This window comes from Apium graveolens, chromosome 5 (genome assembly GCF_009905375.1).
Source record: "Apium graveolens cultivar Ventura chromosome 5, ASM990537v1, whole genome shotgun sequence".
Lineage (NCBI taxonomy): Eukaryota > Viridiplantae > Streptophyta > Magnoliopsida > Apiales > Apiaceae > Apium > Apium graveolens.
Genome location: NC_133651.1, coordinates 315,575,616 through 315,719,794, shown reverse-complemented (window position 1 = coordinate 315,719,794; position 144,179 = coordinate 315,575,616). Strand labels below are relative to the sequence as shown.

General features: G+C 38.3%; 3 protein-coding genes and 3 non-coding genes across 13 annotated transcripts in view; 4 read left to right on the top strand and 2 right to left on the bottom strand.

Moving 5' to 3' along the window:
• Nucleotides 1–3,101, bottom strand: part of LOC141659509 (filament-like plant protein 4) — a 7,075-nt gene extending 3,974 nt beyond the window's left edge. Inside the window, exons 1-4 of one of the 3 annotated variants that reach the window (XM_074466409.1) lie at nucleotides 2,856–3,101; nucleotides 1,323–1,450; nucleotides 401–713; nucleotides 1–294 (exon numbers count right to left, since the gene is read on the bottom strand). The exon at nucleotides 1–294 is cut by the window's left edge and continues 2,113 nt beyond it. In XM_074466409.1, coding sequence (XP_074322510.1) covers nucleotides 1–294; nucleotides 401–713; nucleotides 1,323–1,436 — 721 coding nt within the window. In that variant the 5' untranslated portion in view covers nucleotides 1,437–1,450; nucleotides 2,856–3,101. Of the gene's footprint in view, nucleotides 295–392; nucleotides 714–1,322; nucleotides 1,451–2,855 lie in introns of those variants that run through there. The other 2 variants (XM_074466408.1, XM_074466410.1) reach the window with 2 other exon arrangements.
• Nucleotides 3,102–23,604: 20,503 nt separating this feature from the next.
• On the top strand, nucleotides 23,605–23,682 carry LOC141663027 (small nucleolar RNA snoR64a). The gene has a single exon (XR_012551118.1). It is a non-coding gene; the product is annotated as a small nucleolar RNA snoR64a (small nucleolar RNA).
• A 217-nt stretch (nucleotides 23,683–23,899) lies between these two features.
• On the top strand, nucleotides 23,900–23,982 carry LOC141663010 (small nucleolar RNA R38). The gene has a single exon (XR_012551104.1). It is a non-coding gene; the product is annotated as a small nucleolar RNA R38 (small nucleolar RNA).
• A 71-nt stretch (nucleotides 23,983–24,053) lies between these two features.
• On the top strand, nucleotides 24,054–24,138 carry LOC141663009 (small nucleolar RNA R38). Its single transcript, XR_012551103.1, has one exon. It is a non-coding gene; the product is annotated as a small nucleolar RNA R38 (small nucleolar RNA).
• An 819-nt stretch (nucleotides 24,139–24,957) lies between these two features.
• Nucleotides 24,958–29,662, bottom strand: LOC141659508 (protein BASIC PENTACYSTEINE6). 2 transcript variants are annotated; one of them, XM_074466405.1, is made up of 3 exons: nucleotides 29,509–29,662; nucleotides 26,486–26,628; nucleotides 24,958–26,384 (listed from the first exon to the last, which is right to left on the bottom strand). In XM_074466405.1, the coding sequence occupies exons 2-3, from the start codon at nucleotides 26,537–26,539 to the stop codon at nucleotides 25,392–25,394; spliced, it is 1,047 nt and encodes a 348-aa protein (XP_074322506.1). In that variant the 5' UTR covers nucleotides 26,540–26,628; nucleotides 29,509–29,662; the 3' UTR covers nucleotides 24,958–25,391. The 2 variants fall into 2 exon arrangements, with proteins under 2 accessions (XP_074322506.1, XP_074322508.1); XM_074466407.1 differs by having other exon boundaries at nucleotides 24,958–26,306.
• Nucleotides 29,663–73,505: 43,843 nt separating this feature from the next.
• LOC141659506 (uncharacterized) lies at nucleotides 73,506–109,532 on the top strand. Of its 5 annotated transcripts, none has more exons than XM_074466400.1 (19): nucleotides 74,683–74,824; nucleotides 74,911–75,072; nucleotides 77,052–77,124; nucleotides 77,232–77,309; nucleotides 77,394–77,585; nucleotides 78,069–78,135; nucleotides 78,222–78,420; nucleotides 78,606–78,666; nucleotides 99,158–99,232; nucleotides 99,340–99,417; nucleotides 99,502–99,693; nucleotides 105,339–105,405; nucleotides 105,505–105,704; nucleotides 105,791–105,952; nucleotides 108,061–108,135; nucleotides 108,243–108,320; nucleotides 108,405–108,596; nucleotides 108,953–109,036; nucleotides 109,133–109,532. In XM_074466400.1, the coding sequence occupies exons 3-19, from the start codon at nucleotides 77,053–77,055 to the stop codon at nucleotides 109,262–109,264; spliced, it is 2,004 nt and encodes a 667-aa protein (XP_074322501.1). In that variant the 5' UTR covers nucleotides 74,683–74,824; nucleotides 74,911–75,072; nucleotide 77,052; the 3' UTR covers nucleotides 109,265–109,532. The 5 variants fall into 5 exon arrangements, with proteins under 5 accessions (XP_074322505.1, XP_074322503.1, XP_074322501.1 ...); XM_074466401.1 differs by having other exon boundaries at nucleotides 74,687–74,824; nucleotides 75,012–75,072; XM_074466403.1 differs by lacking the exon at nucleotides 108,953–109,036.
• The last annotated feature ends 34,647 nt before the right edge of the window (nucleotides 109,533–144,179 follow it).

Sequence of the window (144,179 nt, the reverse complement as noted above, 5' to 3'; positions counted from 1 at the left end):
GCAAAGACCTTGATATAGCTGCATTGTCAGAAGTAGATCTACGAAGTTCTTGTCCTAAGTTATCTAACTGCGTTTCGAGCTCAAGCTTGATCATGTCACATTGTTTTGTTTTCATAACAACAACTTCATGAAGTGTCTGCTCATGCTCCTCTGTCAGATTTCTAATCTGCCGCATACACTCTTTAAGAGCACCATCTAAATGTGAAGCCCGCTCTTCAGCAGTGAGCTTTAATAGTGTAACTGATTCTAGATGATTTTTCAGTTCCAAAGCTTCTGCCTCGGCCTTTTCCCAACCTGTTAAGACAAAACAAAATTAATATGATTATTATATCCACAAAATACATGTTACTCATGCTTTATGACCAAATATTTCATGAAGAATGGCACCACACCATCAAACCTGAAACAGCTTCTTCAGCAACTTTACTGTGCTGCTTTACAACACTTTCCTTAGTCACCATCTCTAAATTGGCTGCGGATAGCTTTTCATTCAATTCTTCCACTTCATCTTCTAATTCTTTCACTTTATCATCATATGAATTCATCTGCTCATCATATTCCTTTACTCTTTCTTTGTATACAGTAATCTGCTCTTCAAATTTATTTACTCTATCCTCATATGACTTCACTTGATCCTCCAATCCAGTTAGATGTGAATATGATTCGACAGATATTTGTACATACTTAAGATTTTTTTTGTTATTTGGCTTACCCTGAGAAGTCATAAATCATTGCAAAAACAGAAAGGATAGAATTAACCAACTACAATAATGCATGGGATGGAAGAATCAGACGTTAAGTGCCTAGTAAAGCTCTTAATGTAATTATAAACCCGACTACAATGCCTTGAACAGCTTAAAAGACTTCCATCAGTAATTACTAGGATGTGCACAGATGATCTAAATGTGACAAATAGCATTTGAAGCTAAAAGCCTACCAGTTGGTGGGTGGGTGTGTCCGGGGAGGGGGGGGGGACTGATATTATTAGTATTTATCAAATGTCCCCGAACAAGAATAAATTAGATTATGACTAAAAGGGGAAATGGTAACATACAAATATACAATTATGTTTGAGATGGATTTTCCAGATGAAGGATAATGACTTCCATTCTACGTTTAACCAATATCAAATAGCTCAGTTCTATAAAACATTAAGCCGAACTCTCTACAGGGGTCAAACTGCATGTTTATATCATCCCAACAGTTTGAGCTAGGTAAGGAACTTTCTACAATTAAGAAGAAAGTTTTCCATATTCTACATACAGGAATATTATGCATAACTAACACATACTACAATTATACTGACGTATTGATATACATACCAAAGATTCAGGTAGGTCTGCAGGAGCACCAGCAGATTCTAATGTAGCAATTACTTTCTCAGTCGCTGATTTATCAGAAGATTTTTTTTTCCATGGCCAACTCCGTCGGTCCATAACAGAATGTATAGCTGTAAATGGTAGCATAATCCCGTCAAAACTGTTTGACTTGTAAAAGTTAAGGGCATTAAACAAATTTTAAACGTGTTCTAATTGCATTTTAATTAAAAGACATTTTCTTAGAGCGTTTCACCCTTCGAAATGCAATGGTCGGAGAATGTGTTAAAATTTAATAATTTCACATCTCAACTCTGCTGAGGAATTTCAATCTTTCTGCCACTTCCCCTTGGTTTTATGGGGCGTAGTCCATATAGTCAATATGCAAGGATTCTTATTTTGAAATCATGTCTACAAATCAGCTATCCAAAATATTTAAATCAACATATTTATATACTAAAAAAAGAGGGATGGACAAGCATGAGGTCCAGAATAGGCATCCAAACCTGTAACTGAAATAAAAATTCTAACTATCTTGATGCCATAATAAGAACAAGTGTGAGTTAGTAGCTAGAAATATCTCTACTTATCAAGAACATAACAAGAGGGAGAATTCAAGTGGAATCAGGCAAAAGAACTGCAATTGTCTTTAACAATATAACATACATCATATATTCTTATAACACCAAAGCAGCAATATAACAATATAGCAATTCAATTCAGAATCATACAAATAAACCGTACTTGTAGGTCAAGCGTAGCAACTGGAAAAAAACATCAAGTAATACTAATTCAATATTTAGCAGGGATTATTGTCTGCTTTATTTATGCATTCCATAAATGTTTATACAAATTGACATTAAATTTATACAGGCAAATGGCTTTCCATTTGGTCATAAAAAAACAAGTAATGTAACATTATTTGTTCCCGGAAAACATTAGATTATGAAATGTCAGATTCATGACTTATTTTTGTTGGTTCTGGGTGCTCTGTCATTTTCATTTACTTCTTCATAGTTCCTTCTCTAGCCTAAGCCTTAGATTATATGTAATTCTGGAAAGTTTATTAGAATAGTCAAGTTTTCAATAAGTTTGATACTTTAAACTAGATCCTATTCTCTATATAGCACTAATGTGTAATCGACAAAAGGAAATATTACTAGACCGAACATGTTATTGTTATAGAATTGTATGGTCCATGTCAAAAGATAGTTCAATCTGCCCTAGGAAAAAACATTTTAATTTCTTTGATTTGTTCATCATAGTATGCATTCAGGGAATCATATGCAGGATTATACATTTATTATACTCACAAACAAAAAATCACCCACTGCAGCGTATCTAAACACAAATATAGATATACCTTAATCACACAATTTTGAGAAAACAAAAAAAAAACTAGAATTGGACTGAAGCTGCTATAATTGGATTGGAAATATCAAAAAGTTGAAAATGTATCAGAATTGAAAATCAAACAGAAAAAACCATAAGATCGAGTTGCTCAAACAATAAATTCGAAGAGAAGCAATATATACATACATGAAGCAACTTACTGGTAGCAATGTAGTTTGAATAGAGTGTGGAATTGTAGTGGTCCACTTGGTGTTTAAGTGTTATATTTACACTTTAGTTTTCCATTAGAGAGAGAGAGAGATTGAGAGAGAGAGAGAGAGGTGGTGGAGTGGAGTGGAGCTGGTAAGTAGTAGTGGTAGTGGGGATATAAAAATATGAGAATATAGATAGATACATGTGTGTATATATTCTGGCGTTGGAACCTCACTTTTGAAGAAATGGCCAAAGGCGTGGGAGTTTGGAAACCTCCAAAACATGAGGCCTTTTTTAACATTTTAGTTTCAGGATACCAATGTTTTCGTACAGGCAAATGTGTCTACATGTACATGTTATTTCTTCTGTCCCATAAAACGTCGATTTTATTGATTGATTTATTGGTATTTGTTCTAAAATACAAATATCGGTATTAGTAGTTAAATGAATTATTCAATAATTAATTGAATAAACAGATTAATTAATTTATGTTTTAGTCAAAATCAATTTAATTTAATGAATAATAATACATAGTTCTATTTAAACTTCATCATGATTAAATCAATATTGATATTTTAATGCAAGATTGACAAAAAACCAATGTATCATTAGCTAACTTGATATTTAAATGGTTTATGCCTACCTGCTAATTTATACTATTTTAATAGTTCTTATAATCCCAGTCTAACAACGTCTACCTACGTAAAAATTCGGAACTCAGGTTGTGAAAAATCATTTATTTTTGTTGATTATTCTAGTGCACCGGCCTGATTTCTTTGGCATGTAAAATCAGACCTTTAGATGAAATTGGCACTATGCAAACCAACCCTACTTGCATTTTATACCCATGCAGTCATGCTCCTCTAACAACCTTATTTGAATAAAGGTTACGCTTAAATGAGAACTAGTTTTCAAGAAAATTGTTATATTTTATCATTGTATTTTATGTGTTCTGTAAAAAAAATCACTTTTTTTCTTAAGTTGCATCAAAAATTCTAATAAATATATTTTAGTTTTACATAACACGTCAAAATTTTAAATATTATCATGATTACTATAGAACACTAAATACAGAAATATAGTATGTTTGTGATTTGTGGATAACATATGTATATGTTCTGTAAAAAATTTCTCATATTTTTTTATCTATATATAAATTTTTGTTTTCATTTAACCTAACATATACATTTTGAATAACAAATACAAAAATATATAAGAAAAATGATTCTCTGCTATTTTCCTTCTCCATGAAACCTAACCCTATACATTAATTGGCTTAAGAAAAGTATTATACATTAATCACCCACGTAATCAGTTGGTAATGTTAACGGGCATTACTTTCGGTTAGCAAACTAATTAATGGTCTTAGATTGGAAGAAAGAGAGCGTATTTACTATTTTGTCCAATTTCGTTTCTCCCATAACAAGTTTTTATTTATAATAATACTCATTGAGTTAAATTATAGGGATTAGGGGAAATGTCCATTTTAAGTATATAATTCATTTGTGTGGTTACTAAACTACAGAGGGGGTATACATAAAATTAATCTTCAAGTACCACCCGTCACCAGATAAGCTTTTGGACCACAAAAATGAGACATCAATCCACTAAAGCATTACATATATTTTATAAAATTAATAAATTAATTGTCAACTTAACAGGAATAAGACAATTTAACCGATGTATACGTACGTATATGCCACTAGAACCCTACTTTCTGAAATGATGAAAATTTTATTTTTAAATAAATTTTACAGATTTATGTCGGCATGTATTGTAATTATCATTAAATTAATCATTGTGATGTTGGTCATGTTGAGCCATCTCAAAAAATGTTATTGTAGAAGAATTTCGTGTATATATAAAACTCCGAGCTAAAATAATGTTATGGGTGATAATAAATCAAAAAAAAAATGATAACAAATAAGATATTTATAGAGTTTATGTCTGTCCAATTAAATATAAAATATATCTTATTTTTTAAATATTTTTTTAAAATAAAAGTTAAAAATGTGCTTCTAAAATATAAAATATATCTTATTATTGTGAATTGATTGTCACCTGGTCAAACATTGAATAGTAAGGCTAAACTTTAGGTGTAAAATTTTTACCATTTGAATTAATTACATGTACCCTTTTACTTACTATAAATATAACTTGAATTTGTGAATGAAAAATACACCCAACATTTTTTCTTTACTCCTTCCGCTTCTCATTTTGCTCTCTCTCCAATTAAATATAGTAGTTCTTTAACTTTTAGCAGTTTTTTATTACTATAACCAGTATTTTAGCATGTATGATGGATACTTTATGTTAAGAAGGCAGGTAATTTTGATTCACCGAGGGGTAAGTATGTAAGGGCAATCTGGAAAAATGGATATGACAACCTAGAGCAACAATTGTTGGAGTACAAGGAGGTTTCTTATCTCGGATAGACAGGTCAGACACATTGTCACGGGACATGTCTGCTTCTAGTGGAAAAGACAACACATCACATCTGTTTATTTAGTTTTAATTTCATGCAATTAGAAAACTACAAAATATACTACTCCCTCCGTCCCAAAATGATGTTCCTATATTGACTTTCGGTACTGTTCACGGTAAGCGATTGACTACTAATTTACGTCTAATCTATAATATCAAACATAGTAATGAGTGATCTCGTTGGATTCATATTTATCAGTACTTTAATACAGTGAAATTTTTATATTTAATACTAATACAAATTTAAAGATATTAACGATCAAAAGTGTGCATTGACAAACGTGTCCAACACAAAGAGGAAACGTTTTTAGGAACGGAGGGAGTACTAGACACCAGTTTTGATTGACATAAACTTATAAATTAAAATGTTGTATCCTTGCTCCCTTTTGTTTTCTTTTCCTGATTGACAACCAACCAAAGCCATGCAGTGAGGCTGTGTGGAAACTAAAAGTGCAAGCAAGTCATTTTCTTTTTCACTGATTTGCTTGTAAGTTGTAAAACATTTTCATATTTTTATTAATTCGGGAATTTAGTGTACACGGAGAAATTAACATAACATTAATTGTTTTTGTGTTGGCAGGTAATTAAATACATTCTCAAAGTGAAATGAAAAATAAGTTAATTATTATTATGGGTGGGGGAGGAAATGATTGTGAACATGGGAGCCCTCTTTCTACCATCATATATATCTTGTAATGCGCTAATATTTCAACCTTTGCTTTGCTGCTACGAAAGCGTATTATGGGCTCCAGTGACTATTACAAATATATTTATGTTATAATATATGGATTTTTATTCCCCCATATGAATAATAAATAATTTGAATTTTGTGTGTTAATGGATGGTACTCATATTTTCACGTGTTACGCTTGTTATTATTCCAGAAGATGACATGGTATTATAAAGTTAAGCTGTGATTTTTTTTTGGTTAGCCTGCAGACTCCTATAATTAGCGTTTGCGTGGGACACAAATTAAAGCGACGGGGACACCATTCATAAGCCAAGCACAGCTTTAGTCCACCACCCGGCCGTAATCACGAGTACAAACACATACTGTATAATAATCCCCCTTGGATTCTAGAGATGCCTATTTTGCTCTTTTGGTATTCCACGTGCCTAAAAACGTTTCATATTTGTGTTGCACACGTTTGTCAATGTACATTTTTGATTGTTAATATCTTTAATTTTGTATTAATATTAAATCTTAAAATTTTATTGTATTAAAATACTCATAAATACGAATCCAACAAAATCACTCATAATTATATTTGATCTTATAGATTATAATAAGTAAATTAATAGTCAATCACTTATCATGAACAGTACGAAAATTCAAAACGGAAATATCATTATGGGACAGAGGGAGTAGTATTTATTTTTCAGGAAAATGCAAACTTCTAGTCTCCATTAGCTCATCCCACACTTCTCCATTTGTTTCCTTTGTTTTTTTACGGTGTTTATATATATATATATATATTAACCTCGTTGTTCAGGTGAGATTTTCACCAACCATTTCTAAATTATAAACATCCACATTAATTGCAAACTTCGTGTCATTGTTTTGCCAATGTTATAACTTTTTCTTTGATTATTATTATTATTATTAAACTTATAGGCCTTAAAGGGGCTCCGTTCCTTTTTTGGTATGTCTCAATAAAAAAGTTATTTATTTGGTATATCAGTTTAAAATCATATTTATGATACAGAACGCCGTACTTGTGGGAATCTTTCATTGACCCCGGAACAAGTGGCGTTCTGGGGTCATTTTTTTTCTCTTTTTCCCCGAATAAACTTGTGTTAGTGTTAAATAAATGGAAAATATTTGTAGTTAATTTTTTTTGCTGGGTTGTAATGTAAACCTATTTTATGTGTATATTTTTTAATTTAAATAAAAAACCTTATAAATAAGATTTTTCTAACTCCAAAAAAGATGTCGTGCAATGTGAATGCAAAATTTTTAGGTGGGGGCATGTTTTGGCACGTGCGTATGTAAATAACCGTAGATTGTTTGAGTTCCAAATTTTTTAGTTCGGTTGTAATGTAAACCTATATTTTAGGAAAATTTTAATTTTGAATTAAAAATTTATATGACCAACACTTTTGTAACTTCGAAAATGGTGTCTTGAATGGCGAGTGCGTAATTGTCACGCGAGGGCAAATTTGTGCACGGACATATTTAAATAACCGAAAAAGTTATGGCTTGGTTGATGAGGAGACGTATAGGAAAAATTTAAATTTGCCCGTGCACAAACATGCCTCGCTTGACAATTACGCACTCGCCGCCCAAAACACCATTTTCGAAACTACAAAAGTGTTGGTGATATTAGTTTTTAATAAAAAAAAATTGCCCAAAATATAGATTTACATTACAACACAACAAAAAAAATTTGGAACCAAAAAAATCTACGGTTATTTACATACGCCTGTGCCAAAACATGTCCTCACCTAAAAAATTTATACTCACATTGCACGACATCCTTTTTGGAGCTAAACAAATCTTATTTTTATAATTTTTTATTTAAATTAAAAATTACACACATAAAATAGGTTTACATTATAAGCCAACAAAAAACAAAATTAAGTGAAAACATTTTCCATTTACCCTTCATCTAATTTAATTCCGTTCAAAATAAAACAAACACAAGTCATTCCTGAGAAAAAAAAAATTAAATAACCGCAGAACGTCACTTGTTCCGGGTGTCAACCGGGAATTTGTACCATTTTTGAAATATTTTAAACTCGTGTACCAAAAATCTGAATTTTTTGTTCATATGTACCTTTAAGGGACGGAGCCCCTAAAGGAACTCTAGCTAAGTTAAGTTACAGGTGAATGCGATGATAGATTCCATCAGCATGCGTTGTTACATCATCATTCCCCTTCTTCAAACTGATATGATGGTACTCGAGCGGCTGATCCAACTCTAAGGTATTACATTAAATTTTGTACGTACATTATTTTTTGGCACGTTTTTCAATATTCGTTTAAAATATAACTCAATTATTTTTTTAAAAATTTTTTTTTTCTATATAAAAATTTTATGTTTAAACTTTTATTCAAAAAATAAAATTAAAAAAAAATATTACGAAACTATATTTTATAAAAATATCGAAATACGTGCAAATAGTAAACGTAGATAAATTAACGGTACGGAGGGAGTACTTTTTACGGTCTGACTGGACTTTTAAAATTAAATAATTCGAGACTTGGCTCATGATTTACCTCAAGTTATTCTTCAAAACGCGGCTCCAGCTAGCATGTTAAAGGTCTATAGTTCTCCTCTTGTTTCATGAACAATTATTTCTTTGAACCTATTGAAAAAGTATAATTACAAGTTAGGTTAAATATGTTAAAAGTAGTAGTAGTAGTACATTAACATAGATCTGACAAGTGACATCTCCAATTTATGATTTGGACTTGTTCACCAGTACTTATGATTTAAATGCTTTGATTAGGCACTTCACGCTCCTACCACTACTACTGATTACTTATCAGCACCCCCCGTACAGCAAAATTTAAGCAATTTGAAACTGCACAATTGTATTAGTCCCCGGAAAATCATTTTTTCCTGTAAATAATTATAAAAAACTAAAAAAATACATTCACACACATTATTCTACTGAAATTTGGGACTCTCAGATCACTTATTATCAAAGGAGATTAAGCTATAATCCAAACTAAAGACGTGACAAGTCTACAAATTACTAGCATTATGATTCTTGAGAATTATATGCTGTTGCTGTAGATGTCATTACAACATTGACTTTAGCATCCATCCATTTCCTGCATGATGAAATGACCTGAAAATCTGAAATATATACCATTGAACCACCAACAGAAACCCGGTGCTTTTGCAAACCAAATTTAAAGAAAGCAAAAGAATAAAGATAAAGGGAAGCTATCCATATTTAAGCATAATATATTAGTTCAAAAAAAATATGCAGTGATTAATCAGATACTAAAATCGAATCGGCGGAACACTCCTTATAAGGACTAATGAGGGAATTAATCGGTTATTCTTAGAACCTTGAGTATAACTAGTTTTTTTTTAACTTCTTGTTAATTAATTAAGTCTGTCAGGAAATGCCTAAGAATAATAAATATGTTATGGATAAAAAGTTAAGGTTATTACTTGCTGTATTTATTACTAAGATTCGGGAGCTCAAGGCCTTTAATGGCTGCTCTCGTGTTTCGTAGCTTAATTCTGCCTTTACGAGATGCCTACGTATCTCTGTGAGTTAGAGAATCAAGCCAAAAAACGTAGTTCTGATTTATGGGGTGAGACCCCTTATATAGATGTTGGTGGTCCTTGAATTGGACTTGGTATAGGAGACTTGGTGGGCAAGTCTCATAATTAGAATGGACTTTGGAGTCCTAGATAGTAGGAAACTGATTCCTTATCCTTTTAGGTCCCCTTGAGGCTTATCTATAAGGATTTATATCCTTATCAGGACTCTTCTCAACAACTGATTTTTCCCTTATTAATTAATTACGAAATTAATTAATAATCAGGGCTTTTGGGCCTTTTTTATTCGACCAGACCTGATCTGGTCCATCAGGCTTAACTTTTCTGGTCTGAATATCAAACACCTTCTTATTGGGTCCAGCAGCCCATTATCAGGATTTATTTATCCCTATCATTTGCCCCCCAACTTTTGGGAAACATTGATTATGTTTCGCAGAAGTTAAGTCTATTCATTCCCTTACAGGGTTTCGTTCTTGCGTAAAGTGTGGAGCGACCTACACGTTTACAACGAATTTTTCCTTTTAGGAATTATTTTGATTTCCAGGAATTTTTCCCTTATTTCCGGGATTTTCCCCTAATTTCTGGAATTTTCCCTAATTTTTCTGGGATTTTTCCTTATTTTCCTGGGATTTTTCCTTAATTTCTGGATTTTTCCCTTAATTTCTGGATTTTTCCCTTAATTTATGGGATTTATCCTTAATTTCTGGATTTTTCCCTTAATTTCTGGGATTTATCCTTAATTTCTGGGATTTATCCTTAATTTCTGGGATTTATCCTTAATTTCTGGGATTTATCCTGGATTTATTCCTTATTTCTGAAAATATTAACATTTTTCAGAAACTATTTAAGGAATTTCCTTATTTTTTTGTAATTTTCCAGGATTTTTTCTTCCCTTTTTCTTCCTTTTTTCTCTCTCTTTCTTTTTTTTTTTTTTTTTTTTTTACAATTTTCGACCAGGAATCCATTCGACCAGGATCCTGGTCGAATTAGCCCCTGCTGTGCCTTGGTCGAAGGATTTTCGAGGAGATTCCATTCGAGCAAGAATCCTGGTCGAATTTCGGCCAGGATTTCTCCCCCTTTTTTTTTTTTTTTAAAATATTTCGACCAGGAAATTTTTTTTTTTTCAACTTCGGTTAAGATTTTCGGTCAGGATCTTCATTTTTTGACCGAATTAACCATCATCTCTTGCCTTGGTCGAAGCTATTTCGAGCTGGATCATTTCGACCAAGATTTTATCTTGTTCCCTGGTCGAAAGGATCAAGGAACAAGGTCGAACATTATTCTGGCATTTCGGTCAAAAAACAATCATTTTCGACCAAGATTTTTGGTCATAATTAATTTCTTGACCGAATTAGCTTCTTTTGTCAGCCCTGGTCGAGGGAAATTCGACCTCAGACCATTCGACCAGGATTTCTCTGTGTTTTCTATTCGAAAGGGTCAAGAATATATACATATATTTTTTTGTATATACTTGGATTTAAGCTCTTAATTCTGGGCTAAGACTTGGGCCCATTTTAACTGGGCCTATTTTCTTATTTGGCCTACCCTTTTTTCTGGGCTTCAATAGAAAAACCTTGGGCCCATTTTTCTTGATCCAACTAGGTTTTTGCAATTGGCCCATTGTTTTAACTGGGCTCCCTTTCCACTCTTTTTTCTTAAACATCATTTGGGCCTCAAACAGGGCTTTTTAAACACTTGGGCCCTTAACCGGGCTTGATTTTTTCTAAAATTAGGCCCTTTTCTGAGATGGGCTTTTATTTTCTAAGCCCAAATTCCAAATCCTTCTAGGGTTTTTCTGGATTCTTCCAGATTCTTCAAAAACTCAAGTTTTCTTCTGATTTTTGCTAGAATTCTCTTGAATTTTCCAGGAACTTCCTGGATAATTCCAGAACCTTCTAAGTTTTGGGCCCAAATGGGCTTTTTAAGGCCCATTATCCCCCTTCCTTGGCTATATAAAGGTGGGGTGAGAGTTTGATTTCTCCACACCTCTCATTTCACCTATCTACTCATTCTACAACTTCTCCTCATCCTTCCTCCAACTTTCTAACCTTTCCTTCCTCAAATCCCCTCCTTTAGTTTTCCAACCTCTCATTCAGGCTTTTTCTAGCTTACTAATGGCTGACAAGAATTCCGAGAGGGCGGCAAAGATAGCCTCGGCTTCAAAACGAGGTAAGGATATCGAGATCCGCTCTTCATATATGTCTTTAATTGATATGATTAACACTAGGGGGGGTGAATATCCCTCCACTGCACATCTCGACTCTTTTAATCATTGTAATACTTGGCACAACATAGATTTCAATAAACTAAATGCTCGTTATAACGTCCTTCCTCCTCTTAGATTAGTTCCAGTCTCTGGTGGTGATCGTACTTGCCACTGGAGACCCGATACTCTTTTCATTTACACAGATGCCCTTAATGCTGGGCTTAGGTTTCCTTTTCACCCCTTTATTCCTCATCTTTTGGCTGATTTACAAATCAACCCGTGTCAGCTTCCTCCAAACGCCTGGAGGAACATTCTATGTTTTATGGTCTGCTGTCTTAGGGAGGGCTTTCCTCTTTCTGTAGCTGTTTTTAGGAAAGTCTTTCAGTGTTACAATAGTTCTTCCAGTATCTGCGGCTGGGTCTATGTCAAGCAAAGGCCCAAAAGCAAACATATCTTTAACAGTGCCTCTATTCCTGATAATAATCAAAATTGGAGGAATAGTTTCGTCGGGTTACGTTGGGAGAATGGTGACTGGGGCACACTTTTTCGATCTTCCTTTGGGAAGGTCAGTGATGGTAGCCTCAAATCCATTCACTTAACTCCCGAAGAAACTATTATTTATAATGGGCTTACTCAGGACGATGGCACGACCACCAGCTGGACTCTCTTAGAGGAGTTTTCCCTGATTCATGTGGGACTATCCTCTGTTTCTCAACAGGGTATTTTTCTTCCCTTCTCAATTTTACTTCATTTCATGCATTATTAACTTCACTTATTTTGTCCTTTGCTTTGTTTCAGCTGCTAAGGAGATTAACGAGGACAATGTTCCTTTGGTTGAGGAAACAGCTAGGATGAAGAAAGCTCGGCTCGCAGGCCTAGACACCCGGGGAAAGGCCACGGAGCCTATCTTTTTGAAGAAGCAGAAAGAGCCTATAGGGGAGGCTTCAACTGAAGGAGCTGGGGGCCATAGTGCTCCTATTACTGCTGCTGCCCCTACTGCTGCTGCCACAGGAGCCTTCCAGCCTCTCTGGGGATTCCGCCGAGGGGACACCGTGGTTGGTTCCACGAAACATGCTTGGGATTGGTCCTACCATAGCGTGACTCCAAAGGACTTTACTGATGTGGTGGCCACCCCTGACCTTGAGAGGATTAAGCTCATGGGAGCCCAATCTCTGGCTTCGGTATGCCTTCTCTCTTTTAAATTTATCTTTCATTCTTGTAGCATTTTCTTGCCTTATACTTCGTTGGTTGCTTTGTTTCAGTCTAACGCCTATTTTCAAGGCGCCGTGAGGCAAGTCGAATCATGGAAGCGGGCTTCTGATAAGGCCGATAATGCCCTCATGAGGCAACAGAAGAAGTATGCTACCCTGGAGAAGAAGCTCAAGCGCAAGGAGGAAGAACTCGGAGAGTCTAACGCCGAGCTGGTGGTACTTCGGGCGGAGAAGGATAAAGCTATAGACAACTATCTGGACTCGGAGGAGTTTGCCCAATCTATGAGGATTAGGGATGATTCAGTCTTTCCCGAGTTTTTTAGGACTGGTTGGGACACGGCCCTTGGGACCGTGAACGAGGCTTGTCCTGATATTAACCCGGCGGACTATATCTGCCCTGATGACGAGGCTTTGCTACAGAGGTTTCGTACCCGAGTAGTTGTCTCAGACCATGTTCCTCAGGATCCACTCCTTCCTCCTCCCGAGTCTTCTTCCAGACCTGCTGAGGACGACAGCTCTTCATCCTCCTCCGAGACGACAGAGACATCCAGCGAGAGTGGAGAGGACGATGATATGGATGCCGAGGGTACTTCAGCTCCTTAGAGCTTTTTCAGCCCTGCGTGGCTTTTTCGAGACTTTATTTATCAAACTTTTGTAACATCTATCAGATCTATTTCATTTATCACCTTTTATGCTTGCATCCATGCATTTGATTTTTATTTGTTAGGCCACAAACATACTTTGAAGAACTTATGAATTTCATAAAATGGTCTGGGATTCGTCCCTTACACAAGTCTTAATAAATTTCGTAATAAAACTAAAACATATAAATCCTAAGCAAGCAAAGCTTCAAGGTGCTTTTCAACCTACTCGCCATCCTGACGAGTGAGAATCGTACTTCGACCATCTCACACGTAGTAAACCTTCAGGTTTTGTGCGTGCCAGGTTCTCGGGACTTCAAAACCATCCATAGTCTCCAGCTTGTAGGTTCCTCTTCCCTGAACGCTCTTGACTCTATACGGCCCTTCCCAATTTGGGGCAAGCTTTCCTTTCTGTCCGACACCAGAAGCCTCTATTTTTCTCAAGACTAGGTCACCTTGTTTGAAAAACCTCTCTTTAACCCTTAGGTTGTAGTAGAATGAAGCCTTTTTCTGATATTCTACTATCTTTGCGTGTGCTTTATCTCGCACTTCATCGATTAAATCCAGGGCTAACTTCTGCCCTTCCTCATTTTCTTTTTCATCAAAAGCCTGAATCCTTGGAGAAGAATGTGATATCTCCACGGGAACTACTGCTTCCGCCCCATATGCCAACATGAAAGGAGTTGCATTTGTCGTGACTCTACAGGTAGTCCTATAGGCCCACAATATGGGAAGTATTTCATCCACCCAATTATTTCTTGACTTTTCGATCCTCTTCTTTAGTCCATCCAGGATTATCCGATTTGCTACCTCCGCTTGCCCATTGGCTTGCGGGTGAGCCACAGAGGTGAACCGTAACTCAATTTCATTTTCTTCGCAATACTTCTTGAATTCCTCGTTGTTGAATTGTGTTCCATTGTCAGTGACGAGGATACGGGGAATTCCATATCGGCACATAATGTTTTCCCACAGGAATTGTGCAACCTGCTTAGTTGTGATTTTGGCCAAAGGTTTGGCTTCGATCCACTTGGTGAAATAATCAATGGCTACAATCAGAAACTTCCTTTGTGCTGTGGCCATAGGAAAAGGCCCTAGAATATCCATCCCCCACATAGCAAAGGGAATAGGTGAGTTGATAGAGGTCAGCATCTCGGGGGGTTGTCTGGCGACTGGTGCATGCTTCTGACAACGATCACACTTCTTTACATATTCTTTGGCATCAGCCATCATTTCTGGCCAATAGAAGCCTAAACGAGTTATCTTATGAGCCAAGGCCCTGCCCCCCAAGTGTTGCCCACAAATACCTCCATGCACTTCCTCAAGAGCTAAGCGTGCCTCATCGGGCCTGAGACACCTCAAGTAAGGAACCACGAAAGATCTTTTATATAGAATCCCATCTATCAAAGAGTACCTTAGTGCTCGAACAGTTAACTTCCGTGCCTCAATTGCATCGCTTGGCAACCAACCGGTCTGAATGTGAGCCTTGATGGGATCAATCCATGACGTCCCCAAGCCTACGGGAGCCACAAGCTTAACATCTATGCTTCGTGTCTTCAAAACACGGAAGTACACACTTCCTGAACTTTCTTCAATCTCAGATGAAGCAAACTTTGATAGCGCATCTGCTTTAGCATTTTCTTCCCTTGGAATGTGTTCAACATGACATTCATTAAATTGGGTCATCACAGCCCTTACTAGGCGAACATACTTAGCCATCGTATCATCCCTTGCTTCAAATTCTCCCTTTACCTGGGATATGATCAACTTCGAGTCTCCACGGACCTTTAAGTTTTTGACTCTAAGTGTCCCAGCTAGACCAAGGCCAGCAATCAGGGCTTCATACTCTGCCTCATTGTTTGTGGTTGGGAAGTCTAGCTTCATGGCATACTCAATTAAGAATCCATCAGGGCTTTGCAAAACCAACCCTGCTCCACTGGAATTTGTTTTTGATGCTCCATCAAAATAGAGAACCCAATATTCTTTCTCCTTGCCCCCATTGTCGACTCCCTTGTCTTGAGGTATGGTATCTTCCTGCCCCCCGACTTCTTGGTTGGGTATGGTACATTCCACCACGAAGTCAGCTAGTGCCTGGGCTTTTATGGCCATACGTGGCTTATACTTGAGATCGAACTCTCCCAACTCTATTGCCCACTTAATCAGTCTCCCACTCGCCTTGGGACTGTGAATGATATTTCTCAGTGGCTGATTTGTTAGCACTTCAATTTGGTGAGCTTGAAAATAAGGACGCAGCTTTCTTGAAGCCATTACCAAGGCTAAAGCGAATTTCTCAATGACTGAATAATTCAACTCAGCACCATGCAAAATTTTGCTGACATAGTATACGGGTTTCTGGACTTTCAGTTCCTCCTTAACCAACACCGCGCTCAAGGCGCTTTCTGAAACAGCCAAGTACAAGAATAAAATTTCACCCAGAACTGGCTTGGCCAACAACGGGGCCTGGCCCATATACTTCTTTAACTCTTCAAATGCCTTCTGATTTTTCTCACTCCATACAAAGTCTTTAATGTTCTTTAATGACTTGAAGAATGACAAGCACTTGTCTCCTGACTTGGAGATGAATCGTCCTAGCGCAGCAACCCTTCCTGTGAGTTTCTGAACATCCTTGACAGTTTTTGGGGGTTCCATGTCCAGGATTGCCTTTATTTTATCAGGGTTAGCCTCAATTCCCCTCTTTGAGACCATCAATCCCAAGAATTTTCCAGATCCTACTCCGAAAGCACACTTCGTGGGATTCAACATCATCTTGTGGTACCTCAGGACCTCAAAAACTTCCCTCAAATGGGTTATATGATCAGTCTTTACTAGACTCTTGACTAGCATGTCATCAACATAGACTTCCATAGTCTTCCCAATAAGATCCTTAAAAATTTTATTCACCAACCTTTGATAGGTGGCTCCTGCATTCTTGAGACCAAACGCCATAACAAGATAACAATAAACACCAAAGTCAGTGATAAATGATACCTTTGGAATGTCATCCTTATGCATTTTGATCTGGTTGTATCCGCTAAACCCATCCATGAAACTCAGCATCTCATGTCCAGCGGTGGCATCAATCAAAGTATCAATTCTAGGCAGCGGAAAACAGTCTTTGGGGCATGCATCATTCAGATCGGTGAAGTCTATACACATCTTCCACTTTCCATTAGCCTTCTTCACCATTACAGGGTTTGCTAACCACTCCGGAAATTGAATCTCCTCAATGAAACCAGCCTCTAAGAGCTTTTCCACTTCCTGCTTTATAGCCTCTTGTCTTTCCGGGGCAAAATTTCTTTTCTTTTGTTTCACTGTCTTCCGGCTTGGATCCACGTTTAACTTGTGAGTAATTAACTCCGGGTCTATGCCTGGCATATCAGCTGCTGACCATGCAAACACATCACTATTTTCTTGCAAAAATTTCACTAACTTCCCTCTAAGGGGCTCCTCTAATGTGGCTCCAATGAAAGTCATCCTCTCAGGATTCTTGGGATCTAAAGGAACCGAAACCAATTCTTCTGCTGGCCTTCCTCTATTCTCATCATTTTCTCGAACATCCATATCTTCAATAGGAAGAACCTGCCCCCCGACTCCATCTGCCCTCAAAGAGGCCACATAACAGCTTCTAGCCATTTTTTGATCTCCTCTCTCTTCTCCAATCCCGTTTCGGGTGGGAAACTTCATGACTGAATGGTAGGAAGAGGGGACTGCCTTGAAGGCATGTATCCATGTTCTCCCCATGATAGCATTATAAGTTGAACTAGCCTTTACCACCACAAAATCCAGCATCTGCGTTGCTTGCCTTGGCTCCGTACCTATGGTGGTTGGCAATTTAATTATCCCTTCCACAGGACATTCTACTCCAGCAAATCCATATATCGGCATGTCGGTTGGTGTCAGCTGGGAGTCGTTATACCCCATCCTTAGAAAGGTGTCGTGGAGCAAGATATCCACAGAAGCACCATTATCCACAAGGACCCTCTTAACCGGGCTATTTCCTATTATCGGCGTTATGACCAGCGGGTCGTCATGGGGAAACTTCACACCCTCTAGGTCGGAATCATCAAAAGCCAATGTTACTTCTGTCCTGGCCCTCTTCGGGGCTTCTCCAACAATATGCATAACCTCTCTAGTATATGCCTTTCTGGAATTTTTGGACAATCCAGCAGCAGTTGGACCTCCAAATATCGTGTTTATCACAGGCCCTCGAGGTCTCGGCCCTCCATAAATGGTGTTTATAACTGGTCCTCTAGGTTGGGGATTCCGCCCTTGATCATCTTGGTCCCTCCTACGATCTTCAAAGTTCTTCCTTCCATTATTATTTCTGTCTCCTCCATCTCCAGTATACTTGTTCAATCTTCCTTTTCGAATCAAAAACTCAATTTCATCTTTCAACTGCCTACACTCATCGGTGTCATGGCCAACATCTTTGTGAAACCTGCAATACTTGCCCTTATCTAGCTTGGCAGGATCAGCCTTCAAGGGCTTAGACCAGCGAATATCTCTGTCTTTCTCAATCTCCATCAAAATCTGACTTCTGGGAGCATTCAGCTTAGCGTATTCAGTGAACTTTTGCCCAGGTCCTCCCTTCTTGGGGGTTGAATCAGGGTTTTGTTCAGTTCTAGGATATTTATCCTTATCGATATACTCCAAATCAGTTTTTCGTTTCTTGCCTCCAGTGGGCTCATTACTTACTACGGTCTTCCTCATACTTTCTTCAACCTTGATATACTTCCCTGCCCTCTCTTGGAGCTGCAACATGCTCTCAGGGGGTCGTTTGGCCAAAGACATCTTGAAAAACTCATCCCTAGTTCCTTGTTGCAGTGCTATCATGGCTACCTTATCATCAAGGTCTGGGACTTTTAAAGCCTCCTTTGTAAAACGATTTAGGTAATCTCTTAAGGATTCTTTAGCTCCCTGCACAAGACTCATAAGAGATGCTGAACTTTTCTCATGGACTCTTTCACTGATGAATTGCTTAATAAAAGCCTGACTTAATTCTCTGAATGATCCAATAGAATTTGGGGGTAGGCGACTGTACCATCTTTGAGCCATACCCGACAGGGTTTGAGGGAAGGCCCGACATTTTATAGCATCATTCACGGGTTGCAGCAGCAGTGCATTAGAGAATGTCCTAACATGATTAGCGGGGTCTCCCGTGCCATCATAGGCTTTGATAGTGGGCATCTTGAATTTCCTTGAGATATGGGCATTCATTATCTCTTCTGTGAAGGGTGGAGTTGGATCATCAGGATCTCCAAGGGGAAGGAGATTGCTTGGATCAGTTCTTGGGACAGCAGCCCTTCTTCTTACCGGACCATCCAGGTCTATGATAGGAGGAGGATTTCTCCCCCTAGGAGGTATGTGGGGTCTGGTGGCTTGGTGAGCCTCCAAATCACGCCTCAGCCTTTGGATTTCAGCCTCATGAGCCCTGATCTTTTCCTGCACTTCTTGGGGATTCGCCCCTGGGGTGCTTTGGGGGCGTTGCCTTCCATCGACCATTGGCTCTTTTCCAGGACGCCTCCTTCTCGGGGCCACTTCATCATCCGAAGATTCGGAGTCTCTCTCAGTGTATGGACCAGAAAATTCCCGATCCTCAGGGATAGGATCCAAACCTCGTATATAGGGGGGCGACCGCCCTCGTGCTTCGCTTCGCCCAGCATATCCACTTCCTCCAACCTCAGGGTGAAGGGGCATCCCATAAGGGGGGTTAGTAGTAACAATAGTTGAATATTCATACCCGACGGGTCGAGAATTCACAGGTATATGTATTTGTTGAACTTGAGGATTCGTACCTTGAATAGTCGGGGGAGTTGTCCCTTGTGGCTGAGGATGAGTTGTCCCTGTCTGGGCTTCCCCCTGAGTAGATGCATAAGTTGAATGGGGAGGAACCTCCACGGTTGATGAAATCACCTGGGTTGTCCCTGATGGTGTTCCCTCCTCCAGAGTGCTGGTTGTTCTCCGTGTTCTCGCCATGGTTGTTGTTCCGTTTGTCCCACAGACGGCGCCAAATGTTATGGATAAAAAGCTAAGGTTATTACTTGCTGTATTTATTACTAAGATTCGGGAGCTCAAGGCCTTTAATGGCTGCTCTCGTGTTTCGTAGCTTAATTCTGCCTTTACGAGATGCCTACGTATCTCTGTGAGTTAGAGAATCAAGCCAAAAAACGTAGTTCTGATTTGTGGGGTGAGACCCCTTATATAGATGTTGGTGGTCCTTGAATTGGACTTGGTATAGGAGACTTGGTGGGCAAGTCTCATAATTAGAATGGACTTTGGAGTCCTAGATAGTAGGAAACTGATTCCTTATCCTTTTAGGTCCCCTTGAGGCTTATCTATAAGGATTTATATCCTTATCAGGACTCTTCTCAACAGCTGATTTTTCCCTTATTAATTAATTACGAAATTAATTAATAATCAGGGATTTTGGGCCTTTTTTATTCGACCAGACCTGATCTGGTCCATCAGGCTTAACCTTTCTGGTCTGAATATCAAACACCTTCTTATTGGGTCCAGCAGCCCATTATCAGGATTTATTTATCCCTATCAAAATATTAGTGAATTTTGGGAACTTCCATATGTATTATTGCTTATATAATATATATATAGAGATACTGAGATAGAGGTGCATATATATAGTGGGCATGCATGCGTAATTGGCAGATCCTGCTCTAGTTTTCTTGCAGACCGTAAGTGCTTAACATGTGCTCCGCTGCAAAATGTGTGCTTCATCTTGTTTTTTTAGTACTTAAAAAAGGTATGGTTTGACAAATAAAATGGGATAAATTATGCATATTATATATGCATTATTTAAGATCAAGTCCAATCTAATGTTTTTAGTCGTGCCATTTCTATAAATTAAAATCAAATATAAAAAACTTCAACCCCAAATTAGTTCTATATTCAGGATGTAAATATGCATATATGTATCCTTTAATGGTACATTTATGCATTTAACCACATCATCAAACTATTACAAATAAATATTCTATACTTTAAATAAAATTTAGAGAAAATGACAAAATTTAGATAAATTAAAAAATATTTGATTTCAAAATGTATCAATTATTGAAGTTTAGATTTTATTTTAACATCAAAAAATATTTTTTATATCAAATTATAATAATAATTATAATTATTTTAATTTTATATTAGACTAGCTCTAACGAATTAACAAATCGACAATAATATTATGTTCAATTGACTTATACATTAGAATTTTAGGTCTAAATTCTAATTTATTTGTCAGTGTTGAATGAACTGAGCCGTTTCTGCTCGTTAAAGGGCACCGCCGCACTAAGAGATGGAGCCCGAACACAAAAGTGTACACCTCATGTATACAGTTATATGAGTGAACAAACATACACCACGTGGAAATCTAAGCGTCATGGAAGGTGATAGGGGTTAATAGTAAAAGTCACTTAAAATGAATTTATAATAGGATTTATCTAGTGTGTCATGTGTACAAAATAATAAAGTTTATAATTTTGATATATTTTAATTGGTATGATTGTTATGAATGTAGAGAGTATTAATTATAAAGAAGGATAAGCCAATCAAAATAAATTGAACTTATAGAATTTTATATTTAGAATGAGCATATGAACACACCACATAAAAATTGTTTATAATATTGTTAATGATAAGTAGGATGAGAGTCGCAAATATATCTAATATGTTCTCTAATATGTATCGGTATGAGAGTATAAAATTATATATGTTTTATTTCTGTGTTTATTTATATATTTTCTCCTGTTTGACGGTGCTCAATTCCATAAACAAAGAGGGAAATATAGAACTTGAGTATTAGCGAAACAAATTAGGCCTCATTTGTTAAATCTGAATGAAATTTTCTGAATGGGTAAAATATCTGGACGAATGAATATCTGAATCTTGAATGTATCGGGTTGTTTGATAAACTAAGCATAATTTTTGAATGACAAAATATAGTTTTTTTACATATTATAAATTACTCATTTGTTAAACTAGAACAATATTTATGAATAAAAATCATAAAACTATATCTAATTATTTAATAAATAATTTATTTGATTAATAGATTATGATAATTTTTGGAGGAGGACATAATTTAATATTATAATCCATAATTAATGATGTCTGCATTACGCATATGTGTGCAATTAGTTTGGCATAAACATTTTTTATATTTACTAAAAGTAGAATTTACATTTATAAATGGTTACTATTTCAAAGTATAAATATAAATAAAATTATTATTAGTCCATCTATTCAAGCATTATATTATTTGAAAGTAAAAGTAATTGATATAGAATATGTAAAAGCCACGAAAATCAGGAAATTGAAATATTGGATAGTTCAGCTAGATTTTAAAGAAGCAGTCGTCCAGTTATAACAAATACAGACAAACAATCTGAACTATATATTTTTGGATGGTCCGATTCATTTCCTTTCATTTATGGGTTAACAAATGACTCCTAAATCTTATGGGAAGGGTCAGGGGCCCAGGGGTTGTTAAATGTGCGATAAACTCGATGTAACTCCATTTAACGTGAATGGGAGCCTAGGAGCAATTTTAAGAGTCATCTAATAAAATAGAAATATGTGTTCTCACTCTTACAATATACTTTTCAAATTCATCTTTATTTATTTTATATTTAATTTCTAAATAATACTTGTATAAATTGAAGTTGAAAAAAGTAATATATGCTAATAAAAAGTTAAGAGAGCATAGGAAACAGACTCCTAAATATAAGAAGAAAATGTTAACTCTTAAGATTTTGAGAAACATTCAAAAGTTTAGAGTAAATTTTTGGTGCAATCTATTCAAATTGTGACTTAAAAATTGATGATTTGATGTAACACCAGTTTTGCTACAGATCAAACTTTCTTGAAAAACTCCATTTTGGAGTTTTGGGGCCCAAGTTTTACTTGTGAGATGATCGGTTTTCTTTCACAATAATTTCACATGTTCCCCTAGAAATTATGAATACACAGCCAAAAGGACAAGTAATAAATTCAAAATTGTAGACATTCTGGTTAATCACCCTCCCCTAGACACCGACAAATAAATGTTTCTATTTATACAGAATACTACTACTAAAAAACACCATATTATTAAAGAACCTCATTTTTAAGAGTTTCACATACTAGTAAATTTGACAAAAAAACGGTTTAAAGCAAGTTCAACAGCTTCCTTAAATGGGTTCTTAAGTTCAAATATAAAAAATTTGATTTAAATTGACACTCCAACAGTGTATTAGTGTTCCTTAAATCACTAATACATCACCTACCTTATCTTTAAGGAACAACTAATCATTCTTTATATCATTTTTATTAATAAAATATTAATTTCTCACTCTTTCTTCCCCTCTTTTCTTTCTCTTTCTTTCACTTTTTATTCATATCTTTTCAAATTTATTGTTATAATAATAAAAAATGATGAATTTAGAGATTGTTTTTGAAGTTGAAATATAAAATCATGTCCTAACTTCATAAGAGTTATTATTTTATAATATTTATAAGAAAACTACTAAACTGTTGTACTTACTCTTAGGCCCGAGGAGCCCAATGTATAATGAAGAAAAACAAGATTGTGAAAGCTCAATATTTACTTGTAGAAAAATAAGTTGAAGAAACATGGCGAAGATTATATGGGCCGCTTCCAATCCATCATTCTACTGAATCAGGGTCAGCCCAAAAGATATGTGTTGGACTTGCATATTTACCGGTACCTGGGTTATGTTTGTTGGGCCAGTTATCCTCAAAACTCATGATCCTGTAATCTACAAACCCTCGTCAAAACCGCCCCCAACCTTATCTCTGTGTATAAATAGTTGGCTTCTTCTAACTGCTAACATCATCATCTTAAACCCTAGCCGATAGCCGATGTAGTATAGTATTGGTGTTTTTCTTTATTTCTTCCTTGTTTTATTACCCATACGTATATATAGAAAAAGTGTATGTTGTGCAAATGATGTGTTCAATTGACAAGAGTTGAATGCTCTTACAATGGTTTGAGTATTATGATTCTCATCTCAGTATAGGAAGATCTGATGCCTCTCTCTCTCTCTCTCTCTTTTATAAGAGAATGTTTGTTTTTTATTTTTGTATAAAGTTTGCCTGTGATGATAGTTTAAATATTCAACTGAAGAAAATGCAAGTTATATATTTGCAGGCTTTTTGTGTTGAAAAACAAACACTTGACTAGGACGGTCTGAGGCTGATATGTGTGTGTTTGTGTTAATATTTACAGTTGTATGTATAATTTATCTGAAATTGTGGATGATGAGATCAAATAATTCACAGTTATCCCTGTCTGAGATAATATTTGCTGACTATTTGTGATCTGACACTATCAATATTCATTACCAAATTTTAATACTACTAGTACATATGTATTGATGATTGTTACTTCAGCTGTTTGTGTTTTATGTGGATGATGAGATCAAATATAAATCACAGTTATCCCTGTCTGAGTTAAGTTGTGCTGAACATTTGTGATCTGACACATATATCCATCCGACTTTTGCTAATTAAATACCGTCTGCTTGTTGAATATCATGTTGAACTGGCATATTTTTTCATTATGTTTAGTTAAGATATATTTTGATCGTTCTAATACTACTAGAACAGCGCCCCTGTTGGATTCTTCTATATTATCTCAATTGCAGAAATCTGACGGTTATAACTTCTATTTTATCTCAGAAGCAGAAAAGCCGATTTTATGCTAGAACATATATTGGGTCGTCCTGTCAAGTAGAATATGGAAAAGATTACGAATCAAATTGATTCTCCCACAAATGGATTTAATCATGTCGAGTGTAACACCCCAGTCCCATATTGAGAAGATTTGAGAATACTTCTGTTTAGAACTTCTATTTGGTTTTATAAGGGAAAGTACTACTATTTGCACCAATAAATCATAATCTTTTGGGGCATGTGGGTTTGTCGTAATCCAAGTTGGCTGCACTTAGGACAATGCTTTGATTTCTTTCGGATTCGTATTCGGGACTTGACCCGATTTTCGAAATAGACTCAGATTTGATCGGGGTTTTCACATCGAGGCACTGTAACTGCATCACCTTAGTTTGTATAAGCTTTCAGTAGTCACCGTATTCACATCATTAAAAGTATCTTTTTGTGAATTATGATAATTTTTCTGTTGGGAATTTTTTAAAATGATAATCGGTTTCATTCAATATAGTTTTCTAAAACGGTTTTTCTAGCTTGTTTTTACTAGTAGTAAAATTCATTTCATACTTTACCAAGTATATCATGAGACTAAGGAGGCATGTCAACTGTCACACAAAGCAAATTTTTACGACCCTGATGAAACAAAAATTTAATTCAATTCTGTGGAAGAAAGAAAGGAAAAGTTAGGGAAGTCGAAAGCATCCACAAGAAGCAGTCACTGTTACGATAAACAACTAAATACATTACTGAAACTGTCTTCCAGTTTTCTTTATAAAATTATTACAATACAAATAGGTTCTTTGATTATTTTATGCTGATAAAACTAGTATACCTCCATCGGGATTATATTTGGTTTTGGATACTAGAGCAGACTGGTACCTTTATTATCATATGAACTCTTTTATAGGCGAAGGTTGGGACTTTAGAATTTTAAAACACTGAATTATCTAATTTGAGGTTCTCTACTCAGGTGCATATATCACATATCTACTTTCTATGGTTGTAATAGGCATAGACTAGATGATTCATACCTAAGATTCCTTTATTCCTCTGCCTATTTCCAGTAAGCAATTTTACTTGATGGTGATGTAGCGGTTTGTTCCATGTTTTGCCCAATGATCTCTGAGATCGACTGGATTCGAAAGATCATGCCCCTCTGCGGCTAGGCGGCTAAGCAACTTGTTGAATGCACCTCCACTCATCTTCCTACCACCAATTCGAGCATGACGTTTGTTTGGGACTGATGGCAATGGATACATCGACAATGTAGTTGTGCAGCAAGATGACTGCCAACCCCCACTTCCCCATTTGTAGCATGGCCTTATAACTCCAGTGCATGAACAGATTGGGACTGGCATTGTTGATTCATCAAAAGGAACCTGATTTAGCCCAAGATCCTGATCCTTCCAGTCTAGTTTTGAAACAACCAGTTCTCTATTGAGGTCATTAATCCCACCACTCATTTCATGTCCTCCCTTCCACTTAGCACTGTTCAGGTCCTCACTTTCCTTTTTAACCTTTTTTGATGACCTTGGGTTCTTATTTGGAATTGTCTTTTTCACTCTTTTAGTTTGCTTGGACTTCGCAGGCTCAGGAACAAGTGGTGACATAGGAATGGCTTCACTTGTGTGCATGTCCGTGGTACCAAATGGAGCTTCACTCAAGTGAGACTGGTCATGCATATGTTGCTGGGGATGGTGCATGTGCTTTACTCCACGTGAGATATGGCACCCTGGAGGGCATGTAGACATATTACCGTTGCTCATAGAGTTCTCACGGTACTGAAGAGTGGCAATGGCATTATCACGTTCTGCTATAGCACTATTTCGCTCTGAAATTGCAGAATCTCGCTGCAGTATTGCCATGTCTCTTTCTGCCATGGCTGACTTTTTTTCTGAAAGTGCCATATTCCTCTCTTGAATGGCTGCATCTCTTTCGGCCATAATAGCCATTATCTGCTTCATTGATGGCTGATTCTGCATAAACCACTGGTACAGAAGTAACAGAGCAACTTTTTTATGGTTGGAGTTTAGGAAGTAAACCTTCATGTAAAACTCTATGCCATGCTATATGAGCAAAATATTAAAGACTTCGAAGTGAGGATGATGAGAATAGATGTTACCATAATCATAAAGATAAAAAAATTATCTGCATAAATTACTTATACCTGCCCCTGCGGCAGTTTATGCCTTCCATTTTCGCGATGCCCACTGTTATCCATTTGTGCTTTGACTTTCAACACTTCACTTCAGTTAAAGGAGAAACAAGTAGCAACTCCATACAAGGCACACCAACGACCGGTGATTTTATCTTCACATACAGGACAAAAATGAACAAAGTAGCTCACAAGTATAGATAACACAAAATAAATTTTCATAAAGAACAATAATAATAACCCAGAACAGAATGAAAGTGAAGCGTGTTCTAAGAAATGGGGAAAGTATGTAAATTCCAAAGAGTTGCCCTAGTGCAATATCAAATTATAGTACTCGCGACTAAACAGAAGGATAATTAGAAAAGAGAAATCATTATAAAATACTTTCGATGGAAGTCTCAGGCAGCAAAGATCAAAATGAGAGGCTAACCACAGAAAATCATTAAGGAGATGGTCAACTAAACCTGTGACAATAATAAGTTCAAGCAAGTAGCAGTTGACGCAAAAATCAAGGACTCATGACTTCAGATTTAAGAGCCCTTGACTTGATCAGGGAATCATATTAGTTTTCGTGAGCATAAATTTAACGGTTACTAAGCCAATAGTGGGAATTTTTATTTGGATTCTTTGTCAAACACAAAGTTTTTGATTCAATCCGTATCATGCAATCCCGTCATTGGTGAAACAATTAATTATTCACAGTTCACACTAATCTAGGCTTCGTGCTAACAAAAGCTAAGCAGTGTTTGCCACATTCGGAGTAACATAACAGAATCTATGTTGCATCATCTTCAACTCTTATGGGATCACACTTTTTTGAGAAAAGTCTCAACCCTTTAACCATTCAAATTTTATCAACATTACTTTTTTGATTAATTAATCCTGTCCACTACTACTAACATCTAACAGAAATACAAAAATGGATTCATGCCAATCCCATATATTTAAGGAAATAGACTATAAGATTACCTTTTCAAGCATCATAATAGGTTTGTTTAAATATTTAACTGTAAACTAGAAACAGGGATACCCTGCCCATCAGTAGCGGACCTACCTTTGGACCAAGGCATGTCCTGGGAAGCACGGACTCAGATACGGAGACACGAGACTCGGCAAATAATTTATATATATATATATATACATGATAAGATTTTTTATATGCGAAATACTTCACATTTTGATTCATAAATCATAATGACAAGTAATGAAAGTTCAATTCTTCAAAATAAGTGGAACACTATCAAAAACTCAGTCAACATTATGTCCATCTTGTTTAAGAAGAACAGACATCTGTCTGGTCCGTCGAGAGACAGGTTTGCAACTGCTAGAACACTTTCCTCCACCTGTGACAGTTTATATAGTGGAGGGCTGGGCTTTTTCTTGTTGGGTCAAGTCCGAGGCATGTTGGCCCCAAGTCTGTGGCGGGTCCAACACTGTTTACGGCCGACACGCCACGTGGCAAGTCTGATAGGCACTCAGGCGAGTCGGGGCCGAGTCGGAAAATCAGACTCGCATACGGCAGCAAAATGAAGAGTCCGTGCTTCCTAGGGCAGGTCTTGAGTGACCAGTATATTAACATTTAACATATAATGTACTTGCTCGGTTTTTTACTTCTTTATAGCATGACTTTAAATCTCTCCACGAGCATATCAGAATGCTTTTTTTTATATGGTCTTCAAGTAGTTATTTTTTTATTAGATGTGTCTATATATCAAGCTTAACCAGTATTTCATTGACTAAATCAGGAGATCCAATGGAATTGTTGTTTTCCAATAAGCTTTTGACCATAAAGATAAGGTACATGAAAAATGTAGATTGACCTTGGTCTGATTCATGTTTTATGATGATAGGGAAGGTTTTGGAAGACGCTGTAGCCATTTTCTTAGTCAAAAGTTCATTTGCCAAAAGAGAAAAGCAGATGTATGATAAGAATACCCGATAAGTGAAGATAATCACAGAAATCCACAAGTAAAGAAATTAAAAGATAACTGAGAAAAATTTAGGCCAGAGGCAAGCTTATTAGGTAAATTAAGAAGTGGAAACAAAGGAAGGGTTTTTTTACAAAAAGCCAGCATCATGTAAATTGAAATATATAATCCTCTAGTTAAGTAAGACATGACAAATTGAGAAAAAATCAGGGTTAATAGTGCAGCTGTAATCAAGGAGTTTGTGGCAATATTATCTGAACCGCAACTTCGCACACTATGCCTACAGATTTCATTTGTCTCTTCATGATATTAGTTAGCAACAACTCTCACAGAAAATGAAAATTCGATTAATGTCTTGAGACACAATATTACCATTGTAGCACTTGAAGACATCAATATTAAGCTATAACTAAAAGTGACAAGAACAAAAAAACAGAAGATGACCACGTATTGACAATATTTCTATCAGTTGAGGATCAGCTAATAAGAAATTAGAATAATATTATATTAAAACAATACAATCCTCTCAATAAACACAACACATCTCCGTCACAACCAAACCAAAAATACTCAGATATTTGCTCGTAATGCTGAGAGGACAATTATGTACAAGCTTACCTCTAGAGACAGTTTCCACACATAACAAATCTCAATTGAGTTCACCAATAAATTGTCTATTAATTATTTCAACAAATTAGAAAAAAGATGACCAATAATGCTAATATACTACTCACACAATTTAGTTTCAGTAAATTTATATTTCCTAACAACTTTGAGAAATAATAAATAGAATGGTGTTTTGAAACATCACTAATTCACAACATCCAGAACAAAGTACAGCAACTGGCAAATTATATCTGCATCTAGTTACATAGTAAAAGCAACCAAAATTTACCAAATAAACACAGAACATAAATATCCTTAATAGACTATAAAACTCGGTGAATCCAGAAAAAAGGGAGAAAATTAAAGAAACCATACGAGTAAAGCAAGCAAAACCCCAGTAACAAAATGCAAAACAACAGCAATCAACAGTAAAAACAATTAAAAAAAGAGCAGCTGAAAGAATTTAAACAATAATTGATTACAGAAGAAGATAGAACTTACTAAGAGAATCTAGGAGGAGAGAGAGACCCAATAGCAGTATGACGTTTCTAGAGGGAGAAACTTGTAGAAAGAGAAAGTGATAGTGTGTGAAACTAATGGGAAGGCAAAGAAAGAGGACTTAAATCTGGCCCCCGATATTAATCATTTTCTTCTTTCCCTTTTTTCTTTTGTTTTATAACCGTGAAAAAATATTAATTAATTTACAAGTTATTATATCCAAAATTTGACATTGAATTGACTCGGGTCAAATGCGGATTACGTACGGTCAAACCCGGTGTTGCGTTGTGGAAGGATAGGATGCGTCCAGGCATAGAGGACGCGCCTAAATTTGAGTTGATGCTCTATGGTCGGGTGATGGCGAACCTTGGGAATGCATGATTGGGAAGGACGCGCCCGCTTGTGGTAGACGCGTCAACATTGGGAAAATTACTTGGCAAATGTGATCCTGTGGCAATGGAAATTGGAGGACGCGCTTGTATCCACTAGGACGCGTCTTGTAACTGTGGCATGTTGTAAGGAACGGTTGGTGAAGAAACAAGGGTGAATTTATAAAGGTGAGGACGCGCCCAGACTCCATGGACGCGTCATGTGGTTGGTATATGTGTTTTCAATGGTGACTTCAGGACAAAGCTTGCATGGAAAGGAGTAATGGAGGTTATTTTTTACTAATATATTTGTTGCAGGTACTCTTTGAAGAATTCCCTCCTTGAGACGGTCAAGTAGGGGGGTGTCCGTGAAAAGCTTGAAGGCCTACAGGGGTATGCCTGATGATTGAAGGCCTCCTCCTGTATTCAACGGGTGTCCTCGTTGGGGATGCGGGGTTAACTCTGGTGTGTGCTTTGGGAACTCTGTTCTTGTATTCAACGGGTGTCCTCGTTGGAGAACTTTGGAGTCATCTTGCACTTTGCACCCAAGAGCTTGGGATCACCTGTCCTGTTATCTGGTGGGGTATCCTCATTCGGGGGACAGGGATGCGTCCGGCACTTGGGGTGAACCGTGGCTATACTTGCGTCTGTACATCAAGGGAGATAGCTGTAGCGGAGTGTTATCCTTGCGCAGGGAGATGCACTATCCGTGAAGTCCTGCGATTATGGACGAGCCTTGAGCCTTCGCGGTTGGGCCTCATAGTTGGACATTCCTAAAGCTATCGAGAGACGGACTTTGGATGGACTTCTACTGGACCTAGGAATAAGAAGTCTAAGCCCATTAGATTTCTTGTTCTACGAGAACTACGTTAGGCTTGATCCCTATATAAAGGGTACGTAGGCACATTGAGAGGGTAAGAAGTTGAGAGCTGATAAGAGAGTCACCACTTACTCTGATCAATCTCAGCCTAAAACAACCACAAACCACCACACACCGCTTGATTTTACGGAGAAGAATCGCCGTCATAGATCTTAATTCCGACGAGAAACCTCAATCTTTGTTGTTACCAGATTCCTCCGTCAACACTAGTCTATAATTTTTTTTAAAAAAAAATCAGTAAATATATATCTTATATTAAATTATCAACATTAACTTTCAGCAACTGTGCCCTGGTTAAACATAACATGATTCTTAATATTGAGTCGTCCTCTTTAAACCCCAACTTTAACATATCTATACCATAATTAGTATTATAATTGGTATATGTACTATATTATTATAAGCTAAGGCTCTGTTTGGGAGTTTTTAATGTTGTGCTGTGAGAACAAATGTCGGTGTAAAAAGTGCTATCAGGAAAATTAGATTACTGTTTGGTAATTTTTTTTAATTTATGCATATTTTGAGATATAATATATAAATTAATGTTTTTGAGAAGGTTTGATGATGAAACTTGATAGGGAAGAAAATAAGGCCTGGGTATATAATTAATGATGCATTAATCATATCAGAATTGGGCCAACGGCTAGCCCCATTTGAGAAGACCCAAAACCCTGAATATTAATTAATTTTGTAATTAATTAATAATGGAGAAAAATGGCTATTAAGATGAGTCCTAGTGGGGATATAAATTTTTGTAGATTAGCCTCCAAGGAACCTCATATGATAAGGAATCAGCTTCCTACTTCCTAGGACTCCAAAGTCCATTCTAATTCAGAGACTTGTCCGCCTAGTCTCTTAACCCAAGTCCAATTCAAGGACTCCCAACATCTATATAAGGGGTCTCACCCCCACCAATCAGTAAGTTACGTAGGCATCTTGTTAAGGCAGATTGAGTCACGAAACACAAGAGCAGTCAAATCGAGCCTTGAAGCTCACGTTCCTTAGTAATAAATACAACAATTATTATACCTTAGTTTTTGATCCATAACAAAACTGATAGCTACTTTCTGCAAAAGCTGAAAACAACTTTTTCCAAAAACATGAGGGACATACTTTTGTTAACAGCAGTTTTTAGACCAAAATCCCTTTTTCAGACAGTAGTTTTTAGAATTTACCAAACACCTATCTAACAGCTTTTCAGTAAAAAGCTGTTGTAACTGTTTGCAACAGCAATACCAAACGAAGTCTAAATATGATTTCGTTTATTCGATTGATTAACGCCTTTCTAAAAGTATTCTAACACTTTCCAAAATAAAGTTTAAAAAAATATAATTTTAATAAAAAAAATTAAATCATGTATCTAATACAAATACAAACTCTATAAATTATTATCCAACTTAATTTCAAATTGCACTCAACTTCTTTCTTGGCTCTTTTGTAGGGAACCAAACACTTCCAAAATTAATTTAGTAATTTAAATTATAATACAACAAAATAATTAATAATTCAAGAAAATAAATAAAAAAATAATACCAAATCATCCACATCTATCTATCAATATCATAATATTATCATCAAAATAGGAGGTCGGTTAGTTAACACATTCCTAAAATGTATGCTAACATCTTCCAAAATAAAATTTAAACAAATATAATTTTAATAAAAAATTAAATCATGTATCGAATATAACTACAAACTCTATAAATTATTATCTAACTTAATTCCTAATTAAACACTTCCAAAATTAATTTAGTAATTTAAATTATAATATAACAAAATAATTAATAAATCAAGAAAATAAATAAAAAACAAAACCAAATCATCCACATCTATCTATCAATATCATAATATTATAATCAAAATAGGAGGCCGGTTAGTTAACACATTCCTAAAATGTATTCCTAAAATGTATGCTAACATCTTCCAAAATAATATTTAAACAAATATAATTTTAATAAAAAAATAAATCATGTATTTAATATAACTACAAACTCTATGAATTATTATCTAACTTAATTCCTAATTGCACTCAACTTCCTTTTTACCTATTTTCTAGAAAACCAAACACTTTCAAAATTAATTTTAGTAATTCAAATTATAATATAATAAAATAGTTAAGAAAATTAAGAAATTATTAAAAAAAATTATATTATACTACTATAAGCGAACCATGGATTCTTAATTAAGAAAATTAAGAAAATAATTTTTCTGCAATACTGAGTCCGGATGTATTATGGATATTTTCACATACTTGAATCCATAGTGATATTCTAATTTGAACCCAGCCATATTTCGTGAAATTCGGGGGAGAAACTGAGTAGATTTGACGGAAATGGAGTTTTCGGTGGATTATCAAAGGGGTTAGTACACAGTTTTTTCTCCAATACCGAGTCGGGATGTATTATGGATATTTTCACATACTTGAATCCAAATTGATATTCTAATTTGAACCGAGCCATATTTCGTGAAATTCGCGCGAGAAACTGAGTAGATTTGACGGAAATGGAGTTTTCAGTGGATTCTCAAAGGGGTTAGTACACAGTTTTTTCTCCAATACCCAGTCGAGATGTATTATGGATATTTTCACATACTTGAATCCATATTGATATTCTAATTTGAACTGAGCCATATTTCGTGAAATTCGGGCGAGAAACTGAGTAGATTTTACGGAAATGGAGTTTTCGTTGGATTCTCAAAGAGTTTAGTACACAGTTTTTTCTCCAATACCGAGTCCGGATGTATTATGGATATTTTCACATACTTGAATCCATAGTGATATTCTAATTTTAATCGAGCCATATTTCGTGAAATTTGGGCGAGAAACTGAGTAAATATGACGGAAATGGAGTTTTCGGTGGATTCTCAAAGGGGTTAGTACACAGTTTTTTCTCTAATACCGAGTCCGGATGTATTATGGATATTTTCACATACTTGAATCCATATTGATATTCTAATTTGAACCGAGCCATATTTCGTGAAATTCGGGCGAGAAATTGAGTAGATTTGACGGAAATGGAGTTTTCGGTGGATTCTCAAAGGGGTTAGTACACAGTTTTTTTCTCCAATACTGAGTCCAGATATATTATGGATATTTTAACATACTTGAATCCATAGTGATATTCTAATTTGAACTGAGCCATATTTTGTGAAATTCGGGCGAGAAACTGAGTAGATTTGACGAAAATGGAGGTTTCGGTGGATTCTCAAAGGGGTTAGTACACAATTTTTCTCCAATACCTAGTCCGGTTGTATTATGGATATTTTGTCATACTTGAATCCATATTGATATTTTAATTTGAACCGAGCCATGTTTCTTGAAATTCGGGCGAAAAACCTAGTAGATTTGACGGAAATGGAGTTTTCGGGGGATTCTCAAAGAGGTTAGTACACAGTTTTTTCTCCAATACCGGGTCGGGATGTAATATGGATATTTTCATATACTTGAATCCATATTGATATTCTAATTTGAACCGAGCCATATTTTGTGAAATTCGGGCGAGAAACTGAGTAGGTTTGACGGAAATGGAGTTTTCGGTGGATTTTCAAAGGGGTTAGTACACAGTTTTTTCTCCAATACTGAGTCCGGATGTATTATGGATCCCACCTTAAACAATGACGTTGTTGCATATTTTTTTATCTCAAAACCCTTAAACTCAATTTTCCCCAATTCCACCTATTTCCCCAATTCTTTATCTCAAAACCCAAAACCCTTCCGCCGCCGTGTGTTTTCCATGGATTCAGCGAGGGTGTTACTCAATCGATTTCTTCAGAGGTTTGCGGCTACAAACGATCGTCACCTATCCTGCCGTCAAACTATCAACGCATTTCCAGCTGAACACATGGAGGTGCTTCAACGAAGCAATCCGTTCGGTCCCATTCCTCCAATTCAGTATGGAGAAATCTTTTGGTTCCGTAACCAGTTAATGCTCGTTGGGTTGCACAATGACTTAATTAGAGGCATATGCGTCAAATTTATGGGGTATGCAACCTGCGTTGTGACTAAGTATCCGCTCCATAACTTCATAAATGAGGAAGGGTTTCCCATCATTGGTGGTGAGGGCAGCGGAATCCCCGCGGGGCACAGAGTGGGCGTAAGGATCAATGATCATCAATGGTTATCTTAAGGGAAAACAGGGATGTGAAATTCTTTGTTGGGTGGATCTTTGGTGCGGCTAGTTTGTCACGGGCCTCTAATTGCTACCCAGTCAAGATACACTTACCAGGGAGAAGTCAATTTACTTGATGAATAGATTCTTGTAACTCCAGAGGAATGAATTATTTTTCAATATGTTGTCAACCCAGCACCGCTTCAGGTAAAAAATTAAAAAAAATTAAAGTTTCTGCATTCTTTGCATTTTTCACTTGCTCATTTTGCTGCTTGTTTTCAGGTTTTACCGCCAACACACATGCTAGGGGCGGCAGCAGCAGAGCCACCACTCATTGAGTGGTAGCTGAGTAGACAAGACCATAGGCTCTGGCTACCTTAATGTAATATCCCGTAATTTTTAGAATAATAATAATAATAGGATATTGAAAAAAGGGATTAAAATTTGATTAAGATTGGGATTTAAAATTTGAATTAGACCAATGGGCCTAAAATTTAGATCAGATTCTAATATCAATAACTTGTAGGTTAAGATATAAGATTTTGTATCATTATAAATACATCATATTCGTCCTCCTCGTTTTAATCATTAAAATTCGTAGGCCTTTATTCATAAAATTTAGTAGTCTTGTAAAATTCGTAGAAAATTCATCGTAAGTCGGAATTCGTTGATTGTGAACTTTTCGGAAAGTTTCGTTCTCTACAACTTTCGTGTTTCGTTTGTTCCAAGATAACATCGTTTAGATTGTCAAAAAGGCTATATTCAGATCTGGTCAGAGTTGGAGGTTATATTGGAACACATGAAATACGAAAGTTGTAGAGAACGAAAAGAGCTTTCCGAAAAGTTCACAATCGACGAATTCTGACTTACGATGAATTTTATACGAATTTTACAAGACTGCTGAATTTTATGAATAAAGACCTACGAATTTTAATGATTAAAACGAGGAGGATGAATATGATGTATTTATAATGATACAAACCCTATATCTTAACCTACAAGTTATTCATATCAGAATATGATCTAAATTTTAGGCCCATTGGTCTAATTCAAATTTTAAATCCTAATCTTAATCAAATTTTAATCCCTTTTTTTCAATATCCTATTATTATTATTATTTTAAAAATTACGGGATATTACATTAAGGTAGCCAGAGCCTATGGTTTTGTCTACTCAGCTACCACTCAATGAATGGTAGCTCTGTTGCTGCTGCTGCCGCCCCTAGCATGTGTGCTGGCGGCAAAACCTGAAAACAAGCAGCAAAATGAGCAAGTGAAAAATGCAAAGAATGTAGAAACTTTAATTTTTTTTAATTTTTTACCTGAAACCGTGCATAACCCCTGAATCTGTAAGAAGCTTACAGTATCCATAAAAAGACGCCTTAAACCAAACCCCAAACCGGCCTTTAAACCCTTTTATATATCCAAACCTTAACACACCACCTCCTGGAGTCTCAGGGGTTATGCACGGCTCACATACAGGGTTCTCTTCTCAGTCAGAAACGACCATCTCTAGACCGCCTTTGATTACTCAACCCACATTTCAACTACCACCAATTCCTCACTTCATCCCTCCCCCACCATTAATAACTCAACCAACTGGATCCCAAACTATCTTTAACCACACCACACCACCATTGTCTCAACTACCACCTATTGTGCACCATCAGTCACACTTTTCTGCCCGATGCCAAGGGCCACATATGTTTTATATGAATCCTTTTGGAGATGTCTATCAAAACAGACCCCCGTCTGTATTTGGACCTCTGAAGGTACCAGAAATTGATTTTCCAAGTTTTGAGGGTAAAGACCCTCGAAGGTGGGTTAATAAATGTGAGAAATTCTTCTTGTTAAACCCCACTTTGGATTCTAAGACCAAGGTTCTGTATGCCACCTTATATTTAGAGGGAGAAGCTGATATTTGGTACCAGACTATTCAAACAGAACAGCCAGGCCTATTGTGGGAACAATTTGTAGAATTATGTCATCACAGGTTTTCAAAAGGGGATATGAGAACATAATAGGACAATTTAATAAGTTGTACCAAAAAGGAAGAGTAGAGGAATATATTAATCAATTTGATGAGCTCAGAAAGTATGTTGTGGCGTTGAATGGTAATCTCGGTGAGAAATACTATATTGATAGTTTTCTTAGTGGCCTTAAGGAAGAGATATCTTCTGCTCTATATTTAAACAAACCTGTCGCACTCAAGGAAGCCAGTGACAAGGCTAGAAGTCAGGAGAGTTTGATTGAGGTTATGGATAAAAGGCATAAACCTTACCAAAAGGGAGTTTCTGGGGTATTGGGTAGCAAATACACCTCTAATATCCCTATCTCAAGATCGATTACTTCAACCAAGGAAGGTTCCCCAAAACCATTACCAGTCGGAATTAAGAAGCTGAATTATAGAGAAATAATGGAAAAAAGGAGTAAAGGGTTGTGTTTTAATTGCGATGAGAAGTTCACGGCTGGGCATCTATGTAAAAACAAACAGGTATTTCTCATTACTACTGAAGAAGAAACTGTTGTTAGTGATGATCAGGAAAAGATACAAGTAGTATGGGACAGTGAAGAGGATTGTAATCCGTGGGGGCTTAAGACCGAAGAAAAGACCCAAGAAGGAGAGGTGTCATTACACGCTCTCACTGGCACACAAGGGCTGCATACATTGCAGATACAGGGCTCTGTGAAGAATAAGAAAATCAACCTGTTGCTGGACAGCGGTTCTAGCCATTCATTTATCTCACAAACCTTGGTGAAACATTTGAAGCTCAGTACTACATCCTGCACTGAAATGAAGGTGACAGTTGCAAATGGGGACAACATAATGTGTAGTCAAGTGCTTGAGGGGTTTAAGTGGTCAATGGCTAACAAGGTGTTTATAGCCAACCTCCACGTCATACCAATTGGAGGGTATGATGTTATCTTAGGAGTCAACTGGATGAGGTTAGTGAGCCCTGTGATATTTGATTTCCAGTCAGGGTCCATTACAATTAAATGGAAAGGAGACTCTATAGAGTTGAGGCAACATAATGAAGAGTCAAAATTAGAGGTGATCACAGAAGTTCAGGTCACAGAAAATAGTAAGGAAGAGGCTTATTTTATTTGTCAAGTAGTAGCTAAAGAAGAACAAAAAGACGCTCCTCAAGTCATATCAGAGGAGATACAGAAAATCTTAATGGAATATGCAGACTTGTTTACAGAACCAATTTGATTGCCACCCCCCAGGAAACATGACCGCCTTATTCCACTAAAAGAAGGAAGCAACCCGGTGTTGTAACACCCCACTTAAACAAGTAGATGCTACACAAGCTAAGTCTTATTTATTAATGAAAGCAAAACAAGCTAAACATAATTTATTAAACTAATAAAAGTTCAAAATCTTCAAAATAAAGTTCTCTAACATGATCCAAAATAATATGGAATAAAACATGTCCTTGACTTTATTTTCAACTAGATAACAAGCTAAAATCTGGGCAGCACTCATCACACCCCCGCTTTACCCCCGACTACCTGTGGAAAGAAATAAATACGAGTGAGCCAAATGCCCAGTACGAATATATCATTAAAAGGTAAAGCAAAAGAATATATTTGATTTTAATAATTAGCCAAGAAGATGAGTAATATGACAGTAATTATTTAGAAGCAAGGAACCAACTAATCCAAACAAAATCAAAGAAATGGCTGAGAACAAGTAAGGTGGGTACTAATAAGGGCATCTTATAAAACCTCTGCTCGTTAGTAAACACCAAGCAAAGCACAGTGCAAACAGTTCCTTCTCCGGTTATCCACAAGAAGGATAAAATGAAATGTATAAAACATTTCCCAAACAAACAACATGATCATGATCTTAATCATGCCTCATACCCCAGAGACATGCTCGTATACTCACAGCACTAATACGAGTTAGTGCTGAAAGCACCAAAGACTGCAAAAACTCCATGTGTCTCGTCTGTGATTTATACACACAGATAAGTTTAAGAGCCCATAACAAATGGTTACAAAATGTTGCCAATGGTATTGAAAATAAAAGCTGTACGTGACAAATCAAATATACTGGTAGGCAACATGGATCAAAAGTGGTTAAGCAACAACAGGGACCAAAGATGGCTAAGCAAAAATTAACAAGTGTACATATACAAGATGTACAACTTAACAAAATAAAATATGATAAGATAAATATGATAGGGCAATAAGTACAGAGGAAGAAAATATATTTTAAATGGAGAGAGAATGAAAGATACTCGTACCTCGGATGAGTCTAAAATATTCAATAATGCTCACACAACTAGCTCCAAATAAACCTCCAAATCAATCTATAATATCAACATAAATATAATTTATAAACGCCAAACTCTAAAATCCACTAAAAAGTAAAGCTAACAAAATTATAATATTTTATACAACTACCACAACTAATATAGAATTATCACCAATTCATGCTAGAGTAGTATAAACATATAACTAACAAATAATCTGAATAATATACAAGCTGGTTCACAAAATATAAAAGATATTTTATTAATTTATAAAAGTAATGCAAAAAAATTTAAATATATGACTTTATAAAAGTAGACAAACTTAAATTATACATTAATTTAACACATTAAATTGTAACAATAATTTAAGAAAATGATAAAAATAAAAATAGCATGCTCTCTGTCTATCAACACATACCGACAATATTTATCAAATCCACCTCTCACACATTTATTAATTAATAACATATTGGTAAAAAAAAAGTAACAAATATGTTATGAGGAAAATATAATAAGATTAACAAATGTAAACAATTTATAATTTTAGATAAATAAACAACCAATTGTTAATTACTTAACTTATTTAACAAAATATTTTGACTACATATCTCCTGTAAAATAAAATACTATGCATATCATTAGTCCTACAAATACATAGTTTGTCAATTTTAATTAATCTCTATAAACTAAATCTTGTGAAAATAGATTTTATTTTACAAATACTTTTACATTTCAACAAACTAGCACAATATAACATGATAATTATTGTAAACAACTCACACACATAACTAGTAATTAATAATTAACAAAACTAGCCAGATATTAATACTATTAAAATTTATCATATCATCCGGTTAATAAAATGTAAAAACCTGAGAATCATATAATTTATTAAACCAACCTAATGACATACAGATTATAAACAAAAACAACAGGGAACATGACTAATTAGATTACTACTAATTAAACATCTTGTAGCCAGTACAAATAAAAATTAATCAATTAAATCAATTAAACATGCATTAAACAATAACCTAACACAATATATAAACACATAAACAAATAATATAATAATTTGATAAAACTTACCTGAATTTAGAGCCTGATATAATATGTAAAAAATGTGTACAAATAGTTATAAACCTGAAAATAAAATGACTAATATTAGTATACAATATAAATAATAATCATCTTAAATTATATAATCAAATTTTAAATAAACCTCCTCAAGATGTACACTTCTGTGAAAGTTTTGGCCGACCTAGCTATCTTTCTCCTCCTCTTGATCTTTAATAACCCAAAAATCTATTTCTCCCTCTCTTAATCTTTAATAACCCAATATTTTAACAGTGACACTCCAGTTAGCTCTTCTCTTACCTTCTTGAACATGTAGATCCAAAGCTTCCTTTCTTATGCACCAACTCTTCTATCTCACTCATAAGTTATATAATACAACTATTTTTCCATTTTGTTAGCTGTCGCTCTAAGATGAGTTTTTTTTTGTGTGAAAGCACTAACAGGGTGACTCTGTTTATATAATAAGTAGCTCAACAAACTATTAAACTATCACCCGGTTTGACTCATATTCAAATTTTAAACAACTAAAAGATAGCTTACAAAATTCAAATTTTTAACAGCCTATTATCTACATAAAACATTATCCATAATTTTGAATTCTGAAATCAATTAATAAATATTTACTAAGTTATTGCACCAACAATGTACCAAATAAAATATGGGGTATTATATTCTTCCCTCCTTAAAATAATTTCATCCTCGAAATTCTCGTGAAGTACCTGATTCGAAGAGGTACGGATATTTTGCGCGAACTGAATCCTCGGTTTCCCAAGTAGCTTCCCGAACATCATGATTTTTCCATAAAACTTTAACAAAAGGGATCGTGTTCTTGCGCAACACTCTCTCCTCCCTCGCCAATATAGCTTCAGCTTCTTCTTCACAAGACAAATCTTCACGAAATGCATCTAAGGGATACTGAACAACATGATTAGGATGATATACATACTTCCTCATAACCGATGCATGAAACACATTGTGCACCCGTGGCAATTGTGGCGGTAAAACAACTCTATATGCCACAGCTCCAACCCTCTCAAGAATCTCAAAAGGTCCTATATACCTCGGACTTAGCTTACCCTTCTGACCAAATCGCTGAATGCCTCTCTGAGGAGATACCTTAAGGAAGACCTTGTCTCCTACTTTAAATTCATATTCTCGCCTACCCTTATCAGCATAACTCTTCTGCCTAGATCGAGCTTGTTCAAGTCTTTCTCGAGCAACTGCTACCTTATCTGTAGTGACTTGGACTAGATCGGGACCTTCTAAAAGCTTCTCTCCTACTTCATTCCAACAAATAGGTGTTCTACACTTGCGCCCATATAGTGCCTCAAAAGGAGCCATACCAATGCTGCTCTGCCAACTGTTATTATAAGCAAATTCAACCAAAGGCAAATAGTCATCCCAATTTCCATACCACTCTAATGCACATGCTCGCAACATGTCCTCCAAGGTCTGAATTGTCCTCTCTGACTGCCCATCCGACTGTGGATGAAAAGCTGTGCTATAGTTCAACTTGGTGCCCCATGCCTTTTGAAATCCTTTCCAAAATCTTGAAGTGAATCTGGGATCTCTGTCGGACACAATCGAAACTGGAATCCCGTGTAGTCTAACAATCTCATTCCTGTATAATAGCGCTAAGCTCTCCAAGTTCATGTTCTCACGGATTGCCAAAAAGTGAGCAGATTTAGTGAGTCTGTCTACAATCACCCATATCGCATCATGTTTCTTAAAAGTCTTAGGCAGTCCTATGACAAAATCCATGCAAATATTCTCCCACTTCCAAGTAGGTAACTCCAATGATTGTAATAAGCCACTTGGCCTCTGGTGCTCAATCTTCACCTGTTGACAAGTCAAACACTTCGAAACAAAATCGGCAATATCTCGTTTCATGCCGCTCCACCAAAAGTGTTCCTTTAAATCTCGATACATCTTTGTCTCACCTGGATGAATAGAAAATGGTGATCTATGAGCCTCTTCCATCAATTCCTCCCTGAGTTCCTTGTTAGCAGGCATACATAGACGATTATACATCCATAGAATGCCATGATCATCAAAATGAAATCCTGGCTGCTTTTCAGGATCAATATTCTGGACAAAAGACCACAATTCTCCATCTTCATCCTGAGCTGCCTTAATCCTAGTGATAAGACTAGGATCGACATGCAAACTTGCTACCATACCAACTGTATCCCGATGATAAAACTCCAAACCAAATTTCTCAATCTCACGTTGAAGAGGTTGTTGTTGCGTTACCAAAGCGACCAAATTTCCAAAATCTTTCCTGCTTAAAGCATCTGCAACCTTATTAGCTTTGCCGGGATGATACTGAATGCTCACATCATAGTCTTTCAATAATTCAATCCATCGTCTCTGCCTTATATTAAGCTCCTTCTGCGTGGATATGTACTTCAAACTCTTGTGGTCAGTAAAGATCTCACACTTATCACCATATAAATAGTGTCTCCATATCTTCAATGCAAAAATGATGGCTGCAAGCTCTAAGTCATGTGTCGGATAATTCACCTCGTGAGGCTTTAATTATCTTGAAGCGTAGGCAATCACATTTCCATGTTGCATCAATACACAGCCAAGTCCCTTCTTCGAAGCATCGCTATATATCACATAGCCTCCCAATCCTGATGGTAGTGTCAATACTGGTGATGTCACAAGTCTCTTCTTCAATTCTTGAAAACTAGTCTCACACTCATCGGTCCATATGAACTTGTTGCTTTTTCGAGTCAACTGTGTCAATGGCATCGCAATTGTCGAAAAGCCTTCTACAAATCGGCGATAGTAGCCCGTGAGTCCCAAGAAACTCCTCACTTTCGTCGCAGTGCTAGGTCTTGGCCAATTGGTAATAGCCTCAACCTTGGCTGGATCCACCTTGATTCCATCCGCTGATACAATATGTCCCAAAAATGCAACTTGATCAAGCCAAAATTCACACTTCTTGTATTTTGCATACAATTTTTTATTCCGTAGTGTTTCTAACATAATTCGAAGATGCTCTTCATGTTCCTCCCTTGACTTTGAATACACCAATATATCATCAATAAACACAATCACAAACTTGTCCAGAAAATCCTTGAATACCCTATTCATTAGGTCCATGAATACTGCAGGTGCATTTGTCAATCCAAAAGACATAACAAGAAACTCGTAGTGTCCGTAACGAGTCCTGAATGCTGTCTTCGGAATATCACTTGCCTTTACTCTTAGTTGATGGTAACCTGACCGTAGATCAATCTTCGAAAAGTATTTTGCTCCTTGAAGCTGATCAAATAAGTCATCGATCCTCGGTAATGGATATCTATTCTTCACTGTGATTCGGTTCAACTCTCGATAATCAATACAGAGTCTCGTCGAACCATCCTTCTTCTTCACAAATAGAACTGGTGCTCCCCAAGGTGAAATACTGGGTCTAATAAAACCCTTATCAGGTAACTCCTCCAGCTGTTCTTTCAGCTCTTGTAGCTCTAACGGAGCCATTCTATAAGGTGCCTTAGAAATAGGTTGTGCATCTGGTAACAAATCGATAGAAAATTCCATGTCTCTTTCTGGAGGAAGACCCTCCAAATCGTCGGGAAATACATCGGAAAACTCACGAACAACAAGAACATCTTCTAAGTCTGGCTGCACCTTGGACGTGTCAATCACATGAGCCAAAAATCCTTCACATCCATGAGCAATCATCTTCTTAGCCTTGATGGCCGAAATGAATTTTCCAAAACCACTAGGCTTAGAACCCTGAAACACGAACTCGGGCGAATTGGAGTCGCCAAAAATTATTCTTTTTCCTGGATAATCAATTGTAGCTTTGTGTCGCTCCAGCCAATCCATCCCCAGTATGATATCAAAGTCCCTCATCTGAATAGGTAAGAGATCTACAAGTAGTTCTCTATCGTCTACTCTAACTAAACAATCAAGATACTGAGAATTTACAAGTATAGTTACACCCATAGGAGTGCCAACAGAAAAATCCGATATAAGTGCAGTGGATGCAATGTCTAAGTGTTTAGCATAAGATGTAGAGACAAATGAATGTGTAGCTCCAGTATCAAATAAGACTATAGCATTTCCATTACCGACAGAAAGTGATCCTGAAATGGTACCTGGAGTACTTACAGTATCTTTTGCAGTGATGGAAAACACACGACCGGAAGTCTTCTGGTTGCGTTTCTCTCCCCGATCCTTACGATCCCAAGGCTTCTTTGGTGGCATCTGACAGTCTCGAATAGTGTGAACCTTCTTTCCACAATTGAAGCATGCTCTAGTAGCCCAATAATAAGTGCTTCCTCCATGCATCTTTCCACAATGCTCACACTTAGATGCTTCCTTATTTCCAGTTTGGTTGAAAGATCTCTTTTGCTCATTTCCTTGATTTCCATTCTTTTGCTGAAAATTCCGAGTATTATGCCTCTGATCATTTGGTTTGAATCCACCTGAAGAACCACCATTTTTCTGAAATCCATGTCGACGCTTGGAAAAGTCATCTTCTCATTTTCTTTTCTGATTTTGCATGTCTCGTTTCTTGAGAAAGTCAGCCTGGTGAAGCTCTTGATCTCTGGCACTGTCAACCAAGGTGTCCATAGATGTATAACGGTTAGAGATGATATGGTTGCGGATGGAATTCTTCAATGCCCACTTAAACTTCATGATTTTATCCGCTTCTAACCCAGCCACAGATCTTGCATAACCAGCTAACCTCTGAAATCTGACTTGAAAGTCTGCCACCGACTCATCATCTCTCTGAGTAATACTCTGATACTCCCTTACATATTCCTCACGTATGCTGGCTGGAAAATACCTCTGGTCAAACTGAGTTTTGAATACCTGCCAAGTAAGAGTATTTTCATAGCCAGGTGCATGCGACGCTACCACAGACTTCCACCAAGTATTAGCATCCCCCTCAAGACGATAAGTAGTAAATCGAGCCTTTTCCACCTCTGAACACTCCAAGACCCTGAAAATTTTCTCCATGTGATCTATCCAAGCTTCAGCATCCATAGGAGTCTTGGCCTCCTTAAAACAATTGGGTCTTTGCTTCATAAAATGATCAAACATAGTTTGACCATCTCGATTTTGCCCGTTAGCAGTGGGATTCTGTCCACGTTGAACTTCCCGCAACATCTCCATAAAAGTACTCCTATCCATAACAATCTGCTGATTATCATTCCCCTCAGTATTTCGACTACTGCTACCTCTTTCCATCCTGCACAAAATTTTATGAGTGCACAAACACATATATCACAAAATCATATCCAAAATCTTAAATCTACCCATATGGAGTCAACCCAAAACTCACAGGTCAAATCCTAAAGGACAGTCTACAGAAACTATAACCTAAGCTCTGATACCAACGTTGTAACACCCCACTTAAACAAGTAGATGCTACACAAGCTAAGTCTTATTTATTAATGAAAGCAAAACAAGCTAAACATAATTTATTAAACTAATAAAAGTTCAAAATCTTCAAAATAAAGTTCTATAACAAGATTCAAAATAATATGGAATAAAACATGTACTTGACTTTATTTTCAACTAGATAACAAGCTAAAATCTGGGCAGCACTCATCACACCCCCGCTTTACCCCCGACTACCTGTAGAAAGAAATAAATATGAGTGATCCAAATGCCCAGTACGAATATATCATTAAAAGGTAAAGCAAAAGAATATATTTGATTTTAATAATTAGCCAAGAAGATGAGTAATATGACAGTAATTATTTAGAAGCAAGGAACCAAGTAATCCAAACAAAATCAAAGAAATGGCTGAGAACAAGTAAGGTGGGTACTAATAAGGGCATCTTATAAAACCTCTGCTCGCTAGTAAACACCAAGCAAAGCACAGTGCAAACAGTTCCTTCTCCGGTTATCCACAAGAAGGATAAAATGAAATGTATAAAACATTTCCCAATCAAAAAAAATGATCATGATCTTAATCATGCCTCATACCCCAGAGACATGCTCGTATACTCACAGCACTGATACGAGTTAGTGCCGAGAGCACCAAAGACTGCAAAAACTCCATGTGACTCGTCTGTGATTTACCCACACAGATAAGTTTAAGAGCCCATAATAAATGGTTACAAAATGTTGCCAATGGTATTGAAAATAAAAGCTGTACGTGACAAATCAAATATACTGGTAGGCAACATGGATCAAAAGTGTTTAAGCAACAACAGGGACCAAAGATGGCTAAGCAAAAATTAACAAGTGTACATATACAAGATGTACAACTTAACAAAATAAAATATGATAAGATAAATATGATAGGGCAATAAGTACAGAGGAAGAAAATATATTTTAAATGGAGAGATAATGAAAGATACTCGTACCTGGGATGAGTCTAAAATATTCAATAATGCTCACACAACTAGCTCCAAATAAACCTCCAAATCAATCTATAATATCAACAAAAATATAATTTATAAATGCCAAACTCTAAAACCCACTAAAAAGTAAAGCTAACAAAATTATAATATTTTATACAGCTACCACAACTAATACAGATTATCACCATTTCATGCTAGAGTAGTATAAACATATAACTAACAAATAATCTGAATAATATACAAGTTGGTTCACAAAATATAAAAGATATTTTATTAATTTATAAAAGTAATGCAGAAAACTTTAAATATATGACTTTATAAAAGTAGACAAACTTAAATTATACATTAATTTAACACATTAAATTGTAACAACAATTTAAGAAAATGATAAAAATAAATATAGCATGCTCTCTGTCTATCAACACATACCGACAATATTTATCAAATCCACCTCTCACATATTTATTAATTAATAACATATTGGTAAAAAAAAGTAACAAATATGTTATGAGGAAAATATAATAAGATTAACAAATGTAAACACTTTATAATTTTAGATAAACAAACAACCAATTGTTAATTACTTAACTTATTTAACAAAATATTTTGACTACATATCTCCTGTAAAATAAAATACTATGCATATCATTAGTCCTACAAATACATAGTTTGTCAATTTTAATAAATCTCAATAAACTAAATCTTGTGAAAATAGATTTTATTTTACAAATACTTTTACATATCCACAAACTAGCACAATATAACATGATAATTATTGTAAACAACTCACACACATAACTGGTAATTAATAATTAACAAAACTAGCCAGATATTAATAATATTAAAATTTATCATATCATACGGTTAATAAAATGTAAGAACCTGAGAATCATATAATTTATTAAACCAACCTAATGACATACAGATTATAAACAAAAACAACAGGGAACATGACTAATTAGATTACTACTAATTAAACATCTTGTAGCTAGTACAAATAACAATTAATCAATTAAATTAATTAAACATGCATTAAACAATAACCTAACACAATATATAAACATATAAACAAATAATATAATAATTTGATTAAACTTACCTGAATTTAGAGCCTGATATAATATGTAAAAAATGTGTACAAATAGTTATAAACCTGAAAATAAAATGACTAATATTAGTATACAATATAAATAATAATCATCTTAAATTACATAATCAAATTTTAAATAAACCTCCTCAAGATGTACACTTCTGTGAAAGTTTTGGCGACCTAGCTATCTTTCTCCTCCTCTTGATTTTTAATAACCCAAAAACTATTTCTCCTTCTCTTAATCTTTAATAACCCAATATTTTAACAATGACACTCCAGTTAGCTCTTCTCTGACCTTCTTGCACATGTAGATCCAAAGCTTCCTTTCTTATGCACCAACTCTTCTATCTCACTCATAAGTTATATAATACAACTATTTTTCCATTTTGTTAGCTGTCGCTCTAAGATGATTTTTTTTGTGAAAACACTAACAGGGTGACTCTGTTTATATAATAAGTAGCTCAACAAACTATTAAACTATCACCCAGTTTGACTCATATTCAAATTTTAAACAACTAAAAGTTAGCTTACAAAATTCAAATTTTTAACAGCCTATTATCTACATAAAACATTATCCATAATTTTGAATTCTAAAATCAATTAATAAATATTTATTAAGTTATTGCACCAACAATGTACCAAATAAAATATGGGGTATTATAGGTGTCATCTAACCCTTATAGATGTCCCTACATTCAGAAGAATGAAATTGAGAAGATAGTCAGGGAAATGTTGGCGAGTGGGATCATCAGACATAACACTTCACCCTTTGCTTCTCCGGTACTGCTGGTAAGAAAAAAGGATCAGAGTTGGAAACTCTGTGTTGACTATAGGGCATTGAATTCTTTGACTGTAAAAAACAAGTACTTCATTTCAATTATTGAAGAATTGCTGTCAGAATTGAAAGGAAGTGCAGTGTTCACTAAGTTAGACCTCAAGAGTGGGTATCATCAAATAAGGGTGCATCCAAATGACATCCACAAAACTGCATTCAAAACTCATGAGGGTCATTACGAGTTTATGGTAATGCCTTTTGGGCTTACTAATGCCCCTTCGTCTTTTCAAGCATTGATGAACGACATATTTTCTGGATACTTGAGGAAATTTGTACTAGTGTTCTTTGATGACATCTTAATATACAACCACAACCTGGAATTGCATAAGGAGCATCTCAAATCAGTTATGAAAATACTGAGGAAACACCAGTTATTCATTAGAAGAAAGAAGTGTGAGATTGCATCCCCAAGGGAGGAATACTTGGGATATATAGTGACTGGTGAAGGATTAGCTGCAGATCTAAAGAAGATTGAGGCAATGATTAATTGGCCAAGACCTGCTAACATCAAAGCCTTGATAGGATTCTTAGGGCTTAGCGGATACTACAGAAGATTTGTCAGAAACTATGGAATAATTGCTAAGCCACTAACATAACTATTAAATAAGGGAGGATTCAACTGGAGTGAAGAATCTGAGAGGGCCTTCCAGAAACTAAAGGAAGCACTCACTACAACACCAATGCTGGCCATGCCAAACTTTGAGAAAACTTTTATTGTAGAGACAGATGCCAGTCATAATGGTTAAGAAATGCAGTTGGAAGGATGAACTTAAAGCTAGTCAAACTAATAATTCTGCAATTGGGGAAGTGGTCACCCAATTAGCAATTCAAGGAGTCTATGATATAGGATATGAAATAAGAGATGGGATGTTGCTGAAGGATGACAAGTATTATATGGGAAACCAAGGTGACATGAGGAGCAGGATATTACAGACATTGCACAGCAGTGGGGAAGGAGGCCACTCTGGAGTAGTTGCCACTACCAAGAAAATAGAGGCTCAATTCTACTGGCCAGGATTAAAGTCTGATGTGAATAAGTGGGTAAGAGAGTGTGATGTGTGTCAAAGAAACAAAGGGGAGCATGTACCCACGCCTGGACTACTACAAGCGCTACCAATCCCTAACGAGGCTTGGGAAACTATTTCCATGGATTTTATGGAAGGTTTGCCAAAATCTAATGGTAAGGATACTATTTTGGTGGTGGTAGACAAGCTGACCAAATATTGTCATTTACTGGCATTGTCACACCCCTACACAACTAGTTTAGTCGCCCAAAGCATACTTGACTATGTGGTTAAGCTACATGATGCTCCTACGACAATCATCTCAGACAGAGATCCCATCTTCATCAGCCAATTCTGGAGGGAATTATTCAAAGCTATGGGCACACAGATTAAACTCAGTATAGCTTACCATCCCCAAACGGATGGCCAGACTGAAAGAGTTAATCAATGTATAGAAACGTACTTGAGATGTCTCTCTGGCCAGAAACCTAAGCAATGGGCTCACTGGTTACCAATGGCAGAATGGTGGTATAATACCACCTTCCACTCAGCCATTGGAATGTGCCCTTACAAGGCCTTGTATGGAAAAGCACCACCCACGATCAACTATCAAGTACCTGCCACCAAGGTGGAAGCAGTTGACTGTTTAATCAGAAATCGAATTGAACTGCAGAAATTGCTAAAAGGGAATCTGATCAAAGCTTAGAAGAGAATGACTTGGTATGCCAACAAGAAAAGAAGTGACAAGCAGTTTTAAGTGGGAGATGAGGTTTTCTTGAAGATACAACCATATAGACAGAATACAGTCCATAGGTGGACCAACCAAAAGCTGTCGTCGAAATATTATGGCCCCTACAAAGTCTTGCATAGGATTGGAAAGGTGGCCTACAAACTAGAGTAAATCCATCACACATTTCATGTGTAACAGCTCAAAAATAAAATTGGAGTTGGGAAGATGGTTCAAACTTGCTTACCAGAATGGGTAGACAGTAATGAAGATCACCAACCAGAATTGGTGCTAGAGAGAATGTTGGTTAGGAAAGGTAATCGGCCTGCGACTATGCTACTGGTCAAATGGAAGGACGGGAGTGCAGATGAGGCAACTTGGGAGCTCTGGGAGGACTTAACTAAGAAATTTCCTCAATTCCACCCTTGAGGACAAGGGATGTTTTAAGGAGGGGAAATTGTCACATTTATCCGTTTTAGTAGGGCGGGAGTGCTTCCTTTAATTAATTATTCACAATACTATGTCATTTTGGTTAAACTTTATTTAGAGTGGTGGGCAAGTCAGTAATGGAGGTTGTTATCTAGATGCAGTGTATAAACTGCCACGTGTCGGTTGTTTCACCTGCTTACTGTCTTATATGTATGATTGACAAGCTGTCAAGATTAGTATGGAATGATAAGAACTTTTCTTTATTACTGTTATATTTGTGTTCTTGCTTTATTTCTCATTTCTTGATTCAATCAAGTAGTCATTGTGACAGATTGACGCAGATGCCTCTAATTAAGTCATTGTGCAACCTAGCGAGCATTAACTGGTTACGGAACCAAAAGATTTCTCCATACTGATTTGGAGGAACGGGACCGAACTGATTGCTTCGTTGAAGCACCTCCATGTGTTCAGCTGGAAATGCGTTGATAGTTTGACGGTAGGATAGGTGACGATCGTTTGTAGCCGCAAACCTCTGAAAAAATCGATTGAGTAACACCCTCGCTGCATCCATGGAAAACATACGGCGGAGGAAGGGTTTTGGGTTTTGAGATAAAGAATTGGGGAAATAGGTGGAATTGGGGAAAATTGAGTTTAAGGGTTTTGAGATAAAAAAATATGCAACGACGTCGTTGTTTAAGGTGGGATCCAGTGAATAAAAATGAAAACGATATCGGAAACTTCTGGATACATCAAGTATGCTATCATCTTAATTATTGTATGGGATTGCTTATTATTACATGAGATTGCTTGGAATGAACTTTTTTCTTCGTTTATTCTTTTCTGCATCTTAGCTCTAAAATTTTATTTTTTTATTTTTGTTTTTGTTTTTATAATATAATTTATATTAATATTCCAATAAAAATATAATGTATTATTTAAATGTGACTATAGATGTGAATAAAATATATAATTTAGTAAAATATAGAAATGATGAATTTTGAGGGTCGAATATTACTTTGCAATTTTTTATGAAGATAATAGGATAAAATTTAAGTCAAAAATGTGAAATATTTTTGAACTTAAATATTATGTATTAATAAATTATGATTTAAAATTAAAAAATATTTTAAAGATAAAATTTGATATAAATATGTCGATAGCACTTGACAATTTTAAATTAATATTAATATTATATTATAAGCACTTTAAAAATAAATAAAATTTAGGAGATTGATTTTAAATTTGGAGTCATTTTATTTTAGCTAACACATGCATGCTAGCTAGAACTATGGTCCCCGTTGATATTCCAACGTAACCTCGAGTAGATCGTGTATTAAAAAATAATATATGGATTACGCACATGTAGTCTAAAATTTATATAATCTTTTGGTGAAATAAAAAATAGTGCACTTGTTTATACTAGCAATATGAAAGACATATGACTTACCCTATTTGTAGTTCGAGGATCCTAATTAACTTAAACTAGATTGTAATAAGTAAATGTTGAATTTTAATCGCAGCGGAGGCATGGTAAAACACTTTCACACATACAAAATTCAAATAAAAGCATATAAATCGTGGTAAAAATAAATGGATCGATTACTAACCTTTAATATGCGATCCAAAAGCAACGATCGGAGATCCTTAGCAGTTGCTCCTCAAACGTGAAGCATTCCACCGGTATCCACCAAGAAAACGACGTTCAGGAGGAGGAGGAGGTGGAGAGAATAAGGTTTTATAAAATTTTGGGGTTCGAATAAAAATAGGGTTTATAATAGTATTTTTATAGGCAAAATTTTCAGCTGAAATTTTCTCATAAAATATTATTATTATTAACCCATTTATTATTCTCATTAATAATTAAAACACCTTTTAATTATTAATCCTTTTTCTAAATACTTTAGAAATAATTCCCTCTCTAGATTTAATTTCCAAAAATTAAATTCTTAATTAATAATATTAAGAACTTTTCTTAATTAATTTATAATCAATTTAAATCTCATTTAATCAATTATTAAATTTGCCAATTAATTATTTATTTCATAAATAAATAATTATTAGTCATTATTAATTAATTCCTCCACCATTAAATCATTCTCTTTTTATGGTGTGACCCTGTAGGTTCAATATTAAGTCGGTAGTAGAAATAAATAATAATAAAAGTATTTTATCATTATTTATATAAATTCTCTAATTTATTAAATATGATTAATTAATTAATCACATTTATTCTACATCGTGAGGGATACTTCTCAGCATATCGCGACTATCCGGATAATATGAATTCACTGCTTAGAATACCAAGAACCTATTCAGTGAATAGTTACCGTATAATAAACTCCTTCTACCCTACAATGTCCCGATTAAATACAAGGCATGGATCTCGTGTCAAGCCTATCTAATTTAATCACTTGCTTACCATTTACTATGCTTAGTTCTATGCAAATTAGAAACTCCTTTCTAATTTCATTCACTCTGGCCAGAGATTCCTGAACTAGCATAAGTGGATCAGTCTTGAACATTCGCTTCCTTCACTGGAAGGGGTAGATCCTTTATTGATCATACACTATCTTCGTGTACAAATTCCTATACCCAGTAGAGCCCTAATAATTGTCCCTGGAGACTAAGAACTAAACCAAAGCATAGTTCAGTGTACACAAGATGACTATGATGACCTCAAGTCTAAGGATACTTGTACAACTATCACTATGTGAACAACTGCTGATATGTGAGTGAACTCCATCAGTTGTTCAGCTGTGTGAGTCATGTTCAGTGAACTTATTCTATAATAAGCACCTACATACTAGCTATAGTGTCACCACACAAATGTCTATGGGAACAAACATCCTTCATAATGAAGCAAGCATAGTATGTACCGATCTTTGCGGATTATTAATTACAAGTTAGTAATCCTATGATCAGGAACTATTTAAGTTTAGAGTTTTCATCTTTTAGGTCTCACTATTATGATCTCATCATAATCCATAAAAAACTTTACTCTAAACTATGGTATATCTTATTTAAACACTTAAATAGATAGAGCCCGTAATAAAAACAAAACAAGTCTTTTATTAATATCAATGAAATCAAAACAGATTACATAAAAAGTTATTCCTAAATCCTAATACATGATTGGACTTAGGACATATTCCTTTCAATCTCCCACTTGTACTAAAGCCAATCACTCTGGTATCTAATACCCATCTTGTCTTTATGACGATCAAAGTGACTTTCATAAAGTAGCTTTGTGAGTGGGTCTGCTATGTTGTTATGTGTGTCAACTCTAATTCAATACAACACAAGAAATGTTATCGCACTCTCACTAACCCTTTTGTAGACACATGGTTCATCTACGTTTTTCATAAAATCAAACTCTTTGATTGTCTCATCAAAACGGATGTTCCATCTACGAGAAGCTTGCTTTAAACCACATATGGTTCGCAGCAACTTACATACTAGGTTTTCATTTCTCTTGGAAAGAAAACCTTCTGGCTATTTGCCAGATCTCATAGTCGTAGTAAGCAGCATTCGCAAGCAAAATCTGAACTGATTATAACAGGGCTACATGTAAAAGGTTTCATCAAAGTCAATCCATTGCCTTTGTTTGAATTCTTTTGCCACAAGCTTGGCCTTAAAGGTCTCCACCTGGCCATCTGCTCTAATCAATCTTTCGTATACCGTATACATAGATTCCTTTTCGGATTTCATGGCACTATGCCATTTCTCTGAGTCAACACTACTCATAGCCTCATTATAGGTCACAGGGTCATCATCATCAATGATCGACAACTCATTGTCATTCTCAATGACAAGGCCATATTACCTCTCAGGTTGGCGAGACACTCTCCCTGACCTACGAATGGGCTGTTCCACAGAAGGTTGTTCAGTCAGAACAGGTGTTTCCACTTGATCCGTAGTAGTTTGTGCTTCTTGAACTTCATCAAGTTCAATTTTGCTCCCAAAGTTTCCTTCAAGGATAAACTCCTTTTCCAAGAAGGTAGCATGTCTGGAGACAAACACCCGATGATCGGTGTAAAAGTAATACCCTAAAGTCTCTTTAGGATATCCCACAAAACTACATTTTACGGATCGATATTCCAGCTTATCTGGGTCAACTTACTTGACATAAGCTGGACATCCCCAAATCTTAACGTATTTAAGACTCAGTTTCCTTTCTTTCCATATCTCATACGGAGTTTGAGGAACAGATTTGGAAGGCACCTTATTCAGTAAATATGCTGAGGTTTCCAATGCATAACCCCATAGGAATACTGGAAGATTTGCATAGCTCATCATGGACCGAACTATGTCTAACAAAGTTCGATTTTTCCTTTCAGATACCAATCTGGAGGCGTCCACTGGGAGACTATACCATTTACTTTGAGATAATCCAAAAACTCTCCATTCAAGTATTCACCACCTCGATCTAATCGAAGAATTATAATACTATGTTTGGTTTATTTCTCCACGTCATACTTATACTCTTTGAACTTTTCAAAGGCTTCAGACTTGTGTTTCATCAAACACATATCCGAATCTAGATCTATTATCCATGAAAGTAATGAAGTATGAAAATCCACCCATGGCTTGCGTAGACATTGGCCCACATACATCTGTGTGTACCATTCCTAGCAAATTTGCAGCCCTCTCTCCATATCTACTAAATGGAGACTGCAGTGCCATAATGAAGTGAGATTTTCATCATCCCTTTTCTTTTATTAGTTTGTTCAATCTGAAGTAAATTATGTCACATTTATACAGACCATTATTCAAAGTACCACGTCCATAAAGAATATTATCTCTAAGAATAGAACATTCATTATTCTCAATAATAAATGAAAATCCAGCCAAGAATAATAATTGTTATTTTGTTCCCTCACAATCGAGGGAACAAAATAACAATTATTTAAAAACAATAGTCTTGCCCGTAGGCATATGTAAATGAAATGATTCTACATCTTCAGCAGCAACTCTTGCTCCATTTCCCATCAGTAGAATCGCCTCCTGTTCTTTAAGAGTCCTACTTCTCCTTAGTCCCTGCAACAAATTACAGATATGAGAACCACAGGCGGTATCTAATACCCAAGTAGAAATTTGATTTAATGACATATTCACTTCTATCATGAACATACCTGAATCAGAAGCGGTAGTCTCACTACCCTTCTTCTTCTTCAATTCTGCAAGCTATACCTTGCAGTTCCTCTTCCAGTGCCCCACCTTGTTACAGTGAAAGCAAACAACTTTGCTCTTGGGGTCTTCAGCTTTTGGTGGAACCGGCATTTTTTCACCTACTTTCTTCTTCTTGGAAGGGTTCCTCTTCCTTTTCTTAGGATTTGAACCTTCACCAATTAGAAGAACAGAACTCTTCTTAGGGGGAAAATCCGATTCCGCAGTCTTCAACATGTTGTGGAGTTCAGGCAGGCTGACATTCAACTTATTCATGTGAAAGTTCACAACAAACTGCGAGAACGAACTCGGAAGCGATTGCAAGACCAAGTCTTGGCTCATCTCCCCATCCATGGCAAAACCAAGTTGTCCAAGACGTTCAATCAAATTGATCATCTTAAGTACATGGTCATTCACAGATGATCCCTTAGACATCCTACAACCGAAAAGCTCCTTCGATATCTCATATCGAGCTGTCCTCCCTGTCACATCATACAACTCTTGTAGATGCATGAGGATAGTGTGAGCATCCATATGCTCATGTTGCTTCTGTAGCTCAATGTTCATGGAAGCTAGCATGATGCATTGAGCAACATTTGCATCATCTACCCACTTACGATACACAACATGTTCATCATTATGTGCATCACTAGCAGGTTCAGTAGGCTTAGGTGAGTCAATCACGTATTCCAGCCTCTCAATCCTGAGAACAATTCTCAAGTTTCGAAGCCAGTCAGCATAATTAGGACCAGTCAACTTGTGAGCATCCAGTATGCTCCTGAGTGATAGTGCAGAAGACATGACGTACAAAGTAAATCTGTAAATGATAAACACATAACAACACTTAGCAAATATTCGATTTCATTTTAAAACACTATATGAATCGGGTCTTTATTCATAAGTGGCTCCCACTAGTTTATCTAATTTATTCAACCCCCTACGTGAAAAATTAAGCATTCATAATGCTAGTGGGAATAGGGATCCTACATTCCATTACACAACCCCGGCTGTGGCACGAACCACCATGTAATGTTCAATAGGCAGACAACTCTTGTCAATTACATCTAATGTTATTCCCTAATCAAACTTTAGCCTCTTGAATAATTGAGTCACGGCTGTGGCACGACAAACTCAATATTCTAAGTCAAGTCTAACCCAACATTCCGTACAATTGAATCAGTCCCCAACGGCCCACGGCTGTGGCACGTACCGACCTTTAGATTCTAATTCAACGTACACATCTCTATGTAATAGACAAGTATTTCTTATTTCGAAATCAAAGCCCTCTCCTGTAGCACGAACCCACAATGATTTAAAAATAAGAACTACTTTCTATCATGTTGGAAGGCTATGACCGACACAAGCCCGTTGTATCATTGGCCAATTACTACTTGATTTTATTTAATTTTAGAGGGATTATATTACATTACAATCATAATCATATTATAAAGAGATTCTTCCTTTTAAATTAAATATTATAAATTAATAATCAATAATCAGATGATTCCCAGATCGGGTGGAGCATTGTCAAGAGGCGTCCCTTAATAACCCTTTCTTACAGATAAAAATCTGTTGTTGACAGAATCATCCTTTCTCTCATATTGAAAATTCATATTCAATTACGTGTTTCATAAACACAAGAATCTCATGATTGTATTCATAATATTATTATTAAGGTTATGAAACAATTTCACTATACTAGATTGTCTAACAAGCGCCTTATGTTCATTTAAGTTCACCTAAATCTATCATTACATGATAAACTAAGCATATAACATATATATAAACATGAATAAACATCAAGGTAGACATTTTACATCATCTATCATATTAGTCTAAGCATTATACATCTCTATGTATCACATGAAGCATTTAAAAGCAGTTAAAACAGTTAAAAATAACTTTAAAACACTTTCGGAAATATAAACAGTTCAAAACTTTTATATAAACTAAAATTTGATCACTCCATTAGATCCGTCTCGGAAAAACGAATCCAACGATATATTGCACGCCTAAAACGGAGTTACGAAACTCCCAAAAAATCAAATTTAAAAATAACAGACGGGCTGTAACGCATTACAGGAACGCGTTACAAGCCCTGTAACGCATTCCGGTGATGCATTACAACCCTTTTAAGCCATTAAAAGGTGTAACGCATTCCGTGAATGCGCCACAGGGTGTAACGCATTCCCGGAATGCGCGACACCCCCTCGCGCGCGCGTGCGCCACACGCGCCTGCAGCAGCCGCCGTTGCTTCTGCACAGAAAACGAGCCTGACATTCTTTCTGCCGTACCTGTTCTTTTTCTGTCTTTTCTTCCATGCATTAGTCAGACAAGCAGCAGATGCAACAGATGTACAAATATATATACATACTTACAATTTATATATATATATATGATTATTTAACTACGAATTTAATTACAACAACTTCAAAAATTTATAATAAATAATCTATACATCATAAAATTATGAAAAAAATACCCAGACGATCTACAACACTTGTAGAACCCAGATCAACATTCAAAATTATTCTGAGAAACGATTTCTCATCAGACAAAATTAATCCATGATATAACTTGTAAAAATCATAATTAATTCATACAAGCACATAAAATTCTGAAATTTTTACCACAGATCTATATGCATACAACCTGTGCTCTGATACCAATGTTGGATTTTAATAGCAGCGGAGACATGGTAAAACACTTTCACACATACAAAATCCAAATAAAAGCATATAAATCGTGGTAAAAATATATGGATCAATTACTAACCTTTAATATGCGATCCAAAAGCAACGATCAGAGATCCTTAGCAGTTGCTCCTCAAACGTGAAGCACTCCACCGGTATCCACCAAGAAAACGACGTTCATGAGGAGGAGGAGGTGGAGAGAATAAGGTTTTATAAAATTTTGGGGTTCGAATAAAAATAGGGTTTATAATAGTATATTTATAGGCAAAATTTTCAGCTGAAATTTTCCCATAAAATATTATTATTATTAACCCATTTATTATTCTCATTAATAATTAAAACACCTTTTAATTATTAATCCTTTTTCTAAATACTTTAGAAATAATTCCCTCTCTAGATTTAATTTCCAAAAATTAAATTCTTAATTAATAATATTAAGAACTTTTCTTAATTAATTTATAATCAATTTAAATCTCATTTAATCAATTATTAAATTTGCCAATTAATTATTTATTTCATAAATGAATTCACTGCTTAGAATACCAAGAACCTATTCAGTGAATAGTTATCGTACAATAAACTCCTTCTACCCTACAATGTCCCGATTAAATACAAGGCATGGATCTCGTGTCAAGCCTATCTAATTTAATCACTTGCTTACCATTTACTATGCTTAGTTCTATGCAAATTAGAAACTCCTTTCTAATTTCATTCACTCTAGCCAGAGATTCCTGAACTAGCATAAGTGGATCAGCCTTGAACATTCGCTTCCTTCACTGGAAGGGGTAGATCCTTTATTGATCATACACTATCTTCGTGTACAAATTCCTATACCCAGTAGAGCCCTAATAATTGTCCCTGGAGACTAAGAACTAAACCAAAGCATAGTTCAGTGTACACAAGATGACTATGATGATCTCAAGTCTAAGGATACTTGTACAACTATCACTATGTGAACAACTGCTGACACGTGAGTGAACTCCATCAGTTGTTCAGCTGTGCGAGTCATGTTCAGTGAACTTATTCTATAATAAGCACCTACATACTAGTTATAGTGTCATCACACAAATGTCTATGAGAACAGACATCCTTCATAATGAAGCAAGCGTAGTATGTACCGATCTTTGCGGATTATTAATTACCAGTTAGTAATCCTATGATCAGGAACTATTTAAGTTTAGAGTTTTCATCTTTTAGGTCTCACTATTATGATCTCATCATAATCCATAAAAATCTTTACTCTAAACTATGGTATATCTTATTTAAACACTTAAATAGATAGAGCCCGTAATAAATACAAAACAAGTCTTTTATTAATATCGATGAAATCAAAACAGATTACATAAAAAGTTATTCCTAAATCCTAATACATGATTGGACTTAGGACATATTCCTTTCAGTAAATAATAGTTTTTGCTGTTACAGGAATCTAAGATAGTTCTATCTGTCAGAAGAAAGCAGAAATGTTAATCTGTAATTTTGATGGTCAACACTAGAAGAAGACTCATTTATCTGATCAAACCTCACTGTGTCATTGAAGTCAGCAAATTTGTTTTTAGTGACAGAGATTTCTGAATGGACAGTGTCAGTACGGAGAAATTATGATAGTAGTTTGAGATGAGTACAAGACCACATGATTAATATCATATAAAGAACTGTAAGTGGAGTTAGTCGTTCATGAACCAGACCGTGCATCGAGCGTCGACAATACTCAGTGAAAACTCTTCATTACTTACAGTGGTTTACCAAGAGAAATTTATTGATCAAAAGTTTTTAATTAATTTGGGGTTTTGGGGTTTCGGGGTTTCGGGTTTCGGGTTTTGGGGTTTTGGGGTTTGGGGTTTAGGGCTAGGGGTTTCGGGTTTGGGGTTTGGGGTTTTAGGGGTTTGGGGTTTTAGGGTTTAGGGTTTAGGGTTTAGGGTTTTTTTGTTTAGGGTTTGGGGTTTTGGGGTTTAGGGTTTAGGGTTTTAAAACCTAACAAAAACAGATATGTCCTGAGGGTAGGTTGAGTAGAATGAGTGGTAGGTGCTGAGGATGATGGTTTTTGGGTGTTTGTGGTTGGTTGGACATCAGAGTAAACAGATCTATTAGTATGAGGATCAGCATTTACTAAGATCTGTTTTACAGACTGAGGAATCTGTAATGGTCTAACCACTGATTTCTTAGTATCAGCATTTACCAGGTCATTAAAGTATCGTTTTGCAACTCTAAAAGGTGGGGTTGAGGAACTGACTAATTGAGGTTCATCAATACAAAAAGTATATATAAGTTGACAGAATCTAGCAAAATAGACAATATTCCTATCCTCTGTCATCCTATCCCCAATAGAACCAATTATACCAGTTGCAAAATCAAAATGAGTTTGATGGATAATAGCATACCCTATGTGCTGACTAAGAATTGGGATAACATCAAAATTCGAACATTTGTTCCCAAAAGCTTTGGTGATGCAGTCGAAGAAGAAGCTCCATTCTCTTCTGATATGAGCCCGTTTCAGCTACCCAAGTTTTGCCAAACTCCTTTCATACCCCAAATTTGCCATTAACTCCTGAAGAGATGATTCTTCTGGAATTGAAAAGGTACAATCTTCTGGGAGATGTAGAGCTTTGCGTATTGTACCAGGAGTGACTGCATAAGATGAATCACCCACTTCGAAAACAATACTGGGAGTGCCATGTCTACCACCATCATCAAAGTGCCCAGTCCACCAAAACATCAGAACTTGTTGGCTCGAAAAGACTGAAGGTTGGGTCAGTGCATACCCAATCTCACTGTGTGCAAGAAGATCTTGCACAAAATGCAATTCAGATGGAGTTTCAGCATGATCAAGAATTGCAGCATAGTTGTTTGGAAAAAACTTAGCTCCATCAATGATTAAATCCTTAGGTGCCATGTGAAAAATTGAGATTTAAAAGTGTCTGTTAGGTGTTTGATAAAATGTCTGTATGAAAAACCAACGTGAGAGAAAGAGAGAGTAAAAGCAAGTAGAGAGAAAAAGTATGAAGGAAATAAAAGATTAAAGAAATCCTTTCTCTATCGTACTTATACTCTAAAAAAATGTTACCGTTGGACACCTGTCAGACATGCAGTAATAACGGATAGTTACTGGGCGCGAGAAAACAGTAATCATTACTTGCCCACTTGCCTGTTTTCAAGGAAAATCCGTTCCATTTACCCAGATATTCCATTAATCAAGGTGAAACAGTTTTAATTCAAAATTGAAACCGTTCCCACTGATTTAATTATTTTTCACTGCATCATTAATATTCTGAAAAGAAATCAAGTTAAAATGACCAAGATAAATCAAATGAGTAAGTACTGATAAAGGAAAGTCAGAACTTAAATTAAAACAGAATTTATATGGTCATCAGAATATCAATCAGGATTTATCAATGCATTACAAAAGAGCTTAGAGACAAAATCTTGAAATAAAGACAGATTTCATTAATATATCAAGAGAATACATTCATGAAATGGAAATTACATCAGTACTTAAGCTACGAAACCTAACATCAACAGCTTTAGTCCTAGCTAAGAAGCCTGACAAAGCTGATGATGAAGAAAAACAGGAAGAAGACGAGATTAAATCATTTCTTCTTCCTACTCTCGACAAACAGAATGGCGAGTCGGAAGATTCGCTCTTGCTGGCGCAGAGCTTCCAGCCTTTCCTCCTCCAATCGCTCCAGATGGCGATGGTAGTCCATATAGAAGAACATGAGGTGGGTCAGTACCTCCTGTGGGACAGAGTCCCATATCTCCTTAGGAATGGCCGTGACGTGCCATTCCTGCTGCCAGTCGGCACAGCTTAACTCCATATTGAAGTTTTGGTAGTTCAAAAATATGTTGTATCTGACCATTGTGTTTTTGAAAGAAAAAGTATGAAGGTAAGTTTGTGAGAAAGAATTTGATGGGAAGGCTGATGTGAAGAGGCTGTTTATATAGGCAAGAGAATGTCAGGAGACATAAAGGTTTTTAATGCTGACAGGTAGAATTAATTCTACCTCGTCTCCCCAGACTTGGAAAAAGAATAACATTCATTGGAAAGAGAAAACATGGTTTAATGCGCACAATACACAAGTAAAAGTTGACTGTTCAAGTACGAGTACCATTAATCCTAACCATAGTGACTATTAATCTTCCACTCTACATGTTCTAGATTGTACCGAGACTGTTATCAAATTTTATCCACAGATAAGTCAAGTAAAGAATTTAGACTGTAATATCAGAACTTAGACTTATTTCAGAACTTAACAGTCATCAGAACATAATTTCTTAACTCGAAAAAGGAATGCCTATCTTAGTAAATCCTCATACAAGTGCTGAGTTATACTCTTCAGAACTTAATCGTCAGAATATGCAACCGGAACTTGGCCTCAGAGTTAGTGCAAAATGACACAATGACTGGTTATCTAAAACAACATAGACCACCACAGTAATTTTCATCATTCAGATGGAGTGATTAGTGTGTGTATCAAGCTAAATAGCAGACAAAGAGTAAAGTCTGATTCACTTCAGTATATCTTAGAAATAAGGCATAACTAAAATTTTGCTAAAGAGCTGTCATTATCCTGAAACCTACTGATGAATGAGTTCATGCTTGAGTCCACCTCAACTGTTTTGTGCTAATTTTATGCATCTTTTTAAATTCTATTTTACAGTGGCTCCTCAGTATAAGTGAGTCACGACTGCTTATCAGAATTTATGCTATTATCAGAGTATTTCTCCAGTAATCATAGAGTGTGAAAAGTCACCAAGAAAATATTTTGCTTTTCTAATACATATTTACTTAATACCAGCAATGCACTTGGGTCTTCCCTTCCACATTTTACTCTAGATCTCAAAGGAGTACCTGATTTTATTCTTTGATTCTTTTTCTTTTTATAAGTGAGGTTTATCAGCACTTAGTACATTCAGCAGTTTTACTAGTATCAGAACTTAACAGATGAGTAGCATTATTCTAATTTGTGACTTAGTAATAAGATAAACAAAGTAAACTCAACTAAGCTCAATTATCAGAATTTGCTTGTGTCATAAAATTTCCACAGAAATAATTACTTCTTACATGGGATCATTTGTTTATTGAAGACTACTAGGTCAGTATCTAGCACAGTTATCCTCATAGGATTGAATTATTACTTAGACAGACAAATCACTTATCAGATTTTAGAAACATATATCAGATAACAGTCAGTACTTAAAAACATTTAGCAAGTAATAACAGAAAGAGATTAAATTCGGTAAGTACTGATCATAAAGTCTGATAATACAGAACAATATTAAGCAGATTTAGAGAAAGAACCTGAAATCATTCCAAGTTCATTTACCAATCTTGTAAAAGTGGCTTCACATAGTGGTTTTGTGAAGATATCTGCTAGTTGTTGATCTGTTGGAACAAAGTGCAATTCCACTGTACCTTCATCCATATGTTCCCTTATGAAGCGGTACCTGATGCTGATGTGCTTTGTCATAGAGTGTTGAACTGGATTACCTGTCATAGCAATAGCACTTTGATTATCACAGTAAATAGGGATTTTGAAATATGTTAACCCATAATCCAGTAACTGATTCTTCATCCAAAGAATTTGTGCACAACAGCTTCCTGCAGCAATATACTCTGCTTCTGCAGTTGATGTGGAAATTGACTTTTGTTTCTTGCTGAACCAAAAAACCAATTTGCCTCCAAGAAATTGGCAGCTTCCACTTGTGCTTTTCCTGTCAATTTTGCAACCTGCAAAATCTGCATCTGAGTAACCTATTAGTTTAAAATCTGATTCTCTAGGATACCACAATCCCAGATCAGCTGTTCCTTTAAGATACTTAAAGATTCTTTTCACAGCTGTTAAGTGAGGTTCTCTTGGATCTGCTTGAAATCTTGCACAAAGACAGGTAGCATACATGATATCAGGCCTACTAGCAGTTAGATAGAGTAGAGAGCCAATCATACCTCTGTATTCAGTAATATCTACTGATTTACCAGTATCCTTATCCAGTTTTGTTGCAGTGGCCATGGGAGTGGATGCACTTGAACAATCTTGCATTCCAAATTTCTTTAGCAGGTTTCTGGTGTACTTGGTTTGCCAAATAAAAGTGCCTTCTTCATTCTGCTTGACTTGAAGGCCCAGAAAATAGCTAAGTTCCCCCATCATACTCATCTGATATCTTGACTGCATTAGTTTGGCAAACTTCTTGCAAAGTTTGTCATTTGTAGACCCAAAAATGATATCATCAACATAAATCTGGACCAGAAGTAAGTCCTTTCCATGGTTGAGGTAGAGTAGTGTTTTGTCTATTGTTCCTCTATTGAATCCACTTTCCAGAAGAAACTGAGCTAAAGTCTTATACCATGCTCTAGGAGCTTGCTTAAGTCCATAAAGTGCTTTATCAAGCCTGTTGACATAATCTGGATGTTTGGAATCTACAAAGCCTGTAGGTTGTTCAACATATACCTCCTCCTCCAATTCTCCATTGAGAAAAGCACTTTTCACATCCATTTGAAAGACAGTAAACTTTTTGTGAGCAGCATAAGCCAAAAATATCCTTATGGCTTCTAACCTAGCAACTGGTGCAAATGTTTCATCATAATCAATTCCCTCCTGTTGAGAATATCCTTTTGCAACCAGCCTTGCCTTATTCCTTGTAATTATGCCATCACTGTCAGTTTTGTTTCTGAATACCCACTTTGTACCAACAACAGATCTATTCTTTGGTCTTGGCACTAGGGTCCAGACTATGTTTCTTTCAAATTCATTTAACTCTTCCTGCATTGCTTGCACCCAATCAGCATCTTGAAGAGCTTCTTCCACTTTCTTTGGCTCAGTCTGAGAGAGAAAAGAATTGTAGAGACATTTATTTGAAGTACCTGTTCTAGTTCTGACACCTGCATCAGGATTTCCAATTATCAAATCAGGTGTATGTGATTTTGTCCACTTCCTTGCAGATGGAAGGTTTTCTCTAGAACTGGATGCTCCCCCATGATCCATGATGTCTTCATTTTCATTTTCTGATGCTTCCCCTGAAACTATGCTCTCTGAGTTGGATTCTTCAGTATTTAGATTTTCAGCACTATCAGAACTTGGCTTATCAGAACTTGACGAATCAGAACTTGAAGAGCCAGATGTATGTTCTGATTTTCTTGAGATGTGGTAGGATCTTGAGTATGCTCCCCCTGCATAGGTGCATCTTCCTTTGACGTAGTCACTGAAGGAATTTACGGATGAGCGGAAGCGCGAAATAACATTTATTCCGTAAAAACCATATACCGCACATATAGAAATAAAAGGAAAAAAACTGAGGAATCGAAACCATACCTCGTGAATTGAAGCTTTATAAAATTGGAGTGCTAGCAGTTGCTCCTCAATGTGTGAAGCACTCTACCGGTATCCACCAAGAACAATCCACTTCAATGAACCTTTTTATAAAACTAAGCTTTTATAAAATGGAGTTTTTGGGAGAGAGAGAGAGAGTAGAAGAAGATGGAGGCTAGGGTTTTCACAAAACCAAAATTGTGTGTGTTATATTTTGAGCCATCCATCTCATTCTATTTATAGGACTCTCCTAGGGTTTTATAATATATCTTTATATATATTAACCCCCACATTTTATCTTCATAAAATGCTTTAATAATAATTAAAACTATTTTAATCATTATTTCTTTTCTTAACTATTTAGAAAATAATTCTCTCTCTCATTATTTCATCAAAGAAAATATTCTTTTATGGTGTGACCCTGTAGGTTCAATATTATGTCGGTAGTAGAAATAAATAATAATAAACTTTTATTAATTATTTAAATGAATATTAAAATTCACTAAATATAATTAACTAATTAATTATATTTATTCTACATCGTGAGTGATGCTTCTCAACATATCGCGACTATCCGGATAATATGAATTCACTGCTTAGAATATCAAGAACCTGTCAGTGACTAGTTACCGTACAATGAATTCCTTCTACCCTTATAATATCCCGATTAAATACAAGGCATGGATCTTGTGTCAAGCCTATCAAATTTAATCATATGATTTCTTATTCATAATGCAAAGTTCATATTCATGCAAATTAGAAACTCCTTTCTAATTTCATACACTCTGGCCAGAGATTCCAGAACTCGCATACTAAGAATAACATAGGATATTCTCTTCCTATACTGGAAGGGGTAGATCCTCTATTGACGTTAACTATCTCTATACACAAATCCCTATGCCCATAATAGACCTAATGGATGTCCTTGAGACTAAGGACTAAACTAAAGCACAGTTCATTATATATAAGATACCTTTAACGATCTCAAGTCTAAGGACACTTGTACAACTATCACTCAGTGAATAACTATTGACACGTGAGTAATCTCCATTAGTTGTTCAACTTATCAAGTCATGTTCAGTGAACTTATTCCCTAATAAGCACCTACATACCAGCTATAGTGTCACCACACAAATGCCTATGAGAACAGACATCCTCCTGAAGGGAGCAAGCATAGTATGTACCAATCTTTGCGGATCCACTAACATCCGATTAGTTATCCTATGATCAGGAACTGTTTAAGTCCAGAGTTGTCATCTTCTAGATCCCATTATTATAATCTCATTATAATTCTAGAAGCTTTACTCTAAACTATGGAACATCTTATTTAATACACTTTAAATAGATAAAGCCCATAAAAATATAACAAGTCTTTTATTAATTCAAAATGAAATCAAATAGGAATACAAGAAAGTTCTTCCTAACTCATCATACATGATTGGATTTAGGACAAACACTTTCAGTCACCACAGTTCAATAACATCAGAGTTTAATCCATCAGAGTTTACAGTATCAGGACTTAGACTGTCAGGATATTCAGTATCAGAATTTGAGTCTTCATTTTCAAATCTCAGCTGATCATGGTCAATGAAATCTTCAAGACCAGTAATCTTCTTGTCATCAAAAGAGACATTGATAAATTCCATGACCACTTTTGTTCTCAAATTATAGACTCTGAAGACTTTTGTGGAAAGTGGATATCCAACAAAGATTCCTTCATCAGCTTTTAAATCAAACTTGGATAACTGTTCAGGATGAGTCTTGAGAATAAAACACTTGCATCCAAATACATGAAAATATTTCAGATTTGGCTTCTTTTTTTCACCATCTCATATGGTGTTTTTCCATGCTTGTTAATGAGTGTTGCATTTTGAGTAAAACAAGCAGTCTGCACAGCTTCAGCCCAGAAATAGGTTGGAAGCTTTACTTCTTCAAGCATTGTTCGTGCAGCTTCAATGAGAGTTCTATTCTTCCTTTCAACAACTCCATTTTTCTGTGAAGTTCCAGGAGCAGAAAATTCCTGCTTTATTCCATGGTTTTTGCAGAACTCTTCCATTATCAAGTTCTTGAACTCAGTGCCATTATCACTCCTTAAAATTTTCACAGAATCTTTGACCAGTTTATCCAGATGTTTGACATGATCAATCAAGATAGATGCAGTTTCACTTTTTGTGTGCAAGAAATACACCCATGTGTATCTGGTGAACTCATCCACTATGACCACCGCATACTTCTTATTTGCAATAGACATGACATTTACTGGACCAAATAGATCAACATGTAGTAGATGATAAGGCTCAAGAATTGATGATTCAGTCTTGCTCTTGAATGAAGATTTTCTTTGTTTGGCCTTCTGACAAGAATCACAAAGGCCATCAGGAGCAAATACTGACTTTGGCAGTCCTCTCACAAGATCTCTCTTAACCAGTTCATTTATATTGTTGAAATTTAAATGAGAGAGTTTCTTGTGCCAATTCCAGCTTTCTTCAATTGATGCTCTACTCATCAGACAGATTGAAGAACCATCAGTACTTGTTGAAAGCTTAGCTTCATAAATGTTACCATGCCTGTATCCTTTCAGAACAACTTTGCCTTTAGATTTATTCACAACTTCACAGTGTTCTTCAAAGAAATCAACATGATAACCTCTGTCACAAATTTGACTTATACTCAGTAGATTGTGTTTAAGTCCTGAGACCAGAGCTACTTCTTTAATTATGACATTTCCAAGATTGATATCGCCATATCCCAATGTTTTTCCAATGTTGTCATCTCCATAAGAAACACTTGGGCCAGCTTTCTCCACAAAGTCTGATAGCAGGGCCTTATTCCCAGTCATATGTCCTGAACATCCACTGTCCAGAACTAGAATATTTTTCCTGTTGCCCTGCAATCACAAAGACCACTAATTATTAGTTTTAAGGACCCAGACTTGCTTGGATCCTTTGGCCTTATTAAGTTTGTTAACATTTGCAGCGGATTTAGCATCAGAGTTTATGTTAACATTTTTCTTATCAGAACTTACACTATCAGACTTTGAATCAGAATTTACACTAGAAGGAACAATGGAAACTTTCTTCAAAGAAGGATTTATTTGATAATAATCATAGTACAAACTATGATATTCCTTACAAGTATAAATGGAATGCCATAAACTACCACAATGAAAACAAGGATTTTGTGGTTTGTATCTAACAGACTGACTCTTAACTCCTGATTTTGAAGGTAAGGAGTTAATATTCTTATTCTTCCTGCAAAAAGAAGCCAGATGGTTAAAACTTCCACAGTTATGACATGTTTTCCTAGGAGCATCAGGAACAGGTTTATAATCATTACTTTTATTCACACCTTCCTTTCCATTCCTATTTTTCCCAGGTGATTTCACCTTGTTTGCATTCTTAACATCTTTCAGCTTATGCTTAAGCTGCTTCTTTGTCATTAAGCCTATGTTCACTTCAGCTGTCTTTTCCTGTTTTAGTTTGTCAGAAGTTGATTCCTCTTTAACTTCTGATTTCTTATTTTCAGACTTTACAGTTACAAACTTAACAGGTTTTAACTTTGGCTTTTGCTTAACAACAAGCTTAATTTCTTCAGTTCCTTTATCATTCTTATCTTCTCCATAACCTAAGCCTTCTTTCCAGTTTCCACTACTTAGCAAATTTTGAGTTGTTTTGCCAGAGTTAGTCCAAGTCCTGATAATCTCTCTTTTCTTTTCTAACTCAGTTTTTAGAGATTCATTCATTTTTATCACTTCATCCCTAACATAAAAAGCATCATCTCTATCCTTCTGAGTTTGATGGAACATGACTAACTCTTTTTCTAAGAAATCATTTCTTTTCTTAAAAGCAAGATTTTCAGAAGTTAATCTTTCACATGTTAAAGTTTGATCTCTATAACTCACAAACATGGTTTTAAGATATCTTCTCAACTCATTAATATCATCAGTATGAAAAGCATAAGTAGTCTGAGGTACCTTTGTTTCAGCAGCTTCAGAACTGCTATCAGCACTTTCTTTATCAGCATTGGCCATCAATGCATAGTTTTCCTCACTTTCAGAGTCTGAGGTGTCTGTCCAGTTTTTCTGCTTTGTGACAAGAGCCTTGCCTTTGTCACCCTTTTCCTTCTTGTAATCAGGAGATATGTGGCCTTTCTCACCACAGTTATAGCATTTAACATTGGTATAATCTCCTTTGTTAGACTTTCCTCCTCTGCTTTCAGATCTTCTGAAATTCTTCTTGTCAGAACTTGTGCCTTTCCTGGAAAACTTCTTTCCCTTCCTGAACTTCCTATATGCAATCTTTGTGATTCCTTTCACCATAAGAGCACACAGCTTCATCATCTCCTCATCAGCATCAGTCTCAGGCAAGCTTTCAGAATCTGAGTCATCATCACTTTCAGAACTTGATGACTCAGTTTCAGACTTTATGACAAGAGCTTTACCCTTGTCTTTCCTTGAGGAAGCTGCTTTGGGGGATTCTTCTTCAGCCTTAAGAGCAACTGTCCTTGACTTTCCTCCTTTCCTCTTGCTTCTTTGTTCCATCTCAAGCTCATGAGTCTTGAGCATTCCATAGATTTCATCAAGAGTTGTTTCATCAAGATTGTAGTTGTCTCTTATTGTCGTTGCCTTTAAATCCCAGCATTCAGGAAGAGCTAACAGGAATTTAAGGTTTGAATCTTCAAGATCATAGTCTTTATCAACCAATGACAAATCATTTAAAAGTTTGACAAATCTATCATATAAATCATTCAATGACTCATTAGTCTTTGAGTCAAAATGTTCATACTCTTGAGTGAGTATTGTCTTCCTGTTCTTCTTAATTGTGTCAGTTCCCTGACACCTTGTTTCCAGAGCATCCCATATCTCCTTAGCAGTCTTGCAGTTGATTACCCTGTTTGACATTACATTATCAATGACACTATGCAGTAAGTGTCGTACCTTAGCATCCTTAGCAATTGATGTTATATCTTCAGCAGTATAATCACTCTTCTCCTTTGGTACGGTCTTTGCTGCTTCACCTACAACTGTAACATTGAGCTTGGTTGGTTTGTGAGGCTCGTCCTTGATTCTATCAAGGATTCTGGATCTGTTGCTTCCAGGAACATGGTCATCCTTACCTTCCATATGGGATATTCAGATGGTCTCAGTATGGGAACTCTGATGGTCTCATACCGACTCTGAATTTGTGTCTTTGGTGGTTCCTCAGTTTTGGTAGGCTTAGTTGGAGTTTCTGTGTCCGACATGATTGTGTTTAGATCTTTAACTGTATGTGTGTTAACAAATTAGCTCTGATACCACTTGTTAGGTCACACACACTGTAGAGGGGGGGGGGTGAATACAGTGTATAATACAATCAAATCGATATTAAGTAACAGAAAACAAACTTTATTGAAACAATAAACTCTGTTACAGTGTGGAACTGTTACCTCTCAGTGATGAACAAATATCACGAGAGCTGCTAGGGTTACAATGAATAATCTTCTCGAATATGATAACACTTCTAGTGTAAACCCTATGCCTGTGTTTATATACTACACAGTTACAAGATAATCGCTAATTGATATGGAATATAATTCTGTTCATCTGATCGTCCTTCAGCACTTAAGTTCTGATATCTAACTTCTGATGATTATCTCCTGATAATATAAGTACTGATATCCTTAAGTCCTGACTTCCAGTATAAGTACTGATCAACAGTTAAGTACTGATTTGTCCTGTTAAGTAAGATCTGAAATCTAAACATAAATTATATTAGCCATGACATTATCAAATATATCTAACATTCTTCTTGTCAGAACTTGTGCCTTTCCTGGAAAACTTATTTCCCTTCCTGAACTTCCTATATGCAATCTTTGTGATTCCTTTCACCATAAGAGCACACAGCTTCATCATCTCCTCATCAACATCAGTCTCAGGCAAGCTTTCAGAATCTGAGTCATCATCACTTTCAGAACTTGATGACTCAGTTTCAGACTTTATGACAAGAGCTTTACCCTTGTCTTTCCTTGAGGAAGCTGCTTTGGGGGATTCTTCTTCAGCCTTAAGAGCAACTGTCCTTGACTTTCCTCCTTTCCTCTCGCTTCTTTGTTCCATCTCAAGCTCATGAGTCTTGAGCATTCCATAGATTTCATCAAGAGTTGTTTCATCAAGATTGTAGTTGTCTCTTATTGTCGTTGCCTTCAAATCCCAGCATTCAGGAAGAGCTAACAGGAATTTAAGGTTTGAATCTTCAAGATCATACTCTTTATCAACCAATGACAAATCATTCAAAAGTTTGACAAATCTATCATATAAATCATTCAATGACTCATTAGTCTTTGAGTCAAAATGTTCATACTCTTGAGTGCGTATTGTCTTCCTGTTCTTCTTAATTGTGTCAGTTCCCTGACACCTTGTTTCCAGAGCATCCCATATCTCCTTAGCAGTCTTGCAGTTGATTACCCTGTTTGACATTACATTATCAATGACACTATGCAGTAAATGTCGTACCTTAGCATCCTTAGCAATTGATGCTATATCTTCAGCAGTATAATCACTCTTCTCCTTTGGTACGGTCTTTGCTGCTTCACCTGCAACTGCAACAGCGAGCTTGGTTGGTTTGTGAGGCCCTTCCTTGATTCTATCAAGGTATTCTGGATCTGTTGCTTCCAGGAACCTGGTCATCCTTACCTTCCATATGGGATATTCAGATGGTCTCAGTATGGGAACTCTGATGGTCTCATACCGACTCTGAATTTGTGTCTTTGGTGGTTCCTCAGTTTTGGTAGGCTTAGTTGGAGTTTCTGTGTCCGACATGATTGTGTTTGGATCTTTAACTGTATGTGTGTTAACAGATTAGCTCTGATACCACTTGTTAGGTCACACACACTGTAAAGGGGGGTGAATACAGTGTATAATACAATCAAATCGATATTAAGTAACAGAAAACAAACTTTATTGAAACAATAAACTCTGTTACAGTGTGGAACTGTTACCTCTCAGTGATGAACAAATATCACGAGAGCTGCTAGGGTTACAATGAATAATCTTCTCGAATATGATAACACTTCTAGTGTAAACCCTATGTCTGTGTTTATATACTACACAGTTACAAGATAATCGCTAATTGATATGGAATATAATTCTGCTTCCTAAAATATATCAATAAGATATCTTTTCATCCAAGTATTCCATTCTTCACGAAACTCTTTCTTTATGCATATCTCTTCTTATGTTTATCTCGATCTTCTTTCCTTTAATTAGCTACTGTCCTTATCTGATCGTCCTTCAGCACTTAAGTTCTGATATCTAACTTCTGATGATTATCTCCTGATAATATAAGTACTGATATCCTTAAGTCCTGACTTACAGTATAAGTACTGATCAACAGTTAAGTACTGATTTGTCCTGTTAAGTAAGATCTGAAATCTAAACATAAATTATATTAGCCATGACATTATCAAATATATCTAACAAATATTATTTCGGGAAATTCTTGATGGTACACTCATAGAATTGGCTTTTCTCAATGGTACCATCGCATTTTTGACTTCTACCCGTGGTACACTCGTACTTTTAATTTACTCTCCATGGTACACTCGTGTACTTTTGATTTACTCTCTATTGATTTCAAACTGTAAAACAAATTGTATATTTGAAATTCTTGTGAAAAGTTACATAAAATGGACCCTTAAATCATGTAAAACAAAGTCAAAATGAGTGAGATATTAATGATCAAAGTTTGGTTATGAAGTTTGAATTTATCTCACTCATTTTGACTCTGTTTTACATGATTTAAGAGTCTATTTTATGTAACTTTTCGCAAGGATTTCAAATATACAATTTGTTTTACAGTTTGAAATCAATAGAGAGTAAATTAAAAGTACACGAGTGTACCATAGAAAGTAAATAAAAAGTACGAGCGTACCATCGGTAGAAATAAAAAATGCGATGGTACCATTGAAAAAAACCAATTTTACGAGGGTACCATCAAGAATTTCCCTATTATTTTTTATGGAGAAGTGGATATTGAATATTGTTTTTATACGGCTTAAAATAGAAACAAGAAATGTATTTTGAATAACCCAAAATAGTAAACAGAATATGTTTTTAGAAACGGAGTGAGTAATTTTTAATAAAAACTTTAAATGTGATAGACATTACAGATTTGATGATTGGGTCGGTATTCATGCCTCCAAACCCGGCCCACGGAATGCAGGTATTTAAACGAAAGAAATCACTCTCCATCGTCCTTACAATTATGGGTAAAACAGTTCCAATGGCAGCCGTTCCAAGAAGAAACAGAGCAAGAAGAAACAGAGCAGATGATGATGATGGGGATGATAAAAGAAGTCTTTTTTCATGGGAAGTTAGAGCGACCACTTGTGGAGATCTTAAACGTTCCTATGGGGTGGTAATTTATTTTTAATCCCTAGTAATATTATTCACTATTTCAATTGCTGTTGGTTTTGTGAGTATATTTGGGTGTTTCAGTTTATTTGCTTGTTTGATTGTTAGTGTTCATTTATATTATATTTTACTCGAGATGGGATGATTATACATAAAAAATTAATTTGGTTTTATGTTCCTCAGGAATTTGTTCCAATTCATATCCTTTTTGAATGTGCCTCTGGATACGCCCTTTTTCTTGCTCCGGGAATCAGTCAAGTCAATTGAAGAATTCTTCAACAGCTCCCCCTTTCAGCTCGTAGATGCTGAACGCTTTTCATCTGATGCCGAAGCTCTTTTTGAACTGAATGCTATATCCACTTGTAAGGCCTAAAACACAAACCCCCCTTCTTTCCGCGTAACTTTGCACTTTTTTCACAACAAATTTATAGTTTGTTTCCTTGTGTAGCAACTCTGTGTAGCAACTCTGACTCACAAGCTAAAACACTTCCTCGAGAGAAATCTTCCACACCCTAGAAAAAATTATAAGCTTGCAACTTCTGATTCACATTTGGGGCTAGCGATAGCAAGGAACTTACTTGTGCCTGGCACAAGTGGTGTTGTGATCTATGATGTCATGCGTGGTTTGCGGGACAAAATTCACACATTCCTCCACTTGGATGTATGTGTTCCTTCTTCAAGCTACACTCACAACCCATATATGTTATATATGATTCCATATTAAACCAAAATTTTGATTATATGCAGCTTGGCGCTTTGGAAAAGGCCCGACTCACTCTGGCCCGCCTTTACAACAACCAAGGCACCACAAGTCCCGCCTTGGGTTCATCATCTTCTTATCCACATAGATGCACAAGAAATCTAGCACCCAGTGAAGCCCGTTGTGGTGAAAAATTAGTACGTGTGCAGGTGAGTCGATTTATATGTGATTTGTATCTGCCTCTTAATTGATTTAGTTATTATTTATTATCTTTATGTTGGAAATGCTCTTCAGGTCACATTTTACCAACGCTTTAGTACTCAGTGTTTGAAAATTCTAATCACTTTATAACATTGTTGTTCTATCGACTGACTCGGAAAAAATAATCTTGTTTTTTTTTTCGAACTCTTTCAGAATACAACTAAGCCCCCGGTGTGAAAATAAAAGTTGGTGAATGTCACTAGTCGATTAGTCGGTCCGACTGGTTTATAACCCGGTTAATATTGACTTTTTTATAATAAAATCCTAGATTTTAGAATTAAAACGCAACAGCCTCCAGTCCATTACCAACGACTAAACAGCAGCAACAGGCACTAGGCATTAGCAGTTTGATTCTGCTCTGTTTCCTGCAGGAAAACTGCTGTGTTTCTGCAGTTAAACTGCACTGTTTTTCTGCAATTCTGCCATGTTTTTGCAGTTAAACTGCACTAATATTTGTGCAATTCTGCTCTTCTGCTGTCAAACTGCTCTGTTTCTACAATATGCTATTTTTTTATTGAAACTGCATTGATTTATGCTCATAATTTGTAAGTTGCATTGTTGATTATGTTCTACGATTTCACTATAACTGTTATTCATTAGTTGTTACATAATCACAATTCAGAAGTACATTACTTCCTTATTTTCTTTCTACTCTTTAATATGTATTCTTTAATCTTTAGTGTGCATTCTTTTTAGGTACTCATCTATACAACATCTATGTACATTATATATATTATATTTAATTATTAATAATATATATTTTTGCCGACTAGTCGACTAGTACGAGTCGACTAGCCAAAGGTCCATCGACTTGCCTCAGACTTGTAACGTGACAACCATGTTTAATAAGTTATAATGCAGTTGATGAAAACAAATAAATTTTATATAACATTACAACCATTTTGTCCATCAAAAACCTTAGTCTCTTGTAGATTAACATAACAGGCTTGAGTTGTAATCGTGCTTTAGTGAGAAATATATTCTTGAGTATTCAAATACCTTTAACATCTTATCTTCTTTTGTACATAAAAGTCTAGGTGTGTGAAAATTGGATACATGAGTATTCAAATTACGGCCATTTCCGAAAACAACCCAGTACATATTTCTGCATCTGCAACTATGTGGTGTTATTTGGAGTGAACACATATTTGTACATAAAAGTCTAGGTGTGTGAAAATTGGATACATGAGTATTTAAATTACGGCCATTTCCGAAAACAACCCAGTACATATTTCTGCATCGGCAACTATGTGGTGTTATTTGGAGTGAACACATATTTTGGCAGAGAACATTATAGTGACATGGTGGCCGCTATTAGCTAAGACCTATCCAAGCAAGGTTACAAATGCACGGACTGCTGGATGGAAGTTTTTTGTGTAGTTAAATATTCAAAATGTTATTTTAACACATACATTAGACAATTAGAGACTGCGGATAAAATGTCAACCTCTTAAATCTTATTCTTATTGTGATGCCAAGGATTGCTTTTGGGTTTATTGCTGATCCTGATTCTTACTGGCATATTGTGCTCTTTGATTAAACAGTGGATGTTATGTGAATTCATTTGTAGCATGAATTACAAAGCTTTCTCTCATAATTGAATTTAGCTAGTTAGTGACGGGTAATGATAATAGACAGACTAACATGTTAGAACAGGACCACATGTCTGAGTTGAGTAAAAGCTTAACTGCAATTGACATTGTAAGACATATGACTCGACTCCAATTTGCTTCAACTTTTTTTTATAAAAGCCCAAATATTTTGGCACTAGGCCCAGGAACATTCGGGTTAGGCCCTGGCTCCAAATTGGGTCTTTTGGCCCTTTTTACTGTTATCAATGTTTAATGCACAATAATGCAGAGCTTTATGTTTCCATCTTCTGGCCTAGTTTTTTGTGTTGGGACTTATTTCGGTTTTTTTCTCTCAGAATGAGGACAACTGAAGTCGAGCTTAGATCAAAGTTGGGTGCTGCACTCGGTCGTTTTACCAATATATGGATTGTAAGTATTACCGTATGTCAGAACATGGAATAGCAACATGGAATAGCGTATGAGTTGGCAACAAATTAATTAATTTAAGTAATTATGTTTTATTTTATGCTTTTCAGAAGCCCGGCTCTCGTGTTTTATATGCTGGAAATGTATGTGCACTTACAGTTTTAAATCTGTCTGATCTTGTTGGCTCGGTAAGTTTTGTGGTATCGTCATTTATCTCTATCGTAATGATTTGCCTGCTTCACTTATGTATTTCCTCTCTATTTCATTTGCAGGATGGTTTGGTTTATGTTGTGGGGTTCTCTGGTGGCGATGATGTTGTACACATGGTGGGGAAGAGGGAAAATGTTGTGACAATTGAAGAGAAATATCCATATTGCCATTGGCATTACTGCTTGCTTGTTGGGATGGTGGATGTAATCTTCGGTGAGATTGATCACTGTCCTAATCATCCTCCTGGACAGCAGGTTCTGTACTGCCTCATAATATATAATTATCTCGTACTCTTTCGTATTAACTACTTTATATATATTTATATATATAACATAATATAATTAATGATAATTAGTCGATTGCCTATTATAAACACCTAAAAACATCAATCATATCATATCTTTCGATCATTAATATTTCCTTTCGAATTAAAACACGTTACCTTTTTAATTTAAAACAAATCTTACAATCATTAGTATATACCCGAAAATATCACACCATAATTTTTGAGAAAAATATAACATAATATAACTAATGGTAATTAATCGATTGCCTTTTTCACATTTAATTTTAGTTGAAGATATCATCTTTTATAAACACTAAAAAGATCAATCGTATCATATCTTTCAATCATTAATATTTTCTTTCTAATTACAACACGTTACCTTTTTAATTTAAAAAAATCTTATATTCATTAATATATACCCGAAAGTATGCTGAACAGCTCCCCCTTTCAGCTCGTAGATGCTGAACGCTTTTCATCTGATGCCGAAGCTCTTTTTGAACTGAATGCTATATCCACTTGTAAGGCCTAAAACACAAACCCCACTTCTTTCCGCGTATCTTTACACTTTTTTCACAACAAATTTATAGTTTGTTTCCTTGTGTAGCAACTCTGACTCACAAGCTAAAACACTTCCTCGAGAGAAATCTTCCACACCCTAGAAAAAATTATAAGCTTGCAACTTCTGATTCACATTTGGGACTAGCGATAGCAAGGAACTTACTCGTGCCTGGCACAAGTGGTGTTGTGATCTATGATGCATGCGTGGTTTGTGGGACAAAATTCACACATTCCTCCACTTGGATGTATGTGTTCCTTCTTCAAGCTACACTCACAACCCATATATGTTATATATGATTCCATATTAAACCAAAATTTTGATTATGCAGCTTGGCGCTTTGGAAAAGGCCCAACTCACTCTGGCCCGCCTTTACAACAACCAAGGCACCACAAGTCCCGCCTTGGATTCATCATCTTCTTATCCACATAGATGCACAAGAAATCTAGCACCCAGTGAAGCCCGTTGTGGTGAAAAATTAGTACGTGTGCAGGTGAGTCGATTTATATGTGATTTGTATCTGCCTCTTAATTGATTTAGGTATTATTTATTATCTTTATGTTGGAAATGCTCTTCAGGTCACATTTTACCAACGCTTTAGTACTCGGTGTTTGAAAATTCTAATCACTTTATAGCATTGTTGTTCTATCGACTGACTCGGAAAAAATAATCTTGTTTTTTTTTTCGATCTCTTTCAGAATACAACTTAGCCCCCGGTGTGAAAATAAAAGTTGGTGAATGTCACTAGTCGATTAGTCGGTCCGACTGGTTTATAACCCGGTTAATATTGAATTTTTTATAATAAAATCCTTGATTTTAGAATTGAAACGCAACAGCCTCCAGTCCATTACCAACGACTAAACAGCAGCAACAGGCACTAGGCATTAGCAGTTTCATTCTGCTCTGTTTCCTGCAGGAAAACTGCTGTGTTTCTGCAGTTAAACTGCACTGTTTTTCTGCAATTCTGCCATGTTTTTGCAGTTAAACCATAAAGCATTAGCAATCATTCGGTCCAATCTTTTAAGAATAGGGTCTTGGGGACGTTTATTAGTCCAAGTGAAGAGTTCACCGGTAGTTCGAACATGACCCAAGCCTAAATCGGTAACAAAATTTTTAAAGACTTGCATGTCTCGAGTCCAATGCTCCCTACCTCCAGAAATCTCATTGATGTCAAGCACACTGTTAAAGTCACCTAGCAAGCACCAAGGCAAAGTGGTTTTATTCAAATTTGTACAATAGTTCTAAAGGGGAACCCTGTCACAAGCAACGTTAAAATGATACACAAATGAAACCAGAATAGTTATATTTTTCTCAAGGAAAGTAGCAAAACACGTGATACATTGAGCATTACTGGAATGAAAAGAGACTTGCCAAACCCCAGGATCCCATCCAACCCAGATTCGACCATTGTAGTGATGCTCGTAGTTGAACATCCAACGCCAATATTTGTTTATTTTCTTAGAAATTCTCAAGGCATTATGAGCCTTAACTTTTGTTTCAAGAACACCCATTAAACCAACTTTATTAAACCAACTTTATTCATGGTGACAAAATTTTGAAGTTCCTTTTGATGTGGACTCTTATTAAGCCCCCTCACATTCAATGAGGCAAATCTCATCTCAAACGTCTTAAGCTTACTGGCTGGACAGCCAGTTTGGAACTCTTCTTGCGTGCATTGCAGGCTGTGTGGGCTCTGGGTGTGTTGCTTGTAATGTCTGTTGTCTGAGGGGCTCGAGCATCTTTACTACGACCCCGTCTTCTCTTTTGTCCCGGAGAATTTGCGACCTCAGTGCCAACAATGCTGCTAACAGTATTGTCAATAGGTTCTGTAACATGAATCTTGGTATTAGCTTCCAAAGGAGCTGCACACGGCTCCACAGCAGGAACCGCCTCCATTGACTCCTCTAACTGAACTGTAGAATTCTCCACTAAATTCGTGTCAATGTCCTGATCAAATTCCTCCAAATCATCAACATTATCATCCTGTTGAACATCTTCTAAATTTTGATCACCATCCAAAACCAAATCACAGCCTAAAAACTCACCAAAAACCACTGGATTGACATCCTCAGCTCGAGTATGTGCCCTACTTTGCAAAGCATTGCTGGGGCCTTCCCGTTCTTGGACCATGTCATTAGACACTTTGCTCAAGGTCTGATCCTTCTTTGCCATTTTTGAAGCACCCTGTGTGACTCCTCCAGGCCTGGGTCTAGGAGTCGGTTTCGCAGCATTTGGGTTATGTGCACACCTCGAAAACGAATGCCCAAATGCTTTACAGTGACTACAAGAGTGACTACAAGAGTAGTAAGGGAGCTGAGGATAAATGATGCTGATCTTAACCAGTTCCTCATCACCGTGTTCATCTAAAACCGGAACCCAGACAAAGTCTGGCCTAGGGCTGGAGTAAGACAACATAATCTGGACAGAGGCATACTTAGTAGGCTCGAATTTTGCAGCGACTTCATCAAATTTCAGTGGCAAACCCACAACCTTGGCAATATGAATGAAATTCTTGGTCTTAACTCGGTTGTTGTGGGAGTTCTTCCTCCCACAACAACCGAGTTAAGACCAAGAATTTCATTCTTTTATTTCTCAGAATTGAATTTAAAAGTAAAATAGCCCTTAGAGCTATAAAACACCCTGCTCAAGCCACGATTCTTCCAAAGTTTGAAAGCTTGTTCATGAACAAAACGAAAATCAAAGCTTCCCCCAATAAAATGCCCTAGGATGCTAGTACTCCAATTTTTTCGAGCATTAACCAAAAAATCTTTAGGTGGCCTAATAGTAGCCGAACCATCTTCATTGAAAGTTATTTTTGCAGTTGCATTTGCATTAGCGGTAGGTTCTTGAGAAGGTATACTTTTCATGACAATAGAACTGCAAGTTTTCGGGTTTTGAGTATTAGCATCATTATTTGACACAGACTCTGTGTGGGTGCTAAATTCAGCCACAACTTCTTTTGGGACATAGACCGTAGAACAACATTCTGCACAGAGATATTATCATGTAAATCCTCTAAAACAGGGGGGCTAGAAGGTGAGTTACCTTTGCGTTTAGTTGCTACAGAAGTAGAGGATTTTGTATACCTTTTAGAGATTTATCTTTGCTGGGACCAGAATCACTCCTGGTGGAACCACCATTCAAGGATAAGTCTTGTTTCCTCATAGATTCTTTGAGCCGTAGTAGGAGACTAGTCACTATTTCGAGTAGCATCAGCCAAGAAAACTTGATGGTCAACTGCTGGTAGAGCAAGCAATGGAGGAGCCACATAGTTATGTCCAATGAAATTAGAAAATTCTTCCGAGTTCATGCTGCCGGAATTTTCAGAATTCCGGGACCCCATGAAGATCAAAGTATAGGGAATATGGGAGTTGAAATGAAGGTGAAGAGAAGGGGAGTAAGTAAATACAGAGCGTGTGTAGAGTGAATGATTAAAGGAGCCGAGATGAAGGTTGTAAGGAAGAACAGTTTGAAGAAAGAGAGGGATGGACTGCTGGATAATAGCAAGTATTGGATATTAGATCCGTGTAATAGCTAGGCGGGAAAAAAGAAATTCTAGAGAGGAGGAGCTTCTCACTCTAGAAAACATGGCATCCTTACACTTTACAATATTAAGAATAGTAAGAGGAATTCAAATCTTTTTTTTCCTTATCCTCCTTATCACAACCGAGGGAGAAGTAATTCGACTCATTCACATCCAGATAATGAATGTTTGGAATCCATAGTTAGTAGTTCCAGCTCCGTATGAAGGTCACGATCGATATCGTCACTAGCATCAATATCCTCACTAGCATCAATATCCTCTGTAGCATTAATATCATCACTAAGATTAGGCTTGTTATCCATGAACTTGTTCAGAAATACCGTAATGAAAGGAACATAGGAGTTTGTCGCTAGGTATTTGGCCAAATAGGATTGTCCAGTTCCTATAGAACCTATCACTAAAATACCCCTAGAGCGGGATAAGGCTAAGCGGAGCGAAAAGGGTTTTCCATGAGATGGGAAATGAAAACTATTAGCCCCACAAGAAGTTTTTGAATAAGTGATTGTCTGATAATGAGCAAGGAATATCCGTCTTTCTGCTAAACAGGATGTATTGAACTCATAATTCATCAGATACTTTTTTTGAATGTCAACTAAGTATCGTAAGTAAATTACTCCCGGTTGTTCAATCATTTGATAGCCATAGTCATTCTTTGATAAATGATCACTATGAGTCAGACTCAATAGAATTTGATCAATCCTTTTTTCTGTCATTAAGGTGGAGAACTGAACCAAGAATTCTCTTTCTTCATCATCAACAGAATCACTGTTTGCGACCCAGGATTCTATTTTATCATCAATCCAATCCCCCTTCACATTTTTTCTTTTTCTTATTAATGAATATATCTCTTTACTTGTATGACTTAGATGTCTCGTATTTCTCGAAAAAGTGATTCGATAGATGGGATTTGGTATGATACTTATGAGATCAATGAGATTGATATTCAAATATTTCTTCTTAGAACGTATTGATTTGACCCCATAAGAGGGATCACCACCCAATAGCATGTTGTCGCCAGAAGCAGAACCCCGTATTTCTTCTAGAGAATCTCCTAATTGTCCCAGAGCAACTATAAAGAGATTCTTTAACCAAAAAGAATTCGGTTCAGATGTAGGATACCTATCCAGAAGTTTTCGCAACTCAATCATAGATGATGGAATCATCAAAGATTTTACCTTTTCAAACTCTGTCTCTAACTCACTAGAGGTCCGAGAAACAAAGATAAGATGTGTACGAACGAGATATTAATCATCAAGAAGGAAAAATATTGAATAGAGGAACTCCCGAACATTTGGCGATCTCAGGTGTGTCGATATCAATGGCGATTCATTATTTCGATGAATCATTTCTTCGAACAGAAGAAGATTATGTAAATACTTACTCGAAATCTTACGTATCGGATTCCGTTGTGGAAGACCCAATTTTTTCTGAAGAATTCGCCAGGATATATCTAATACATGCATAATATCATGAAAAATGGATACAAATTTTTGACTCTTACTTAGTATCGGCAATCGGTGTATCCGCGACAATAGGCCTGAAAAAGTATCTAAAAATATCCAATTTAGATATTTGTGCCCTGTTGAAGTAAGGAACTATGGTATATATGTTTGGAATAGATTCCATTTTGAGAGAGTTGAAAAAGCACTATCTCGTTGAAAGGTTCTATACATTCGCCCTTTCTCAACGTATTTCTTTAGAAAAAGACTCCGTTTTTCCTCTTTTCGGATGGTAAATATTTCTCAGAACATGGAGTGTGAATCAAACCCATGTTTGAATTGAAATTGAGATACTGATCCGAGTTCTTCCCTTCTGAATTAGATAGATTCAGATCTGAAAGAGGTTGACAATAAGTTCTTTCAAAATTGACTATCTGTCCCTTTGTTAGAGGTGTTCCAGAAATGTCTGCGATCGAGTAAATAGCTCTACGAACGAATGGATCAGATCGACTTGGAAAATGGGAAGATTTATACAAGTTATACGTTTCGTCACCACCACCTTGTGTAAAATCGTTAGGTATGAATATGTTAGATACCCGTGACTCGATTGGTGAAATAGTATCTCCCCCAAAAAGCATGTATTTTTTACCGACGCACAAAGAATTTTTTTTGTTGTGAATGAACAAGATATTGAGGAATTGTCCATACGTAAAATCATAATTATTGATACGGGCCTTTTCCACATAAAAAGAGAATCTTTTATTACAATAGAAGCAGTAGTGATGTGGATTATTCAAGAATCGAAGTCGATTTGCTTTATAAAAAGAAGATATTAATGAACTTCTACGAAATGGTTTCACGGGATTCAGCCAATAGTCTTGATCGTGAAATATCGTTGAGAAATAGGAATCCGTGTTAGCAAAGGATTTCCTACGATTATTTCTAGTATGGAATGAGTCAATCATCCACTTTGGTATGTTACTGAACAAAAACGGTGATATTGTTCCTCCATTGATCAAGAATTTTGATTTTTGGGAAGTATCATGATCATCCAATAAGAAGGGTTTCAATTTTTTCAAATGAACGATTTGAAGACTTATTGATTCTAACAACTGATTGCAGAGTTGATCATTCGGACCTTTCAATTCATAGATGTAGATCTCGGACCTATGAATGGGGATATTCCCGAAACTCACAAAGAAAAAAGTAAGTGAGCTAGACAAAAAGAAAAACAACTTGGACAAAAAAAGAAGTGACTTGGACAAAAACAAACGAAATGGCTTAGACAAACCTTTTTTGTCGATAACCTCAGACCAATCAATCGAATATTGATTAATCGAATATTGATTAATACGTAATCGATCGAACACTACTCGGAAACGGCTCTTCTGCTCAGAAACGAAATGGTCCAAATGTTCCTGGAAATTATTGCTCCCATTGGACCATTTGTATCTATATGCATCAGGATCCCGATTCATGGATCTCTCGGTTCGAGAAATCAAAATAAGAGGATCGAACCATCTCTTCTGACTCTTTTTCAAATTCGATAAATGTTGGTTGATCATATATTTCATTCTTGTTCTATGATTCAAAGTATCCTTTCCTATTTGATCCCTTTGAATTCTATATTCGAAGTTGCGATCGGATCTATTCATTAAAAAGAATCGATTCAATACATTTCTTATGTACTTATAGGCCCTAAACCCTAAACCCAAACCCCAAACCCCCCAAACCCCAAACCCCAAATTAATTAAAAACTTTTGATCAATAAATTCCTCTTTATAAACCATTGTAAGTAATGAAGAGTTTTCACCGAGTATTGTTGACGCTAGATGCACGGTCTGGTTCATGAACGACCAACTCCACTTACAGTTCTTCATATGATATTAATCCTGTGGTCTTGTATTCATCACAAATTACTATCATAATTTCTCCGTACTGACACTGTCCATTCAGAAATCTCTGTCACTAAAAACAAATTTGCTGACTTCAATGACACACTAAGGCTTGATCAGATAAATGAGTCTTCTTCCAGTGTTGACCATCAAAATTACAGATTAACATTTCTTTTTTCTTCTGACAGATAGAACTATCTGAGATTTCTGTAACAGCAAAAACTATTATTTACTTATTACAATATAGTTTAAGTTGATTAGGATCCTCGAACTACAAATAGGCTAAGTCATATGTCTTTCATATTGCTAGTATAAACAAGTGCACTATTTTATATTTCACCGAAAAATTATATAAATTTTAGACTACATGTGCGTAATCCATATATTATTTTTCAATCCACGATCTACTCGAGGTTATGTTGGAATATCAACGGGGACCATAGTTCTAGCGAACATGCCTGTGTTAGCTAAACTCCAAATTTAAAAATCAATATCTTAAATTTTATTTATTTTTAAAGTGCCTATAATATAATATTAATATTAATTTAAAATTTTCAAGTGCTATCGTCATATTTATATCAAATTTTGTCTTTAAAATATTTTTTAATTTTAAATCATAATTTATTAATACATAATATTTAAGTTCAAAATTATTTCAAATAATTGACTTAAATTTTATCCTATTATCTTCATAAAAAATTGCAAAGTAATATTCGACCCTCAAAATTCATCATTTCTATATTTTACTAAATTATATATTTTATACACATCTACAGTCACTTTTAAATAATACATTAAATTTTTATTGGAGTATTAAAATAAATTATATTATAAAAACAAAAACAAAAATAAAAAAAATGAAATTTTAGAGCTAAGATGCAGAAAAGAATAAACGAAGAAGAAAGTTCATTACAAGCAATCCCATACAATAATAAGCAATCCCATACAATAATTAAGATGATAACATACTTTATGTATCCAGAAACTTCCGGTATCGTTTTCATTTTAATTCACTGGATCCCACCTTAAACAACGACGTCGTTGCATATTATTTTTATCTCAAAACCCTTAAACTCAATTTTCCCCAATTCCACCTCTTTCCCCAATTCTCTATCTCAAAACCCAAAACCCTTCCGCCGCCGTGTGTTTTCCATGGATGCGGCAAGGGTGTTACTCAATCGATTTCTTCAGAGGTTTGCGGCTACAAATGATCGTCACCTATCCTACCGTCAAACTATCAACGCATTTCTAGCTGAACAAATGGAGGTGCTTCAACGAAGCAATGAGTTCGGTCCCGTTCCTTCAATTCAGTATGGAGAAATCTTTCGGTTCCGTAACCAGTTAATGCAAGTTAATGCTCGCTGGGTTGCACAATGACTTAATTAGAGGCATCTGCGTCAATCTTATGGGTATGCAACCTGTGTTGTGACTAAGTATCCTCCATCATAACTTCATAAATGAGGAAGGGTTTCCCATCATTGGTGGCGAGGGCGATGGAATCGCCGCGGGGCACAGAGTGGGCGTAAGGATCAATGATCATCAATGGTTATCTCAAGGGAACATAGGGATGCGAAATTCATTGTTGGGTGGATCTTTCGTGCGGCCAGTCTGTCACGGGCTTTTAAATGCTGCCCAGTCAAGATACACTTATCTGGGAGAAGTCAATTTACTTGATGAATATATTCTTGTAACTCCAGAGGAACGAATTGTTCCTCAATATGTTGTCAACCAAGCATCGCTTCAGGTAAAAAATTAAAAAAATTAAAGTTTCTGCATTCTTTGCATTTTTCACTTGCTCATTTTGCAGCTTGTTTTCAGGTTTTACCGCCAGCACACATGCTAGGGACGACAGCAGCAGAGCTACCACTCATTAAGTAAGAGTGTTATTTTATATTTATAGTCAACAAAGTTTATCTATTTAGGAAAAAACATCTATTTAGGGTAGAAGATTGCTATACTAGAAAAATCTTCCATGAGAAAAATCTTCCACCCCCTAGAGAAAGTTGCTATACTATTACAACTTCTGATTCACCTATTAAAAAGTTGCTATACTATTACAACTTCTGATTCACCTATTAAAAAGGTGAATCAGAAGTTGTAATAGTATAACAACTTTTTCTACGGGGTGGAAGATTTTTCTCATGGAAGATTTTTCTATTATAACAATCTTCTACCCTAAATAAATGTTTCCTAAATGGATAAACTTTGTTGACTATAAATATAAAACAACACTCTTACTTAAGGTAGCCGGAGCCTATGGTCTTGTCTACTCAGCTACCACTCAATGACTGCTGTCGCTGCCGCCCCTAGCATGTGTGCTGGCGGTAAAACCTGAAAACAAGCAGCAAAATGAGCTAGTGAAAAATACAAAGAATGCAGAAACTTTAATTTTTTTAATTTTTTACCTGAAGCGGTGCTGGGTTGACAACATATTGAAAAACAATTCGTTACTCTGGAGTTACAAGAATCTCTTCATCAAGTAAATTGACTTCTCCCTGATAAGTGTATCTTGACTGGGCAGCATTTAGAGGCCCGTGACAGACTAGCCGCACCAAAGATCCACCCAGCAATGAATTTCGCATCCCTATGTTACCTTGAGATAACCATTGATGATCATTGATCCTTACGCCCACGCTGTGCCCCGCGGCGATTCCGCCGCCCTCACCACCAGTGATGGGAAACTCTTTCTCATTTATGAAGTTATGTAGCGGATACTTAGTCACAACGCAGGTTGCATACCCCATAAATTTGATGCAGATGTCTCTAATTAAGTCATTTTGCAACCCATAGAGCATTTACCGGTTACGGAACTAAAAGATTTCTCCATACTGAATTGGAGAAACGGGACCGAACTGATTGCTTCATTGAAGCAGCTCCATGTGTTCAGCTTGAAATGCGTTGATAATTTGACGGTAGGATAGGTGACGATCGTTTGTAGCCGCAAATCTCTGAAGAAATCGATTGAGTAACACCCTCGCTACATCCATGGAAAACACACGACGACGGAAGGGTTTTGGGTTTTGAGATAGAGAATTGGGGAAATAGGTGGAATTGGGGAAAATTGAGTTTAAGGTTTTGAGATGAAAAAATACACAACGACGTCGTTGTTGAAGGTGGGATCCTGTGAATAAAAATGAAAACGATACGGGAAGCTTCTGGATACATCAAGTATGCTATCATCTTAATTATTGTATGGGATTGCTTATTATTGCATGGGATTGTTTGGAATGAACTTTTTTCCTCGTTTATTCTTTTCTGCATTTTAGCTCTAAAATTTTATTTTATTTATCTTTGTTTTTGTTTTTAAAATATAATTTATATTAATATTCCAATAAAAATATAATGTATTATTTAAATGTGACTGTAGATGTGAATAAAATATGTAATTTAGTAAAATATAGAAATGATGAATTTTGAGGGTCGAATATTACTTGGAAGTTTTTTATGAAGATAATAGGATAAAATTTAAGTCAATTATTTGAAATAATTCTTAACTTAAATATTATGTATTAATACATTATGATTTAAAATTAAAAAACATTTTAAAGACAAAATTTGATATAAATATGGCGATAGCACTTGAAAATTTTAAATTAATATTAATATTATATTATAGGCACTTTAAAAATAAATAAAATTTAAGAGATTGATTTTTAAATTTGGAGTCATTTTATTTTAGCTAAGACAGGCATGTTAGCTAGAACTATGGTCCCCGTTGATATTCCAACGTAACCTCGAGTAGATCGTGGATTGAAAAATAATATATGGATTACACACATGTAGTCTAAAATTTATATAATTTTTTGGTGAAATAGAAAATAGTGCACTTGTTTATACTAGCAATATAAAAGGCAAATGACTTGGCCTATTTATTTGTAGTTCGAGGATCCTAATCAACTTAAACTAGATTGTAATAAGTAAATAATAGTTTTTGCTGCAGGAATCTCAGATAGTTCTATCTGTCAGAAGAAAGAAGAAATGTTAATCTGTAATTTTGATGGTCAACACTGGAAGAAGACTCATTTATCTGATCAAGCCTCAGTGTGTCATTGAAGTCGGCAGATTTGTTTTGTTTTTAGTGACAGAGATTTCGGAATGGACAGTGTTAGTACGGAGAAATTATGATAGTAATTTGAGATGAGTACAAGACCACAAGATTAATATCATATGAAGAACTGTAAGTGGAGTTAGCCGTTAATGAACCAGACCGTGCATCGAGCATCAACAATACTCAGTGAAAACTCTTCATTACTTACAGTGGTTTACCAAGAGAAATTTATTGATAATTTTTTTTAATTAATTTGGGGTTTGGGATTTAGGGTTTTGGGTTTTGGGGTTTGGGATTTAGGGTTTTGGGTTTTGAGTTTGGGGTTTTAGGGTTTGGGGTTTGGGTTTTAGGGGTTTTAGGGTTTAGGGTTTGAGGGTTTGGGTTGCATATTTTTTTTATCTCAAAACCCTTAAACTCAATTTTCCCCATTTCCACCTATTTCCCCAATTCTTTATCCCAAAACCCTTCCGCCGCAGTGTGTTTTCCATGGATGGAGCGAGGGTGTATTGATTTCTTCAGAGGTTTGCGGCTACAAACGATTGTCACCTATCCTACCGTCAATGCATTTCCAGCTGAACACATGGAGGTGCTTCAACGAAGCAATTTCGGTCCCGTTCCTCCAATTCAGTATGGAGAAATCTTTCGGTTCCGTAACCAGTTAATGCTCGCTGGGTTGCACAATGAATTAATTAGAGGCATCTGCGTCAATCTGTCACAATGACTACTTGATTGAATCAAGAAATGAGAAATAAAGCAAGAACACAAATATAACAGTAATAAAGAAAAGTTCTTATCATTCCATAATAATCTTGGCAGCTTGTCAATCATACATATAAGACAGTAAGCAGGTGAAACAACCGACACGTGGCAGTTTATACACCACATCTAGATAACAACCGACACTAATGACTTGCCCACCACTCTAAAATAAAGTTTAACCAAAACGACATAGTATTGTGAATAATTAAAGGAAGCACTCCCGCCCTACTAAAACAGATAAATGTGACAATTTCCCCTCCTTACAACATATTTGAAATGGTTTCACGGGATTCAGCGTTGGCTAAACAAGATATTGAGGAATTGTCCATACGTAAAATCATAATTATTGATACGTGCCTTTTCTACATAAAAAGGGAATCTTTTATTACAATATAAGCAGAAGTGATGTGGATTATTCAAGAATCGAAGTCGATTTGCTTTATAAAAAGAAGATATCAATGAACTTCTATGAAATGGTTTCACGAGATTCAGCCAATAGTCTTGATCGTGAAATATCGTTGAGAAATAGGAATCCGTGTTAGCAAAGGATTTCCTACGATTATTTCTAGTATGGAATGAGTCAATCATCCACTTTGGTATGTTATTGAACAAAAACGGTGATATTGTTCCTCCATTGATCAAGAATTTTGATTTTTGGGAAGTATATCACGATCATCCAATAAGAAGGGTTTTAATTTTTTCAAATGAACGATTTGAAGACTTATTGATTCTAACAACTGATTGCAGAATTGATCATTCGGACCTTTCAATTCATAGATGTAGATCTCGGACCTATGAATGGGGATATTCCCGAAACTCACAAAGAAAAAAGTAAGTGAGTTAGACAAAAAGAAAAACAACTTGGACAAAAGAAGAAGTGACTTGGACAAAAAGAAACGAAATGGCTTAAACAAACCTTTTTTGTCGATAACCTCAGACCAATCAATCGAATATTGATTAATACGTAATCGATCGAACACTACTCGAAAACGGCTCTTCTGCTCAGAAACGAAATGGTCCAAATGTTCCTGGAAATTATTGCTCCCATTGGACCATTTGTATCTATATGCATCAGGATCCCGATTCATGGATCTCTCGGTTCGAGAAATCAAAATAAGAGGATCGAACCATCTCTTCTGACTCTTTTTCAAATTCGATAAATGTTGGTTGATCATATATTTCATTCTAGTTCTATGATTCAGAGTATCCTTTCCTATTTGATCCCTTTGAATTTCATATTCGAAGTTGCGATCGGATCTATTCATTAAAAAGAATCAATTCAATACATTTCTTATGTACCCATAGGCCCTAAATCCTAAACCCCAAACCCAAACCCCAAAACCCCAAACCCCAAACCCCAAATTAATTAAAAACTTTTGATCAATAAATTCCTCTTGGTAAACCACTGTAAGTAATGAAGAGTTTTCACTGAGTATTGTTGACGCTAGATGTACGGTCTGGTTCATGCACGACTAAATCCACTTACAGTTCTTCATATGATATTAATACCGTGGTCTTGTACTCATCTCAAATTACTATCATAATTTCTCCGTACTAACACTGTCCATTCAGAAATCTCTGTCACTAAAAACAAAACAAATCTGCTGACTTCAATGACACACTGAGGCTTGATCAGATAAATGAGTCTTCTTCCAGTGTTGACCATCAAAATTACAGATTAACATTTCTTCTTTCTTCTGACAGATAGAACTATCTGAGATTCCTGTAACGGCAAAAACTGTTATTTACTTATTACAATCTAGTTTAAGTTGATTAGGATACTCGAACTACAAATAGGCCAAGTCATATGCCTTTCATATTGCTAGTATAAACAAGTGCACTATTTTCTATTTCACCAAAAAAATATATAAATTTTAGACTATATGTGCGTAATCCATAATTATTTTTCAATCCACGATCTACTCGAGGTTACGTTGGAATATCAACGGGGACCATAGTTCTAGCTAACATGCCTGTGTTAGCTAAACTCCAAATTTAAAAATCAATATCTTAAATTTTATTTATTTTTAAAGTGCCTATAATATAATATTAATATTAATTTAAAATTTTCAAGTGCTATCGTCATATTTATATCAAATTTTGTCTTTAAAATATTTTTTAATTTTAAATAATAATTTATTAATACATAATATTTAAGTTCAAAATTATTTCAAATAATTGACTTAAATTTTATCCTATTATCTTCATAAAAAATTGCAAAGTAATATTCGACCCTCAAAATTCATCATTACTATATTTTACTAAATTATATATTTTATACACATCTACAATCACTTTTAAATAATAAATTAAATTTTTATTGGAATATTAATATAAATTATATTATTAAAACAAAAACAAAAATAATTAAGATGATAACATACTGATGTATCCAGAAGCTTCCGGTATCGTTTTCATTTTAATTCACTGGATCCCATCTTAAACAACGACGTCGTTGCATATTATTTTATCTCAAAACCCTTAAACTCAATTTTCCCCAATTCCACCTATTTCCCCAATTCTCTATCTCAAAACCCAAAACCCAAAACCCTTCCGCCGCCGTGTGTTTTCCATGGATGCGGCGAGGGTGTTACTCAATCGATTTCTTCAGAGGTTTGCGGCTACAAACGATCGTCAACTATCCTACCGTCAAACTATCAACGCATTTCCAACTGAACACTTGGAGGTGCTTCAACGAAGCAATCAGTTCAGTCCCGTTCCTCCAATTCAGTATGGAGAAATCTTTCGGTTCCGTAACCAGTTAATGCATGTTAATGCTCGCTGGGTTGCACAATGACTTAATTAGAGGCATCTGCGTCAATCTTATGGGTATGCAACCTGCGTTGTGACTATGTATCCGCTCCATAACTTCATAAATGAGGAAGGGTTTCCCATCATTGGTGGCGAGGGTGACGGAATCGCCGCGGGGCATAGAGTGGGCGTAAGGATCAATGATCATCAATGTTTATCTCAAGGGAACATAGGGATGCGAAATTCATTGTTGGGTGGATCTTTGGTGCGGCTAGTCTGTCACGGGTCTCTAAATGCTGCCCAGTCAAGATACACTTATCAGGGAGAGGTCAATTTACTTGATGAAGAGGTTCTTTCAACTCCAGAGGAACGAATTGTTTCTCAATATGTTGTCAACCCAGCATCGCTTCAGGTAAAAAATTAAAAAAATTAAAGTTTTTGCATTCTTTGCATTTTTCACGTGCTCATTTTGCTGCTTGTTTTCAGGTTTTACCGCCAGCACACATGCTAGGGGCGGCAGCAGCAGAGTTACCACTCATTGAGAGGTAGCTGAGTAGACAAGACCATAGGCTCCGGCTACCTTAAGTAAGAGTGTTGTTTTATATTTATAGTCAACAAAGTTTATCCATTTACGAAACATCTATTTAGGGTAGAAGATTGCTATACTAGAAAAATCTTCCACCCCTTAGAAAAAGTTGCTATACTATTACAACTTCTGATTCTCCTATTAAAAAGTTGCTATACTATTACAACTTCTGATTCACCTATATTTTTCTTATGGAAGATTTTTCTAGTATAACAATCTTCTACCCTAAATAGATGTTTCCTAAATGGATAAACTTTGTTGACTATAAATATAAAACAACACTCTTACTTGAGGTAGACGAAGCCTATGGTCTTGTCTACTCGGTGCTGCTGCCGCCGCCGCCCCTAGCATGTGTGCTGACGGTAAAACTGAAAACAAGCAGCAAATTGAGCAAGTGAAAAATGCAAAGAATGCAGAAACTTTATTTTTTTAATTTTTTACCTGAAGCGGTGCTGGGTTGACAACTTATTGAAAAACAATTCGTTCCTCTGGAGTTACAAGAATCTCTTCATCAAGTAAATTGACTTCTCCCTAATAAGTGTATCTTGATAAGTGTATCTTGACTGGGCAGCATTTAGAGGCCCGTGACAGACTAGCCGCACCAAAGATCCACCCAGCAATAAATTTCGCATCCCTATGTTCCCTTGAGATGACCATTGATGATCATTGATCCTTACGCCCACTCTGTGCCCCGCGGCGATTCCGCCGCCCTCACCACCAATGATGGGAAACCCTTCCTCATTTATGAAGTTATGGAGCGGATACTTAGTCATAATGCAGGTTGCATACCCCATAAGATTGATGCAGATGCCTCTAATTAAGTCATTGTGCAAACCAGCGAGCATTAACTTGTTACGAAACCGAAAGATTTCTCCATACTGAATTAGAGGAACGAGACCGAACTGATTGCTTCATTGAAGCACCTCCATGTGTTCAGCTGGAAATGCGTTGATAGTTTGACGGTAGGATAGGTGACGATCGTTTGTAGCCGCAAACCTCTGAAGAAATCGATTGAGTAACACCCTCGCTGCATCCATAGAAAACACACGGCGGCGGAAGGGTTTTGGGTTTTGAGATAAAGAATTGGTGGAATTGGGGAAAATTGAGTTTAAGGGTTTTGAGATAAAATAATATGCAACGACGTCGTTGTTTAAGGTGGGATCCAGTGAATGAAAACGATATCGGAAGCTTTTGGATACATCAAGTATGCTATCATCTTAATTATTGTATGGGATTGCTTATTATTGCATGGGATTGCTTGAAATGACCTTTTTTTTCGTTTATTCTTTTCTGCATCTTAGCTCTAAAATTTTATTTTTTTATTTTTGTTTTTGTTTTTATAATATAATTTATATTAATATTGCAATAAAAATATAATGTATAATTTAAATGTGACTGTAGATGTGAATAAAATATATAATTTAGTAAAATATAGAAATGATGAATTTTGAGGGTCGAATATTACTTTGCAATTTTTTATGAAGATAATAGGATAAAATTTAAGTCAATTATTTGAAATAATTTTTAACTTAAATATTATGTATTAATAAATTATGATTTAAAATTAAACTAGATTTTGTAAATTATAATTTTGAACTTAAATATTATGTATTAATAAATTAGGATAAAATTATGATTTTATAAATACAGGCATGTTAGCTAGAACTTTGGTCCCCGTTGATATTCCAACGTAACGTCGAGTAGATCGTGGATTGAAAAATAATATATGGATTACGCACATATAGTCTAAAATTTATAAAATCTTTTGGTGAAATAAAAAATAGTGCACTTGTTTATAGTAGCTATATGAAAGACATATGACTTAGCCTATTTGTAGTTCGAGGATCCTAATTAACTTAAACTAGATTGTAATAAGTAAATAATAGTTTTTGCTGTTACAGGAATCTCAGATAGTTCTATCTGTCAGAAGAAAGAAGAAATGTTAATCTGTAATTTTGATGGTTAACACTGGAAGAAGACTCATTTATCTAATCAAGTCTCTGTGTGTCGTTGAAGTCAGCAAATTTGTTTTTAGTGACAGAGATTTCCGAATGGACAGTGTCAGTACGGAGAAATTATGATAGTAGTTTGAGATGAGTACAAGACCACATAATTAATATCATATGAAGAACTGTAAGTGGAGTTAGTCGTTCATGAACCAGACCGTGCATCGAGCATCTACAATACTCAGTGAAAACTCTTCATTACTTACAGTGGTTTACCAAGAGAAATTTGTTGATCAAAAGTTTTTAATTAATTTGGGGTTTTAGTGGTTTAGGGTTTAGGGTTTTTTTGTTTAGGGTTTGGGGTTTGGGGGTTTAGGGTTTAGGGTTTTAAAACCTAACAAAAACAGATAATAGGTTCCAAATAGGTTGAAATTTAAACCTAACAAAAACAGATAATGATGAAAGATAGTTGTTTTGAGTTTCTGTTCCAAATTTAGATAGATAAAACTACAATTAGTTTACGAAGAAGAGTAATAACATTTGACTGAGTAAAGAAAATGTGTTCAATAAAAAAATGGTTCACTCAAAAAATAAGAGAGCGATTCACTAAGAAAAAACGTTATAATTATTAAAGAAATGTATAAATATACACATATTTACATTATTATATATGATAAATGATTAACGAGCAATTTGTAGAATATTGTTCTAACCAATTATTTCCAGTATTTTAATAAATTGTTCAATTAATCCATATATTTTAAGTTCTTTAGAACAATATTATAACGCCGATGCGAAGTGCGGTTAAATCGACTCAATCTATTTTTTTAATTTTATAGATTGTCTCAATCTATTTTTTAAATTTATAGAATTTTAAATACTAATAAATAAAAAAAATCGTTAAACATCTTAAAAGTTGAATAGGTGTTCGAATTTATAAAGGTGAAGAGTGCAAAATAGTAGATAAAACTTATAATTAAAAGTTTTATTGGAAGTTGAATAGATGTTCAAGTTTATAAAGGAGAATAGTTCGAATTTATAAGTATGACATATAATTAACAATTATATTGGTAGTGTAGGAGTTTGAATTTATATAGGAGGATAATTCGAATTTTTAAGGAATACATATAATTAAAAGTTCTATTAGAAGTAGAATATGTGTATGAATTTATAGAGGAGAAGAGATCGAATTTATATATATCTATACCATACTATTATATAAAAGCTGAAACATTAAAAGTTTTGGTGCTCCCTCCGTTCCTAAAAACCTTTTCTGTTTACTTTGGACACGTTTGCCAACACACACTTTTGATCGTTAATATCTTGAATTCCGTATTAGTATTAAATAAAAAAATTTCACTGTATTAAAGTACTCATAAATACGAATCCAACAAGATCACTCATGACTATATTAGTTCTATATAGATTAGTTGTAAATTAGTAATTTGTCTCATGTTATGAACAATCCCGACATTCCGAATGGGAAAAGTTTTTCGGTACAGAGGGAGTACCTGTTTTTGGTACTTTGTGGATAAATAAATACACCTAAAATAAATAATAACATAATATAATTAATGGTAATTACTTTTACTTTTTCACATTTACTTTTAGTTGAAGATATAACCTTTTATAAACACCTAAAAACATTAATCGTATCATATCTTTCAATCATTAATATTTCCTTTCGAATTAAAATACGTTACCTTTTTAATTTAAAACAAATCTTACAATCATTAATATATACCCGAAAATATCACACCATATTTTGCAATTATTAAGAAAATATATTAAAAATCGTATACATTGTTGTTTATAATAAGGAAACATTAGAATAATCCGTAAACATGAGTATATTAAATTATATCAAATTAAAATTATTAAATATAATAATTATATAAAAATATAATTGTAATATTAAATAAAATTTATAACATAATACAAGAAACCAAACCGATATAATTGTAATTAATATTTATAAGCTACTCCCTTCGTCTCTTTAAACGTTGCTCGTTTGACTAAAAACACGGGTTTTAAGAAAGTGGATAATGAATATTATTTTTTTATGGAGTAGTGGGTATTAAATATTGTTTTTAAGAGTAGTGGGTATTGAATATTATTTTTAAGGAGTAGTGGGGATTGAATATTGTTTTTAAGGAGTAGTGGGTATTGAATATTATTTTGGGAAATTCTTGATGGTACACTCATAGAATTGGCTTTTCTCAATGGTACCATCGCATTTTTGACTTCTACCAGTGGTACACTCGTACTTTTAATTTACTCTCCATGGTACACTCGTGTACTTTTGATTTACTTTCTATTGATTTCAGACTGTAAAATAAATTATATATTTGAAATCCTTGCGAAAACTTACATAAAATAGACCCTTAAATCATGTAAAACAGAGTCAAAATGAGTGAGATATTAATGATCAAAGTTTGGTTATGAAGTTTGAATTTATCTCAAACTGCACTAATATTTGTAGTCAAACTGCACTGTTTTTCTGCAATTCTGCCATGTTTTTGCAGTTAAACTGCACTAATATTTGTGCAATTCTGCTCTTCTGCTGTCAAACTGCTCAGTTTCTACAATATGCTATTTTTTTAATGAAACTGCATTGATTTATGCTCATAATTTGTAAGTTGCATTGTTGATTATGTTCTACGATTTCACTATAACTGTTATTCATTAGTTGTTACATAATCACAATTCAGAAGTACATTACTTCCTTATTTTCTTTCTACTCTTTAATATGTATTCTTTAATCTTTAGTGTGCATTCTTTTTAGGTACTCATCTATACAACATCTATGTACATTATATATATTATATTTAATTATTAATAATATATATTTTTGCCGACTAGTCGACTAGTACGAGTCGACTAGCCAAAGGTCCATCGACTTGCCTCAGACTTGTAACGTGACAACCATGTTTAATAAGTTATAATGCAGTTGATGAAAACAAATAAATTTTATATAACATTACAACCATTTTGTCCATCAAAAACCTTAGTCTCTTGTAGATTAACATAACAGGCTTGAGTTGTAATCGTGCTTTAGTGAGAAATATATTCTTGAGTATTCAAATACCTTTAACATCTTATCTTCTTTTGTACATAAAAGTCTAGGTGTGTGAAAATTGGATACATGAGTATTCAAATTACGGCCATTTCCGAAAACAACCCAGTACATATTTCTGCATCTGCAACTATGTGGTGTTATTTGGAGTGAACACATATTTGTACATAAAAGTCTAGGTGTGTGAAAATTGGATACATGAGTATTTAAATTACGGCCATTTCCGAAAACAACCCAGTACATATTTCTGCATCGGCAACTATGTGGTGTTATTTGGAGTGAACACATATTTTGGCAGAGAACATTATAGTGACATGGTGGCCGCTATTAGCTAAGACCTATCCAAGCAAGGTTACAAATGCACGGACTGCTGGATGGAAGTTTTTTGTGTAGTTAAATATTCAAAATGTTATTTTAACACATACATTAGACAATTAGAGACTGCAGATAAAATGTCAACCTCTTAAATCTTATTCTTATTGTGATGCCAAGGATTGCTTTTGGGTTTATTGCTGATCCTGATTCTTACTGGCATATTGTGCTCTTTGATTAAACAGTGGATGTTATGTGAATTCATTTGTAGCATGAATTACAAAGCTTTCTCTCATAATTGAATTTAGCTAGTTAGTGACGGGTAATGATAATAGACAGACTAACATGTTAGAACAGGACCACATGTCTGAGTTGAGTAAAAGCTTAACTGCTATTGACATTGTAAGACATATGACTCGACTCCAATTTGCTTCAACTTTTTTTTATAAAAGCCCAAATATTTTGGCACTAGGCCCAGGAACACTCGGGTTAGGCCCTGGCTCCAAATTGGGTCTTTTGGCCCTTTTTACTGTTATCAATGTTTAATGCACAATAATGCAGAGCTTTATGTTTCCATCTTCTGGCCTAGTTTTTTGTGTTGGGACTTATTTCAGTTTTTTTCTCTCAGAATGAGGACAGAACTGAAGTCGAGCTTAGATCAAAGTTGGGTGCTGCACTCGGTCGTTTTACCAATATATGGATTGTAAGTATTACCATATGTCAGAACATGGAATAGCAACATGGAATAGCGTATGAGTTGGCAACAAATTAATTAATTTAAGTAATTATGTTTTATTTTATGCTTTTCAGAAGCCCGGCTCTCGTGTTTTATATGCTGGAAATGTATGTGCACTTACAGTTTTAAATCTGTCTGATCTTGTTGGCTCGGTAAGTTTTGTGGTATCGTCATTTATCTCTATCGTAATGATTTGCCTGCTTCACTTATGTATTTCCTCTCTATTTCATTTGCAGGATGGTTTGGTTTATGTTGTGGGGTTCTCTGGTGGCGATGATGTTGTACACATGGCGGGGAAGAGGGAAAATGTTGTGACAATTGAAGAGAAATATCCATATTGCCATTGGCATTACCGCTTGCTTGTTGGGATGGTGGATGTAGTCTTCGGTGAGATTGATCACTGTCCTAATCATCCTCCTGGACAGCAGGTTCTGTACTGCCTCATAATATATTATTATCTCGTACTCTTTCGTATTAACTACTTTATATATATATATATATAGGCATTTGCTAAAATAGAAATCAACTTTAAAATAGGAATTAGAAACTAATCTTAATAATTTTTTTTAATATTTAAAATTTAAGGCACGTAAAACTCGTCCTCTAGCATTTTTCTATTGGAGTAACTCTCTCTCTCTCTCTCTCTCTATATATATATATATATTCAAAATGGGGGTAATACTTTTATTATAAATTATTACTAAGTAATGATGATATATCATCTTCGCATTTTAGTTTACTCTTACATTGTAGTGATATTGGTTTTGTGTTTGTCAAGGTGTTTTGTGAGGAGGTGAATTTTTTAGTTAATAATGCACGTTTTTATCTTAGAGCTGGTGGGCACTACATTATCTCCAGACAGGTTTGTTTTTTAATTATAATATATTTAATTTACCAAGCTAGCATAATAATGTCTTTGGTACGTTTAATTATTTCTGATGACTTGTGAAATATATAGGTAAACAACAATTCAATTGGCCGTGCTAATGATCCTTTTACTGAGTACAACAGGCGAAACGAGTTCACGCCGATTGAAACAGTAATGCTGGATGGAGGATATTCCGTGTCTGTTGGTGGCCACCGCTTTTAATCCAGTCACCAATCCTTCAATCCTTTCTGCTCTGAACTTGTACATTGTAATTAAGAATGCACTAATTAAGAATGCTTTGCTATTTGTTTGGTTTGCGCTGCTTGAATACTGATACAATACTAGGAATTGTGCAATTTGGATTTGCAATTAAATGTATAATCTCCAAATCTGGAGTTGTGCAATTTGTCTTGAAATTTGAATTTCCAAGAGTCCTTCTGGGTGGACATCTTCTCTGCCCTTGTCCTGGGACCAAGTTGTTTTTCTTGCATTGTGTGCTCCTTTTAAAATGACTCACGACTTCCTTTTAAGAAGTTATCATAAATCTGAATTTTGAGATATGCAACATTTTTATTGTTGAAATTTTGCATTGTCTGTCCAGTTTTTCTGCTTTGTGACAAGAGCCTTGCCTTTGTCACCCTTTTCCTTCTTGCAATCAGGAGATATGTGGCCTTTCTCACCACAGTTATAACATTTAACATTGGTATAATCTCCTTTGTCAGACTTTCCTCCTCTGCTTTCAGATCTTCTGAAATTCTTCTTGTCAGAACTTGTGCCTTTCCTGGAAAACTTCTTTCCCTTCCTGAACTTCCTATATGCAATCTTTGTGATTCCTTTCACCATAAGAGCACACAGCTTCATCATCTCCTCATCAGCATCAGTCTCAGGCAAGCTTTCAGAATCTGAGTCATCATCACTTTCAGAACTTGATGACTCAGTTTCAGACTTTATGACAAGAGCTTTACCCTTGTCTTTCCTTGAGGAAGCTGCTTTGGGGGATTCTTCTTCAGCCTTAAGAGCAACTGTCCTTGACTTTCCTCCTTTCCTCTTGCTTCTTTGTTCCATCTCAAGCTCATGAGTCTTGAGCATTCCATAGATTTCATCAAGAGTTGTTTCATCAAGATTGTAGTTGTCTCTTATTGTCGTTGCCTTTAAATCCCAGCATTCAGGAAGAGGTAACAGGAATTTAAGGTTTGAATCTTCAAGATCATAGTCTTTATCAACCAATGACAAATCATTTAAAAGTTTGACAAATCTATCATATAAATCATTCAATGACTCATTAGTCTTTGAGTCAAAATGTTCATACTCTTGAGTGAGTATTGTCTTCCTGTTCTTCTTAATTGTGTCAGTTCCCTGACACCTTGTTTCCAGAGCATCCCATATCTCCTTAGCAGTCTTGCAGTTGATTACCCTGTTTGACATTACATTATCAATGACACTATGCAGTAAGTGTCGTACCTTAGCATCCTTAGCAATTGATGCTATATCTTCAGCAGTATAATCACTCTTCTCCTTTGGTACGGTCTTTGCTGCTTCACCTACAACTGTAACATTGAGCTTGGTTGGTTTGTGAGGCTCGTCCTTGATTCTATCAAGGATTCTGGATCTGTTGCTTCCAGGAACATGGTCATCCTTACCTTCCATATGGGATATTCAGATGGTCTCAGTATGGGAACTCTGATGGTCTCATACCGACTCTGAATTTGTGTCTTTGGTGGTTCCTCAGTTTTGGTAGGCTTAGTTGGAGTTTCTGTGTCCGACATGATTGTGTTTAGATCTTTAACTGTATGTGTGTTAACAAATTAGCTCTGATACCACTTGTTAGGTCACACACACTGTAGAGGGGGGGGGGTGAATACAGTGTATAATACAATCAAATCGATATTAAGTAACAGAAAACAAACTTTATTGAAACAATAAACTCTGTTACAGTGTGGAACTGTTACCTCTCAGTGATGAACAAATATCACGAGAGCTGCTAGGGTTACAATGAATAATCTTCTCGAATATGATAACACTTCTAGTGTAAACCCTATGTCTGTGTTTATATACTACACAGTTACAAGATAATCGCTAATTGATATGGAATATAATTCTGTTCATCTGATCGTCCTTCAGCACTTAAGTTCTGATATCTAACTTCTGATGATTATCTCCTGATAATATAAGTACTGATATCCTTAAGTCCTGACTTCCAGTATAAGTACTGATCAACAGTTAAGTACTGATTTGTCCTGTTAAGTAAGATCTGAAATCTAAACATAAATTATATTAGCCATGACATTATCAAATATATCTAACATTCTTCTTGTCAGAACTTGTGCCTTTCCTGGAAAACTTATTTCCCTTCCTGAACTTCCTATATGCAATCTTTGTGATTCCTTTCACCATAAGAGCACACAGCTTCATCATCTCCTCATCAGCATCAGTCTCAGGCAAGCTTTCAGAATCTGAGTCATCATCACTTTCAGAACTTGATGACTCAGTTTCAGACTTTATGACAAGAGCTTTACCATTGTCTTTCCTTGAGGAAGCTGCTTTGGGGGATTCTTCTTCAGCCTTAAGAGCAACTGTCCTTGACTTTCCTCCTTTCCTCTCGCTTCTTTGTTCCATCTCAAGCTCATGAGTCTTGAGCATTCCATAGATTTCATCAAGAGTTGTTTCATCAAGATTGTAGTTGTCTCTTATTGTCGTTGCCTTCAAATCCCAGCATTCAGGAAGAGCTAACAGGAATTTAAGGTTTGAATCTTCAAGATCATACTCTTTATCAACCAATGACAAATCATTCAAAAGTTTGACAAATCTATCATATAAATCATTCAATGACTCATTAGTCTTTGAGTCAAAATGTTCATACTCTTGAGTGCGTATTGTCTTCCTGTTCTTCTTAATTGTGTCAGTTCCCTGACACCTTGTTTCCAGAGCATCCCATATCTCCTTAGCAGTCTTGCAGTTGATTACCCTGTTTGACATTACATTATCAATGGCACTATGCAGTAAATGTCGTACCTTAGCATCCTTAGCAATTGATGCTATATCTTCAGCAGTATAATCACTCTTCTCCTTTGGTACGGTCTTTGCTGCTTCACCTGCAACTGCAACAGCGAGCTTGGTTGGTTTGTGAGGCCCTTCCTTGATTCTATCAAGGTATTCTGGATCTGTTGCTTCCAGGAACCTGGTCATCCTTACCTTCCATATGGGATATTCAGATGGTCTCAGTATGGGAACTCTGATGGTCTCATATCGACTCTGAATTTGTGTCTTTGGTGGTTCCTCAGTTTTGGTAGGCTTAGTTGGAGTTTCTGTGTCCGACATGATTGTGTTTGGATCTTTAACTGTATGTGTGTTAACAGATTAGCTCTGATACCACTTGTTAGGTCACACACACTGTAAAGGGGGGTGAATACAGTGTATAATACAATCAAATCGATATTAAGTAACAGAAAACAAACTTTATTGAAACAATAAACTCTGTTACAGTGTGGAACTGTTACCTCTCAGTGATGAACAAATATCACGAGAGCTGCTAGGGTTACAATGAATAATCTTCTCGAATATGATAACACTTCTAGTGTAAACCCTATGTCTGTGTTTATATACTACACAGTTACAAGATAATCGCTAATTGATATGGAATATAATTCTGCTTCCTAAAATATATCAATAAGATATCTTTTCATCCAAGTATTCCATTCTTCACGAAACTCTTTCTTTATGCATATCTCTTCTTATGTTTATCTCGATCTTCTTTCCTTTAATTAGCTACTGTCCTTATCTGATCGTCTTTCAGCACTTAAGTTCTGATATCTAACTTCTGATGATTATCTCCTGATAATATAAGTACTGATATCCTTAAGTCCTGACTTACAGTATAAGTACTGATCAACAGTTAAGTACTGATTTGTCCTGTTAAGTAAGATCTGAAATCTAAACATAAATTATATTAGCCATGACATTATCAAATATATCTAACAAATATTATTTCGGGAAATTCTTGATGGTACACTCATAGAATTGGCTTTTCTCAATGGTACCATCGCATTTTTGACTTCTACCGGTGGTACACTCGTACTTTTAATTTACTCTCCCTGGTACACTCGTGTACTTTTGATTTACTCTCTATTGATTTCAAACTGTAAAACAAATTGTATATTTGAAATTCTTGTGAAAAGTTACATAAAATGGACCCTTAAATCATGTAAAACAAAGTCAAAATGAGTGAGATATTAATGATCAAAGTTTGGTTATGAAGTTTGAATTTATCTCACTCATTTTGACTCTGTTTTACATGATTTAAGAGTCTATTTTATGTAACTTTTCGCAAGGATTTCAAATATACAATTTGTTTTACAGTTTGAAATCAATAGAGAGTAAATTAAAAGTACACGAGTGTACCATAGAAAGTAAATAAAAAGTACGAGCGTACCATCGGTAGAAATAAAAAATGCAATGGTACCATTGAAAAAACCAATTTTACGAGGGTACCATCAAGAATTTCCCTATTATTTTTTATGGAGAAGTGGATATTGAATATTGTTTTTATACGGCTTAAAATAGAAACAAGAAATGTATTTTGAATAACCCAAAATAGTAAACAGAATATGTTTTTAGAAACGGAGTGAGTAATTTTTAATAAAAACTTTAAATGTGATAGACATTACAGATTTGATGATTGGGTCGGTATTCATGCCTCCAAACCCGGCCCACGGAATGCAGGTATTTAAACGAAAGAAATCACTCTCCATCGTCCTTACAATTATGGGTAAAACAGTTCCAATGGCAGCCGTTCCAAGAAGAAACAGAGCAAGAAGAAACAGAGCAGATGATGATGATGGGGATGATAAAAGAAGTCTTTTTTCATGGGAAGTTAGAGCGACCACTTGTGGAGATCTTAAACGTTCCTATGGGGTGGTAATTTATTTTTAATCCCTAGTAATATTATTCACTATTTCAATTGCTGTTGGTTTTGTGAGTATATTTGGGTGTTTCAGTTTATTTGCTTGTTTGATTGTTAGTGTTCATTTATATTATATTTTACTCGAGATGGGATGATTATACATAAAAAATTAATTTGGTTTTATGTTCCTCAGGAATTTGTTCCAATTCATATCCTTTTTGAATGTGCCTCTGGATACGCCCTTTTTCTTGCTCCGGGAATCAGTCAAGTCAATTGAAGAATTCTTCAACAGCTCCCCCTTTCAGCTCGTAGATGCTGAACGCTTTTCATCTGATGCCGAAGCTCTTTTTGAACTGAATGCTATATCCACTTGTAAGGCCTAAAACACAAACCCCCCTTCTTTCCGCGTAACTTTGCACTTTTTTCACAACAAATTTATAGTTTGTTTCCTTGTGTAGCAACTCTGTGTAGCAACTCTGACTCACAAGCTAAAACACTTCCTCGAGAGAAATCTTCCACACCCTAGAAAAAATTATAAGCTTGCAACTTCTGATTCACATTTGGGGCTAGCGATAGCAAGGAACTTACTTGTGCCTGGCACAAGTGGTGTTGTGATCTATGATGTCATGCGTGGTTTGCGGGACAAAATTCACACATTCCTCCACTTGGATGTATGTGTTCCTTCTTCAAGCTACACTCACAACCCATATATGTTATATATGATTCCATATTAAACCAAAATTTTGATTATATGCAGCTTGGCGCTTTGGAAAAGGCCCGACTCACTCTGGCCCGCCTTTACAACAACCAAGGCACCACAAGTCCCGCCTTGGGTTCATCATCTTCTTATCCACATAGATGCACAAGAAATCTAGCACCCAGTGAAGCCCGTTGTGGTGAAAAATTAGTACGTGTGCAGGTGAGTCGATTTATATGTGATTTGTATCTGCCTCTTAATTGATTTAGTTATTATTTATTATCTTTATGTTGGAAATGCTCTTCAGGTCACATTTTACCAACGCTTTAGTACTCAGTGTTTGAAAATTCTAATCACTTTATAACATTGTTGTTCTATCGACTGACTCGGAAAAAATAATCTTGTTTTTTTTTTCGAACTCTTTCAGAATACAACTAAGCCCCCGGTGTGAAAATAAAAGTTGGTGAATGTCACTAGTCGATTAGTCGGTCCGACTGGTTTATAACCCGGTTAATATTGACTTTTTTATAATAAAATCCTAGATTTTAGAATTAAAACGCAACAGCCTCCAGTCCATTACCAACGACTAAACAGCAGCAACAGGCACTAGGCATTAGCAGTTTGATTCTGCTCTGTTTCCTGCAGGAAAACTGCTGTGTTTCTGCAGTTAAACTGCACTGTTTTTCTGCAATTCTGCCATGTTTTTGCAGTTAAACTGCACTAATATTTGTGCAATTCTGCTCTTCTGCTGTCAAACTGCTCTGTTTCTACAATATGCTATTTTTTTATTGAAACTGCATTGATTTATGCTCATAATTTGTAAGTTGCATTGTTGATTATGTTCTACGATTTCACTATAACTGTTATTCATTAGTTGTTACATAATCACAATTCAGAAGTACATTACTTCCTTATTTTCTTTCTACTCTTTAATATGTATTCTTTAATCTTTAGTGTGCATTCTTTTTAGGTACTCATCTATACAACATCTATGTACATTATATATATTATATTTAATTATTAATAATATATATTTTTGCCGACTAGTCGACTAGTACGAGTCGACTAGCCAAAGGTCCATCGACTTGCCTCAGACTTGTAACGTGACAACCATGTTTAATAAGTTATAATGCAGTTGATGAAAACAAATAAATTTTATATAACATTACAACCATTTTGTCCATCAAAAACCTTAGTCTCTTGTAGATTAACATAACAGGCTTGAGTTGTAATCGTGCTTTAGTGAGAAATATATTCTTGAGTATTCAAATACCTTTAACATCTTATCTTCTTTTGTACATAAAAGTCTAGGTGTGTGAAAATTGGATACATGAGTATTCAAATTACGGCCATTTCCGAAAACAACCCAGTACATATTTCTGCATCTGCAACTATGTGGTGTTATTTGGAGTGAACACATATTTGTACATAAAAGTCTAGGTGTGTGAAAATTGGATACATGAGTATTTAAATTACGGCCATTTCCGAAAACAACCCAGTACATATTTCTGCATCGGCAACTATGTGGTGTTATTTGGAGTGAACACATATTTGTACATAAAAGTCTAGGTGTGTGAAAATTGGATACATGAGTATTTAAATTACGGCCATTTCCGAAAACAACCCAGTACATATTTCTGCATCGGCAACTATGTGGTGTTATTTGGAGTGAACACATATTTTGGCAGAGAACATTATAGTGACATGGTGGCCGCTATTAGCTAAGACCTATCCAAGCAAGGTTACAAATGCACGGACTGCTGGATGGAAGTTTTTTGTGTAGTTAAATATTCAAAATGTTATTTTAACATATACATTAGACAATTAGAGACTGCAGATAAAATGTCAACCTCTTAAATCTTATTCTTATTGTGATGCCAAGGATTGCTTTTGGGTTTATTGCTGATCCTGATTCTTACTGGCATATTGTGCTCTTTGATTAAACAGTGGATGTTATGTGAATTCATTTGTAGCATGAATTACAAAGCTTTCTCTCATAATTGAATTTAGCTAGTTAGTGACGGGTAATGATAATAGACAGACTAACATGTTAGAACAGGACCACATGTCTGAGTTGAGTAAAAGCTTAACTGCTATTGACATTGTAAGACATATGACTCGACTCCAATTTGCTTCAACTTTTTTTTATAAAAGCCCAAATATTTTGGCACTAGGCCCAGGAACACTCGGGTTAGGCCCTGGCTCCAAATTGGGTCTTTTGGCCCTTTTTACTGTTATCAATGTTTAATGCACAATAATGCAGAGCTTTATGTTTCCATCTTCTGGCCTAGTTTTTTGTGTTGGGACTTATTTCAGTTTTTTTCTCTCAGAATGAGGACAGAACTGAAGTCGAGCTTAGATCAAAGTTGGGTGCTGCACTCGGTCGTTTTACCAATATATGGATTGTAAGTATTACCATATGTCAGAACATGGAATAGCAACATGGAATAGCGTATGAGTTGGCAACAAATTAATTAATTTAAGTAATTATGTTTTATTTTATGCTTTTCAGAAGCCCGGCTCTCGTGTTTTATATGCTGGAAATGTATGTGCACTTACAGTTTTAAATCTGTCTGATCTTGTTGGCTCGGTAAGTTTTGTGGTATCGTCATTTATCTCTATCGTAATGATTTGCCTGCTTCACTTATGTATTTCCTCTCTATTTCATTTGCAGGATGGTTTGGTTTATGTTGTGGGGTTCTCTGGTGGCGATGATGTTGTACACATGGCGGGGAAGAGGGAAAATGTTGTGACAATTGAAGAGAAATATCCATATTGCCATTGGCATTACCGCTTGCTTGTTGGGATGGTGGATGTAGTCTTCGGTGAGATTGATCACTGTCCTAATCATCCTCCTGGACAGCAGGTTCTGTACTGCCTCATAATATATTATTATCTCGTACTCTTTCGTATTAACTACTTTATATATATATATATATATAGGCATTTGCTAAAATAGAAATCAACTTTAAAATAGGAATTAGAAACTAATCTTAATAATTTTTTTTAATATTTAAAATTTAAGGCACGTAAAACTCGTCCTCTAGCATTTTTCTATTGGAGTAACTCTCTCTCTCTCTCTCTCTCTCTATATATATATATATATATTCAAAATGGGGGTAATACTTTTATTATAAATTATTACTAAGTAATGATGATATATCATCTTCGCATTTTAGTTTACTCTTACATTGTAGTGATATTGGTTTTGTGTTTGTCAAGGTGTTTTGTGAGGAGGTGAATTTTTTAGTTAATAATGCACGTTTTTATCTTAGAGCTGGTGGGCACTACATTATCTCCAGACAGGTTTGTTTTTTAATTATAATATATTTAATTTACCAAGCTAGCATAATAATGTCTTTGGTACGTTTAATTATTTCTGATGACTTGTGAAATATATAGGTAAACAACAATTCAATTGGCCGTGCTAATGATCCTTTTACTGAGTACAACAGGCGAAACGAGTTCACGCCGATTGAAACAGTAATGCTGGATGGAGGATATTCCGTGTCTGTTGGTGGCCACCGCTTTTAATCCAGTCACCAATCCTTCAATCCTTTCTGCTCTGAACTTGTACATTGTAATTAAGAATGCACTAATTAAGAATGCTTTGCTATTTGTTTGGTTTGCGCTGCTTGAATACTGATACAATACTAGGAATTGTGCAATTTGGATTTGCAATTAAATGTATAATCTCCAAATCTGGAGTTGTGCAATTTGTCTTGAAATTTGAATTTCCAAGAGTCCTTCTGGGTGGACATCTTCTCTGCCCTTGTCCTGGGACCAAGTTGTTTTTCTTGCATTGTGTGCTCCTTTTAAAATGACTCACGACTTCCTTTTAAGAAGTTATCATAAATCTGAATTTTGAGATATGCAACATTTTTATTGTTGAAATTCGACTAAAATTCAATCTAACTTATTTATGTCTTAGATATGAAATTGGACCTCGATGATATGAAATTGTGTAATATTTTACATTTTTAAAGAAATACTTACCCTTTTTATTTTATAAATTGTTGGTTCTCATTTATTAACATTCTCCCGGACCGCGTAAATTAGATGTTTAAACAAACATCATCACTTGCCCTTGCCCCTTGACATTTGATTCCAATGACCCTAAATGGAATGTAGATAAAATATTTTACTTTTTACTCATATTTGTACTCTCAAATTTTTAAAGGAAATGAATGCAAGTGGAAATAAATGTAAATTTAACATGCTTTCACTCCGCAAGTATTTTACTCCCATTTTCATTCACTTCCTTCCCTTTTTAAAATTCGGGAGCAAGATCGATGCTCTAATGTTATATCCAACTGTGAGTTCATTCCATGCTAAAAGAAATAATTTTCCGCTTATCCTACTATTTTTACACAAATCTTCCATGAGAAAAATCTTCCACCATCTAGAAAAAGTTGCTATACTATTACAACTTTTAATTCACCTTTGGGCGGAAGGATAATAAAAAAAAGAGGATTGAGGGTACAAAGTGGTATTCTGATTGATGATGTCATGCGTGATTTGCGCGAAAAAAAGAGTAAACTTTGTGTGCTTATTTTAGGTGTTAGAACACTTATAATATTAAATTTCGAAAACCATCACTTGCAATATCCAAAATTCAATTTCTCCCCGAATGCAATTTCTTAAATCCATAGGGACAAATTCCGAAAAGAAATCGAAAAAATGGGCCGCCTCAATTTTTGCTCCAGACCTCGTGTACTAACCCCTACGAGGATTATTCGGAAACCGAGTTCCATTCGTTTCAGCTCCGATTCAGTCCCGGACGACCCCGAATGGACGCGAATGCAATTTCATAAATCAATAGGGACAAATTATGAAAAAAAATCGAAAAATGGACCGCCTCAATTTTTGCTCCAGACCTCGTGTACTACCCCCTACGAGAATTATTCGGAAACCGAGTTCCATTCGTTTCAGCTCCGATTCACTCCCGGACGACCCCGAATGGACGCCAATGCAATTTCATAAATCCATAGGGACAAATTATGAAAAGAAATCGAAAAAACGGTCCGCCTCAATTTTTGCTCCAGACCTCGTGTACTACCCCCTACGAGGATTATTCGAAAACCGAGTTCTATTCGTTTCAGCTCCGATTCAGTCCCGGACGACCCCGAACGGACGCGAATGCAATTTCATAAATCCATAGGGACAAATTATGAAAGGAAATCGAAAAAATGGGCCGCCTCAATTTTTGCTCCAGACCTCGTGTACTACCCCCTACGAGGATTATTCGGAAACCGAGTTCCATTCTTTTCAGCCCCGATTCACTCCCGGACGACCCCGAATGGACGCGAATGCAATTTCATAAATCCATAGGGACAAATTATGAAAACAAATCGAAAAAACGGGGTCTCCTCAATTTTTGCTCCAGACCTCGTGTACTACCCCCTACGAGGATTATTCGAAAACCGAGTTCCATTCGTTTCAACTCCGATTCACTCCCGGACGACCCCGAAGGGATGCGAATGCAATTTCATAAATCCATAGCGACAAATTATGAAAAGAAATCGAAAAAATGGGCCGCCTGAATTTTTGCTCCAAACCTCGTGTACTACCCCTACGAGGATTATTCGGAAACCGAGTTCCATTCGTTTCAGCTCCGATTCAGTCCCGGACGACCCCGAATGGACGCGAATGCAATTTCATAAATCCATAGGGACAAATTATGAAAAGAAATCGAAAAAAGGGCCGCCTCAATTTTTGCTCCAGACCTCGTGTACTACCCCCTACGAGGATTATTCGGAAACCGAGTTCCATTCGTTTCAGCTCCGATTCAGTCCCGGACGACCCCGAATGGACGCGAATGCAATTTCATAAATCAATAGGGACAAATTATGAAAAGAAATCGAAAAAACGGGCCGCCTCAATTTTTCCTCCAGACCTCGTGTACTACCCCCTACGAGGATTATTCGGAAACCAAGTTCTATTCGTTTCAGCTCCGATTCACTCCCGGACGACCCCGAATGGACGCGAATGCAATTTCATAAATCCATAGCGACAAATTATGAAAAGAAATCGAAAAAATGGGCCGCCTCAATTTTTGCTCCAGACCTCGTGTACTACCCCTACGAGGATTATTCCGAAACCGAGTTCCATTCGTTTCAGCTCCGATTCAGTCCCGGACGACCCTGAATGGACGCGAATGCAATTTCATAAATCCATAAGGACATATTATGAAAAGAAATCGAAAAAATGGGCCGCCTCAATTTTTGCTCCAGACCTCGTGTACTACCCCCTACGAGGATTATTCGGAAACCGAGTTCCACTCGTTTCAGCTCCGATTCACTCCCGGACGACCCCGAATGGACGCGAATGCAATTTTATAAATCCATAGGGACAAATTATGAAAAGAAATCGAAAAAATGGGCCACCTCAATTTTTGCTCCAGACCTCGTGTACTACCCCCTACGAGGATTATTCGGAAACCGAGTTCCATTCGTTTCAGTTCCGATTCACTCCCGGACGACCCCGAATGGACGCAGATGCAATTTCATAAATCCATAGGGACAAATTATGAAAAGAAATCGAAAAAATGAGCCGCCTCAATTTTTGCTCCAGACCTCGTGTACTACCCCCCTACGAGGATTATTCGGAAACCGAGTTTCATTCTTTTCAGCCCCGATTCACTCCCGGACGACCCCGAATGGACGCGAATGCAATTTCATAAATCCATAGGGACAAATTATGAAAACAAATCGAAAAAACGGGGCCTCCTCAATTTTTGCTCCAGACCTCGTGTACTACCCCCTACGAGGATTATTCGGAAACCGAGTTCCATTCGTTTCAGCTCCGATTCACTCCCGGACGACCCCGAATGGACGCGAATGCAATTTCATAAATCCATAGGGACAAATTATAAAAAGAAATCGAAAAAACGGGCCGCCTCAATTTTTTCTCCAGACCTCGTGTACTACCCCCTACGAGGATTATTCGGAAGCCCTTCATTTTACTCTAGCGCGCAACGGCTTTTTAAGCAGTCCCTACGAGGATTATTCGGAAACCGAGTTCCATTCTTTTCAGCCCCGATTCACTCCCGGACGACCCCGAATGGACGCGAATGCAATTTCATAAATCCATAGGGACAAATTATGAAAACAAATCGAAAAAACGGGGTCTCCTCAATTTTTGCTCCAGACTTCGTGTACTACCCCCTACGAGGATTATTTGAAAACCGAGTTCCATTCGTTTCAGCTCCGATTCACTCCCGGACGACCCCGAATGGATGCGAATGCAATTTCATAAATCCATAGCGAAAAATTATGAAAAGAAATCGAAAAAATGGGCCGCCTGAATTTTTGCTCCAGACCTCGTGTACTACCCCTACGAGGATTATTCGGAAACCGAGTTCCATTCGTTTCAGCTCCGATTCAGTCCCGGACGACCCCGAATGGACGCGAATGCAATTTCATAAATCCATAGGGACAAATTATGAAAAGAAATCGAAAAAAATGGGCCGCCTCAATTTTTGCTCCATACCTCGTGTACTACCCCCTACGAGGATTATTCGGAAACCGAGTTCCATTCGTTTCAGCTCCGATTCAGTCCCGGACGACCCCGAATGGACCCGAATGCAATTTCATAAATCCATAGGGACAAATTATGAAAAGAAATCGAAAAAAACGGGCCGCCTCAATTTTTACTCCAGACCTCGTGTACTACCCCCTACGAGGATTATTCGAAAACCGAGTTCTATTCGTTTCAGCCCCGATTCACTCCCGGACGACCCCGAATGGACGCGAATGCAATTTCATAAATCCATAGGGACAAATTATGAAAAGAAATCGAAAAAATGGGCCGCCTCAATTTTTGCTCCAGACCTCGTGTACTACCCCCTACGAGGATTATTCGGAAACCGAGTTCCATTCGTTTCAGCCCCGATTCACTCCCGGACGACCCCGAATGGACGCGAATGCAATTTCATAAATCCATAGGGACAAATTATGAAAAGAAATCGAAAAAAATGGGCCGCCTCAATTTTTGCTCCAGACCTCGTGTACTACCCCCTACGAGGATTATTCGGAAACCGAGTTCCATTCGTTTCAGCCCCGATTCACTCCCGGACGACCCCGAATGGACGCGAATGCAATTTCATAAATCCATAGGGACAAATTATGAAAAGAAATCGAAAAAACTGGGCCGCCTCAATTTTTGCTCCAGACCTCGTGTACTACCCCCTACGAGGATTATTCGGAAACCGAGTTCCATTCGTTTCAGCCCCGATTCAGTCCCGGACGACCCCGAATGGACGCGAATGCAATTTCATAAATCCATAGGGACAAATTATGAAAAGAAATCGAAAAAAAGGGCCGCCTCAATTTTTGCTCCAGACATCGTGTACTACCCCCTACGAGGATTATTCGGAAACCGAGTTCCATTCGTTTCAGCTCCGATTCACTCCCGGACGACCCCGAATGGACGCGAATGCAATTTCATAAATCAATAGGGACAAATTATGAAAAGAAATCGAAAAAACGGGCCGCCTCAATTTTTCCTACAGACCTCGTGTACTACCCCCTACGAGGATTATTCGGAAACCGAGTTCTATTCGTTTCAGCTCCGATTCACTCCCGGACGACCCCGAATGGACGCGAATGCAATTTCATAAATCCATAGCGACAAATTATGAAAAGAAATCGAAAAAATGGGCCGCCTCAATTTTTGCTCCAGACCTCGTGTACTACCCCTACGAGGATTATTCCGAAACCGAGTTCATTCGTTTCAGCCCCGATTCACTCCCGGACGACCCGAATGGACGCGAATGCAATTTCATAAATCCATAGGGACAAATTATGAAAAGAAATCGAAAAAATGGGCCGCCTCAATTTTTGCTCCAGACCTCGTGTACTACCCCCTACGAGGATTATTCGAAAACCGAGTTCCATTCGTTTCAGCTCCGATTCACTCCCGGACGACCCCGAATGGACGCGAATGCAATTTCATAAATCCATAGGGACAAATTATGAAAAGAAATCGAAAAAAGGGGCCACCTCAATTTTTGCTCCAGACCTCGTGTACTACCCCCTACGAGGATTATTCGGAAACCGAGTTCCATTCGTTTCAGTCCCGATTCACTCCCGGACGACCCCGAATGGACGCGAATGCAATTTCATAAATCCATAGGGACAAATTATGAAAAGAAATCGAAAAAACGGGCCGCCTCAATTTTTGCTCCAGACCTCGTGTACTACCCCCTACGAGGATTATTCGGAAACCGAGTTCCATTCGTTTCAGCCCCGATTCACTCCCGGACGACCCCGAATGGACGCGAATGCAATTTCATAAATCCATAGGGACAAATTATGAAAAGAAATCGAAAAAGGGGCCGCCTCAATTTTTGCTCCAGACCTCGTGTACTACCCCCTACGAGGATTATTCGGAAACCGAGTTCCATTCAGTTTCAGCTCCCGATTCACTCCCGGACGACCCCGAATGGACGCGAATGCAATTTCATAAATCCATAGGGACAAATTATGAAAAGAAATCGAAAAAACGGGCCGCCTCAATTTTTGCTCCAGACCTCGTGTACTACCCCCTACGAGGATTATTCGGAAACCGAGTTCCATTCGTTTCAGCCCCGATTCACTCCCGGACGACCCCGAATGGACGCGAATGCAATTTCATAAATCCATAGGGACAAATTATGAAAAGAAATCGAAAAAACGGGGCCGCCTCAATTTTTGCTCCAGACCTCGTGTACTACCCCCTACGAGGATTATTCGGAAAACCGAGTTCCATTCGTTTCAGCTCCGATTCACTCCCGGACGACCCCGAATGGACGCGAATGCAATTTCATAAATCCATAGGGACAAATTATGAAAAGAAATCGAAAAAAATGGGCCGCCTCAATTTTTGCTCCAGACCTCGTGTACTACCCCCTACGAGGATTATTCGGAAACCGAGTTCCATTCGTTTCAGCTCCGATTCACTCCCGGACGACCCCGAATGGACGCGAATGCAATTTCATAAATCCATAGGGACAAATTATGAAAAGAAATCGAAAAAATGGGCCGCCTCAATTTTTGCTCCAGACCTCGTGTACTACCCCCTACGAGGATTATTCGGAAACCGAGTTCCATTCGTTTCAGCTCCGATTCACTCCCGGACGACCCCGAATGGACGCGAATGCAATTTCATAAATCCATAGGGACAAATTATGAAAAGAAATCGAAAAAACGGGCCGCCTCAATTTTTGCTCCAGACCTCGTGTACTACCCCCTACGAGGATTATTCGAAAACCGAGTTCCATTCAGTTTCAGCTCCGATTCACTCCCGGACAACCCCGAATGGACGCGAATGCAATTTCATAAATCCATAGGGACAAATTATGAAAAGGAAATCGAAAAAAATGGGCCACCTCAATTTTTGCTCCAGACCTCGTGTACTACCCCCCTACGAGGATTATTCGGAAACCGAGTTCCATTCGTTTCAGCCCCGATTCACTCCCGGACGACCCCGAATGGACGCGAATGCAATTTCATAAATCCATAGGGACAAATTATGAAAAGAAATCGAAAAAATGGGCCGCCTCAATTTTTGCTCCAGACCTCGTGTACTACCCCTACGAGGATTATTCGAAACCGAGTTCCATTCGTTTAAGCTCCGATTCACTCCCGGACGACCCCGAATGGACGCGAATGCAATTTCATAAATCCATAGGGACAAATTATGAAAAGAAATCGAAAAAATGGGCCGCCTCAATTTTTGCTCCAGACCTCGTGTACTACCCCCTACGAGGATTATTCGGAAACCGAGTTCCATTCGTTTCAGCTCCGATTCACTCCCGGACGACCCCGAATGGACGCGAATGCAATTTCATAAATCCATAGGGACAAATTATGAAAAGAAATCGAAAAAATGGGCCGCCTCAATTTTTGCTCCAGACCTCGTGTACTACCCCCTACGAGGATTATTCGGAAACCGAGTTCCATTCGTTTCAGCCCCGATTCACTCCCGGACGACCCCGAATGGACGCGAATGCAATTTCATAAATCCATAGGGACAAATTATGAAAAGAAATCGAAAAAACTGGGCCGCCTCAATTTTTGCTCCAGACCTCGTGTACTACCCCCTACGAGGATTATTCGGAAACCGAGTTCCATTCGTTTCAGCCCCGATTCACTCCCGGACGACCCCGAATGGACGCGAATGCAATTTCATAAATCCATAGGGACAAATTATGAAAAGAAATCGAAAAAAGGGGCCGCCTCAATTTTTGCTCCAGACCTCGTGTACTACCCCCTACGAGGATTATTCGGAAACCGAGTTCCATTCGTTTCAGCCCCGATTCACTCCCGGACGACCCCGAATGGACGCGAATGCAATTTCATAAATCCATAGGGACAAATTATGAAAAGAAATCGAAAAAACGGGCCGCCTCAATTTTTGCTCCAGACCTCGTGTACTACCCCCCTACGAGGATTATTCGGAAACCGAGTTCCATTCTTTTCAGCCCCGATTCACTCCCGGACGACCCCGAATGGACGCGAATGCAATTTCATAAATCCATAGGGACAAATTATGAAAAGAAATCGAAAAAACGGGGCCTCCTCAATTTTTGCTCCAGACCTCGTGTACTACCCCCTACGAGGATTATTCGGAAACCGAGTTCCATTCGTTTCAGCCCCGATTCACTCCCGGACGACCCCGAATGGACGCGAATGCAATTTCATAAATCCATAGGGACAAATTATGAAAAGAAATCGAAAAAACGGGCCGCCTCAATTTTTGCTCCAGACCTCGTGTACTACCCCCTACGAGGATTATTCGGAAACCGAGTTCCATTCGTTTCAGCCCCGATTCACTCCCGGACGACCCCGAATGGACGCGAATGCAATTTCATAAATCCATAGGGACAAATTATGAAAAGAAATCGAAAAAGGGGCCGCCTCAATTTTTGCTCCAGACCTCGTGTACTACCCCCTACGAGGATTATTCGGAAAACCGAGTTCCATTCGTTTCAGCCCCGATTCACTCCCGGACGACCCCGAATGGACGCGAATGCAATTTCATAAATCCATAGGGACAAATTATGAAAAGAAATCGAAAAAAATGGGCCGCCTCAATTTTTGCTCCAGACCTCGTGTACTACCCCCTACGAGGATTATTCGGAAACCGAGTTCCATTCGTTTCAGCCCCGATTCACTCCCGGACGACCCCGAATGGACGCGAATGCAATTTCATAAATCCATAGGGACAAATTATGAAAAGAAATCGAAAAAATGGGCCGCCTCAATTTTTGCTCCAGACCTCGTGTACTACCCCCTACGAGGATTATTCGGAAACCGAGTTCCATTCGTTTCAGCTCCGATTCACTCCCGGACGACCCCGAATGGACCGCAATGCAATTTCATAAATCCATAGGGACAAATTATGAAAAGAAATCGAAAAAACGGGCCGCCTCAATTTTTGCTCCAGACCTCGTGTACTACCCCCTACGAGGATTATTCGGAAACCGAGTTCCATTCGTTTCAGCTCCGATTCACTCCCGGACGACCCCGAATGGACGCGAATGCAATTTCATAAATCCATAGGGACAAATTATGAAAAGAAATCGAAAAAAATGGGCCGCCTCAATTTTTGCTCCAGACCTCGTGTACTACCCCCTACGAGGATTATTCGGAAACCGAGTTCCATTCGTTTCAGCCCCGATTCACTCCCGGACGACCCCGAATGGACGCGAATGCAATTTCATAAATCCATAGGGACAAATTATGAAAAGAAATCGAAAAAATGGGGCCGCCTCAATTTTTGCTCCAGACCTCGTGTACTACCCCCTACGAGGATTATTCGGAAACCGAGTTCCATTCGTTTCAGCCCCGATTCACTCCCGGACGACCCCGAATGGACGCGAATGCAATTTCATAAATCCATAGGGACAAATTATGAAAAGAAATCGAAAAAATGGGCCGCCTCAATTTTTGCTCCAGACCTCGTGTACTACCCCCTACGAGGATTATTCGGAAACCGAGTTCCATTCGTTTCAGCCCCGATTCACTCCCGGACGACCCCGAATGGACGCGAATGCAATTTCATAAATCCATAGGGACAAATTATGAAAAGAAATCGAAAAAATGGGCCGCCTCAATTTTTGCTCCAGACCTCGTGTACTACCCCCTACGAGGATTATTCGGAAACCGAGTTCCATTCGTTTCAGCCCCGATTCACTCCCGGACGACCCCGAATGGACGCGAATGCAATTTCATAAATCCATAGGGACAAATTATGAAAAGAAATAAAAAAATGGGCCGCCTCAATTTTTGCTCCAGACCTCGTGTACTACCCCCTACGAGGATTATTCGGAAACCGAGTTCCATTCGTTTCAGCCCCGATTCACTCCCGGACGACCCCGAATGGACGCGAATGCAATTTCATAAATCCATAGGGACAAATTATGAAAAGAAATCGAAAAAACGGGCCACCTCAATTTTTGCTCCAGACCTCGTGTACTACCCCCTACGAGGATTATTCGGAAACCGAGTTCCATTCGTTTCAGTCCCGATTCACTCCCGGACGACCCCGAATGGACGCGAATGCAATTTCATAAATCCATAGGGACAAATTATGAAAAGAAATCGAAAAAACGGGCCACCTCAATTTTTGCTCCAGACCTCGTGTACTACCCCCTACGAGGATTATTCGGAAACCGAGTTCCATTCGTTTCAGCCCCGATTCACTCCCGGACGACCCCGAATGGACGCGAATGCAATTTCATAAATCCATAGGGACAAATTATGAAAAGAAATCGAAAAAAACGGGGCCGCCTCAATTTTTGCTCCAGACCTCGTGTACTACCCCCTACGAGGATTATTCGGAAACCGAGTTCCATTCGTTTCAGCCCCGATTCACTCCCGGACGACCCCGAATGGACGCGAATGCAATTTCATAAATCCATAGGGACAAATTATGAAAAGAAATCGAAAAAAACGGGCCGCCTCAATTTTTGCTCCAGACCTCGTGTACTACCCCCTACGAGGATTATTCGGAAACCGAGTTCCATTCGTTTCAGCCCCGATTCACTCCCGGACGACCCCGAATGGACGCGAATGCAATTTCATAAATCCATAGGGACAAATTATGAAAAGAAATCGAAAAAAACGGGCCGCCTCAATTTTTGCTCCAGACCTCGTGTACTACCCCCTACGAGGATTATTCGGAAACCGAGTTCCATTCGTTTCAGCCCCGATTCACTCCCGGACGACCCCGAATGGACGCGAATGCAATTTCATAAATCCATAGGGACAAATTATGAAAAGAAATCGAAAAAATGGGCCGCCTCAATTTTTGCTCCAGACCTCGTGTACTACCCCCTACGAGGATTATTCGAAAACCGAGTTCCATTCGTTTCAGCCCCGATTCACTCCCGGACGACCCCGAATGGACGCGAATGCAATTTCATAAATCCATAGGGACAAATTATGAAAAGAAATCGAAAAAAAGGGCCGCCTCAATTTTTGCTCCAGACCTCGTGTACTACCCCCTACGAGGATTATTCGGAAACCGAGTTCCATTCGTTTCAGCCCCGATTCACTCCCGGACGACCCCGAATGGACGCGAATGCAATTTCATAAATCCATAGGGACAAATTATGAAAAGAAATCGAAAAAACGGGCCGCCTCAATTTTTGCTCCAGACCTCGTGTACTACCCCCTACGAGGATTATTCGGAAACCGAGTTCCATTCGTTTCAGCCCCGATTCACTCCCGGACGACCCCGAATGGACGCGAATGCAATTTCATAAATCCATAGGGACAAATTATGAAAAGAAATCGAAAAAAATGGGCCGCCTCAATTTTTGCTCCAGACCTCGTGTACTACCCCCTACGAGGATTATTCGGAAACCGAGTTCCATTCGTTTCAGCCCCGATTCACTCCCGGACGACCCCGAATGGACGCGAATGCAATTTCATAAATCCATAGGGACAAATTATGAAAAGAAATCGAAAAAAATGGGCCGCCTCAATTTTTGCTCCAGACCTCGTGTACTACCCCCTACGAGGATTATTCGGAAACCGAGTTCCATTCGTTTCAGCCCCGATTCACTCCCGGACGACCCCGAATGGACGCGAATGCAATTTCATAAATCCATAGGGACAAATTATGAAAAGAAATCGAAAAAACGGGCCAGCCTCAATTTTTGCTCCAGACCTCGTGTACTACCCCCTACGAGGATTATTCGGAAACCGAGTTCCATTCGTTTCAGCCCGATTCACTCCCGGACGACCCCGAATGGACGCGAATGCAATTTCATAAATCCATAGGGACAAATTATGAAAAGAAATCGAAAAAACGGGCCGCCTCAATTTTTGCTCCAGACCTCGTGTACTACCCCCTACGAGGATTATTCGGAAACCGAGTTCCATTCGTTTCAGCCCCGATTCACTCCCGGACGACCCCGAATGGACGCGAATGCAATTTCATAAATCCATAGGGACAAATTATGAAAAGAAATCGAAAAAAATGGGCCGCCTCAATTTTTGCTCCAGACCTCGTGTACTACCCCCTACGAGGATTATTCGGAAACCGAGTTCCATTCGTTTCAGCCCCGATTCACTCCCGGACGACCCCGAATGGACGCGAATGCAATTTCATAAATCCATAGGGACAAATTATGAAAAGAAATCGAAAAAACGGGCCGCCTCAATTTTTGCTCCAGACCTCGTGTACTACCCCCTACGAGGATTATTCGGAAACCGAGTTCCATTCGTTTCAGCCCCGATTCACTCCCGGACGACCCCGAATGGACGCGAATGCAATTTCATAAATCCATAGGGACAAATTATGAAAAGAAATCGAAAAAGGGGCCGCCTCAATTTTTGCTCCAGACCTCGTGTACTACCCCCTACGAGGATTATTCGGAAACCGAGTTCCATTCGTTTCAGCCCCGATTCACTCCCGGACGACCCCGAATGGACGCGAATGCAATTTCATAAATCCATAGGGACAAATTATGAAAAGAAATCGAAAAAACGGGCCGCCTCAATTTTTGCTCCAGACCTCGTGTACTACCCCCTACGAGGATTATTCGGAAACCGAGTTCCATTCGTTTCAGCCCCGATTCACTCCCGGACGACCCCGAATGGACGCGAATGCAATTTCATAAATCCATAGGGACAAATTATGAAAAGAAATCGAAAAAATGGGCCGCCTCAATTTTTGCTCCAGACCTCGTGTACTACCCCCTACGAGGATTATTCGGAAACCGAGTTCCATTCGTTTCAGCCCCGATTCACTCCCGGACGACCCCGAATGGACGCGAATGCAATTTCATAAATCCATAGGGACAAATTATGAAAAGAAATCGAAAAAACGGGCCGCCTCAATTTTTGCTCCAGACCTCGTGTACTACCCCCTACGAGGATTATTCGGAAACCGAGTTCCATTCGTTTCAGCCCCGATTCACTCCCGGACGACCCCGAATGGACGCGAATGCAATTTCATAAATCCATAGGGACAAATTATGAAAAGAAATCGAAAAAACGGGCCGCCTCAATTTTTGCTCCAGACCTCGTGTACTACCCCCTACGAGGATTATTCGGAAACCGAGTTCCATTCGTTTCAGCCCCGATTCACTCCCGGACGACCCCGAATGGACGCGAATGCAATTTCATAAATCCATAGGGACAAATTATGAAAAGAAATCGAAAAAACGGGCCGCCTCAATTTTTGCTCCAGACCTCGTGTACTACCCCCTACGAGGATTATTCGGAAACCGAGTTCCATTCGTTTCAGCCCCGATTCACTCCCGGACGACCCCGAATGGACGCGAATGCAATTTCATAAATCCATAGGGACAAATTATGAAAAGAAATCGAAAAAAATGGGCCGCCTCAATTTTTGCTCCAGACCTCGTGTACTACCCCCTACGAGGATTATTCGGAAACCGAGTTCCATTCGTTTCAGCCCCGATTCACTCCCGGACGACCCCGAATGGACGCGAATGCAATTTCATAAATCCATAGGGACAAATTATGAAAAGAAATCGAAAAAAATGGGCCGCCTCAATTTTTGCTCCAGACCTCGTGTACTACCCCCTACGAGGATTATTCGGAAACCGAGTTCCATTCGTTTCAGCCCCGATTCACTCCCGGACGACCCCGAATGGACGCGAATGCAATTTCATAAATCCATAGGGACAAATTATGAAAAGAAATCGAAAAAACGGGCCGCCTCAATTTTTGCTCCAGACCTCGTGTACTACCCCCTACGAGGATTATTCGAAACCGAGTTCCATTCGTTTCAGCCCCGATTCACTCCCGGACGACCCCGAATGGACGCGAATGCAATTTCATAAATCCATAGGGACAAATTATGAAAAGAAATCGAAAAAAATGGGCCGCCTCAATTTTTGCTCCAGACCTCGTGTACTACCCCCTACGAGGATTATTCGGAAACCGAGTTCCATTCGTTTCAGCCCCGATTCACTCCCGGACGACCCCGAATGGACGCGAATGCAATTTCATAAATCCATAGGGACAAATTATGAAAAGAAATCGAAAAAACGGGCCGCCTCAATTTTTGCTCCAGACCTCGTGTACTACCCCCTACGAGGATTATTCGGAAACCGAGTTCCATTCGTTTCAGCCCCGATTCACTCCCGGACGACCCCGAATGGACGCGAATGCAATTTCATAAATCCATAGGGACAAATTATGAAAAGAAATCGAAAAAACGGGCCGCCTCAATTTTTGCTCCAGACCTCGTGTACTACCCCCTACGAGGATTATTCGGAAACCGAGTTCCATTCGTTTCAGCCCCGATTCACTCCCGGACGACCCCGAATGGACGCGAATGCAATTTCATAAATCCATAGGGACAAATTATGAAAAGAAATCGAAAAAACGGGCCGCCTCAATTTTTGCTCCAGACCTCGTGTACTACCCCCTACGAGGATTATTCGGAAACCGAGTTCCATTCGTTTCAGCCCCGATTCACTCCCGGACGACCCCGAATGGACGCGAATGCAATTTCATAAATCCATAGGGACAAATTATGAAAAGAAATCGAAAAAACGGGCCGCCTCAATTTTTGCTCCAGACCTCGTGTACTACCCCCTACGAGGATTATTCGGAAACCGAGTTCCATTCGTTTCAGCCCCGATTCACTCCCGGACGACCCCGAATGGACGCGAATGCAATTTCATAAATCCATAGGGACAAATTATGAAAAGAAATCGAAAAAATGGGCCGCCTCAATTTTTGCTCCAGACCTCGTGTACTACCCCCTACGAGGATTATTCGGAAACCGAGTTCCATTCGTTTCAGCCCCGATTCACTCCCGGACGACCCCGAATGGACGCGAATGCAATTTCATAAATCCATAGGGACAAATTATGAAAAGAAATCGAAAAAAATGGGCCGCCTCAATTTTTGCTCCAGACCTCGTGTACTACCCCCTACGAGGATTATTCGGAAACCGAGTTCCATTCGTTTCAGCCCCGATTCACTCCCGGACGACCCCGAATGGACGCGAATGCAATTTCATAAATCCATAGGGACAAATTATGAAAAGAAATCGAAAAAACGGGCCGCCTCAATTTTTGCTCCAGACCTCGTGTACTACCCCCTACGAGGATTATTCGGAAACCGAGTTCCATTCGTTTCAGCCCCGATTCACTCCCGGACGACCCCGAATGGACGCGAATGCAATTTCATAAATCCATAGGGACAAATTATGAAAAGAAATCGAAAAAACGGGCCGCCTCAATTTTTGCTCCAGACCTCGTGTACTACCCCCTACGAGGATTATTCGGAAACCGAGTTCCATTCGTTTCAGCCCCGATTCACTCCCGGACGACCCCGAATGGACGCGAATGCAATTTCATAAATCCATAGGGACAAATTATGAAAAGAAATCGAAAAAACGGGCCGCCTCAATTTTTGCTCCAGACCTCGTGTACTACCCCCTACGAGGATTATTCGGAAACCGAGTTCCATTCGTTTCAGCCCCGATTCACTCCCGGACGACCCCGAATGGACGCGAATGCAATTTCATAAATCCATAGGGACAAATTATGAAAAGAAATCGAAAAAACGGGCCGCCTCAATTTTTGCTCCAGACCTCGTGTACTACCCCCTACGAGGATTATTCGGAAACCGAGTTCCATTCGTTTCAGCCCCGATTCACTCCCGGACGACCCCGAATGGACGCGAATGCAATTTCATAAATCCATAGGGACAAATTATGAAAAGAAATCAAAAAAATGGGCCGCCTCAATTTTTGCTCCAGACCTCGTGTACTACCCCCTACGAGGATTATTCGGAAACCGAGTTCCATTCGTTTCAGCCCCGATTCACTCCCGGACGACCCCGAATGGACGCGAATGCAATTTCATAAATCCATAGGGACAAATTATGAAAAGAAATCGAAAAAAATGGGCCGCCTCAATTTTTGCTCCAGACCTCGTGTACTACCCCCTACGAGGATTATTCGGAAACCGAGTTCCATTCGTTTCAGCCCCGATTCACTCCCGGACGACCCCGAATGGACGCGAATGCAATTTCATAAATCCATAGGGACAAATTATGAAAAGAAATCGAAAAAAATGGGCCGCCTCAATTTTTGCTCCAGACCTCGTGTACTACCCCCTACGAGGATTATTCGGAAACCGAGTTCCATTCGTTTCAGCCCCGATTCACTCCCGGACGACCCCGAATGGACGCGAATGCAATTTCATAAATCCATAGGGACAAATTATGAAAAGAAATCGAAAAAACGGGCCGCCTCAATTTTTGCTCCAGACCTCGTGTACTACCCCCTACGAGGATTATTCGGAAACCGAGTTCCATTCGTTTCAGCCCCGATTCACTCCCGGACGACCCCGAATGGACGCGAATGCAATTTCATAAATCCATAGGGACAAATTATGAAAAGAAATCGAAAAAACGGGCCGCCTCAATTTTTGCTCCAGACCTCGTGTACTACCCCCTACGAGGATTATTCGGAAACCGAGTTCCATTCGTTTCAGCCCCGATTCACTCCCGGACGACCCCGAATGGACGCGAATGCAATTTCATAAATCCATAGGGACAAATTATGAAAAGAAATCGAAAAAACTGGGCCGCCTCAATTTTTGCTCCAGACCTCGTGTACTACCCCCTACGAGGATTATTCGGAAACCGAGTTCCATTCGTTTCAGCCCCGATTCACTCCCGGACGACCCCGAATGGACGCGAATGCAATTTCATAAATCCATAGGGACAAATTATGAAAAGAAATCGAAAAAATGGGCCGCCTCAATTTTTGCTCCAGACCTCGTGTACTACCCCCTACGAGGATTATTCGGAAACCGAGTTCCATTCGTTTCAGCCCCGATTCACTCCCGGACGACCCCGAATGGACGCGAATGCAATTTCATAAATCCATAGGGACAAATTATGAAAAGAAATCGAAAAAACGGGCCGCCTCAATTTTTGCTCCAGACCTCGTGTACTACCCCCTACGAGGATTATTCGGAAACCGAGTTCCATTCGTTTCAGCCCCGATTCACTCCCGGACGACCCCGAATGGACGCGAATGCAATTTCATAAATCCATAGGGACAAATTATGAAAAGAAATCGAAAAAACGGGCCGCCTCAATTTTTGCTCCAGACCTCGTGTACTACCCCCTACGAGGATTATTCGGAAACCGAGTTCCATTCGTTTCAGCCCCGATTCACTCCCGGACGACCCCGAATGGACGCGAATGCAATTTCATAAATCCATAGGGACAAATTATGAAAAGAAATCGAAAAAATGGGCCGCCTCAATTTTTGCTCCAGACCTCGTGTACTACCCCCTACGAGGATTATTCGGAAACCGAGTTCCATTCGTTTCAGCCCCGATTCACTCCCGGACGACCCCGAATGGACGCGAATGCAATTTCATAAATCCATAGGGACAAATTATGAAAAGAAATAAAAAAACGGGCCGCCTCAATTTTTGCTCCAGACCTCGTGTACTACCCCCTACGAGGATTATTCGGAAACCGAGTTCCATTCGTTTCAGCCCCGATTCACTCCCGGACGACCCCGAATGGACGCGAATGCAATTTCATAAATCCATAGGGACAAATTATGAAAAGAAATCGAAAAAACGGGCCGCCTCAATTTTTGCTCCAGACCTCGTGTACTACCCCCTACGAGGATTATTCGGAAACCGAGTTCCATTCGTTTCAGCCCCGATTCACTCCCGGACGACCCCGAATGGACGCGAATGCAATTTCATAAATCCATAGGGACAAATTATGAAAAGAAATCGAAAAAAATGGGCCGCCTCAATTTTTGCTCCAGACCTCGTGTACTACCCCCTACGAGGATTATTCGGAAACCGAGTTCCATTCGTTTCAGCCCCGATTCACTCCCGGACGACCCCGAATGGACGCGAATGCAATTTCATAAATCCATAGGGACAAATTATGAAAAGAAATCGAAAAAAACGGGCCGCCTCAATTTTTGCTCCAGACCTCGTGTACTACCCCCTACGAGGATTATTCGGAAACCGAGTTCCATTCGTTTCAGCCCCGATTCACTCCCGGACGACCCCGAATGGACGCGAATGCAATTTCATAAATCCATAGGGACAAATTATGAAAAGAAATCGAAAAAACGGGCCGCCTCAATTTTTGCTCCAGACCTCGTGTACTACCCCCTACGAGGATTATTCGGAAACCGAGTTCCATTCGTTTCAGCCCCGATTCACTCCCGGACGACCCCGAATGGACGCGAATGCAATTTCATAAATCCATAGGGACAAATTATGAAAAGAAATCGAAAAAACGGGCCGCCTCAATTTTTGCTCCAGACCTCGTGTACTACCCCCTACGAGGATTATTCGGAAACCGAGTTCCATTCGTTTCAGCCCCGATTCACTCCCGGACGACCCCGAATGGACGCGAATGCAATTTCATAAATCCATAGGGACAAATTATGAAAAGAAATCGAAAAAACGGGCCGCCTCAATTTTTGCTCCAGACCTCGTGTACTACCCCCTACGAGGATTATTCGGAAACCGAGTTCCATTCGTTTCAGCCCCGATTCACTCCCGGACGACCCCGAATGGACGCGAATGCAATTTCATAAATCCATAGGGACAAATTATGAAAAGAAATCGAAAAAAATGGGCCGCCTCAATTTTTGCTCCAGACCTCGTGTACTACCCCCTACGAGGATTATTCGGAAACCGAGTTCCATTCGTTTCAGCCCCGATTCACTCCCGGACGACCCCGAATGGACGCGAATGCAATTTCATAAATCCATAGGGACAAATTATGAAAAGAAATCGAAAAAAATGGGCCGCCTCAATTTTTGCTCCAGACCTCGTGTACTACCCCCTACGAGGATTATTCGGAAACCGAGTTCCATTCGTTTCAGCCCCGATTCACTCCCGGACGACCCCGAATGGACGCGAATGCAATTTCATAAATCCATAGGGACAAATTATGAAAAGAAATCGAAAAAACGGGCCGCCTCAATTTTTGCTCCAGACCTCGTGTACTACCCCCTACGAGGATTATTCGGAAACCGAGTTCCATTCGTTTCAGCCCCGATTCACTCCCGGACGACCCCGAATGGACGCGAATGCAATTTCATAAATCCATAGGGACAAATTATGAAAAGAAATCGAAAAAACGGGCCGCCTCAATTTTTGCTCCAGACCTCGTGTACTACCCCCTACGAGGATTATTCGGAAACCGAGTTCCATTCGTTTCAGCCCCGATTCACTCCCGGACGACCCCGAATGGACGCGAATGCAATTTCATAAATCCATAGGGACAAATTATGAAAAGAAATCGAAAAAACTGGGCCGCCTCAATTTTTGCTCCAGACCTCGTGTACTACCCCCTACGAGGATTATTCGGAAACCGAGTTCCATTCGTTTCAGCCCCGATTCACTCCCGGACGACCCCGAATGGACGCGAATGCAATTTCATAAATCCATAGGGACAAATTATGAAAAGAAATCGAAAAAACGGGCCGCCTCAATTTTTGCTCCAGACCTCGTGTACTACCCCCTACGAGGATTATTCGGAAACCGAGTTCCATTCGTTTCAGCCCCGATTCACTCCCGGACGACCCCGAATGGACGCGAATGCAATTTCATAAATCCATAGGGACAAATTATGAAAAGAAATCGAAAAAACGGGCCGCCTCAATTTTTGCTCCAGACCTCGTGTACTACCCCCTACGAGGATTATTCGGAAACCGAGTTCCATTCGTTTCAGCCCCGATTCACTCCCGGACGACCCCGAATGGACGCGAATGCAATTTCATAAATCCATAGGGACAAATTATGAAAAGAAATCGAAAAAACTGGGCCGCCTCAATTTTTGCTCCAGACCTCGTGTACTACCCCCTACGAGGATTATTCGGAAACCGAGTTCCATTCGTTTCAGCCCCGATTCACTCCCGGACGACCCCGAATGGACGCGAATGCAATTTCATAAATCCATAGGGACAAATTATGAAAAGAAATCGAAAAAACGGGCCGCCTCAATTTTTGCTCCAGACCTCGTGTACTACCCCCTACGAGGATTATTCGGAAACCGAGTTCCATTCGTTTCAGCCCCGATTCACTCCCGGACGACCCCGAATGGACGCGAATGCAATTTCATAAATCCATAGGGACAAATTATGAAAAGAAATCGAAAAAACGGGCCGCCTCAATTTTTGCTCCAGACCTCGTGTACTACCCCCTACGAGGATTATTCGGAAACCGAGTTCCATTCGTTTCAGCCCCGATTCACTCCCGGACGACCCCGAATGGACGCGAATGCAATTTCATAAATCCATAGGGACAAATTATGAAAAGAAATCGAAAAAACTGGGCCGCCTCAATTTTTGCTCCAGACCTCGTGTACTACCCCCTACGAGGATTATTCGGAAACCGAGTTCCATTCGTTTCAGCCCCGATTCACTCCCGGACGACCCCGAATGGACGCGAATGCAATTTCATAAATCCATAGGGACAAATTATGAAAAGAAATCGAAAAAACGGGCCGCCTCAATTTTTGCTCCAGACCTCGTGTACTACCCCCTACGAGGATTATTCGGAAACCGAGTTCCATTCGTTTCAGCCCCGATTCACTCCCGGACGACCCCGAATGGACGCGAATGCAATTTCATAAATCCATAGGGACAAATTATGAAAAGAAATCGAAAAAACGGGCCGCCTCAATTTTTGCTCCAGACCTCGTGTACTACCCCCTACGAGGATTATTCGGAAACCGAGTTCCATTCGTTTCAGCCCCGATTCACTCCCGGACGACCCCGAATGGACGCGAATGCAATTTCATAAATCCATAGGGACAAATTATGAAAAGAAATCGAAAAAACGGGCCGCCTCAATTTTTGCTCCAGACCTCGTGTACTACCCCCTACGAGGATTATTCGGAAACCGAGTTCCATTCGTTTCAGCCCCGATTCACTCCCGGACGACCCCGAATGGACGCGAATGCAATTTCATAAATCCATAGGGACAAATTATGAAAAGAAATCGAAAAAAATGGGCCGCCTCAATTTTTGCTCCAGACCTCGTGTACTACCCCCTACGAGGATTATTCGGAAACCGAGTTCCATTCGTTTCAGCCCCGATTCACTCCCGGACGACCCCGAATGGACGCGAATGCAATTTCATAAATCCATAGGGACAAATTATGAAAAGAAATCGAAAAAATGGGCCGCCTCAATTTTTGCTCCAGACCTCGTGTACTACCCCCTACGAGGATTATTCGGAAACCGAGTTCCATTCGTTTCAGCCCCGATTCACTCCCGGACGACCCCGAATGGACGCGAATGCAATTTCATAAATCCATAGGGACAAATTATGAAAAGAAATCGAAAAAACGGGCCGCCTCAATTTTGCTCCAGACCTCGTGTACTACCCCCTACGAGGATTATTCGGAAACCGAGTTCCATTCGTTTCAGCCCCGATTCACTCCCGGACGACCCCGAATGGACGCGAATGCAATTTCATAAATCCATAGGGACAAATTATGAAAAGAAATCGAAAAAACGGGCCGCCTCAATTTTTGCTCCAGACCTCGTGTACTACCCCCTACGAGGATTATTCGGAAACCGAGTTCCATTCGTTTCAGCCCCGATTCACTCCCGGACGACCCCGAATGGACGCGAATGCAATTTCATAAATCCATAGGGACAAATTATGAAAAGAAATCCAAAAAAACGGGCCGCCTCAATTTTTGCTCCAGACCTCGTGTACTACCCCCTACGAGGATTATTCGGAAACCGAGTTCCATTCGTTTCAGCCCCGATTCACTCCCGGACGACCCCGAATGGACGCGAATGCAATTTCATAAATCCATAGGGACAAATTATGAAAAGAAATCGAAAAAACTGGGCCGCCTCAATTTTTGCTCCAGACCTCGTGTACTACCCCCTACGAGGATTATTCGGAAACCGAGTTCCATTCGTTTCAGCCCCGATTCACTCCCGGACGACCCCGAATGGACGCGAATGCAATTTCATAAATCCATAGGGACAAATTATGAAAAGAAATCGAAAAAACGGGCCGCCTCAATTTTTGCTCCAGACCTCGTGTACTACCCCCTACGAGGATTATTCGGAAACCGAGTTCCATTCGTTTCAGCCCCGATTCACTCCCGGACGACCCCGAATGGACGCGAATGCAATTTCATAAATCCATAGGGACAAATTATGAAAAGAAATCGAAAAAAACGGGCCGCCTCAATTTTTGCTCCAGACCTCGTGTACTACCCCCTACGAGGATTATTCGGAAACCGAGTTCCATTCGTTTCAGCCCCGATTCACTCCCGGACGACCCCGAATGGACGCGAATGCAATTTCATAAATCCATAGGGACAAATTATGAAAAGAAATCGAAAAAACGGGCCGCCTCAATTTTTGCTCCAGACCTCGTGTACTACCCCCTACGAGGATTATTCGGAAACCGAGTTCCATTCGTTTCAGCCCCGATTCACTCCCGGACGACCCCGAATGGACGCGAATGCAATTTCATAAATCCATAGGGACAAATTATGAAAAGAAATCGAAAAAACGGGCCGCCTCAATTTTTGCTCCAGACCTCGTGTACTACCCCCTACGAGGATTATTCGGAAACCGAGTTCCATTCGTTTCAGCCCCGATTCACTCCCGGACGACCCCGAATGGACGCGAATGCAATTTCATAAATCCATAGGGACAAATTATGAAAAGAAATCGAAAAAACGGGCCGCCTCAATTTTTGCTCCAGACCTCGTGTACTACCCCCTACGAGGATTATTCGGAAACCGAGTTCCATTCGTTTCAGCCCCGATTCACTCCCGGACGACCCCGAATGGACGCGAATGCAATTTCATAAATCCATAGGGACAAATTATGAAAAGAAATCCAAAAAAACGGGCCGCCTCAATTTTTGCTCCAGACCTCGTGTACTACCCCCTACGAGGATTATTCGGAAACCGAGTTCCATTCGTTTCAGCCCCGATTCACTCCCGGACGACCCCGAATGGACGCGAATGCAATTTCATAAATCCATAGGGACAAATTATGAAAAGAAATCGAAAAAACGGGCCGCCTCAATTTTTGCTCCAGACCTCGTGTACTACCCCCTACGAGGATTATTCGGAAACCGAGTTCCATTCGTTTCAGCCCCGATTCACTCCCGGACGACCCCGAATGGACGCGAATGCAATTTCATAAATCCATAGGGACAAATTATGAAAAGAAATCGAAAAAAATGGGCCGCCTCAATTTTTGCTCCAGACCTCGTGTACTACCCCCTACGAGGATTATTCGGAAACCGAGTTCCATTCGTTTCAGCCCCGATTCACTCCCGGACGACCCCGAATGGACGCGAATGCAATTTCATAAATCCATAGGGACAAATTATGAAAAGAAATCGAAAAAACGGGCCGCCTCAATTTTTGCTCCAGACCTCGTGTACTACCCCCTACGAGGATTATTCGGAAACCGAGTTCCATTCGTTTCAGCCCCGATTCACTCCCGGACGACCCCGAATGGACGCGAATGCAATTTCATAAATCCATAGGGACAAATTATGAAAAGAAATCGAAAAAACGGGCCGCCTCAATTTTTGCTCCAGACCTCGTGTACTACCCCCTACGAGGATTATTCGGAAACCGAGTTCCATTCGTTTCAGCCCCGATTCACTCCCGGACGACCCCGAATGGACGCGAATGCAATTTCATAAATCCATAGGGACAAATTATGAAAAGAAATCGAAAAAACGGGCCGCCTCAATTTTTGCTCCAGACCTCGTGTACTACCCCCTACGAGGATTATTCGGAAACCGAGTTCCATTCGTTTCAGCCCCGATTCACTCCCGGACGACCCCGAATGGACGCGAATGCAATTTCATAAATCCATAGGGACAAATTATGAAAAGAAATCGAAAAAACGGGCCGCCTCAATTTTTGCTCCAGACCTCGTGTACTACCCCCTACGAGGATTATTCGGAAACCGAGTTCCATTCGTTTCAGCCCCGATTCACTCCCGGACGACCCCGAATGGACGCGAATGCAATTTCATAAATCCATAGGGACAAATTATGAAAAGAAATCGAAAAAACGGGCCGCCTCAATTTTTGCTCCAGACCTCGTGTACTACCCCCTACGAGGATTATTCGGAAACCGAGTTCCATTCGTTTCAGCCCCGATTCACTCCCGGACGACCCCGAATGGACGCGAATGCAATTTCATAAATCCATAGGGACAAATTATGAAAAGAAATCGAAAAAACGGGCCGCCTCAATTTTTGCTCCAGACCTCGTGTACTACCCCCTACGAGGATTATTCGGAAACCGAGTTCCATTCGTTTCAGCCCCGATTCACTCCCGGACGACCCCGAATGGACGCGAATGCAATTTCATAAATCCATAGGGACAAATTATGAAAAGAAATCGAAAAAACGGGCCGCCTCAATTTTTGCTCCAGACCTCGTGTACTACCCCCTACGAGGATTATTCGGAAACCGAGTTCCATTCGTTTCAGCCCCGATTCACTCCCGGACGACCCCGAATGGACGCGAATGCAATTTCATAAATCCATAGGGACAAATTATGAAAAGAAATCGAAAAAACTGGGCCGCCTCAATTTTTGCTCCAGACCTCGTGTACTACCCCCTACGAGGATTATTCGGAAACCGAGTTCCATTCGTTTCAGCCCCGATTCACTCCCGGACGACCCCGAATGGACGCGAATGCAATTTCATAAATCCATAGGGACAAATTATGAAAAGAAATCGAAAAAACGGGCCGCCTCAATTTTTGCTCCAGACCTCGTGTACTACCCCCTACGAGGATTATTCGGAAACCGAGTTCCATTCGTTTCAGCCCCGATTCACTCCCGGACGACCCCGAATGGACGCGAATGCAATTTCATAAATCCATAGGGACAAATTATGAAAAGAAATCGAAAAAACTGGGCCGCCTCAATTTTTGCTCCAGACCTCGTGTACTACCCCCTACGAGGATTATTCGGAAACCGAGTTCCATTCGTTTCAGCCCCGATTCACTCCCGGACGACCCCGAATGGACGCGAATGCAATTTCATAAATCCATAGGGACAAATTATGAAAAGAAATCGAAAAAACGGGCCGCCTCAATTTTTGCTCCAGACCTCGTGTACTACCCCCTACGATTATTCGGAAACCGAGTTCCATTCGTTTCAGCCCCGATTCACTCCCGGACGACCCCGAATGGACGCGAATGCAATTTCATAAATCCATAGGGACAAATTATGAAAAGAAATCGAAAAAACGGGCCGCCTCAATTTTTGCTCCAGACCTCGTGTACTACCCCCTACGAGGATTATTCGGAAACCGAGTTCCATTCGTTTCAGCCCCGATTCACTCCCGGACGACCCCGAATGGACGCGAATGCAATTTCATAAATCCATAGGGACAAATTATGAAAAGAAATCGAAAAAACGGGCCGCCTCAATTTTTGCTCCAGACCTCGTGTACTACCCCCTACGAGGATTATTCGGAAACCGAGTTCCATTCGTTTCAGCCCCGATTCACTCCCGGACGACCCCGAATGGACGCGAATGCAATTTCATAAATCCATAGGGACAAATTATGAAAAGAAATCGAAAAAACGGGCCGCCTCAATTTTTGCTCCAGACCTCGTGTACTACCCCCTACGAGGATTATTCGGAAACCGAGTTCCATTCGTTTCAGCCCCGATTCACTCCCGGACGACCCCGAATGGACGCGAATGCAATTTCATAAATCCATAGGGACAAATTATGAAAAGAAATCGAAAAAACGGGCCGCCTCAATTTTTGCTCCAGACCTCGTGTACTACCCCCTACGAGGATTATTCGGAAACCGAGTTCCATTCGTTTCAGCCCCGATTCACTCCCGGACGACCCCGAATGGACGCGAATGCAATTTCATAAATCCATAGGGACAAATTATGAAAAGAAATCGAAAAAAACGGGCCGCCTCAATTTTTGCTCCAGACCTCGTGTACTACCCCCTACGAGGATTATTCGGAAACCGAGTTCCATTCGTTTCAGCCCCGATTCACTCCCGGACGACCCCGAATGGACGCGAATGCAATTTCATAAATCCATAGGGACAAATTATGAAAAGAAATCGAAAAAAATGGGCCGCCTCAATTTTTGCTCCAGACCTCGTGTACTACCCCCTACGAGGATTATTCGGAAACCGAGTTCCATTCGTTTCAGCCCCGATTCACTCCCGGACGACCCCGAATGGACGCGAATGCAATTTCATAAATCCATAGGGACAAATTATGAAAAGAAATCGAAAAAACGGGCCGCCTCAATTTTTGCTCCAGACCTCGTGTACTACCCCCTACGAGGATTATTCGGAAACCGAGTTCCATTCGTTTCAGCCCCGATTCACTCCCGGACGACCCCGAATGGACGCGAATGCAATTTCATAAATCCATAGGGACAAATTATGAAAAGAAATCGAAAAAACGGGCCGCCTCAATTTTTGCTCCAGACCTCGTGTACTACCCCCTACGAGGATTATTCGGAAACCGAGTTCCATTCGTTTCAGCCCCGATTCACTCCCGGACGACCCCGAATGGACGCGAATGCAATTTCATAAATCCATAGGGACAAATTATGAAAAGAAATCGAAAAAACGGGCCGCCTCAATTTTTGCTCCAGACCTCGTGTACTACCCCCTACGAGGATTATTCGGAAACCGAGTTCCATTCGTTTCAGCCCCGATTCACTCCCGGACGACCCCGAATGGACGCGAATGCAATTTCATAAATCCATAGGGACAAATTATGAAAAGAAATCGAAAAAAATGGGCCGCCTCAATTTTTGCTCCAGACCTCGTGTACTACCCCCTACGAGGATTATTCGGAAACCGAGTTCCATTCGTTTCAGCCCCGATTCACTCCCGGACGACCCCGAATGGACGCGAATGCAATTTCATAAATCCATAGGGACAAATTATGAAAAGAAATCGAAAAAACGGGCCGCCTCAATTTTTGCTCCAGACCTCGTGTACTACCCCCTACGAGGATTATTCGGAAACCGAGTTCCATTCGTTTCAGCCCCGATTCACTCCCGGACGACCCCGAATGGACGCGAATGCAATTTCATAAATCCATAGGGACAAATTATGAAAAGAAATCGAAAAAACGGGCCGCCTCAATTTTTGCTCCAGACCTCGTGTACTACCCCCTACGAGGATTATTCGGAAACCGAGTTCCATTCGTTTCAGCCCCGATTCACTCCCGGACGACCCCGAATGGACGCGAATGCAATTTCATAAATCCATAGGGACAAATTATGAAAAGAAATCGAAAAAACGGGCCGCCTCAATTTTTGCTCCAGACCTCGTGTACTACCCCCTACGAGGATTATTCGGAAACCGAGTTCCATTCGTTTCAGCCCCGATTCACTCCCGGACGACCCCGAATGGACGCGAATGCAATTTCATAAATCCATAGGGACAAATTATGAAAAGAAATCGAAAAAACGGGCCGCCTCAATTTTTGCTCCAGACCTCGTGTACTACCCCCTACGAGGATTATTCGGAAACCGAGTTCCATTCGTTTCAGCCCCGATTCACTCCCGGACGACCCCGAATGGACGCGAATGCAATTTCATAAATCCATAGGGACAAATTATGAAAAGAAATCGAAAAAACTGGGCCGCCTCAATTTTTGCTCCAGACCTCGTGTACTACCCCCTACGAGGATTATTCGGAAACCGAGTTCCATTCGTTTCAGCCCCGATTCACTCCCGGACGACCCCGAATGGACGCGAATGCAATTTCATAAATCCATAGGGACAAATTATGAAAAGAAATCGAAAAAACGGGCCGCCTCAATTTTTGCTCCAGACCTCGTGTACTACCCCCTACGAGGATTATTCGGAAACCGAGTTCCATTCGTTTCAGCCCCGATTCACTCCCGGACGACCCCGAATGGACGCGAATGCAATTTCATAAATCCATAGGGACAAATTATGAAAAGAAATCGAAAAAAATGGGCCGCCTCAATTTTTGCTCCAGACCTCGTGTACTACCCCCTACGAGGATTATTCGGAAACCGAGTTCCATTCGTTTCAGCCCCGATTCACTCCCGGACGACCCCGAATGGACGCGAATGCAATTTCATAAATCCATAGGGACAAATTATGAAAAGAAATCGAAAAAACGGGCCGCCTCAATTTTTGCTCCAGACCTCGTGTACTACCCCCTACGAGGATTATTCGGAAACCGAGTTCCATTCGTTTCAGCCCCGATTCACTCCCGGACGACCCCGAATGGACGCGAATGCAATTTCATAAATCCATAGGGACAAATTATGAAAAGAAATCGAAAAAACGGGCCGCCTCAATTTTTGCTCCAGACCTCGTGTACTACCCCCTACGAGGATTATTCGGAAACCGAGTTCCATTCGTTTCAGCCCCGATTCACTCCCGGACGACCCCGAATGGACGCGAATGCAATTTCATAAATCCATAGGGACAAATTATGAAAAGAAATCGAAAAAACGGGCCGCCTCAATTTTTGCTCCAGACCTCGTGTACTACCCCCTACGAGGATTATTCGGAAACCGAGTTCCATTCGTTTCAGCCCCGATTCACTCCCGGACGACCCCGAATGGACGCGAATGCAATTTCATAAATCCATAGGGACAAATTATGAAAAGAAATCGAAAAAACGGGCCGCCTCAATTTTTGCTCCAGACCTCGTGTACTACCCCCTACGAGGATTATTCGGAAACCGAGTTCCATTCGTTTCAGCCCCGATTCACTCCCGGACGACCCCGAATGGACGCGAATGCAATTTCATAAATCCATAGGGACAAATTATGAAAAGAAATCGAAAAAACGGGCCGCCTCAATTTTTGCTCCAGACCTCGTGTACTACCCCCTACGAGGATTATTCGGAAACCGAGTTCCATTCGTTTCAGCCCCGATTCACTCCCGGACGACCCCGAATGGACGCGAATGCAATTTCATAAATCCATAGGGACAAATTATGAAAAGAAATCGAAAAAACGGGCCGCCTCAATTTTTGCTCCAGACCTCGTGTACTACCCCCTACGAGGATTATTCGGAAACCGAGTTCCATTCGTTTCAGCCCCGATTCACTCCCGGACGACCCCGAATGGACGCGAATGCAATTTCATAAATCCATAGGGACAAATTATGAAAAGAAATCGAAAAAACGGGCCGCCTCAATTTTTGCTCCAGACCTCGTGTACTACCCCCTACGAGGATTATTCGGAAACCGAGTTCCATTCGTTTCAGCCCCGATTCACTCCCGGACGACCCCGAATGGACGCGAATGCAATTTCATAAATCCATAGGGACAAATTATGAAAAGAAATCGAAAAAACGGGCCGCCTCAATTTTTGCTCCAGACCTCGTGTACTACCCCCTACGAGGATTATTCGGAAACCGAGTTCCATTCGTTTCAGCCCCGATTCACTCCCGGACGACCCCGAATGGACGCGAATGCAATTTCATAAATCCATAGGGACAAATTATGAAAAGAAATCGAAAAAACGGGCCGCCTCAATTTTTGCTCCAGACCTCGTGTACTACCCCCTACGAGGATTATTCGGAAACCGAGTTCCATTCGTTTCAGCCCCGATTCACTCCCGGACGACCCCGAATGGACGCGAATGCAATTTCATAAATCCATAGGGACAAATTATGAAAAGAAATCGAAAAAACGGGCCGCCTCAATTTTTGCTCCAGACCTCGTGTACTACCCCCTACGAGGATTATTCGGAAACCGAGTTCCATTCGTTTCAGCCCCGATTCACTCCCGGACGACCCCGAATGGACGCGAATGCAATTTCATAAATCCATAGGGACAAATTATGAAAAGAAATCGAAAAAACGGGCCGCCTCAATTTTTGCTCCAGACCTCGTGTACTACCCCCTACGAGGATTATTCGGAAACCGAGTTCCATTCGTTTCAGCCCCGATTCACTCCCGGACGACCCCGAATGGACGCGAATGCAATTTCATAAATCCATAGGGACAAATTATGAAAAGAAATCGAAAAAACGGGCCGCCTCAATTTTTGCTCCAGACCTCGTGTACTACCCCCTACGAGGATTATTCGGAAACCGAGTTCCATTCGTTTCAGCCCCGATTCACTCCCGGACGACCCCGAATGGACGCGAATGCAATTTCATAAATCCATAGGGACAAATTATGAAAAGAAATCGAAAAAATGGGCCGCCTCAATTTTTGCTCCAGACCTCGTGTACTACCCCCTACGAGGATTATTCGGAAACCGAGTTCCATTCGTTTCAGCCCCGATTCACTCCCGGACGACCCCGAATGGACGCGAATGCAATTTCATAAATCCATAGGGACAAATTATGAAAAGAAATCGAAAAAACGGGCCGCCTCAATTTTTGCTCCAGACCTCGTGTACTACCCCCTACGAGGATTATTCGGAAACCGAGTTCCATTCGTTTCAGCCCCGATTCACTCCCGGACGACCCCGAATGGACGCGAATGCAATTTCATAAATCCATAGGGACAAATTATGAAAAGAAATCGAAAAAACGGGCCGCCTCAATTTTTGCTCCAGACCTCGTGTACTACCCCCTACGAGGATTATTCGGAAACCGAGTTCCATTCGTTTCAGCCCCGATTCACTCCCGGACGACCCCGAATGGACGCGAATGCAATTTCATAAATCCATAGGGACAAATTATGAAAAGAAATCGAAAAAACGGGCCGCCTCAATTTTTGCTCCAGACCTCGTGTACTACCCCCTACGAGGATTATTCGGAAACCGAGTTCCATTCGTTTCAGCCCCGATTCACTCCCGGACGACCCCGAATGGACGCGAATGCAATTTCATAAATCCATAGGGACAAATTATGAAAAGAAATCGAAAAAACGGGCCGCCTCAATTTTTGCTCCAGACCTCGTGTACTACCCCCTACGAGGATTATTCGGAAACCGAGTTCCATTCGTTTCAGCCCCGATTCACTCCCGGACGACCCCGAATGGACGCGAATGCAATTTCATAAATCCATAGGGACAAATTATGAAAAGAAATCGAAAAAACGGGCCGCCTCAATTTTTGCTCCAGACCTCGTGTACTACCCCCTACGAGGATTATTCGGAAACCGAGTTCCATTCGTTTCAGCCCCGATTCACTCCCGGACGACCCCGAATGGACGCGAATGCAATTTCATAAATCCATAGGGACAAATTATGAAAAGAAATCGAAAAAACGGGCCGCCTCAATTTTTGCTCCAGACCTCGTGTACTACCCCCTACGAGGATTATTCGGAAACCGAGTTCCATTCGTTTCAGCCCCGATTCACTCCCGGACGACCCCGAATGGACGCGAATGCAATTTCATAAATCCATAGGGACAAATTATGAAAAGAAATCGAAAAAACGGGCCGCCTCAATTTTTGCTCCAGACCTCGTGTACTACCCCCTACGAGGATTATTCGGAAACCGAGTTCCATTCGTTTCAGCCCCGATTCACTCCCGGACGACCCCGAATGGACGCGAATGCAATTTCATAAATCCATAGGGACAAATTATGAAAAGAAATCGAAAAAACGGGCCGCCTCAATTTTTGCTCCAGACCTCGTGTACTACCCCCTACGAGGATTATTCGGAAACCGAGTTCCATTCGTTTCAGCCCCGATTCACTCCCGGACGACCCCGAATGGACGCGAATGCAATTTCATAAATCCATAGGGACAAATTATGAAAAGAAATCGAAAAAACGGGCCGCCTCAATTTTTGCTCCAGACCTCGTGTACTACCCCCTACGAGGATTATTCGGAAACCGAGTTCCATTCGTTTCAGCCCCGATTCACTCCCGGACGACCCCGAATGGACGCGAATGCAATTTCATAAATCCATAGGGACAAATTATGAAAAGAAATCGAAAAAACGGGCCGCCTCAATTTTTGCTCCAGACCTCGTGTACTACCCCCTACGAGGATTATTCGGAAACCGAGTTCCATTCGTTTCAGCCCCGATTCACTCCCGGACGACCCCGAATGGACGCGAATGCAATTTCATAAATCCATAGGGACAAATTATGAAAAGAAATCGAAAAAACGGGCCGCCTCAATTTTTGCTCCAGACCTCGTGTACTACCCCCTACGAGGATTATTCGGAAACCGAGTTCCATTCGTTTCAGCCCCGATTCACTCCCGGACGACCCCGAATGGACGCGAATGCAATTTCATAAATCCATAGGGACAAATTATGAAAAGAAATCGAAAAAACGGGCCGCCTCAATTTTTGCTCCAGACCTCGTGTACTACCCCCTACGAGGATTATTCGGAAACCGAGTTCCATTCGTTTCAGCCCCGATTCACTCCCGGACGACCCCGAATGGACGCGAATGCAATTTCATAAATCCATAGGGACAAATTATGAAAAGAAATCGAAAAAACGGGCCGCCTCAATTTTTGCTCCAGACCTCGTGTACTACCCCCTACGAGGATTATTCGGAAACCGAGTTCCATTCGTTTCAGCCCCGATTCACTCCCGGACGACCCCGAATGGACGCGAATGCAATTTCATAAATCCATAGGGACAAATTATGAAAAGAAATCGAAAAAACGGGCCGCCTCAATTTTTGCTCCAGACCTCGTGTACTACCCCCTACGAGGATTATTCGGAAACCGAGTTCCATTCGTTTCAGCCCCGATTCACTCCCGGACGACCCCGAATGGACGCGAATGCAATTTCATAAATCCATAGGGACAAATTATGAAAAGAAATCGAAAAAACGGGCCGCCTCAATTTTTGCTCCAGACCTCGTGTACTACCCCCTACGAGGATTATTCGGAAACCGAGTTCCATTCGTTTCAGCCCCGATTCACTCCCGGACGACCCCGAATGGACGCGAATGCAATTTCATAAATCCATAGGGACAAATTATGAAAAGAAATCGAAAAAACGGGCCGCCTCAATTTTTGCTCCAGACCTCGTGTACTACCCCCTACGAGGATTATTCGGAAACCGAGTTCCATTCGTTTCAGCCCCGATTCACTCCCGGACGACCCCGAATGGACGCGAATGCAATTTCATAAATCCATAGGGACAAATTATGAAAAGAAATCGAAAAAACGGGCCGCCTCAATTTTTGCTCCAGACCTCGTGTACTACCCCCTACGAGGATTATTCGGAAACCGAGTTCCATTCGTTTCAGCCCCGATTCACTCCCGGACGACCCCGAATGGACGCGAATGCAATTTCATAAATCCATAGGGACAAATTATGAAAAGAAATCGAAAAAACGGGCCGCCTCAATTTTTGCTCCAGACCTCGTGTACTACCCCCTACGAGGATTATTCGGAAACCGAGTTCCATTCGTTTCAGCCCCGATTCACTCCCGGACGACCCCGAATGGACGCGAATGCAATTTCATAAATCCATAGGGACAAATTATGAAAAGAAATCGAAAAAACGGGCCGCCTCAATTTTTGCTCCAGACCTCGTGTACTACCCCCTACGAGGATTATTCGGAAACCGAGTTCCATTCGTTTCAGCCCCGATTCACTCCCGGACGACCCCGAATGGACGCGAATGCAATTTCATAAATCCATAGGGACAAATTATGAAAAGAAATCGAAAAAACGGGCCGCCTCAATTTTTGCTCCAGACCTCGTGTACTACCCCCTACGAGGATTATTCGGAAACCGAGTTCCATTCGTTTCAGCCCCGATTCACTCCCGGACGACCCCGAATGGACGCGAATGCAATTTCATAAATCCATAGGGACAAATTATGAAAAGAAATCGAAAAAACGGGCCGCCTCAATTTTTGCTCCAGACCTCGTGTACTACCCCCTACGAGGATTATTCGGAAACCGAGTTCCATTCGTTTCAGCCCCGATTCACTCCCGGACGACCCCGAATGGACGCGAATGCAATTTCATAAATCCATAGGGACAAATTATGAAAAGAAATCGAAAAAACGGGCCGCCTCAATTTTTGCTCCAGACCTCGTGTACTACCCCCTACGAGGATTATTCGGAAACCGAGTTCCATTCGTTTCAGCCCCGATTCACTCCCGGACGACCCCGAATGGACGCGAATGCAATTTCATAAATCCATAGGGACAAATTATGAAAAGAAATCGAAAAAACGGGCCGCCTCAATTTTTGCTCCAGACCTCGTGTACTACCCCCTACGAGGATTATTCGGAAACCGAGTTCCATTCGTTTCAGCCCCGATTCACTCCCGGACGACCCCGAATGGACGCGAATGCAATTTCATAAATCCATAGGGACAAATTATGAAAAGAAATCGAAAAAACGGGCCGCCTCAATTTTTGCTCCAGACCTCGTGTACTACCCCCTACGAGGATTATTCGGAAACCGAGTTCCATTCGTTTCAGCCCCGATTCACTCCCGGACGACCCCGAATGGACGCGAATGCAATTTCATAAATCCATAGGGACAAATTATGAAAAGAAATCGAAAAAACGGGCCGCCTCAATTTTTGCTCCAGACCTCGTGTACTACCCCCTACGAGGATTATTCGGAAACCGAGTTCCATTCGTTTCAGCCCCGATTCACTCCCGGACGACCCCGAATGGACGCGAATGCAATTTCATAAATCCATAGGGACAAATTATGAAAAGAAATCGAAAAAACGGGCCGCCTCAATTTTTGCTCCAGACCTCGTGTACTACCCCCTACGAGGATTATTCGGAAACCGAGTTCCATTCGTTTCAGCCCCGATTCACTCCCGGACGACCCCGAATGGACGCGAATGCAATTTCATAAATCCATAGGGACAAATTATGAAAAGAAATCGAAAAAACGGGCCGCCTCAATTTTTGCTCCAGACCTCGTGTACTACCCCCTACGAGGATTATTCGGAAACCGAGTTCCATTCGTTTCAGCCCCGATTCACTCCCGGACGACCCCGAATGGACGCGAATGCAATTTCATAAATCCATAGGGACAAATTATGAAAAGAAATCGAAAAAACGGGCCG

Excerpts from the sequence above, each read along its gene's own strand:
- LOC141659508 (XM_074466405.1), bottom strand. The coding sequence starts at position 26,539 with ATGGATAACAGTGGGCATCGCGAAAATGGAAGGCATAAACTGCCGCAG. Across the intron at positions 26,385-26,485 it reads ATAAACTGCCGCAGGGGCAG|CATGGCATAGAGTTTTACAT; the intron begins GTATAAGTAATT and ends TTGCTCATATAG.
- LOC141659506 (XM_074466400.1), top strand. The coding sequence starts at position 77,053 with ATGAGGACAACTGAAGTCGAGCTTAGATCAAAGTTGGGTGCTGCACTC. Across the intron at positions 77,586-78,068 it reads ATCATCCTCCTGGACAGCAG|CTCGTAGATGCTGAACGCTT; the intron begins GTTCTGTACTGC and ends TCCCCCTTTCAG. Across the intron at positions 78,667-99,157 it reads AAAAATTAGTACGTGTGCAG|AATGAGGACAGAACTGAAGT; the intron begins GTGAGTCGATTT and ends TTTTTCTCTCAG.